The 121,896-nt window shown below is 53.0% G+C and overlaps 1 protein-coding gene and 1 long non-coding RNA gene across 15 annotated transcripts; one reads left to right on the top strand and one right to left on the bottom strand.

Moving 5' to 3' along the window:
- Nucleotides 1-2,339: 2,339 nt before the first annotated feature.
- On the bottom strand, nt 2,340-119,538 carry IQSEC3 (IQ motif and Sec7 domain ArfGEF 3). 14 transcript variants are annotated; one of them, XR_012419824.1, is made up of 15 exons: nt 118,866-119,538; nt 85,460-85,543; nt 58,462-58,741; nt 43,872-44,971; nt 41,969-42,130; nt 25,768-25,890; nt 25,224-25,390; nt 20,809-20,948; nt 17,447-17,572; nt 15,128-15,227; nt 14,761-14,922; nt 11,504-11,596; nt 9,450-9,499; nt 8,302-9,365; nt 2,340-5,987 (listed from the first exon to the last, which is right to left on the bottom strand). XR_012419824.1 is itself a non-coding variant. In XM_005569704.5 (15 exons), exons 1-14 carry the CDS (start codon nt 119,414-119,416, stop codon nt 9,291-9,293), a joined length of 3,213 nt encoding a protein of 1,070 aa, XP_005569761.3. In that variant the 5' UTR covers nt 119,417-119,538; the 3' UTR covers nt 2,340-5,987; nt 9,286-9,290. The 14 variants fall into 14 exon arrangements, 11 of the variants coding, with proteins under 11 accessions (XP_005569761.3, XP_045220459.2, XP_005569757.3 ...); XR_012419825.1 differs by having other exon boundaries at nt 2,340-5,970; XM_005569704.5 differs by having other exon boundaries at nt 9,286-9,365.
- LOC135966132 (uncharacterized) lies at nt 106,649-117,190 on the top strand. Its single transcript, XR_010579240.2, has 3 exons — nt 106,649-106,738; nt 115,875-115,993; nt 117,069-117,190. It is a non-coding gene; the product is annotated as an uncharacterized lncRNA (long non-coding RNA).
- Nucleotides 119,539-121,896: the final 2,358 nt, after the last annotated feature.

Below are 121,896 nucleotides of genomic sequence, written 5' to 3'. Positions count from 1 at the left end.
ACAGAGGAGGAGGTGGACAGCAGGCTGCCTTGACCTGGAGTGTGCTGCTCCCCATCCATACACAGGGTCCCACAAGCACGTGCTTGCTCTGGGCAGCAGCTGCCTCGGCTCAGGGGAGCTTGACTTCACTGTTGCTGGTGTGTGCTTTCTGTGGTCTACTTTGGTGGCCTGGTCTTCCTGCGGTGACGGCTGCTCACATGGCCTTAGCTCTGTCCCACCCCTGGCCTCATCCTTGCCCGGCTGGAGCGCCTGACGGCCCACTGTCAAGCACTTCTTCTCCTGGTCTGTGACTATGGTGACCGTCTGCCCTGGATTTGCTAGAAGACCAATTTTGCTTTCCTCAGTAAAGATGTTTTGAAATTCATGTTTACACTTTCATAAGATTTTTTCATGTAAGTAAATGCATATATCAGGAAACCATTTTTTGACAAATTGTGGTCATTTGACCTGAAGTGATGGTCTCTGAACTGTTCACCTGCCCTCAGACCGGACCTTGACCTTGTTGAATTCTCCTCCTTGGAGAGGCCTTCCTTGAATATCCACCCTAAAACAGGCTCTCCCCATCACTCCAGTTGGGTCACCATCCTCTATGTGAAGGCAGCTGCTCCATTTCTTGTTGATGGCACCGCCCAGTGTGAACCTTCCCTGTCCCCTTCACTGCATAGCCCCCAGCACCTAGAACAGTGCTCAGCAGGTGGTCACAAACTTATCGTTCAGTTCATCCTGATTTCCAGCACGAGCTCTGGGCCACTGCTCTCAGCCAGAAACCAGTACGTCCCGGGACCCCTTACTAGGAGCATTCTAAGTCAATGACTGATGAGTCTGACATTCTCCCATCTGCAAAGGGTCATTATGGAGGGAGATGCACGGACCGTAGCTCTCCATCCCTACGGCAGATGGGCACAGAGGGGCCTGGACCACCAGACGGGCTCTGTCAGAACGGGATGGTCTTCCTCTCACCGGAGGGACAAGTATTCATCCTAGATGAGCTGAGGGAACCGAGATTTGGAGAATGGTGCCATAGGCCTGCATCCGGCACAGAGAGCAGCAGGGCCGTCTTGGCCCTTGGCTCTCTCCCAGGCCCGGGCTGAGCTGGTTCCCCGCAGAGTGCTCTCAAGGGGTCAGTCCTCAGCTTCTCAGGTCAGAGATTTCCCAGGATGGGACAGGTCATAGCTGGCTTCCAGCTTACTCTGGAATTTCCCATTTCCTGGGAAGAGGGTGAGGTCAAGCTTCCTTTCCCTTTAGCTGGGAATGACAGGAGCCAGCCTGGGGAAGGTCCTGAAGCTGTTGGGATTTCTAGGTGTTCAGAATTCTGGTCACCAGGAGAGCTGGGTGCCCTCGGGTGTCCTGGGGCAGCCAATTGCTCTCCTCTGATGACTCAGTGTTGCTGGAAGGCGCTCTCCTCTCTCCCCGACCAGGAGAACCACCCATCTCAAGCCCCATGGAGCTGAGCTGAGCATTGCACCTGGCTGTGAGCACCTGGCTGGGCCCCTGCACCTCTCCCAATCCTCATTCCAGCCTTCCCTGCTTCCTCACAGCCACTTGGTTACTGTCACATCCATATCCTTCCCAGAACCTTGGCATCCCTTCTGGCTCCCAGTAGGGGACCTGGCACACTGTGGGGCTCAGCATATGTTTGCTGAATTGCTCTCTGCGGCTTTGTGCACTGTCCCCAACCGTCTTCCTCCAGTCCTTTCATGGGCCCCATTGCTCCTGCATTTCAGGAAGACTGGACCCCGGGGCTGGACAAACCAGACCCTGACACTGAAGTCAGGCTTTGGGAGCCGACGTCTGGCATGGCCAGTGGGATGGCCTCCCCCGCACCCTGATAAACCCTCACTCTTCACTGCAGAAAGCCAAGCAGGCCAGAGGTGGTCCTCCTCTGCCCCCCGGAGGTGTACTGCCTGCCGTGGGGCCTCCTCCCTCCAAAGCTGCCTTTGGTCTCCACTGTAGCCTGCTTTCTGGACCGGCTGGAAGCTGTGTGTGTGTGGTCGGGGAGGTGGAGTGAGGGGTGTATGCATGTGTTAGCGGGGTCAGGCCCACACACACGGTGGTCAGTTTCCTAGCCCTATCCCCAGCTCTGCCAGTGCCCACCCATAGGAAGACTTACCTTATCTTCCCACACCCAAGTCTCCTTTATGGAAGACGGGGGTTCCTAACCATGGGACATGAGTGCATTGCCCTGGGGTAAAGGAATAGTACTGCTGTGGCCAGGGGAGAGCAGCCTGAGAGGCTGAGGGCATCCGTGTCCTTCTCAAATCCTCACCGAAGAGATGCTCTGATTTAAGGCGGGCCCTCCCTGCTGGGAGAGCAAAAGAAGCTGCACCGACACAGTTTGCTCAAGTGACATCTTTCAATATAATCTCTAAAACTCTATGAATTGAACAGATAAAATACCTCTGGGCTATTTTGTTACAAAATATTTGCCATTTGGATTAGTTGCTGGGTGGAGCCACCCTGCCTTTCCCTAGAGAGGTTTCTCTCTTATGGGCGACGGGTGTGTGGGGAGAGGGTGCAGCAGGAGGGACGTACAGCAGACACAGGGACGGACAGATAGATGGTCATCAGGGAAGCCTAGTGGGTACAGAGACTCCTGGCGGGCCGTGGGGACCGGTGGCGCAGGGGCCCGAAGACGCAGGGCTGATCAGTGTGTGCTGGATCGAGACACCCATGGAGACAGGCAGGCAGGATTCCAGGACAAGCTGTCAGCAGGGCTTGCTAGAGACCTGGGGGTGGGATTTCCCCAAAAGTGGGTGGAAAACTAGTTTCATCTCCCATTCCAGGCTCTGGAGTTGGGGCCAAATGGATCAAATCAGGAGAGGGACCCAGATTTCCCAAAGGTCTGGAGTGGATAGAGTGGGGCCATCTTTGGGTGATTGAGTCTGGGGCTCAGTCAGCACTCTACTGTCCCCGCAACCTTGGGAGAGCAGGAAGGCCTAAGAGCACCCCCACTGGTCCTCTGGGGGGCTGGAGGCCCTGCTCTGTCTGCTGCCCTCGGGAGGGAGCAGGAGGCTTTTCCCAGGTCCCCAAGGTCTAGGCTCTGGGGACAGCGACGGGGACGGAGAGGAGGCCCAACCTTGGCCTGGGGACTGAGCAGGGAAGGGTTACAGATGTTGGGCACTTGCTTCCCCTGACAGTGAGGAGGGCAGCTGTGTCCTGCTCCAGGCCCTCAGGGGTTGAATGCCCCTCCCAGCTCTGGACTGGCTCCATGGGAAGCTGACCCCAGGCCGGGCTGCTTCCTGGAGACTCCCTGTGCTGCCAGTGGGGCCCAGGGCAGCCACTGCACCAACCCAAGGGGTGGGCCTCTGCCCTGGGCAGGGGCCCTGAGAGTCCAGTTTCTCAGATGGAGGCCCACATGCGCGCCAGCCCTGACTTTTGCTGGTTCCAATTTGGAAGATCTGGGCTTCCGCTGAGGTGGGAGGGAGGGCCTGGGGTTACTGTGCCCCTCAACAGGGGAGAGGGTACTTTGTAAGCTTGAAGAGCTATGTGAGCAGGGGACAGGGTCCTGCCTGTCGTGCTAGGACTGTCTGGGACAGTGTCCCTGGCCCCCACCCCCTAAGTATATTTAGCTCATAGTTCCTATTCCCCCATACCTAGCACTCCTGCCTCTTAGTCATCGTTTTCATTCTATTTTCAGCTTCCCTCATTTTAAGATTCCTCCACTCCCATCCCCAGGACTCCTCCCAAGTCCCTGACACCTCCTGTCCAGGCCTTCACTTTAAGGGCGATCCCTGCCTTGGCTAAGGGCATCAGAGGTGTCTGAATTTGTGCACCCCATCTGTTGTCTGCTCCACTCTGAAATGCAATGGCTGGAGCATCTGTTACCGAAAACAGAGGAGGGCCACGGCAGCAAGGACACGGAGGGGCAGACGGGCTGGCAGCCACAGGGGAGAGGGCAAATTGGCTGCAAGTTACGGAAACTGGGCCGACAAAGACAGGGCCAGAAATAGACTCACTGGGTGATATCACAGTGACGTCTGAGTGACCACACACACACATACACACACACACGAAATGAAACTAGGTCATCTGGAACCTCTGAGAGCCGGGAATGATCCTTGCTTCCTACCTGGCCTAGCTACTGCAGGTGGGGCAGGGCAGGGGAAGGGTGGGGAGATTCAAGTCCATGTCACACTTGACTCATGTTCACTTCCTCTCCCAGGCCTTAACCACAGGCTCCAAGTGTGGGGGGACCTGCACACAGGACAGCAATGAGCTGCTGGCACAGAACTGGAGCCTGGCCAGGCTTGGGACAGACACGTCCTGATAGGGCCTGACTGGGCAGGCCATGGTACGGCTCCTATAGTCTCTGGGGTGGCTGCCTTTCATCTTCCCCAGGCTTGAGCTCGTGGGGCCACCTAAGGCTGGCTATCCCATCTTGGTGGGCCCTGGGAGGTCAGTGAGCCACGCTTGGGCCTCCTTTGCAATTCTGAGGGTCCAGGGACTCTTGGGCACCCCTGCTGGAAGGGGAGGTCTAGAACCTTCTAGGAGGGGGAAATATTTAAAGGCTGAGGGGTGCAGGGGAAATGCATATGTCTCTGGAGCCCATTTTTCTTGCTTACCTCTGCACCCAAGTCCCTCCTGGAGGCCACAGACTCACACAAGAGGGAGCCCTGCCTCGCGCCGAGCCCCATCTCTGCTGGGCAGATCACTGCCCCGTCTCCACCCGCTTGCACAACGGAAGGAACGGACTGGTTCTCATGCATGTTTATGTGCACATGCCTGTGCGCACACGGCACTGGCTGGGTATTAGCTGGGGCTGGGGAACTAAGAAACTCTTTAAAAAGGTGCATTTTGCAGATCCATGACCTCACAATCCTATGACCCTGCTGAACTGACCCGCAGAGCGCTAAAGTGCTCCTCTTCCTGCCTCCCTTTCTCCAAGCTTTTCTGGAGTCTGGGCAGCTCCTGAGGAAGCAGAGGCCCCGGGAGGAGGGGAAGGACATGGTCAGGGCAGCCAACGTCCCTGGGGACCAAGGAGTAGCCTCCTGAGAGCGCCAGGCTTGGGGGTGGGGGCAGCAGAAAAAGCCCCCACCCTCACTTCTCCCACCTGTCCCTCCAGGGAGCGGGACCAACCCTCCTCCCCTCAGCACAGCCACAGAGGCACTAGTTCTGGGCTGCGAGCCAGCCACCTTCAGTCTAGTGCTCCACTGCCGGCCGGCCCAGCCTCATGCTGCTGCCCCATGGCCCGAGGCCCCCAGGCACTAACAGACTCAAAGCCTGCAAGCTAGTTAGAGCCTCAGCTCCAGTTTCTTCAGTCCATGGTCCAGGGGGAACGTGGTGGCCAGGGGAAGAGGAGGCCTCGCCGGGTCTGGCTGCGTAGGGCCCCGGGAGAGTGAGGTGTGTCTTCAGAACTGGAGTCGGGGTGCAGCTGAGAAAGGGAAGGATGTTGGATGAGGCAAACCCAGGTGCCAGGATTGGGATTCTCTTCCCAAAATGATGGTGATCAGTGACCAGGAACGCATCGTGCCAGGGTGTGGGGAGCAGTGGAGGGGCAGCCCAGGCCCCCCAGTGGCCAGCCCTCCCGGGGCAGGAGGGGAGTGGGGCAGAGTCTACACCAGGCTCCTTGAGCCACTGGAGTAGCGGCGCCGGTGCAGCAGGGAGCCTGGTGGACAGAACTGGTGAGGGTGGTTGTAGGGGGGCGGGGGCGGGGGCAGCGGCGGCTGGTGGATGACCTTGACCGGAGAGCCGGGGCCGCCCAGGGGTGTGGAGCCGCAGGAGTCAGAGGAGGACGAGGTGTAGCAGGAGAGAGCCTGGCTCAGCAGGGGCTCCATGCGGGCCAGGCAGGGCTTGTCCAGGACAATGACCTTGACAATTTGCTGGCACTGCACCAGGGTGCCCGGGGGTGTGGGTGGCGGCGGCGGCAGCGGCGGGGGCTGCTGTCTCAGGGGGCTAGGCGGCAGGTCTGGCGGCGGCACCGGCGCTCCCCTCTCGGCCCCCAGCCCGGAGTTGTGCTGGGACGTTTGAAGCCTGTTGTGAATTGACACCTAGTTTAGAAACAGCCAGAGAAGCATGAAATGTTACAAGACTAATTCCCAGCTGCGAGGACAGGCTGCCCTGAGCTTCCCCTGGCCTCCCTCCCACTCTCAGCCCTCACTCTGACCCTCTCTCCATCTCTCTACCCGCAAGAAGACTGGGTTCTGACTCTGGCTTTTGCCCAGGAGGGAGAGAGGAGTCGAGAGGCTGGCATGTCCTGCCACTGACTGTGAGCGGCGTCGCACTGTGGCCTCAGTCTCTCCATCTGTAAGACGGGCTCTGCATTCCTCTGCCGCCTGACTTCACGGAGCTGTTGGGTGTCCCTAGGCCATGGGAAAACTCCTCCTCACCTCCTTTTCCACCACACTCTGAGCTTGAAAGCAGGGGCCATAGTCTTTGCCCCTCCCCACCTCCTAGGAGTGTGTTGAGGCAAAGGAGGGCAGACCCAGGGACAGGGCCAAGCATTTTTGAGCCTTTCATGTCTCTCTGTTCCCTCCAGCCCTGTTACAGAGGAAGAATCACTGGTACCGTTGACGTCATAGAGGCTTAAACCCCAGAATGCCACAGGGTGATCTGGACCTACCTGTCCTCCCAGACTCCCCAAGGCCGTGACCCTGCATTCGAGAGCAGCCCAAACAGCCGAGGCAGAGTCAGCTCCCCAGCTGTCATTCTGGCCCAAGCCGGGTCCTGGTTAACTTGCCTGGCTGCAGGAGGGGATCCCCAGAGAGGGCTCCAACCTTGATCCCCAAGGCGGGGCATGAGCCTCCGCCCTCAGACATGGAGGTCACTGTGAACTAGCCTGGCCTCCCCTTGCTAGCAGCGGGAGGTGGAGGAGATGGGTGGAAGGGAGGCTAGAGGATTCTGGAAGGAGAAGGATTTAACTCCTCACACCGTTCCACCCCCAAGCTCCCCTGCCCATCGCTATGACACCCCACAATCCCCTCCAAACACCTGGGTCCTCTGGGGGAGGCTGGGACCCTCCTCCTCTCTGAGGATCTTCCTATTGGGCTGAGGATCTTCCTATTGGGCTGCCATCTGTCCTCGGGCAGCACCACCTGGGGCCGCTGCTCAGCGCACCGAGGGGGAGACGGAAGCTGCAGGGGAGGTACCTCATCCCAGGCCTAGACCCAGCTGGCCCCGCCCAAAACGACCCCGGAACCCTAAACCAGCATTTCCTCACCCTGTGTTTTGGCTGCAGGTGCAGTTCAGGGACACCCGTTCCCGGACCTGTGTACTCCCAGCGGGCAACTTCCCTCCTGAGGCTCCCCAGGCCTTTGTCTGCCCCTCAATATTCACGAGCCCAACTGCCACACTCGGCATGTCGCCGGCTTTATTCTTCCTTCTCAGCCTCCAACCTCAGCACATTTTCCAGGCCTGAGGTCCTCCCCCTAAACAAACCAAGGTTCCCTGAGCCCCTCACTGTCCTTCCAAGACACGGCAGGTACAGAACATGGCTGGGGCCCACCTGCCTCTGGGGATCCCTCCAGGGTCCTCACTCAGGCAGAAGCCACTGGGGGGCACGCGCTCCTCCCCCTCCTGCTTGTGTTCTGAATTCCTCCCCAGGAGACACGGGGCCTGAGACAGCCAGGACAGGCTGTGCTCATCTGCCTCCCTCCACCTGGACGTGGCAGCAGCCCTCCCCAGCCGAATGTCTGGCTGTCCCAGTCCAGATCCCCTGAGCAGTCCTTCTTCTCCCTGAGGCTCCCCACGCAGCGCCCGCTCTGGGCCACAGCCTGCGCCTCCCGTTTACCTCCCCTGCTCTGGTCCCTCCACTGCACCCCCGGCCCCATCCCAGTCTGGATCCTTTCTCTTTAGTGGTCAGTGAGTGTAAAGCAGGAAGTGACAGCAAAATGTCCTCTCCTCTGACCCCCTTCTCACCTCCCTGCTCATGAAAGAATGAATGAGGGGAAGGGGGAGACAGAGGATGGAACATGGGCAGCAGGTCAGAACAGCTCAGAGAAGATGGAGAAGCACCTGCCAGAGGGGCTTGGCCAGCAACAGCAGAGAGAGGGCAGAGGAGAGAGAGCTTGGGGTCCAGCTGAGGCCATGGGAGGCGAGGCTGCCCTCTGCGCAGGAGAGCAGAGGCTGGCGGGGCCCTGGAGCTAGCTGAGGGTGGCAGCCTTGCAGATAGCCATATGCCATTAGGCAGGGCAGAAGGGAGGAGAGCGTGGGGTTGGTTGTCCTCCCTGGGTAGCTCAGGCTAGGGCAGGGCAGGGCTGGCAGAACAGAACAGAGGGCTGGGCACGGGTGTGCTTATCTGCAAGGCTCAAGAACGGGCAGCTGCGGAGGATGGGGAGTGGAGGGGGCGGGGAATAGAATACCCACCCTGGGGGCTTGTCAGCTGCTGGGGCAGGAAGCTCCTCCTTGTAAAGGTGCCTCCTCCAGACACGGGTGTGTGGGGGGTGGAGGGCCGTGGGAGAGAGAGAAGACACTGAGCTCCCCTGGGGTGTCCTGCTTCTTCCCAGGGCTTAGTCAGACTGGTGGGTAGGGCACCTTAATAAGACACCTAATGGGGCTCCCTCCGGCTCAAAGTAGGGGCTGGGAAGGGAGGTGACTATATGAGCAGCTGGTGGCTCCGGGAGGCCTGGCAGGAAAGGAGTGGAGCTGGGACTCACTGGGGTGCAGGAGGACCCAGTGGGAGAGGGCTGGGGCTCACGAGGCTTGTAGGGGCATCTGCACGCTCCTCCCATAGGTGGCACTGTGGGGGTTTGGCAGGGACCAGCTGCTGCTGGGTCTTCTGCAGTCCCTCGCTATGTGACGTGGAGATGGGCAGCCTCCCCTCCACCACAGACAGTCTTCAGGTTTATCGCTCTTACCCCAGGAAAGCCCCCAAGACAGCCCCACCCTACTCTGTCTCATTTTCTTTTGCACACATCCCCACGCCATGGCCAGCTTTCCAGATGGACCAGCTGTTCCAGGGAGGAGCCCCCCTCCCTCCGGCCCCCAAGTCTCAGTTCTCCAACCTGGCCCCAGGTGTCCAAGAGGGCAGGGTCTGCCCCAGAGGTGATCGTTTGGGGCCTGGCCTGAGGGGTGACTCTCCGGGGGAGCCCAGGCTCCCCGCTATGGAGGGTGGGAGGACTTGGGGAAGGGGATGTGAGGTTCTCTGATATAGCAAGTACTGGGGGAGCAGTGAGCAGTGAGCATTTCCTGGGGAGGTGGATTTGGGGGCACACAGGAAGGATGGCCCTAGGGTGTCATGAGCTCCGTCTCCACTGTGTTAGTCTGGGAGCTCAGCCTCGGAGGGCAGCAGGCTGGGGAAAGGGGAGAAAGAGCTCGAGGCTTAATTAGGTGCTGGAACAGTGGCATTACCCATGCTAGCAGTAACTTTTAATTGTATCTCTTGAAATTGGTAAAATGGTGAGTCGGGCTGGGGAGGCATTGATTAATACCTGAGAAGAGAAACAACAGAGACGGTGAGAAGAAGGACAAGGGGGCAGGGAGTCACTCACCTGGGCAACCAGGGCTCCACTTACCTCCACCGTGCTCTCCGCCGGCTTCTCCCTGAGCGCGGCCTCCCTTTTGGCTTTGAATGCAAAGAGCACAGGGCTCATTCTCTACTGGCTGAGAATGAGCTACCTGCCCCTCCCCTGCGCCCCTCAAGCATCTCTGCAGCTAAGACTTGGGGTCACGCTGCTCCTCACTGGGGCGGAGATTGGGAGTCCCACTCTGCCACTTAGAAGCTGTGTGACCTGGGCGAGATGCTACATCTCTCTGGGCTGCCACAGACTAGAAGATCTCTGGCGCTCTTTCTCATGTTGGCATTGTGGAATCTGATTTACCCACAGTCAAAGCCTCCCCAGTACGAACTGTGAAAGCTGGCTTGGAGGAGGCCTGGGTTGTGGGCGCCACGTTCATCAGCCTCCGTGGATCACAGGCTCCTTGAGTGTGAACCACACTTCTTTGCTCCCAGCCCTGCAGACTGGCTGAGGGGGGAGGACCAAATGGGCTGAGGCCTGCACAGCACTCACCGCAGTGCCTGGCACAGTAAAAGCCGATAATGGCTCTGTAATTACTCTGAGGGCCTTCTGGCTGGCCTGGCACAGCAGCAGGGACCCTGCGGACCTCCATGGATAGCTCATTGGCTCTTTCTGGCTGAGTCACTCCCGGCTTCCACCCCTACCCCCACAGGAGCCCCTCTCATTTCCCAACCCCTGGGGGTGCCAGTTTCCCCCTGCTCTGCTCAGTCCTCTGCTTCCTGCAGCAGTAGAGGGAGCTGCACCATTGTCTGGGGATGAGACAGACCCAGCTGTGGAAGCGACTAAGGGACACGTCCCTGGGGACAGGCATCTGGCAGGGAATAATACGCAGCTGAGGGCTAGCTCTGGGGTTTCACAGCTGAGAAAACAAGCAGCGACCCGTGCCCTATGACCTTATAGAAATGAAGAGGCCAACTGAAATCAGGCCGCGTGGAGAATTATGGACGCACGATGGCAGGTCAAACCCATATAGGGAAGATTCCATCCCAGTGAGAACCTCTACAGAGCAAAAACAGCCCCATGTCCTGCTCGGAAAGCGAATCTCATGTCCTCGCTGCCGTAACCAGTCCCCGTGCTGCTGCCTGTTCCAAGTCAGGAGTCAGGGCCAACTGTGGCGGGTCATGGACCGCGTGGAGGCCACTGGAGTCTCTCGCTATGATCCTGGCTTTCCAGTGCTCTGCACAGGGCAGCAGCCATTCGAGAAGTGTTTGTTGAGTGTAAGAGTAAGTGACTGAGTTAACTAATTGGTGGACAGTCGTGGATGGCTTGCTGGGATGTCACTGGAATGAGACTGAATTCTCATGCATCTCTCCTCGTTCTCTTTATTTGGGGCTGGTGGAGGGGAGGTGGTGGAAACTTTTCCTGATCCCCTGCAGGTGGGGGTAAGGTTGGGGTAGGAGGTGGAAGGTAGGGGCCCTTGGGGGCAGAGGACGCAGGTCTAGGGAACCTGGCTGAAGGAGGTGCCACCTCTGGAGCCAACTTGACTTGGCTGGAGTGAGCAATTCAACTGGAGAAACCATTAGAGAAGTGGAGTTTGAGGGTCTCTCTGGATTTGGGGTGGGCTGACCTGAGCCAGGGATTAGGGAGTGCTTCTGCCTCATTAGTGAAGGGACTGTACAGAGAAGAGCAAGATCCAGATCCTTCTGGTCACCCTGCCCTCTTATACTGCCTGGTTGGAGAGTGCTCCTCATGGGGTTTCTCTTGACCTCGTCTCGTCAAGACAGCCTGGCTGCAGGAGGGAAGGCCTCCCTGCTGGGCCCGGGAGGCCAGGACTCTTGCCTGACTCCTCCAGGGCAGACAGTGACATCTCACATAGACTCCAGAACTCCGGTGCAGTTTGCAAAATGGACAGACACATTTCTCTCTTGCCTTCCTCCTTACTCCCACCACTAAAGCCCATGAGATTAAAGAAGGCAAGCCTGGCACTCCTCAGCAGAAAGAAACATGCCATGGGAACGGGCAACTCTCCCTGCAGATTGCCCAGGACCCACACCCAGGGTCCCTGAGTGGCCTCCATGGGGGCTGGCGCCCTGGGCAGAGCCGAGGCTCACCTGTCGGCGATCCTTGCTTTGACTGTGGGTCCCCCTGGGCTCCGCTGGGCTTGAAGGAGAGTGTCTTTGTTCCCTGCTGCTTCTCCAGCTCCCCTAAGGAATGGAGAGGCCCGTGAGCAAGAGAAATCATAACCTCAAACACACAGAAGTAAGGGAGGAAATGAGGGGCAGGCAGGAAGGGGAGGAAGAAGCCGAGAGGTCCCAGCACATGCTGTGAAACATGGACCTCGGGTCTGGCCCCACCACTGAATAGCAAGTAAAATACCCCCTCGGAACCACGGTCTCCTCATCTGTACATGGGGATGATCATATCTGCTTGAACATCAGAGAGGCACAGAAGAGGCTGATGTGAGGGAGGTGAACTGCCTGGGTTTGAATCCTGGTTCTGACACTCCCTGGCTGTGTGGCTTTAGGCAAGTTACCCAACCTCTCCATGCCTCACTTGAGAGGACAGCTGTGCCCGCTTCAAGGTGTCATTAAGAGGACTGCGTGGAGAAATACACATAAAGCACTGAGGACAAGGCCTGGCTAGTGACCCGTACTCCATAAGTATTAAGGTGCGTGTGAAAGTAATGGCAAAAACCGCAATTACTTTTGCTCCAACCTGTATCAGTTTTGTTACATTGTGTGAGAAGCACCTGGCACAGCAGAGTTTGCTGACAGGGGTGACACCTCACCTCTCCGCCCAGCACCTGGGAGGATGGAGCCTGCCTGGCCGGCTGAGCCTCCACAAGGTGTTCAAAGCTCTCCCAAGGAGGAAAGTCCATACCAGGGGTGTGGAGGTTGCAAGCCTGCGGGGCCAGGACATCTGTCTAGGTACTCAACTTTAATTCCTCTCACCGGATTGGAAACCTGTTCCTTCTTGTTCTTCTCTCAGTGGAGCTACAGAACTGCCGGCTGCCATCCTTGGAGATTTGACAGGATTATTAAATCACTCCTCCTGCTTCTCTTTTCCAGGAGACATAACTCAAGTTCCTTTTATTACAGCTACTCTCCTGGGCTCCATTTTCAGTCTCTCTGGTTGTCTAGAAACCAGGGACACTGAACTGTAGGCCCCCAAACCAGAACAATTTGTCCTGATTGCCTAAATCACACCATCGATCAATGCTAAATATTTTTACTGCACTGAGAGTTGTTTCTCTCCCCCAGAGGGGCTCTCTTGGCTTTGGAGAAATTAGCATCATAATTACAAGTGAGGAGTCCTGGGCCACTGGATGCAAATCTTGTTTTGTCACTGACTGCGAACTTGGACAACTTCCCTAAGTGCTTTTAGCCTATTTCCTTATTGTAAAATGAGGAAAATAATGCCCACTATGGAAAGCTGTCGTGAGAATTAGTCCAGTGCCTGACATATAATAAGTCCTCAATAAATGGTAGCTGATACTGTTTTCCGTTTTCTTTTCTTTTTTGTAGAGACGAGGACTTGCTGTGTTGCCCAGGCTGTTCTTGAGCTCCTGGGCTCAAGCAATCCTCCCTCCCGAGCTTCCCAGAGTGCTAGGATTACAGGTGTGAGCCACTGAGTCCAGCCCATTTTATTTTATTTTATTTTTCCTGGCTTCCTTTCCTCCCTGTCTCCCTGGCCTGCCCTTCCTCTTCCCTCAGCTGTTCCTTCCCTTTCTCTCCAGTGAAGACTAAGAGCCAGCATGAGCCTTTCTTCCTGCTCTTTTACCCTTGAGGCAGCAGGAGAGGATATTCACCTCCTGACATGACAGATTCTGACACTGTCTGCTCCTCTGGGACTTTGGGAAGTGGGGTAAATGCTGTTCCTGCGCTGACGGAGGAAGGTGCCTCTCTCACCTATGCTGGTGCCACTTGGTGTGCTATGGCCCCCCAGGGCAGTGCGGAGCCATCTGGGACAGTCAGACAATGAGAGAGGTGAAGCCATTTCAAGGTGCTTTCTTGAAAATGCTCCAGAACAACAGCAGGGGTGGCCTCTCTGGGGATCCAGTGCAGCCCTTGAAAAGAATCTGTTTGTTTCAGCACTGAACTCAAATAAGCCAACAGATTGAAAGAAGGGAGTTTATATGCACCCCTCCCCACCAAGCAGTTACCTGAGTTCTAGAGCCCAGTCTGATGGATCTCATTTTACCCCAATTTAGATTGTTTCCTTAGAAAAAATAAACAGAACCTCTTCTCTCACTCCTGAGTGAAAGTATAGAATCAAACGTAAATGAAAATGACAGCTCCTCCACTTCTAACATGCACAACCTGGACACACGGCTGAACTCCTCTGAGCCTCAGCTGTAGAGTGGGGTCAATGCACCTACCTTGCAGTGTCACTATCATAATCCACAAAATAGAAATAAACTGCTTAGCGTGTAGTAGGAACCTCAAAAATGATGATTCAAAAGCACCAGCCTGTCACATTGATCCCCTGCTCAAAATCTCCCCCTGCCTTTCCTAGCGCCTAATGGGCAGATATTAATTTAGAAACACTTTTTAACTAAGTGGCCATACAGGCAGTCCTGAAGCCTATTTTCATTTTCTGTTTTCGTTTCTGAATCTGTTATTTAGTCCTCCCTTAAAGGCTATCTGGAGCCTCTGTGATGCTTAATCAGTACAAGCTTGTAGGTGGGTACAGGCTGCAGGCCCTTGCTGCTCTTCCCTTAACCCCAAAGCGGACAGTAAACCACCTGGACATACAAGGAGACCCATATTCTCTAAAATGCCTGAATGGAATAATCTAGAATCTAAGCCTTCCTTAGAGGAACAGAGACTACTGTAAGATGAGGGATAGTAAGAAAGCAGCCTAGGCTCTTCAAAAGGACAATGTTTTAAAGAAAATAAAGTGGAGGGATGATTCAAGATTAAAAGAGAGTGAAGAAATGAGGCCAACCAGATGCAATGTACAGACTTGGGCCACAGCGGGGGAGGTAACAGCAGACGGTTTGGTGGGAAGAAAAGCACCAGAGCCCCATGGGCCTGCCTGGCCAGCTCGCTTGGTCATCCTGGTAAAACATAGCAGAGCTCTCTGTTCCAAGAGGCCCACATGCAACCCCACGTGCCGGCTGATCTGTGTACACATGTGTGTGCACTCTAGCAAGCCTCACTTTAATTGTGAAGAAACATGGAAACTGGTGCTCCCACCCGGGCTGTGGGAGTGTGGTGTGGTGGGGCCTGGAGATGGGGAGGGTCCGAAGTGGGGCCAGGGCAGGGCTGCGCTGCTCCCTGGAGTCAGGCATGTCTGTCTCAAGCTACCCCTGTCCCTTGCTGAATGGGAACCCCCACCAGCTGCCTCGGGAAGCCTGTGTCCTTACACTCTATCCGGATCTGCTCCAGCTCTGTCACCTCAGCAATGGACTCCTTCAGGTCCTCCACGAACTTTTGCATCTCGTCCGAGCCCAGGGCACAGAAATGCAGCACCTGCTTCCTCTCGGAGCCCGAGAGCGGTGTCACCAGTGTGATGCCATGAGAGTAATCTAGAAAGCAGACCCCAGGGCCCCAGTGGGCTGTGAGCAGCAGCAGCTGAGGGCTGGAGCCAGCCAGACATGAGGAGGGCACGGGGTCTTGGGGGCACTCATGCCTCTATCCACTCTGCTGTCCAGCACTTCTCCCTCAACTCGCCCCAGCCATTTCATTCATCCATTCTTTCTCAAAGACTTACATTGGCTGTCAAAGACTTACACTCGTTCTCAAAGAGGTGGAACTGCATGCCCAGCAGGCCAACTGACTTGCAGAAGGTGTATGTGGAGGAGCTCTTCTTCTTCGGGCAAAGTTTGAGAATCTGTTCAGGAGAGGGAGATAGACATGTGCTGATGAGCAGACAGTCATGGAAACATGGATGCACAAACACCCAGGGGGATGCATGATCACAGAAGTAAACACATGCAGTGATGAATGTGCACATACAGATACAGATACATACATATATGTACACACACTACACCAAAATGTGCGTCTTCACTGCACAAAACCCTACAGTCATTATTCTCTCTGCACTTAGAAGCCAAGCCACGGAGCCTGAGCTGGTCTGTAAAACCCACCTGATGTGATCCTTGCCTTACTCTGGACTTCTGCCCAAGCCACGGTGTCCTCCCTTCTGTAGCTTGAGAAGGGCAAGCTCGGTTCCACTGTGGGCCCCTCGCATACGCTGTTCCCATTTCACAGCTCTCCCGGCAGCTTTTGGCACAGCTGCATTACTCTCATTACTTAAGTCTCAAATGCTACCTCCTTAGAGATGCCTTCCTGGACCACCCCCTCTAGAAAACAAACCACAGCAAACCCAAATCCGGCCCTTAACCCCAGTCACTCTCCGTACTATCACCTGGTTGCAGCCTTCATAGTGCCTTCCCCCAATCTGATATTATCTTGTTTGTCTGTTTCTTAATTATTTTCTATCTCCCTCCCCTACTGAAATGAAAGCTTATTTTAGTAAAGTCATCTGGTCGCTTAATAAACAAATTTCTATTCGGAGACTTCTGTGAGCTGAGCCCTGGAGATACAGGAGAACTCAGAACAGAGCTCTTGCCCTCAAAGTGCTTATGGAATGTGGAGTGTCACAGTGTCCATCAGGTGATCAAATAATAAAGCATAACAGCAAAAAAAAAAAACAAAACTTGGCCGGGCGCGGTGGCTCAAGCCTGTAATCCCAGCACTTTGGGAGGCCAAGGCGGGTGGATCACGAGGTCAGGAGATCGAGACTATCCTGGCTAACACGGTGAAACCCCGTCTCTACTAAAAATACAAAAAATTAGCCGGGCGTGGTAGCGGGCGCCTGTAGTCCCAGCTACTTGGGAGGCTGAGGCGGGAGAATGGCGTGAACCAAGGGGGCGGAGCTTGCAGTGAGCCGAGATCGCGCCACTGCACTCCAGCCTGGGAGACACAGCGAGACTCCGTCTCAAAACAAAACAAAACAAAAAACAAAACAAAACAAAACAAAACAAAACCAAGGTGCTAAGTGTTTTGAAGAAAATGAAATAGGGTAAGGAATCAAAAGTGATTTGAGACTTGAATGAAAAGAAGGAGGCCAGGAAGGCAAGAGGAGAGTGCAAGGTCTGGAGGAGCTTCGCAAGAAGGAGCAGCAAGTACAAAGGCCTGGCCCACAGAAGGGAGGCGGCTCACAGGGCTGAGGAGAGGGCAGGGAGGCAGATTAGGGGAAGGGACACGTGGCCTAATGTGCACTCCAGAGAGATCACGCTGCTGCTCTCAGGGGGTGAACCCTAGAGGTGGGGAGAGCCGTGTGGAGGCTGATGTGGTTCACTGAATGTACCAGGCGCACGCTAAGACCGCAGTAGTGGAGGTGGTGAGAGGTCGTTCAGGCTTGTGATCATTTTAGAGGCAGGACCCGTGCATGGGAGAGGCAAGCCCTGTTCCAGTCCTGCTCACCAGTTTTCCAGACCTACAATAATGCCTGGCACAGGGTCAACACTGATTAAATATTTGTTGAATGGATACTTGTTTTCAAAGAGCAAGGAACGAGTGTCTGTGGATACAGATGTACGCATGTGTGCATGCATGTGCACGCACGCGCGCACACACACAGATAAACCAGCCTCGCCTAGGCCCAGGGACAGAGCATGCTCCACCTAGGTAGGCCCTGTTCCTCCCAGGCCCTGGGGTGTGAGGCACAGCCCTGTGTGCTCCCTGCCCTGTGCGCTCCCTGCCCTGTGCGCTCCCTGCCCTGTGCGCTCCCTGCCCTGGGCTTCCTGTAACGTGGAGAGGCCAATGGTCTGGGATCTAGTTTGTTAACAGTTTGTGCAACCACGAGCAGATCATTTGATGTCTCGGTGTCACGACTTATTAAGTAGGAATTAGCATGTTTGCCTGAGCCCCCTCACGCCCACGGTGTGAGAGCACCATGAAGACAGATCCGTCCCACGGAACAGGCATTCCGTCTGAAACCTCTGGGCGTCCTTTCCTGCCCACTTCAGGGACCCTGCCCAGGCTGCTCAGGGCAGCGGGTAGCCCCAGCCCAGCCCAGTCCCGGAGCGGGGGGCCACTCACCACCAACAGGTCATTGAAGAGGAACACCTCCCTCTGATGAGCCGCCTGCTTCTGCAGCTTGTTCACATCCGTCACCTCAAAGAGCCGGCTGCAGCACACCAGGCGGCGGTGGGGCACCGACAGCACCTGCACGCGGGCGTGGCGCTCAGCGAGAGAAACCAGAGGCCTCCAGGCCTCCCCAACCACAGCGCCCATTTTCCAGAAGAGGAGACGGGGGCCCAGGGAAAGGGGAGGGGCGCTCCGGTTCTGTGGAGGGAGAGGGGAGGGGTTCCGGCTCTGTGGAGGGAGAGGGGAAGGGTTCCGCTTCTGTGGAGGGAGAAGTGCGGGGCTCTCCGGTTCTGTGGAGGGAGAGGGAAGGGGCTCTGGTTCTGTGGCGGGAGAGGGGAGGGGCTCCGGTTCTGTGGAGGGAGAGGGGAGGGGCTCCAGTTCTGTAGAGACGGGAGGGGAGGGGTTCCGGCTCTGTGGAGGGAGAGGGGAGGGGCTCCGCTTCTGTGGCGGGAGAAGTGCGGGGCTCTCCGGTTCTGTGGAGGGAGAGGGGAGGGGCTCCGGTTCTGTGGAGGGAGAGGGGAGGGGCTCCAGTTCTGTAGAGACGGGAGGGGAGGGGTTCCGGCTCTGTGGAGGGAGAGGGGAGGGGCTCCGCTTCTGTGGCGGGAGAAGTGCGGGGCTCTCCGGTTCTGTGGAGGGAGAGGGGAGGGGCTCCGGTTCTGTGGAGGGAGAGGGGAGGGGCTCCAGTTCTGTAGAGACGGGAGGGGAGGGGTTCCGGCTCTGTGGAGGGAGAGGGGAGGGGCTCCGCTTCTGTGGCGGGAGAAGTGTGGGGCTCTCCGGTTCTGTGGAGGGAGAGGGGAGGGGCTCCGGTTCTGTGGAGGGAGAGGGGAGGGGTTCCGGCTCTGTGGAGGGAGAGGGGAGGGGTTCCGCTTCTGTGGAAGGAGAGCGGAGGGGCTCCGCTTCTGTGGCGGGAGAAGTGCGGGGCTCTCCGGTTCTGTGGCGGGAGAGGGGAGGGGCTCTCTGGTTCTGTGGAGGGAGAGGAGAGGCGCTCCGCTTCTGTGGCGGGAGAGGGGAAGCTCTCCGGTTCTGTGGCGGGAGAGAGGAGGGGCTCTCCGGTTCTGTGGCGGGAGAGGGGAGGCTCTCTGGTTCTGTGGCGGGAGAGGGGAGGGGTTCCAGTTCTGTAGAGACGGGAGGGGAGGGGTTCCGGCTCTGTGGAGGGAGAGGGGAGGGGTTCCGGCTCTGTGGAGGGAGAGGGGAGGGGTTCCGGCTCTGTGGCGGGAGAGGGGAGGGGCTCCGGTTCTGTGGAGGGAGAAGGGCGGGGCTCTCTGGTTCTGTGGAGGGAGAGGGGAGGGGCTCCGGTTCTGTGGAGGGAGAGGGGAGGGGTTCCGGCTCTGTGGCGGGAGAGGGGAGGGGCTCCGGTTCTGTGGAGGGAGAAGGGCGGGGCTGTCTGGTTCTGTGGAGGGAGAGGGGAGGGGCTCCGGCTCTGTGGCGGGAGAGGGGAGGGGCTCCGGTTCTGTGGAGGGAGAGGGGAGGGGCTCCAGTTCTGTGGAGGGAGAAGGGCGGGGCTCTCCGGTTCTGTGGAGGGAGAGGGGAGGGGCTCCGGTTCTGTGGAGGGAGAAGGGCGGGGCTCTCTGGTTCTGTGGAGGGAGAGGGGAGGGGCTCCGGCTCTGTGGTGGGAGAGGGGAGGGGCTCTCCGGTTCTGTGGAGGGAGAAGGGCGGGGCTCTCCGGTTCTGTGGCGGGAGAGGGGAGGGGCTCCGGCTCTGTGGCGGGAGAGGGGAGGGGCTCCGGCTCTGTGGCGGGAGAGGGGAGGGGCTCTCCGGCTCTGTGGCGGGAGAGGGGAGGGGCTCCGGCTCTGTGGCGGGAGAGGGGAGGGGCTCTCCGGTTCTGTGGCGGGAGAAGGGCGGGGCTCTCCGGTTCTGTGGCGGGAGAGGGGAGGGGCTCCGGCTCTGTGGCGGGAGAGGGGAGGGGCTCTCCGGTTCTGTGGCGGGAGAGGGGCGGGGCTCTCCGGTTCTGTGGAGGGAGAGGGGAGGGGCTCCGGCTCTGTGGAGGGAGAGGGGAGGGGCTCCGGCTCTGTGGAGGGAGAGGGGAGGGGCTCCGGCTCTGTGGAGGGAGAAGGGCGGGGCTCTCCGGTTCTGTGGCGGGAGAGGGGAGGGGCTCCGGCTCTGTGGCGGGAGAGGGGCGGGGCTCTCCGGTTCTGTGGAGGGAGAGGGGAGGGGCTCCGGCTCTGTGGAGGGAGAGGGGAGGGGCTCCGGCTCTGTGGAGGGAGAAGGGCGGGGCTCTCCGGTTCTGTGGCGGGAGAGGGGAGGGGCTCCGGCTCTGTGGTGGGGCCTGGACTTGACTCTCATCCTTCTCTCTCCTCTTCTGAGGATCTTTCCCTCACATACTCACCCCATGTCCCCAGGGCTCATCCCTGTCATGCCTCTTGGGGAGCACAGCCAAGGAGAAGGGGTCCACTAAGCCACAGTAAATGAGGTGATAGAGGGACAGGAAAAGGACATTGAGAAGAGCTTTCAGGCTGTTCCAATCAAGCCACTGTCAACCTGCTTCCCTCTATAACCTTGAGGGCATCCCCTGTCCCAGGCAGCAGCCTGCAGATATGACACCTCCACCCTTTCTCTACTGCACAGATGCAAGTGTGCAAGCGCGAAGGGATCACAGAGACACCTGGTGTCTACTCCAGCGTATAAGACAAACCAGTTGCTTGCAACCAGACAGATGCTAAGACCTCAGCAATAAAGGCTCTCAAAGCAGAAAACGCTGTCCCTGCACAGACTGGGTGGAGGGAGCCTAGTGCAGAGCCTCAGAAGAGGTCTCCAAACTCTCCCAAACTGTCCCCTGAGCCAACAATATGAGGAGGAGGAACTGGAACCCCCATGACATCCTTTATAGTATAAAGTGTAGCCTACAGAGAAGGCCCACTTTAAAAATCATTGCAGGCTTGGAACATGCTGTCTGGGACACAGGTCACTACCAGTAAGGCACCTCTATGGTGATGCCACAGCGTAGAGCCTATTGAGTCCATTTCCTGCCTTCTACTCATCAGGACCATCCAGGAATGCCTAGTAGTCATGCTGTCCTAGGAAAGGGATACTAAATCTCATCTGACCACCCAGATGCTTCCACCCTAGACCACCAGGCCATGCTTCTTGACATCTCATCTCAGATTGTCCTGCTGCAGTATCTGGTGGCAAGAGGCAATGAGGAAATTAGGCAAGAAAAAAGAGATGCAGTGTCTGGCATACAGTAGCTACTCCATAACTATTATGTGAATGAGTACGAAGAAAGAGTTTCAGAAAGGTAAGGAGGAGAATGGGAAGAGATGCCAGGAAGGAAGGAAGGAAAGAAGACAGAAGATAGGTGGCTTGTGGACACTCACTGTCTTCATGCCCACGATGGACTTCTCCACCTTGGTGACGTACGTGACGTGGTCCTCATTGGACTTGAGCTCCTTCTGCTGTATCCTCTCATAGATGCCTACCACCAGCTCCCTGGGGATGTCAGCGCCATCGTCCACACCTAACAATGTGGAGTGGGCAGGGGTGGTGGTGGGGTTGGGAGGGAGGGTGTCAGAGCGCTGGAGCCAGACAGAAGAGACCCCCATCCAGCCTGGAGCTCCCCGCGGGTGGTCTTGATTTTTGCCATGCCTTCAATGCCTGGTGCCTCATACCCATTCAATTAAGAACAAGTTCCTTAGCCAGGCACCAAAACTAATGATATGATATGGCCCCAACACCCATTTCCTGCCTCACCTCCTGATGTTCCTCAAGCGGAGTCTTTGCGCCCCCCTCCCAGGCCTCTTTCCCAATGGCCAAATACCACCTCCATGTTCCTGCCAACCCTCTGTGCCTCCGCAGTTCTATCATCTTCCTTGTGCTTGTCTCACCCCCCAGCTCCGCCCTACCACTCTAGCATCACAAGGAGGTTCTGTTTCATTCTCTTTTTGGATCTTCCTCCTCCTGGGTTCTCCCCTCCCCTCCAGTGGGAAGCATGGAGTTGAGAGCTTAGTCTTTGAAGGGATTCCTCCCTCACTGGGAGCAGTGGGGGAGCAGGCAGACCCAATGGCAATGCAGGCGAGGACACCCCATTCCACCTCCTGCTTCATAGTAATGATAAAACTCTGGCAACAAAAAAACACCGGCAGGAAATATGCCAAAAAGCAAACACATTTCTTTTGGAGAAACAGGCAATTAAAATATCTTCTTTCTACTATTTCCAAATCTTTCTTTAATGACTATATGCTTCTTTTATGATGGAAAAAATAAAAATAAAGCAACTTTGGCAAGCATCTCTCAAAGGAGTGTTCCCAGCTACTGAAAGGACACCATGCCTTCTCTGAACAGCTCCCTGCCTGTTCTGGCTTCTTCCACATCTGATCTTGGTTCTTAAAGTCAGGCAAATGAGCCATGCAGCAGTCAAGGAGGCTGAAGGAAATCAGGCTGTGGGTAAGAAAAAGCAAGGAGAAAGGCTGAGTATATGGATGCCTCCAGTTCAAGGTGGCAGGCTGCATGCCTCTGTTGCTTCTGAATACTCGGGAGAAAGGAATCTTGTAGAAAAGCATAAACCCACAAAGACAGAACAGGAACAAAGGCACAGGCATCCCAGGACCTGGAAAGTGGATAACTAAGTAGATGGATTTAGCAAACCTGAGAAAGCTGAAACCTATACCAGCAGAGAGGCTAGAAGCCGCTCGAACACCACACAGCCACCAAACGGCTTAGAGCTGGTGTAACAGCAACCCCTAAAAGCGAAGGTGAAGGTGGGCTGGAAATAGGAAAACAGGTTGAAAATGGGTTAGAAAGCTGCTGCGCTTCCCTGTTCCCTCCTCACTCCAGCAGAAGACTGGGAGTCCATTCTCTAGAACTCTGGGCTGAGGGACCCTACACACAGCCAAGGGTGGGACTCTGCTGAAAAGTGGGGGATGAAGTTGATATCTATATATTAACCCTCAACCCCACTTCCCACTTAAAGATCTCAGAACTCTGGCAGCCAGAATTATACATTCTGGGCAACAGATTGGACATTTATCTTCTGGGTATCAGGCAGAACAAGAAAAAAAATGTCTTCAGATACTGCAGTGGGGATCTCCCAATGAAATGGCTTAACTAAATCACCCTACAAGAAAGTCCACCAGCCAGCAGCCCCCACCTGTGTTCACAGAGTTATTCACCAGCTTTCTGGTGTCTCACTTTAAATAAGAATGAACAACCAGATTTCATCAACTGCATTTGGAAGTCTATACCAGGAAAGAGAAAGGAATATGGGGAAAAACAGAAAAAGAACTCCAGAAGAAATAGAGGCAAGCAGGGAGAAACTCAAACAAACAAACCAATATTAATATCTTCACAGAGATGGGAGAAGATATTGGATCTACAAAGTGAGAATAAAATGCTATAAAAGAGGAACATTGAGAGGACAAAAGAGAGCTATTGAGAATGAAAAATATGACAGCAGGAATGAACAACTTGGTAGGAGACATGAAAGATGACACTGAGGGACATTTTCCAGAAAGTCAAGGAAGTAAACAAAGATGGCAGGTATAAAACTATAAAAGTTAGAGGATCAGACTAGGAGATCTACCAACAGAATAACAGGAGTTCAAGAAAGAGAGTCCAGAGAAATTGGAGGGCAGAAATGATCAAATACAACATTTAAGAAAACTTTCCATGACTGGAGGACATGAGTTTCTAGATGGAAAGGACCAATGCAGCCCTGGGCATGAGGGATGAAAGAAGAACTGTAGCAAGGCACATCATCGTGAAAATCCAGAACACGAAGGGCAGACAGAAGAACCTGCAAGCTTTCAGAGAGAGAGAAAGAGTAACAGACAAAAGGCCAGCAGCTGGGAGGGCAGAACAGCACTGGCAGCTAAAAGACAATGAAGCAATGCCTTTGAAATCCCGATTGGCGTGTTTTGAGGCTGGAATTCTATCCCCAGCCAAACTCCCAACCAAGGTCAAAGACAGAAAAACATACATTCAGAAATGCAAGTTCTCAAAAATGGCCTTTTCTCTGGAAGTAAAGTAAAAATGAGGAAGCTCTGACATGCAGGAACCAGGAATCTACCATGAGAGCAAGGGAAGGAGGGCCCAGGATGCCGGCTGTGCCCTGGCCCGGCCACTGTCCAGACTGTAGCAGGACCAGAGGCTCCCGAAGATGATGCTCCTGCACCACCTCCCAGGTCTGGATGTATGGAGAGGAGCTTGACACGTAGGGTGGGAAGCTGGGGCTGAATCAGGGGAGGTCCTCAGAGAGTTAAGCAAATGGAAAGAGAAGCATTAACTCCAAGGAAAGTAGAGATAGGAGGGAGTTGCAATCATTCTGCACTTGCAGACTCAGCTTTGGAGTGTGTGTGCAGAACCTTAACAACATGACCGCTGATGTGAGTGGGATGGGTCGGGGAAGGTGGATGAAAGAGGGCTAAATCCTTACATTCTATAATGGAGAATTAATAGATAATGCTTAAAATAAAAATAATTAACAAGGGCCAGGCGTGGTGGCTCATGTCTGTAATCCCAGCACTTTGGGAGGCTGAGGCAGGTGGATCACCTGAGGTAGGGAGTTCAAAAAAAGCCTGGTCAACATGGTGAAACCTCGTCTATTCTAAAAATATAAAAATTAGCTGGGTGTGGTGGTGCACACCTGTAATCCAAGCTACTTGGGAGGCTGAGGGACAAGAATTGCTTGAACCTGGGAGGTGGAGGTTGCAGTGAGCTGAGATTGCAGTGAGCTGAGATTGCACCACTGCACTCCAGCCTGGGTGACAGAAGTAATAATTAACAAGGAGCAGTGTATAAAAGAGACGAGATACCAAAGTATAAATACTCTATAGCCCTATTTAGATGAAGTTCAAGGACTGGCAAGACTCGTCAATGGTGATAAAAGGCAGAATAGTTGTTACTCTTGGGCAAAGGTATTGACTGGGATGGGACAGGAGAGAACATTCTGGGCAGGTGAAAATGATCCAGATCAGGATCCGGGTGTGATGGCATAAATGCACACGAACATACACATTCATCAAATTTCAGGCACACACACTCACAGTCTGGGCTTTATGCCAGTTAAAAAAAGGGATAGAAAAAAACAGAGAAGCATAAGCATGCGGTTTATCGATACAGAAGAAACACAAATAGCTAAAAATGTCAAAAGTGGTTGCCTCTGGAGAAGGTGAGTGGTGAGAGGGGCAGGGACTAATTTTTTTCTGTGATAAGCCTTTATTATAAGGATTATAATAAGGATTATTTGACTTTATTAAATTATGTGGATGTATAACTTTGATTCTTTTAAAGGCTAAAAAAAAAAAAAAATCAATTGAGCACACATCACAGTCTGCCAGTCCTGGTTTGCTCCCTGCCAGACAGCGCACTGCATCGATGAGAGACTTGAATCAGGGGATTCTTTATGGCTGGTGCCATAAAGTTATCTGCAAGGCTGACTTGAATGGACCCAGGACCTGAAGGCCCTGTTCCTGGCTCCTTCCTCATAAGTTGTGGAGGGGAAGGGCTGGCACCACTTGAGCCAGCAACTCTGGTGTCACGGGCCTAGAGGCCAACCACGTTCCATGGAGGGCAAGAGGCACTGCCCAAGGGTGCTTGCTGCTCTGCAGTGGCGGTGGCTCTTGGAAATGCCCCAGCCGCCTGGCACACAACTAATGTTCCCAGCTTGCTGTGGGTGACCAGGCCCAGAGAGCAGGTGATGATCTGTGATAGGGGCTCAGACTCACAGAATGCACGCTGCACAGACCGGGCCTGAGCCATGGTCTTGCCCCTCCTGCCCCAGTGCCCACCTCCTCACCTCGAAGGTTTCGGATGAAGTCCTCCAGCATCATCTTCCGGTCAGGCTTGATGTTGGGGCTATACATGTCGGTGTTGAGGAGGATGATGGCGAAGGCGAGGATGAAGATGGTGTCGGGGTTGTGGAACTGCTGCACCACTTCGGGATTGCACATGCAGTAGCGCTGGCTGTGGGCGGGTCAGATGCAGAGCGGACACTGAGCCCCCGCTCACCCTCCCCCAGGCCCAACAAAGGAGGGTGTATCCAGGGGATATCCCAACTCTCCAAAGGCTTTAGGTCCAGGGAGACCACCATCTGTCCCATACCCTGGTCTTCTTCCCCACACCCCCAAATGCCCCACCTTTCTAGCCTGGGGAGCTCAAGGGGTCAGTCCCTTTTCTTTCCTTCACTTCTTTCTCCCCAGCCTATCCTGCCCACACCAGAAGGGGTGTTTCTGGCCCAATGTCCAACCCTCCTGATAACATCTCCTATCTCCCAGGCTCACAGCGGCCTGGCTTCCCCAACCTGGGGTCTGTTGGGGAGTGGAGCTGGGAAGTGGCCTTACCTGAAGGCCTCAATGAGCCGCTCCACCTTCTGGGCCTCTCCTTGCACACGGATGTGTGCCTGGAACTTGCGCAGGGCCTCGTCCAGCTCCATGCTGGAGAAGTCCATCTCGTCCACCACGCAGCTGAGGGCAGGCAGGGAGGGTGTGAGGTCAGGCAGCCCCCTAAGCACCCTCCAACACCCATTCCCGCTGGCCTCCGTTCCCAGCCAGGACCGGTGCAGGGCCCCTCAGGCTACTCACCCCCAGGGTTCTCCCTTTAATGCCCCAAGAGGACCATCTCCTCCCATCTCCCACAGTAGCCCTTTCAGAGCCCAAACCCTGAGGCCAGGAGAGGCTTTGGTGGCCTAGGACACAGGGGTGGAGGGAGGCTGAACTCGGATCTTCCGACTCCAAATCCCAATTCCTTCCTTCTTAACCTCAGATTATCCCAAGCAAAGCTTTCAATATAAATAATACAGTAAACACATTTATTCTGTTCTTTCAGAGAACTGCTAGGAGCCTGTGTTTCTCCCAGGTTTAAATTTCACTTTCTCATTTGGGTCTTGAGGTGGCTGAGTCCTCCCTTGGGTCCCTTCTGCTGTAGGCTGAGCAGTAAGGAGCAGAGCCCCTCAAGCCCCTGGGGCTTTCTGCAGCCCAGCTCCTTCCAACTGCCCCAGCCCTCAGGGGAGACTGTGGTGGGAGGCATGGCCTCTTAAGAGTAAATGACAAATGCGCTTAACGTGAGGGGACAGCGTGACACGCAGGCCAGATTCTGGTCCTGGCCCTCCTACGAACTTGGTGTGACTCTGGCTCGCCCACTCACTCCTGGGGCCTCCGTGTGCCCTTCTGAAAAAGGAGGAAGCTGGAGTCCCTGCTCCCCAAGGGCCTTGCTACCTCTGAAATGCTGCCTCCGACCCTGGGGGGTTTGCGTCTGAACATCCCGAGCTTCAGAGTGTGTGTGTGGGCGGTCACATGCCAGTTCTCCCAGCTAAGCAGGCGCCTTCCTCTGGTCTAGCCCGATCCAGGGGACTCTGCACTGCAGGATCTGAGGCCGAACCCTCCCAGCCCCCTCACCCTGCCTCACCCTCCTTTGGGGTGCTCTGTCCCCAGGGCCATGTGCAGCGAGGCAGGAGTCCAGGCCTGGCAAAGCAGGGGACCCAATGTCCCCTGGGCATTGCTTTCCCTTTGGGAGAAGCAGACCAAGCGTGTTAGATTGGGCTCTTGGAGCTGACGTTTGCCCACTCTACACCCACTCACCCCAGTCTCCTCCCACCGGCTATGGCACAGCCCCTGCACACTGCCCCGACACTGCCCACTGCTGGCAAGCAATCCCTCTCTGCTCCCATGGTCCTCTGGCCTGCCTGCCCAGCACATCAGGGCACAGAAAACGCCTGCTGAGTGGCCATGGGATGGTGACATGAGCTCTGAGCAGGACCCACTTCCTCCATGACCTCAGCTTCCATTCTGTGCCCACTGCCCAGAAGACGTGGAGACCCCAACTCTGCTGTCAGTTTTTAGGAGAAAACGAGGGGAGACGCAAGAGTGGTGGTGGTCAGGACCTGTGGGTCCGTGGACTCTGCCTCTCCCACAGTTTTCTGGGGAGAACAAGGAGGAAAGCGCATCACCAAAGGCCCTTAGAAAGGGCGGGGGTGCCAAGAGGGAGCTGGGAGTCTCTCCTCTTTCCTTTCCCCTCCCTCCCACAGGCAGGGCCCATGGCCATCTTCAGGCTGTGAGTTGTCCTTGGCTTGGTCAAAGCCCGCTCCTCTCAGGCTTGCTGGCCGGGATGGTGGGCAGGTGAGGGTGGGGCTAGGTGTGGAGGCCAGCATCTTGCCCAAGGATGAGAATCAGCAGCACCAGGATCAGGGCATTTGAGGTTGAGGTGCCGGTTGGGGAACAGGGGCCTCCAGGGCCAGCCAGGTGAGAGGCTACTCTGATTTCCCAGTGACCCTCCTCACCTCCACCCTGTACCCTCTGCAGCCGTATGTGAGCACCAAAGGCCCTATGCGGCCACATCCGTGTGTTCCCATAGCCCAGCCCATCAGGAGTCAGCAACTGGGCACAACGGAGCCACACAGTGACACTGTCCAGGGCTGGTGACCAAGAGGCTGTGGTCCGATGGGTACAGAGACAGAGCATGGAGGAGGTGAACCAGTGTGGTCACGCATCAAGGGAGTCAGAGTGTTTGGGCCAGAGAGATGGAGTGGGGCAGCGAAGGTCAAGGAAAGTCTAATTAGACAGACAGAGAGAGAAAGGAGAGAGAGGGACAGGCAAGGAGGAAAAGGCAGGAGAGAGATCCCAGAAAGGGAGCAAGACCGGAGAGTGAGACGAAGAACAAGTGAAAAACAGACAGAGGGAGGAGGGGGGAAAGACAGAGAGACACGAGGAGAGAAAGGGACAGGAGGGGAAGAGGAAAAGACAGAGAAAGACTGGTAGAGATGAAGATGTGAAGTGCGCCACGGACTGGTGGGGGCGGCATGGAGCGACCACATCCCACCCTCTCAGCCCAGGGCGCTGACTCTTTTGAGGCCAAGGAAGAGGCCCTTGGTCTCTCTGAGTGGCTCTCCAGGACTTATCCCCATCTGTCATGTGCCCCGCCCCTTCCCTGTTTCTGAACCCTGAGGTCCTGGCACCCGGCCTCCCGCATCCACGTTCCTCCAAGAGCCTCTCTCTGAGTGCCTTCTGCCCCAGAGCTGTGGACCAGGTCTCACCCTGCAACGGCGGGGGTGCCGGGAGGCCCAGGGCACCGTGGGGGCAGGCTTCCGTAGGAGGCGGTGGGAGCAGCTGGTGAGGGTGGGATCTGCCCAGCCAAGCACGATGGCCTAGTTTCCAGCCCTTCACTCAGGTGACAAGCAGCTGCTCACTCGCTCAGGGCTGCTGCTAAAAGCCCCAGCAATGAGCCCAGAGCCTGAGCGCCAAAGACTGGGATGGGAGAAGCAGCCAGGTTGAAAGGTCGGCCCACATAATGGGAGTTGAATACACCCCTTGTGGGCCTCAAAGCAGGGAGGGTTGCAGGGGTGGGCACGTGGGCTGTGGAGCCAGAGGGGCCTCCCATCCAACATCTTCCAGTGTGTGTTCTCAGGACCCCACAGCAGAGTCATAAGAGTTAAAATGCAGCTCGCTGGACCCCACCCCAGACCCAGCAAATTAGGATATTTGGGGGCAAGGCCTGGGAATCAGCATTCTCTGCAAGATCTCCAGGTTGTTCCTAAATTGTGACACCAAAGGCTGAGCTGAGTGCAAGGGTAGGCCTCGTTGCGGCTTTTAAAGTGTGAATCCAGCAACTGACAGGCCACCGGGCAGCAGCCCTCAGGGGCATGTGTCCCCACCTGGATATCGGCTGCTTTTGCAGTGCGGGTGGTGAGGGAGGGGTGGATGGAGGCATGAACAGATTTAGTGCTTCCCCGGCTGTGCGCTGGCCATCCTGCCTTCCTCCCTCCCTGCATTTACCACCACAGGGTGTCTGTGTTTCATGAACAGGTGCTATTCTGGGTTTCCCAGACCCTGGGGGAAAAAATGACATTTTCTGGCTGTGAAAGCCCCCGCTGGAAGGGAGGAAGCTCTGCTGAGGGGTGGGACACTCTACCCTCCTGCCTGAGGAGGCCACTTCCTCACTGGAGAGTTGGGGGTTGGACCAGGTGGCCGCTCAGGACAGGGACCCAGAGGCACCGGCCATCTCTGAAGCAGATGCTCCCAAAGGCAGGGGGTGGACGACCACAGCAGCACTTCCGGCGGGCTGGTGGCTTCGTCCCCGCCGTCCTCCGGGGGAATCACTGGTCACTGTTTGCCTTTCTGATAGGGCCTGTGTCATCCTGGGGAAGGTGGCTGGGGGTGGGACTGTGCTGTCTGCCATAAGCCCTGCTCATTCCAGAGTCCCCGGAAGCACCCATCAGCCTTGGCCCTCTCCGGCATGAGCCTCCTCTTCACTCCCTGAGCATAAGCTTCTGCCCGCACCGTGCCCTCTTTTTCTCCCTCCCCTTCTCTCACTCTCTGCCCTGTTGCTTCTCTTCTTTTGCAGCGTCTACCAGCACTCCTAATCCCCACCTTCCAGCCTTCTGTGCTGCCCTGGAATCCTCATGGAGAGCTGAGTGTGGGCAGTTTACCAAATCCACCCTGCAGCCTCCACCCAGGGCGGCCCGGAGTCCTCTCCCCTCATCGGTCGTCTTTAAGGTAAAGAGCACCTCACATTCCCGGGTGGTCTTTTCTGGTGTATCATCTCCCCATTTTACAGAAGACAAAACTAAGGCCGCGTAGGGCTTGCCCCATGCTCCCACAGCTGGGAAGAGCGGGCTGTCAGCTTCCTAGTCTTGTGAGGCCTCTCCCTGCCCCACTGGGCTCCCTTCTCTTCACTCCTGTGTGTGCACGGCGTGGCAGGGAGGTCCCTTACTCCAGTGCGGGGAGCTCCCTCCGAGCTTTCTGTACTGAATATGGCTCTAAGTGCTTCACTATGTGTACAATGACTCCGTCTTCTCAAGCTTGGGCAATACAAACCATTATTCCATTTTTAAAAATTACATATGAGATTGAAGTACACGAGAGAGCCAGCCCTGCAGGGGGACTGCACACATCTCATTCCTTGCTGACATCTCCTGGGGCAGGTGGCCCCTGTGCCCTCCTCTCCCCCACCCCTCCCTGGCTCTCTGCTGCTCAGTGGCTGGCACTAATGTATGTCTTCCTAGGGGCTGTGATCTTACCCAAATGGCTTGGTGGGGACCTGTGAGAGGCCAAGGGGAAACATGTGGACACAGTTAACCAGGCGTGCCTATTGGCTCTGTGGTCACCCTGCAGGTTCAGAGCTGGCCTGGGCACAGCAGGGGCCCATATCCCTGACCTTCTGCCTTCCCCTTTCTGGTGCCTTTTGCGCCCTGTGGCAGTGGCTGGCTGACTCTTTCAGCAACACACACTGAAATGGCTCCTGTGCGCAAGCTGTGCGCAAGGTTGTGCTAAGGAGCTGGTGTAAGTGGCAAGCAACACAGTGTCTGTCTTGGTGGGAGAGACAAGCATTAAACACAGAATCAAAAATAATTTTTTTTTTTTTTTTTGAGGCGGAGTCTCGCTCTGTCGTCCAGGCTGGAGTGCAGTGGTGGGATCTCAGCTCACTGCAAGCTCTGCCTCCCAGATTCACGCCATTCTCCTGCCTCAGCCTCCTGAGTAGCTGAGACTACAGGCGCCCACCACCGCGCCCGGCTAATTTTTTTGTATTTTTTAATAGAGACGGGGTTTCACCGTGGTCTCAATCTCCTGACCTTGTGATCCGCCCGCCTCGGCCTCCCAAAGTGCTGGGATTACAGGCGTGAGCCACCGCGCCCGGCAAAAATAATTCTTTACTTATAGTCATGACAAGTTCTACGTAGGGAAACGACAGCGTTCCAGGAGAGGACAAAGGAGATACATTTCATATTGTATGTCTGGAAAGGCCTCTTTGGGGACATGGCATTTAGGCTGAGACCTGAAAGATGAGTAGGAGGCGGCCAAAGGAAGCAGAGAGGGGAGAGCTTTCAGGTGGGCTAAGGGAGGAAGCACACGCAAGGCTCGTGGCAGGGAGGAGCTTTCAAGGACCTAGGCAGGGTCCACAAGGTTGCAATGCAGACAGTAATAGGGAGGATGGTGACTGTGGGGCTAGGCAGGCAGGCAAGGGCTCAGTCCGTCAGCTTTGTGGGTCATGAGAAGGATTTGGGGGTTTATCCTGAATGCACTGGGACACAATAGAGGGTGTGATCAGAGGAGTGACAGGGTCCTGTTTGTTCTAAGAAGATTTCTCTGGCTCTTGGGGAGAAAATGAATGGCAGCGGGGCAGGAAACAAGACAGAAGCAGGGGCCCAGGCAGGACGCTACTGCAGAGGCCCAAGCTGGAGAAAATGGGGTTGGGGCTGAGGCAGGAGCAGGGGAAACAAACTGGATGTACGATCTCGCTGCATCTTAGAGGAAGGACGAATGTGACTCGAGATGCAGGGAATGTGGGAAGTGAGGAAAGGGAGGCATCACTGGTGCGTCCTGGAGCTCTGGCCGGAGCACCCGGGGCCTGGAGGTTCCGTTCTCCAGTGTGAGAGTATCTCGGTGCAGACGCGTGCGGGAGGAGACGGGGTGTCCAGCCTGGGGCACATGAAGTTTGAGGTGTTCTTTCAGATGAGCCACCATGCCTCCCCTCCACTGAATCACGCTCAGGAGCTTGTCTTTTTCGTCTTACAAATTAAAACCCTGCCTTGAGCCCTCACTTTTCTCTAGTCACTGCCTCTTTTCTGTCCTCTTTGCTGCCTCCACCTCCTCATCTCCATTCACTCTTCAACCTGCTCCACTCAAGCATCCAATCCCAGGATCCCATGAACACTTCCCTTGTCACGGCCACTGCTGGCTGCTATGTGGCCAAGTCCAACGGCCTCTCTCTGTCCTCATCCCAGCCTCCTGGCAGCATCAACATGGTTAATTGCTCCCTTCTGGAAACACCGTCTTCCTGGCTTCCATCACCGTCCCTCCCCAGGCGGACTCTTCCCTCCAGAGGTGCCTCTTATCCATTGCAGCTGCCCCTCCTCACTGACCTGAAACTGGGCCCCACCCCCCCCCCAACAACCACTGTCCCGGTGGCTGCCCCCATTCTAGTGGCTGCCTCCATTCCAGTGGCTCTAGATAGCTAACAGTTTAACTTGCTTGAGTAAATATTTGACAATATCTAGTTTGATAGATTCTTCAGATGAAATGTCCCTGAATCCAGCATCTCCCTGCCCCTGAAACTGAAAATCTATACATGTTTATTTGGTAGATGGAGCACCAACACAGGGGGCCTGATGCACATGCATATTCTGAATTCTCATCGCCACTGGCTGTGCGCTGGCCGCCTGGCTCCCTCCCACACTGGCCATGGCCTTGCTGCTTCTCCACGGCCCTGGGCTCTGCCAACTTCTCCCCTCCCCATGCCCACAGCCGCAGTTTAGGGTTCATCCTTTGTCACCATGGCTGTTAACAGCAGTAGCCTCCTCACCAGTCTCCCTGCCTCCCAACTATCTTCAGAGCCATCCTAGGCTGCTCATTGGTACCGTGGCTCACGCCCCTGCTCACATTTCTTCCAGGGCTTCCCACATCCCTAGTGTGAAACCCAAGCTCCTTAGCAAAGCAAAGAAGGCCCTGTCTGCTTCCAGCTTCTCTCGCCCCTTCCCCAGCGTGGTCCCTCCTGCAGCCTGGCTCTCATGCCCACATTTTTGGCGCATGCTGTTTTTTCTTCCTGCCGCCCAGCCCCACCCCTGCAGGCCTCTGTTTAGCTCTCATCCTCCCTAGGAGTCTTTCCTGATCTCTGTTGTCCCCGTTTATCTGTTCACCATTGCGTTTATCTCCCTGTGTCATAACATTTGCCTGCCTGTCTTCCCCACGAGGCTACAGGCTCCTTCAAGACAGGGCAGTTCTTTCAATCTCTGCCTCCCTGGGGTATGGGCACCCAATCACTGTTTTGTGGGATGAATGAATGAGTGAGTGAGAGATGACCAGGAATGACCTCGAGCATGCTGGCAGCTGGAGAAGGAGCCGCAGTGGCCTGTGCCTTTGGAAGTTCTACCCAACAGCCCAGGATTACTCAGCCTGCTTTGCTGCCAAGATTATCCGGAGCTGACACCGAGACCTGTGATGGACTTGCGAATGGCCCCGAGGATTCCAGACCCCAGACAATGAGGCAGTGTGGCGGGCACAGACCCCCTCTTCTTCCCCCTGCACACGCAAGTGAGTGATGAGAACTAGAGCAACTGGCACTGATTAGACTGCTTCCAGCCAAGCATGACTGGACCTGTCTCAGGAGGTGCCGCTGACTGGCGTGTGGATCACGAGTGGTACCGGTTTTGCTCAGGCTTCCCCCTCCTTCCTGTGAGCTTCTGCAGGGTCTGCAGCAAATACCTCACAAGGGTTGGGGAAAAAGGATGGATGTTCCCTGCATCTGTAGAAACAGGTACAATCTTGCATAAAATTGCTTGTTAACATCGATCTGTGCGTGGAATCAGTTTGTGTTGTCGGAAAATAAAGCGTCCTACACGCCTGTGATCAAAATGAATTTCATCATCTCCACCTTCTTTTTTTTAGTGATAGCAAGACAGTGTCTGGCAGACAAAGGAACTGGTGGGGAGCTGAAAATAGGTAATGGTAGCAGCAGGGGTTTTTAATTGGCTGGAAGAGACGGCAAAGATCTGGCCTGAGAGGAAGTGTGTGAGCTTGTGCTCCTGGCTGAGACCAAGCCCAGGTTTCAGGATTAGGAAGGAAAAGTAAACCACCTATTGCCACGGAATGTAGAAACCCTGGCTTTATTTGGCAGTTCTTGGCTTCCACAATCCAGTGAAAAAGGCCCCTCATCCAGAGAGTTATTTTGTTCGTCAGAACTCATAACATGCTCAACAAAGGCCAAGGCGTTTTGGAAAAGTGCAACGTGGCTAAGAAAATAGAAGAGGAGGAGACGGATGCAGGACCTGCCAGTGTTCCTGGTGATGTCATGGGGACGAAGAAACTCTCTTTTGAGGGGGCTGGGCAGGACTGGCTGCCACTCACACCTTGAGACTCAGGTACCAGAAGAACTAAGTTCAAACTACCCTTACAGTTTAGAATCCCCGAGCTGATTTTTCTCTTGCTGGACTCGGCAGCGTCGTTTGCTGGTGGATCTCAAACTGAGGCATGCATTGGAATTGCCTGGTGGGTTTATTAGTGCACGGAGTGCTGGGCCCCAAGCCCCAGAGTCTGATTCAGTGGGCCTGGAGTGGGAACTGAGAGTGTGCATTGCTAACAAGCTTCCAAGTGAAGCTGATGCTGCTGGCCCGGGGACCACCCTTTTAGAAGCACTGCTCTATGCCAATAGCAGTGGGTGGAATAAGAAAAGGCCACGGAGCTGTTACTTCAAGTCACGTAGCCTCCTGGTGGCTCATCTCCTCACCTCGAGAATGGAGACGACACTGAGAAGATCTACCAGGCAGGGTTGTTACGAGTGTTAAAAGGGGCAGTGGGTGTGAAGTTCCTGGTATACAACAGGGCTTAACTGCACGTGCATTTTCATTAGGTGTGGGCTGACCCGGCTGTCAGTGGACAGGACCCCTCCCTGCCCCACCAACTAATTCTGCCTGGAATTATATCATTAGACAGCCATCCATCGGCCCTTTAAGACATGCATACACCAGAGAGAGGAAGCTAAATCTGGCTCAGACCTCTTGAGACTTGCAAATCAGCTTCTCAGCTCTGCTTTCTTCCCAAATTGAGAGGATCAGGGCATAGCAAATAAGGGGCAGAGCGAATAATGCCAAGGCAAGAGGTGGGATAGTACCTGATTTTGTTCAGTTTCTCTGCTGCTGGCCAGGAGACTAGTCATGTCTTTTCCCCAGGGCCTCCGTTTCTGCCAGGGTAAAATGAGAGGGCTGGACCACTGACTGTCTAAGGGGTCTTCAGTGTCATGATTCACGACAGGGGACTGACAAGGACTGTAAAAGCAACCGAACCACATGGGTCTCGGAATGACGCACAGAGGCTGGACGGTGCAGGGTTAAGGCCTCAGGCGATGGAGCCATTGTGCCCGGCTTCAGACCACAGCCACTGATTAGCTCTGTGACTGTGGGCAAGCTCCCTAACCTCTCCGTTCCTCAGTGCCTCTGGTACGGATTAGCCGCACTTCCCTCCCAGCGTCGCTGTGAAGATGGAACGAGGTTTTGCATGTAAGGCTCTCAGAACAGCACCTGTGGCACACAGCACATGTGAGCCACATTATATTTCATGGCCTGCTTGGTCACAAACGGCCCTGCTGGAGATACGACAGCCCTGCCCTGGAGACACTGACACCCCGGAAGCCCTCCTAGAAGGCCCACGTCGGAGCGGCCTGTTGCAGTCACAGCTGACACACAGAGGAGACTAAGTCCTCCAGAGCAAAGGCCTGAGCAGTCAGGGAAGGACTGGGTGGCAGGTAGGTCCATTTCTATATAAAAGTCCAATTTAAATGCCAAAGTGACCAGGCCAAAGGGAGTCTCAATCCTGGACTGAAGGTCCCAAGATCTCCAGCTACAGAAGTAAGTAGGTCTTAAACTCTCACAACTGTTGACTGTTCAGGAGAATCCCTTGTCTATCTGTGGTGGGGAGTGGGGCAGGAAAGAGTGGAGAGGTGAAGGGTCAAGGCCATAACCCCAAAGACACCACTTTTGAAGATGTTCTCTTTCCATCCTTCTGGTGCTGGCAGTGTACCATTTTCAAAGCAGTGGAAATGACCCTGAATCTTCTATTCCTGCCTGCACTGGGTCTCCGTCTCTCTCTCTCTCTCTCTCTCTCTCTCTCTCTCTCTCTCTCTCTCTCCTTCCTCCCTCCCTCCCTTTCTTCCTTCCTTCCTCCCTCCCTCCCTCCTCTCTCCTCTTCTTCTCTCTCTCTCCTTCCTCCCTCTCTCCCTCCCTGCCTTCCTTCCTCCCTCCCTCCCCTCTCTTCTTCTCTCTCTTTCTCTCTCTCTCTCCCCTTCCTCCCTCCCTCCCTCCCTCTCTTTCTTCCTTCCTTCCTCCCTCCCTCCCTCCTCTCTCCTCTTCTTCTCTCTCTTTCTCTCTCTCTCTCTCCTTCCTCCCTCCCTTCCTTCCTTCCTTCCTCCCTCCCTCCCCTCTCTTCTTCTCTCTCTTTCTCTCTCTCTCTCTCTCCCCTTCCTTCCTCCCTCCCTCCCTTCCTCCCTCCCTCCCTCCCTCCTCTCTCTTCTTCTCTTTCTCTCTCTCTCTCCTTCCTCCCTCCCTCCCTCCCTCCTCTCTCCTCTTCTTCTCTCTCTCTCTCTCCTTCCTCCCTCCCTCCCTTCCTTCCTCCCTACCTCCTCTCTCTTCTTCTCTCTCTTTCTCTCTCTCTCTCCTTCCTCCCTCCCTCCCTCTCTTCCTTCCTTCCTTTCTTCCTTCCTTCCTTCCTTCCTCCCTCCCTCCCTCCCTCCCTCCTCTCTCCTCTTCTTCTTCTCTCTCTCTCCTTCCTCCCTCCCTCCCTTCCTTCCTTCCTCCCTCCCTCCCTCCTTCCCTCCTTCCCTCCTCTCTCCTCTTCTTCTTCTCTCTCTCTCTCCTTTTTTGAGACAGGCTCCCACTCCGTTGTCCAGGCTTCCAGCCTAGAGTGCAGTGGCACAGTCACAACTCACTGCAGCTTCCATCTCCTGGGCTCAAGCAATTCCCCTGCCTTGGCCTCCCGAGTAGCTGGGACCACAGGTGCCCGCCACCACACCTGGCTATTTAAAAAAAATTTTTTTTGTAGAGATGAGGTCTCTTTTGCCCAGGCTGGAGTGCAGTGGTGCCCTAACAGCTCACAGTAGCCCTAACCTCCTAGGTTCAAGTGATTCTGATGCCTTGACCTCCCAAAGTGCTGGGACTACAGGCGTGAGCCACAATGCTTGCCTGGGCCTCTTTTTCTCTCCTCCAGACACGTAAGGTCCGCCTGGGCCTGCTCTCCCCTTCCTCATAGGAATTCCTCAGGAATAAGGTAACTGAGATTACACACAGCAGTGTGGGCAGGATGTTCTCAAATGATTTCTTTCTAGCAATGAAAGGCCAGAGCCTTCCAGACTGTTGAATGTGACAGACAATCTGTTTTCATTTCTAAATGTCCTCTAAGAAGAACAAATCTGTTATACTCTGGCCAACATATTTCCATGGAAATAAAATAATGAAATCTGACCCAAACGTCAAACCCTGATATGTCTTGGAATTTAACAAAGGATGGAGCAGATGCAGTGGAGGGAAGAACATGCAGGAAGCTTTCTTCCGGCAGCTCACCCCAGAAGCTGCCTTCCCGCATTTCATGGAGATGGTAGACACCAGTGCTCTCCATGTGCACGGGGTTCACACCGGAAAAATCATCCAGGCCAGAAAGAGGCCGCTCACAGCCGGCATGCAACATTCCCCATCCACTGGCCTTCAAACCTGCTGAAGCGGACATTTCAGAAAGGAAATAGAGCAGAGCCAAATTCCCCAGCCATGTGAAAACGCAGAGGGAGAGGCTCCAGCCCTAGAGGACCCTAACCCTGGCTGCTGTCTGGCTCCTGCTGCTGGCCTGCCACCGCATGACTCTCAGCTTCTGAACCGGGCTTCCTCAGGCTGCAGGCTGCTCCCCAGACTGGGCTGACCCCCTTCCCAGCAAAGCCCAGGAAGTTCCAGCAAGTTCTCGTTGTCTGCCTAGTAGACCTGAGTTTGAGTCACGTTTGAGGGTTCCTTGTGCGCGGGGAATGGGACGGCGGGGCGGGGGCGTTCTAATGTCTGTGCTTTCAAGTAGGAAAGATAATAATGAAATAGCTAACATTTAGCCTGTAGTCCCAGCTACTCAGGAGGCTGAGGTTTGAGGAGCACTTGGGCCCAGGAGTTCAAGCTGCAGTGAGCTTTGATCATGCCACTGCCCAGTAGCCCTGGTGACAAAGAGAGATCCTGTCTCTAATTAAAAAAAAAAAAGAAAAGAAAGAGCTAACATTTACAGATAACTTACTAGGCGTCAGGCATTTCATGTACATTGAAAACATTTAATTCACTTGAGACAGGTACTCTTACCAGCATTTTACTAATGAGGAAACTGAGGCTGATTTCTCCTTTAACAACAAACAGGCTGGGTGTAGTGGCTCATGCCCGTAATCCCAGCATTTTGGGAGACTGAGGTGGGAGCACTGTGTGAGGCTGGGAGTTTGAGACCAGCCTGGGCAACATAGTGAGACCCCCATCGCTACAAAAATATTAAAAAATTAGCCAGGTGTGGTGGCACATGCCAGTGGTACCAGCTATTCAGGAGGCCGCGGTGCGAGGTTCTCTTGAGCCTAGGAGTTTAAGGCTGCAGTGAACCATGATTGCACCACCGCACTCCAGCCTGGGCAACAGGGCAAGACTCTGTCTCAAAAAAACCAAAAGCAAAATCTTCGCAGGTAAACACTGGAGTGAGTGTGGCTCTTTGAGCTCGGAATGCCTTCTATTATTATCATCTGGTAAGGCCTGGTAAGAATACATTCTTTCTTGGAATGTGTCTTCTGTGGAAATGAGACACAAAAGGATGGACATGTCAGCTTCCAAGAGCGCTGAGGGCCGAATTCTGAAAGCAAATGTCACAGCATTCATGATGCTCAGACAGACCAGCAGCCGAGGTGGCAGCGGCTCCCTCCCTCCTCTTCCTTTCCCCGCAGGCCTGAGAGGGGATGCGCACCCTCCCCCGAGAGGCTTTCTCAGCGGCTGCAGCCTGGGAGAGTGCTGTGGTTTGGGCTGTTTTAGTCTCCAAGGGGATGGGTGATTTATGTCCTTTTATTCAGCAAACAGCTTTGTACAGAACGAATGCCACTTGCTAAATGTCACCAGGCGGGGACAGGGGAGCCGCACAGAATCCCAATGAAGCCTTCCAGGCCTGGGCAAAATGGCACCTGGTGACTTGGTTAGTGTGTGCGTTTTCTCTGGCGGGAGTGAGGAAGAGACAGTGATTCTGAAATCCAGACTGGCCGGCCAGAGTGGCAGGGAAATGCAGAGACTCCAGCGCCCACCTCCGCTGCCAGTGCCTGCCACTTCCTGCTTCTCCATCTTCTCCCTGCCCTTTGCAGGACAGAAGCGAGGCGGTCGGTGACCTATGGACTTTGGGGAAGGGCTCCTTTCTGTGGCACTGAGTCAGCATGCCAGGGCCTCTGGGCCCAGGCCTGCATGGCTACATAGTCAAGCATGAGGGATTGCGGCTTTCATCAGGGCACATCGGGGCTCAGCTCTGCACTCAACCCGGCCCAAGCCAGGGTTCTGGCTGGAGGCCCCTTGGTCTTCTCACTCTCTTTTCATGCTCCTCCTCCTCACCTCTCCCCATCCACACCTAGGTCTGTAAGTTCCCTGAGACTGTGAGCCATGCTTCTTCACACACACACACACACACACACACACACGGGTGCCCAGTGTGGCCCCATTCTCAACACACAATAAATAAGTGCTTGATGTTTGTTGAATGATAAACGGCCAACTCATTCCCCCATGAGCCCTGGCACCCCAGCACTGCCCTGGGGCCTGCGGGCTGCATTGGCAGGACGACAAAGCATGCCCCGGTGTTTAAGGCAGTGCTACCAAGGCACTGAGAGATGAGAAAGGTGGTAGAGTCTCAGGACTTGGAGAAACCTTTGCAATCACATTGTCCAACCCTCTCATTTTACAGATGAGGACACCGAGGCCCAGAGAGGTGACCTGTCAAAGCCACACAGCACAGAGGAGCAGAGCCTGGGTCCAGCTATTCCTCTGATCTCACCACCCTGCCTCTTCTCACTGGAAGAGTGTACCAAGGCGGGAGTCTGGCCCCTACCCACCCCGAGGCTGATCCCTGCCTAAGGGGGTTAGCCCAGCCCCCAGCCGGGCTCCTCTCCTCAGCACAGGCTGCAGCCACTGCTCCCGGCCTCCAGTCCACAGCCCATACACCCAGCCTTCCAGGGAGGAGGGCGTTTAGTTTTCACTGTGCCACTCAGCACCACCTGGGCTGCAGGAAAACACTGCGTTCCCCGCACTCCAGATCAATGTGGGCCTCGCAGGTTAGAATTTAGGGCGCAGACCACATGGAGACTGGGAAAGACAGAAGGAAATGGACAACAGTCAGGGCCTGTGGGTGAAGCAGAGTCACTCCTGCCCCCAGAGCAGAGACACACAGGAGGGGTTCCTGGGGCGACGGGGCCAGCACCTCACCCTGGCTTGGGGAGGAAGGGACTGGGACAACAGCGCATGAAAGCCAGAGAGCTGAGCCGACTAGGGGACACACAAAAGGAAGGGTGTAGGTGTATCCTGGATCCCAGTATCACCTCCATGGGCCCCCACACCAGTGCTGGGGAGGGGAAGGGAAGCCTGAGGGAGAAGAGAAAGGAGGTGAGAGGGAGACACTGCCTAGCATTGGCTCTCTCTCCTCTTTGAGGCCCGCAGAGGGTCTCCACCAGCAGCTCCAGGAGGGATGATAAATTGTCAAAAGCCACCAAGAGTCGGGGCAGGAGCTCAGTTCTGCCCAACTGAGGGCCGTGCAGGGATTTCAAGGTCCCTGAGCGGATCCCAGCCCTCACTCATTGAACTCAGTCAGATCACCACCACATCAGTGGATTTAGAAACGTGACAGGGATTTCAGAGGGCAATGGGTCCAGCCCTTACAACCCAGCACCTCTCTGCAGGCAAGGAAACGCAGGCCCAGAGGACAGGGGCTTCTCCACATGGGCACACGGCACCAAGGCAGCTCCATCAATAGAAGCTAAATCTCCGAACTCCCACTCCAGGGGTGCTGACCACTGGGTGGGTGACTCCCTCAGCGTCCAAACCCTCTCTGGCAGGCCCTTGCTGCTCCAGGGGCCAGTATGAAAAGGAGAGCTCCTCCCAGGGCCTCCAGGGAGACACTTCTGCTGACCGTCCCCAAGGAGAAAGAGGAGAGATAAATGGGGGAGGGTCCCTGAAGAATGGTGACCTTCAAGAAGGAGGCCAACCTAGGGGACTAGTGGAAGCCAGAAAGAGCAGGGGGGCATGGCAGGGGCTGGAGCCGATGTCCTAGGGAAGGAGTAGCTGCAAGGCCCTGCCCCTCAGCCTCAGAGGAGCACCAGCCCTGCCCTGCCATTCTGGACAAGGTGTGAGTGTGAAGAGACTCTTGCCTGTCCACACTATCAAGGCTGAGCGGGGGCAAAGGCAGCCCCCTTGGGGTCCCCACCCTGCGACTGGACTTTAAAACCATTTTCTTTGGTTTTAAACAAACAGTTTTTCTTTGGTCATGATTTTGTTGGTTGACTTATCTTTATGGAATTGTAGTATTTTCTTGCTCTAAAACCCTCAGTCTAACCCCTTCTTCTTTCTGCCTCACATTTTTGCCTCCAGCGATATGAAAATGAACCTTGGAGAATGGGTGGGTCCTGGGGGAGGGGGGCCGAGGGGCTCTTCACCAGGCAGAGATGAACCCCGAGGGGCTCTTCACCAGGCAGAGATGAACCCCAGTGCTGACACGGGCCCCTTCCTTTTCCTGGTTTCTCCTGCCCTGGAGGGTGGCACACAGAAAGGGCTCTTTGTCTCTTTGGACCATTTCTGTATCCCTGGTGCCTCAAATGGAGCCGGGCCTGGAGCGAACTCCATCAATGACTCTGACGGCAGACAGGGCTCCGGCCCACTGGGGTGATGGGCTAAAGAGGGGATTCTGGTTCCTGTGGACAATCTGGAAGCTGGAAGCTGTTAGAACTGGAGCGAGGATTTCACCAGGGAGCTCACGGAGAGAGCCCGGGCAGGTGGGGTGTGGGAAGGAGTTGGGGGAGCCCGGAGCGCGGGATACTCACTCCAGCACGTCGCGGTTGAACTGCTTCTTGCTGTTGCCCAGGAACTCTCCAATCATCTGGCGGCTGAGGCCCTTTCGCTGGAGGAGGAAATGGGCCACACCAATGGGGGTATCAGGGATGAAGCCGCGGGAGATCAGGAACTGGATGCCCTTGTCCGGGTTTCTGGAGGTGGGGAGAGCGGGGAGAAGCAGTAGAGAGTGAGCTGAAGCCATCATGACTCTTTCCTCCCTGTCTTCCACCCATGGAAGTGCCCAGAGGTTCCTTGGAAATCCAGTTTCCCATTGGAAGCACCTCTCACCACAGCTTCCACCCACTGAATGTCCTCACACAGAGGATGGTGTGTGACCAGGAGGAGGACAGGGGAGGTCTGCAAACAAAGTGAATTCCAGAGCAGGTGGAGGAGAAGGACCCTGTCCCTGCCTCCTGGGTCTTACCCCAGGCCTGCCCTTCCCCCTACCCATATCCTGTTGTCAATATGCAGGTCCCCACCGCAGATGCCCCAACCTGGAGAGAGGGTGGGAGAAACAGAGGTGGGACCTCCGCCACACCTTCTTTCCTTTGCAAGCTTTGAAGCCATGCTCCTCCCTGAGCTGTTTCTCACAGGTCCAGGAGGAGGTAAGTGCGGAAACACAAGGTAAGCACTCAGAACCTTCCATAGCATTTCAACATTTCCGGGACAAGCAGGCATGTGGCTGTTTTTCTAGCAACTCATTTTTATTGTATTTTACAAAAGTATTAGCCCACAATGTATTTTCAGAAGGGTGTGGGGGAACAAAACTGGTCCTTCGCTATGGATAGTTTAAGAGTTACTGCCTTGGGGGAGACGAGTATCTGTGTGAGTTTTCATGTGCGTGAAGAAGTGACACTGTGGAAGTGGGGGTGGTTTAGCATCAGATCCGCCTTCCCCTAGGTCTGCCGAGTACTAGCTCTTTCATCGTGGGCAACTCGCCGTACTGGTGTGAGCCGGCTTCCTTTTCTGTAAAACAGCATGGTAGCACCTCTGTGTAGATACTGCTGGGAGGATTATAGATACTTTATGTAAGGTGAGCTATGAACAATGGCTACTTCCTCTAGAATAGAGACCGCTTGAGGCCAGCGGATGTGTCCTATTCCCCTCTGTGGTCACAGTGCCTGGCACCCGATAAATAACAGCCAAATGAATGGATGAACATGCATTAGGGCCAGAGAGAGACGCTCTTGGCTTGGGGTTATGAAGGGGCGAGTGGAGGATGGAGGCGAGTGCCTCATGGACTTGACTTTCCATGGGAGGGGCAGGTGTGCTTCCTTTCCTCTGCTTGGGACTGGCTGTATACATTCCGTGCGGGACCAGTCCGGGTCTCACTGGGGTCTCTGAGCTGTGGCAGTCGGTCATTTCTCCCCTGTTCTCTTTCTACTCTGCCTCTGCCTGCTTCACACTCTCTCTTCCTGGTAGCCCTCCCCTCTGCTGCTCTCTGCCGCATTCCTTACACGGCGCCTCCCCCACCCAGCCCCGCATTTCATCAACGCTGGGAGCTAATGCGTTTTCCCTGGCTTCATATTCCACCCGAATGATTGCTGCTTAATCCTCAAGCCGCCTGGACTGTTATTTACTTAATACTGTCTTTTCTTTTACATTCTCTTACTTTTCAAACCCTAGCTTCATCTTAAACTGTAACAGTTGTGAAAGCATGTGTTCGATGTGTTATTTTTTTCCTTTAATCTCTCTTAAAATAAACTCAGAATGATTAAAAACAAAATGCGTACTTCCTAAACATGACCCCAGGGATCAGGCAAGGCACAGATGCGCCTGGAGGGCCCTGGGATGACGTGGGCAGTCACCTGGTGCCCTGCCTGGTGGAGGGGAAGTGTCCCTCCTCCTTCCCTCCCTCCCAGCACTCCGGGCTGCGGGCCAGGGCTGACTTACATGTTGAACAGGTTGAGGCCGATGCGGTAGAGTCGCTTGCGCAGGGTGTCGGTGGAGAGCGTGGGCGACTTGCAGCTGGCGGGGTTCTCGCAGTGGTAGCGCGGCAGGCTCAGGATCATGGCCTGCAGGGCGTCCTTGGAGGCGGAGGCCGACACCTCCGAGCCTGACTTGGCGGACTTGGTGGACGTGCTGCTGCTGCTCAGCTGCTCCAAGTCGCCTGCCTCAGCCTCGGCCCCTTTCCCCACGTCTGCTGCCTCCTCCTCCTCCTCCTCCTCCTCCTCCTCCTCCTCTGCTTTGGCTGCTGTGGCTTCATCCACCGCCCCCCCAGCCCCAGCCTCTGTGCATGAGTCCTCCGCGGACGCGTCCCCCCGGCCCACTGCGGGGGCTTCCGCGGCCTCCTGCCCGGGGGTCCCGCCCTGCTCGGCCTTGCCCGCCGCGGGCTCCGCTGTGGCCTGGGCCGTCTGAGCGCCCAGGCAGTTGGCTACGGACAGAGCCGTGGCGGAGGACACGGATATGTTCTGGCTGGCGATCTGCACCGTGACGTCCCGGAAAGCCATCATGAGGGTGCCGCTGTGGCCCGGGGGCAGGCCGGGGGTCTCCGCGGCCTCATCCCCCGGCCCGGGGCCTGCGCTCTCCGGCTCCCGCATCTCGCCCTCCAGGCCTGGGGGCCCCGCGGCCGCCTGCAGGGCCTGGTGGAGCTGGTAAGCGCCGGTCTCCTGCAGGGAGCACATGGTCTTGAGGCTCCAAGTGCTGAGCGCGTCGTCGATGGACTTGGCCAGGGACTGCACCTGCTCGGTGAAGGAGTCCTCCAGCTCGGTGAGGGTGCCCGCGAAGGTGGGCGGCAGGGAGGGCGCGCGCACCAGCGGCAGCCCCATGAGGCCGTAGCCCTCCATGAGCGCTTTCTCGGCCGCCAGGCTCTCGGCCGTGGGTGCCCGCACCTTGCGCAGGGAGATCCGCCGTGGCAGGCGGCTCTCCAGAAGCGAGTTGCGGATTTTCTCAAAGTTCTTGCTGAGCTGGTATTGGCGGAAGGCGGTTTGGATGGTGCAAGCGGCGCGCCGGGACACCAGGTGACCCCCGTACTTGTGTTCTAGCATTTCAATCTGCAAGGACGAGACAGAGAGGAGGAAGGACTCAGAGGGGAAAGGTGGTCAACCCCTCTGAGGAGTGGTGGAGTCACACGGACAAACTTGGGTGGGGCCCAGGAATGGACAGTGGGGGGCTCCTGGGCAGCTCAAGTCTGAACCGCCTAGCATGTCACGGCCACATGGCAAGACTCCTAGAGGTGTAGGATGGAGGGGTCCGTTCTGGGGACTGGTAATGTCCTAAGGGCCAGGAGGGAGGTGCTGTGTATCGTGGACAGATTTTGATGCTGTGGCGGGTATTACAAAATGCTCATGGACGGGCACAGTAGCTCAGGCCTGCAGTCCCAGCATTTTGGGAGGCTAAGGAGAGAAGATTGTTTGAGCTTAGGAGTTTGAGACCAGGCTGGGCAACACAGCTAGACCTTGTCTCTCTCTAAAACAAACAAACAAACAAACATAAAATAAAATTAACTGGGTGTCCTGGTGCATGCCTGTGGTCTTCAGCTACTGGGAAGGCTGAGGTAGGAGGATTGCTTGAGCCCAAGGAGTTGGAGGTTACAGTGAGCTATGACTGTACCACAGCACTCCAGCCTGGGCAAAAAAGTGAGACTTTGTGTCTGTTTTTTTTTTAGTTCATGTTGGAGACGCACACAGAAGTATTTATGGGTAAAATGCGTGACACCTTGAATATGTGTTAAAATATTCTGTCAAAAAATGTGGAAGAGTTAGGTGACACAATATTAACATTAATAAATATTAATAAAATGGTTACAGCTGGATGATAGCTGGGGGGAGTTCATAACACTGTTGTTTCTACTTTTGTGCACACTTTAAAAATAATACACAACGAAAAACAGAAATGCTAAAAACACTCACAGTTCCTCGTGTTTCCCCACTCTTCCCCAGCAGCCACGTCTCTGTGTTGTTTTTTTTTCCCTGGGAACATCAGAAGGGTTGGGATCTGGGTTGGACCATCCGTGTGTTCCCAGGACATAGTCAGCTGCTCAGTAAATGTGGCTTTGCTAAAAAGTTGAGTCGGTGTCTCAAGAAGGGGGGTCCCTCCAGGCCACCATTACCAAGAGTTCCCCAATTTGAGTCACCTCTGTTCTTATGGTGGGAGCTGTCCAACCAGGCAGGGCCGGGTGGGGCGGGCTCGGGGGCATGGCACCTCCCCTGGGCAGATCTGATCCCAGGAAAACTTTTTTTTTTTTTTTTGAGACGGAGTCTTGCTCTGTCGCCCAAGCTGGAGTGCAGTGGCGCCATCCTGGCTCACTGCAAGCTCCGCCTCCTGGGTTCACGCCATTCTCCTGCCCCAGCCTCCTGAGTATCTGGGACTACAGGCACCCGCCACTGCGCCCGGCTCATTTTTTGTATTTTTAGTAGAGACGGGGTTTCACCATGGTCTCGATCTCCTGACCTTGTGATCCGCCCGCCTCGGCCTCCCAAAGTGCTGGGATTACAGGCGTGAGCCACCGCGCCCGGCTGATCCCAGGAAAACTTCTGTCAGGGCGCCAGTGTGCCTCCTCTCGGCTCTGTCCTCCTGTCCATGGGCTTTCTCCTCTCAGGTTGCTACGCTCTCACTTTTCCTCCCTATTGAAACTTCTCAGGAAAGGACAGGGAAGGTATGACTGAGCCACGCCCCCAGAGGCTTCTGCCTGTCAGTAAGGGACAAGGCCTGTGAGAAGGTGATGGGCTTAAATGGTGGCATCCTAGACTCTGATCAGCCGTCAGAGAAGTTTGGGAAGTGAGCGTGTTCCCGGTCCCTGAAATTATGTCCTATTCACAACCAGACATGCCAGGTACACATGGCATCCTTCCCAAACGAAGAATCGGGATGGGTGCGCTGAGATGAACGACTGAAGGCAAGAACAACGACGTCACTCCCATGTTCTCCAGGGATCGTGGGTCGGGAGGGGTACAGATAGAAAGCCCGCACTTCATCCCTCAGCACAATACTTCACCTGCTTCCTGCTCCCCTGGAGCCCCCAAAGGCTGCAGCCAGAATGAATGCCTGCCTCCCACAGCCCAGCCGTGTCCTCTGCTCCCTTCCTGCAGGGCGTGATGGGTGCCCCACTACCAGGCTAGCAGCGGTACCCTCTTAGCTCAAGAGACCTTGAGGCTACAACCCCAATCCACAAAGGCAATCCCAGGTAAAATGGGGCATCCTCAGCATCCTCAGGGCTTGTCTTCAGTGCTTCCAGCCTGGCCATTCAGTGCCTTCCCCATTCCCAAACCTGGGGACATCATTCCGTCTCCCCCAGCATCCAACTCTACCCTCGGAGACAGTTGGAACTCATGCAGATTCAGGTGTAAATTGCGACTAAGGCTTCCTATATGGCTTCTCTCAAAGCTACTTGCATTCCATAAGGGACAAGGCCCTGAGCAGGAGGAAGCTCCCAGTGCTATCACAATCCCCCTATTGGAGGGGTCTTCAAGGTGCTCTAAACCACACCAAGGGTATTCCTCATCTACTGCTGTGCAGCACATTACCACACATCCAGCCACTTGAAGCAGCGCCTGTTTATTTCTCATGTCGCTCTGTGAATCTAGTCTGGGCACGGCTCATCCGGGTTATCTGCTCAGGATCTCACCAGGCTGAAACCAAGATAGCACTCAGGGGTGCAATATCATCTAAGGTGTGGGGTCCTCCTTTGAGCTCACTCTTGTTGGCACAGTTCAGCTCCTGTAATCACAGGACTTAGGCCCTCAGTCACCAGAGGTTGCCTGCTGTCCCCTGGCACGTGGCCTTTTTCATCACCGGATAGCTCAGTCCTTCAAGGCCAACAGGACAGTGTCTGTCTGGGGCCTCAGCGTCATTTATAGGGCGGACCTGACTAGCTCAGACCCACCCTGGATGACATTTCTTTTTATTAACTCAAAAGCAACCAAATGGCAACCTAATCATCAGAGTGATGTCCCATCACATTCGCTCATCCTGCCCATACTCAACGGAAGGGGATTATAGAGGGTGTGTACACTGGTGTGAAGGGGACTTGAGGGCCATCTTAGAATTCTGCCCACGGTATGAACTGGACAGCTGCCCACTTGATCTTTACCAGGTATGACCTCAGGCGCCCATAACAGACACAGACACTTGCCTCTGAGGCATTCTGTTCCTGCCCCTGCAGAAATACTGTAGCCTGGCTCACTCTCCCTGCTGAATTTGGACACATTTCCTGAGGCCTGGAATAGGGACTTGGCTTTGGCTCAGGCAGGAAAGTCCTCCCCCAGGGGAAATGTAGAGAGGAAGGGGACTGAGCACTAAACTGGCTCCTTTTCTCTCAATCTCTGTCAACCTTACTCAAGCACCACGAGAAACCGACAGATTTCCCATTTCTTTTTTTTTTTGAGATGGAGTCCCGCTCTGTCACCCAGGCTAGAGTGCAGTGGCACAATCTCAGCTCACCATAACCTCCGCCTCCTGGGTTCAAGCGATTCTCCTGCCTCAGCCTCCAGAGTAGCTGAGATTACAGGTGTGCGCCACTGTGCCTGGCTAACTTTTGTATTTTTTTTTTAGTAGACACGGGGTTCTGCCATGCTGGCCAGGCTGGTCTTGAACTCCTGGCGCCTGGGTGATCCGCCCGCCTCGGCCTCCCAAAGTGCTGGGATTACAGGTGTGAGCCGCTGCACCCGGCCAGATTTCACATTTCTTTCTCATCTGGCCTATTTGTACTTCTAGGGAAACCCCAGGCCCAAGAACATTCTTCTGCAGCACGAGATGCTATTGGCAACACAGGGAAGGTATGAAATCCATTGCTCGAGATGCTCCCAAAACGGTGATGGGGTCCGGGCCCTTGGCATGGTGTCATCCTGCTTGAAGGCAGAAGACTAGCTGATATAACCCTAGGAGACTCCGTCTACTACTGGGCGATGTCTATACTTCACCCAAGCAGGAAAGAAAACCAGATTTTACATTCTTGAATCTGTCCCATCACATCCTCCACTAGACATCAAGCCCCACGAGGGCAGATTTTGCCCTCCATGGTCACTGCTGTCTCCTCCAACGCTTGGACAGTGCCCAGCACATAGTAGGTCTTCAATAAGTATGTATTGGACAAATTAATTCCAAAGTTATATTTGTGACTCTCAAAAACCTTCCTAATCTGACCCACAGCAGATGCTCTCCCCCTCCTGCCTCCTTTGTGTGTTCAGCTCACCCCACAGGTGCTCTTTTTACTCCTATTTCCTTCCTTCTATCTGCAGCTTTGCACCTGGCCACAGATCTTTCCAGATCTCCCCAGGCTACAACGTAACTCTGCTGACTCCACTGCCTCTGGGGCACTAGCCTATTCCCTTTATTCCTATTTTCCACTGAACCTCTAGCCTCTGCCTCACTCCAGGAGCAAATGCCAGATACTGACCCAACCCTGCCCTGAGCCCTGTGCTCTGGCTCCTGCTGCCTCCCGTCTCAGTCAAGGGCGAAAGATGTTAAACTCATCCAAGGCCCATCAGCAGGGAAGAGGCAGATCTGGGGCTTGTCACTCAGCCCAAGGGCCTCCTCAGCCTCCCTCCCCGCTCCTTACTGCAGCTCTCCCCAGTGCTTATTACTCAGTCTATCCTGGTTGTCCTGTCTCCCTACAACCCCTTAATCCTGTATTCTGGCCACAGAACCCCTACGTGCGCTGGTTACGAGTCACATGGGTGCCGCTGCCAGTCTCCACACACGTTTTAATTTTCCTCGTACACTCTGGACATTCTCCATAGCTTCTGTGTTGGACATCATCAGAGGAGCCCGTGACAGGTGATAATTAACAATGAATTAAGAGGAGAGCTGTGTCAGGCAGAGCATTCCGGGTCACTCTAAACAGGCTCCCCAGGTTGACACCTTCTCAGCCCTGTCTGCCTTCCCTCTGAGGACCCAGTGCATTCTCTTAACTTCACTCTACTTTGATGGGCCGGTGAGCCAAGTGGCAAATAAGGGGAATGGCCAGCCCCAGATCCCTGCTGATTGGCCTTGGATGAATTTAACATCTTTGACTTTCAGTTTTCACATCTATTAAGTAGGGCTTATCTTGCTGACCCTGTATCTTCTCGTGAGGATGAAATTATTTCATGTAGCACCCAGCACAGAGCAGCAGCTTACTAAGTGGTAACTGCTTCATGGTGACAGTGATAATGATGGGAACGACTCTCAAGTCTCCATTCCTAGCCTTGATCCTAGACTCACATTTCCAACAGCTTGTGGATCCTCTGTCCATCTAGACTGTTTTCCCTACCTCACCCAAACCAGCTCTTGTTGACTTCCTTATTGGCCTGACCAGCACCCAGCCTGGGAAACTCGCCTTGTCCTGGGGTTTTTGTTTGTCCTGTCCACTGTGTCTGTCAGCCGACTGTAGCTCCTGGGCCCCCACCCCTAGACCTTTTGCAATCACCCATCTTCCTTCCAGAATGTCACCACATAGGGCTCTCTGTCTTCCCACTTGGACGACGTCCGCAGCATCCTTACCATCTCTGTGTCCTTCTTACTCCCACCATCACCTCACACCGCAGAACCAGACCCAAGCTCTCAGACAGCAGCAACCTGGCTTCTCTTTGTTTGACAACCATTGCCCCAAACGGATACAAACGCTTCTTCCTGGTTTTCCAGCCCTAACAATCTGGCAGGGCCACAAAGTCCACATTGCTCAGCAGCTCCTGCCTGCTCTCCCCGGCTGCCCCCACGAGTCTTGGGCACTCATTTGCGTTCTCTCCCAGCCTGCAATGCTCTCCCCAACCTCAACTCCCAGCCTCCCCTTTCGTCCAGGTAGAAATGTCCTCTTCTTCGAGACCTATCTCAAATGTGCCTCCTCCGTGCAGCCCTCTCAATGCCCCGAACAGACGGGGTCTCCCTGCCTCGGGCCTCAACTTCTCTTTGGCACTCAGTCTTTGGCACTAATCTTTGTGGCATTTCTCCAACCCATCCTTCCCTCCCTTTCCCTCCCCCAGGCTCCAACAGAGCATAAGTTATTCACGGCATCAAATATGTCTTAGTCATCCTGTCCAGCACCCAGCACCTTAACCGGCATGGAGCAACTGCTCCCTGAGTAACACTGGAATTCAGTTCTGGGCTCACCATCATGTGTCCTAACCCATTTAACAACCAACCCCCACTGATCCCAGACTTGGGCCTGCTACACCCACAACCTGCACTGTCCCTACACCTTCCTCCCCACCCTCAATGCTCAGTGCCACCCCCTGCTCAGAGCTCTCACCGCGGACTGTCCATCCCAACCTGCACTGTCCCTACACCTTCCTCCCCACCCTCAATGCTCAGTGCCACCCCCTGCTCAGAGCTCTCACCGAGGACTGTCTATCCCAACCTGCACTGTCCCTACACCTTCCTCCCCACCCTCAATGCTCAGTGCCACCCCTGCTCAGAGCTCTCACCGCGGACTGTCCATCACAGGCAAGACAGCTGTCTCTGCATCCCTTGTGCCCAGTGCTGTGCCAGGCCTGTGGTTGAGGCTGTTTGCAGACAAGAACTAAACTGAATTCTCTCCTGTGACCCCAGGGAAATCAAAATCCGGACTCTTGTTCAGGCCTGGGCTTGGAACCCAGGACTCCCTCCTTCCTCCCACCCCCGGCATCCTGGCAGGACCTGGGGACTCATTAATGGCCTAGGTCAGCTCCATTCACGACAGCCAGGCCCTCCCATCTACCCCAGTCCCATTCTGAACCAGGGCCAGGTCAGAGAGCAGAGAGAGGTGTGGCAGGGAGGCAGCCCCAGGGAAGGAGGGGTCTCTGAGCCCGCTGGCCAGGGAGCAGCTCTGCCCACTTCCCTCTAAACCCCAGAAATCAGGAGGAATGATGGCCTCGCCTCCTCCCGAGAGAGCAATTTCTCAGCTTCTGCCAGAAGCAGCAGCGGCAGGGGCCGCGGGGGCCTCCGTCTCTCTAATGAGCCTCTCAGTGTTAATTAGAACATGCTCCCTTTTTTCAGGTTGCTGCGGCAGCTGAGCCTGAAGAGGCCGCTGAAAGATGGCGGCCAAGCCAGAGCGTGGGGAGGAAGAGCCACTAGCTGGGGGGCACAGTGCTGAGGAGCACGGGCCAGGTGTGGGGGGCTCCAAATGTGAGCGAGGGTTTGCTCCCATCCAAGACTCCCCAGTTGAGACCATGAAAGCACAGCCTGTTGTGAGCCTCCAGAACTTGGCCAGGCGAGCCCGGGTGTGAGGCTGAGGAGCAGAGAGCTTGGGGCGGCTGGCACTTTGGGGGTGTTCAGAGAGGCCCACAGGAGCCTCGGGTCTGTGCTGGGCAGGGCTGTGGCCTCCTGCAAGGCAGGGGACTCACGCCCGCTCTGTGTGCCCTCCTCCCCGCCTGCTGTCTGGAATACAGCAAGTGCTTGACACGCAGGGCATCGAGGCCTGCCTGGGAGTGGGCAGCCAGGTGGGCATGGGGGATGCGCTATGGCTCAGCTAGCAGTGACGTCACGAGACTCTCCAGTGGAGCTGCCCCAGGAGCTGGCTCTGAACCCAGGCTGGGCTGCCTGCCCTCCTCATGCTCCACAGACCCTGTGTGCCACTTCCACGGGGCCTGTTCCTCACTGTGATGCCAAGAGATGGTGGACGGTACTGGGTCAAAACCATGGGCTGTGGAGTCCGTGTCGTGGCTGCATTACTTCCTAGGGCTGTGTCCTTGGGCAAGTTACTTAACATCACTCAGCCTTAATCTTCCCATTCCAGAAATGGGACAGTAATGGTGCCAACTTCACGGGGACACTGTGCAGACCTGGGGAGGTAACACATGGCAACTGTTAGCCTGGGCCTGACACAGAGCTACAGCTCACCTGACACAGAGCTGCAGCTCAGGCAGTACCACTGGTGCTGGGCCTGTATCCGCCCGCCACCAGCCTGTGTCTGCCCGCCACCGGGTCTGCGTCCGCCCTCCACTGGCCTGTGTCCGCCCACCACTGGCCTGTGTCCGCCCGCCACCGGCCTCTGTGTCCGCCCGCCACCGGCCTCTGTGTCCGCCCATCACCGGGCCTGCGTCCGCCCGTCCGCCACCGGGGCTGTATCCACCCACCACCGGCCTGTGTCCGCCCACCACTGGGCTGTGGGCGCCCTGATGACTAGGCCTGTATCTTTTGCATCGTAGTGTCTTCGGGCCTAGCACAGGGCCTGGGACGGAGCGGCTGTGCAGTGCAGTTCCCCAAACTGAATGAACTGGGGAGAGGAACAACCCCTGGAGTGCCCCGTCCTCACCACTGTCCTCTGTAGGCCAGTGCCCCGGTGCCCTCTGTGCCCATGGTAGAAATCTCACCTTCAGCGTGGGAAGGGGCCAGGAGGCACTCTGGTACAACCCTTGGTTCACACATGAGGAAACCAAGGTGCAAAGAGGGAAAGTGACTCAGAAACAGCCACCACATCTTCTGCAGAGGTGCCCCACAGTGAGGCTGGACCCTGAGGCTTGGGGTTTGGGGATCTGTGGGGAGGGGCTGCTCTCCAGCAGAACATGGTTTCCGTCCAGGACCTGGCTCGAGGAGCAGGGTCCAGATGCTACTGACCACAGCTCCACAGCCTCCGGCGTGGACAGCCCAGGGGGCTCCGCCATTCAGACGGCCAAGCAGGGCTCCAGTCACTCCGCAACAGGATACAAACTCCCTCGAGGGCTTGGAGGAACTTCAAAATCACACCTAGGCCCTCTATGTCCTGGCCGCAGCCACCTTCCTAAAGGGCTCCCCAAAGGAACCTGCATGCTCACCCTTGGCCCGCCCTGGGTTGTATCGCCCAGGACTGCTGGCGTGGGGTGAGAGGGTCGAAGGCAGAGGGAGCAGAGGAGAAGAGCTGGCAGGAGGACCGTCTTGCTGTGTGACTTGTGACAGGTGCTGGGGAAGGGGCCAGGAAGCTGGAGCGCAGGCCTCGTTCGGTCATTCACTTGCTTGTGCCTTCATTCCTATGTTCCTTCCCTGGTGAGCATTTCCTAGGTGCCCAAGACTGTGCAAGGTGCAGGGCAGCAAAGGTGGGCAAGGACAGGGCAGTTCCCAGGGCACAGCTCCAGGAGCACCGGCTCTTCCTGTGGGCTATGCAGCACCCTGGAGGTGTCCCGGGCACCACCTGCTCAACTCCACACAGCCCTGAGAACATGGTCCACGCTGTTAAGCAGAACAGCTCCCACTCCCAGACAGCACAGAGGCGGCAACAGGCAATGGGTAAAAGCACCTGCCTCGGCTGCAACCTGAAGTACGAGCGGAAGTCTCCCAGGTGAAGCCTCCCAGGTGCAGCAGACGGGGTCAGGGACAGGCGAGGAGTGTCGCCAGGAGAGGAAACAAAAACCACACGAACGCCCAGAGGTGAGGGTGGCTTGAGAATCAGGACAGCAAATAAGAACGGCTGGAACCCCCATGGGGCTGGGACTGTGGCAGGGAGCGTGGAGAGACCTCTGTCCTGCACACCAGGAGGCGCCATCAGAGGCTCTCCCAGGGATCACCGCGGTCAGAGGTGCACTTTAGGAAGATGACTCAGCTGCATTGTGGAGGTGAGGCTGGAAGGAGCACAGCTCAAAGAAGGGGAAGCGCAGGAGGTCTCGCCAGGGGTGCAGGCAAGAGGAAGGGTGGCCTGGCCTCCTGAGGCAGGGGCAGTGGGGAAGGCAAGAGACGGTGGGATTCCGGAACTGTTAAGAGGCAGAGTCAGTGGGGCTTGGGGCTAGAGCAGAGGTGAAGGAGGGAGAAGAGCCAAGGAAAACACTCCTGGGGATCTGGACTGGCTGACACAGGAGGCTTGGCGGGTCGGCGGGCTGGGGAGCTAAGAGTGTCCAGCACTCCTCCCAGGCCATGGAACACAGGATTCGGGGTGGCTGGCGGAATCACTGGGTTGGGATACCAAGTCCTAGGTCTCAAAGAGACCTAAGGCAGTCGGTTCCGGGCCCCAGGCTGTATACCCATCCCCCTTTATGTCACTTAGTGACCATTTTCCCTTTCTCATCCTTCCAGCAGCTTCTTCGCCAGGCACTGCATTAAGCACTGAGAATATACTGAGGACCAAGTCATGCACCTGCCTTCAGGAGGGGGTCAAGCAAACAGGAAATGCTGACACAGGGCTGAAGGGCTATGACAGGGGACACCTGGGTACTGTGGGATCACTGAGAGGGGCAGCCAGTGCAGGCTTGGGAGGCAGGGAAAGCTGCCTGAGAGGAGGAAGAGGTACCTAAAGCAAGTCCTAAAGCAAGAGAAGGCTAAGTGCAGGGGTGTGGAAGCTTCAGAGATTGAGGCCCAGGAAAGAGCCTGTGAAGTCCCAGAGATAGGAGGCAGCGGAGGCCAGAGAAGTCAAGCAACTTGCTCAAGGCCATACAGCTCATGGCAGAAGAGAGAGGAGTAGAGTTCAGTCTCCTATAAATGGTGCCATGTTTCCAAGAACCTTGCTCTAGCCTCCTCAAGCCTTACTTGTCCCCTTCCCCCAACCCCCAGCCTACACTTGGTCTAAAGGGATACACAGGTCAGGGGAACCAAGCTATTCTCCCAGGCTGGACTCATTCAGCAGAGGGCCCCGCTGCACCCACTGCCACTCCTCACCTCACCTGACTCAATCTGGCCAACATACAGAAGCCATCTATTAGAATTATGCCCCCATAGAAAAAGCCCACAGTACCAACCAGAATCCCGCACCAACCCCGATACAGCACCCAGTCAGTCAAAACCAAACTAACTCACCTGCCCAAACCAATACACACGTTTTTTCTGGTGTTATTGACTGGACACTCCTTAAGTGGAACTGTAATCTCTTTTGGGGGCAGGCACGAGCATTATTTTTTGTTTCTTGGTACCCCATTCCCTTGTTGCTTTGCACAGCATCATTATTTTTAAAAAATACTCACCCAGCCCAGGCGCAGTGGCTCACGCCTGTAATCCCAGCACTTTGGGAGGCCGAGGCGGGTGGATCACCTGAGGTCAGGAGTTCGAGACCAGCCTGGCCAGCATGGAGAGACTCCGTCTCTACTAAAAATACAAAACTAGCTGGGTGTGGTGGTGGATGCCTGTAATCCCAGCTACTCGGGAGGCTGAGGCAGGAGAACTGCTTAAACGCGGGAGGGGGAGATTGCAGTGAGCCGAGATTGTGCCACTGCACTCCAGCCTGGGCAACAAGAGCAAAACTCCATCTCAAAACAAAACAAACAAACAAAAGCCTCACCCAGTGAGCTCTTACTGTGCCCAGCACACTCTGCTGGATGCTGGGGAGGTGTCAAAACGGATAAGAGATGGTCTTTGACCTCAAGAAGCAGAGGACCCTCATCTGGCCAAGTGGCCCCCAGATCACACTATACGTCACAGATGGATGGTTACCCAGCCCCGCCTGGGCACTCCCAGAGACAGAGAACTCCCTACCTCACAGGCAGGGCATTCCACATTTTTAACAGTTTATTTGTTAATTAAGTTAAAATCTCCGCCTCCTATAGCCTTCATACACTGGTGCCACTGTTTTTGGCTGGAATGATAGAAAATGCATCAAATCATTTTTCACATGCAGCCCTTCTATATCTAAAACTTGTTTTCCTGTCTGCGATCTCTCCACATAATCCCAGCCCATCCTCCTGCTCATCATGAACCTCAGGGTTCTTGTTTCCTCCCTTAAATGCAGCCTCCAGCACCAAGCGCGGATCTCAAGGGTCCTGACCATCAGCGACGCGGGGCTGCCGCGGGTGCAGCACTCCCTTCTGCCGGGCAGTGTGGGCCTCCTGTGAAGTGTGAAACGGGCCCTCCCTGCTCCGGCAGCTGCTTCCCCTGCTCCTGATTGAGCTTCCAGGCACCTGAAACCCTAAGGTCTGTCTCTCAGGCTGGAGCCTGAATGTCTTATACGTTCTTATATGTGCTATGGGCTTTCCGAAGCTAGGAGCAGAATTTTAGATTTTTCCACATTTCATCTGACTTTTTTTTTTTTCATTAAAACCATCTTTCTGTCCTGATGAGATGTTTTTCATTTTGTTTTGTTTTTTTGAGACAGGGTCTCGCTCTGTCACCAGGCTGGAGTGCTGTGGTGCAATCTCAGCTCACTGCAACCTCCTCCTCCCGGATTCAAGCAATTCTTCTGCCTCAGCCTCCCGAGTAACTGGGATTACAGGTGCCCTCCACCATGCCTGGCTAATGTTTGTATTTTTAGTAGAGACGGGGTTTCACCATGTCGGTCAGGCTGGTCTCAAACTCCTGACCTCGTGATCCCCCCGCCTCGGCCTCCCAAAGTGCTGGGATTACAGGTGTGAGCCACCACGCCCGGCCCCTGATGAGGTTTTTACAAAGTCTGTGATGCTATCGCCAAGGTATCAGCTGTTCTCTTTCAGCCTTATGTCATCAGCAGCCAGGTGAATGTAACTTGTGTGCCTCAATTTGCTGCCCTGTCTAATGGTCGACCTGGACAGCACTTCCACTTAACTCTCTGGGATTTTTTTTGATGGACATTTTTTGGATAATTTGGTTTGAGAACAATCCCGCCTACTACATTGTTAGTAATCCACGCATTCCTAGCATGTGCACATAGATATCTTGGGGGATTTGGTCAAACCCTTACTGATGTGCTGCCTACAGCTGGCCTGAGCCAGGACATGAGCTTGGCATCGATGCTAAGAGAGGAAGCAGGTTAGTTTGGCTTGACTCAGTCTTAGTGGAGACTAAGCTTCCTTTCTGAAGATACCTTGCCTATTGGGTTGAAGCACTGTTCTTTAGAACCTTCACATTTTGGGGCAGAAGGGGCCTTGGAAATGATTCAAAGTTAATTCCAATTTTGCAGATGATGAAATCAATGCCCAGAGGGCTTAACTGGCACTCCCAAAGCCACTGGGTTCATCAGGAGGAAGAGCAAGGATTGGATCCCACGTCTACATCTCCAAGTTCAAAGCCCTTTCTTTAACAGTATCATGCCATCATACCTTTCTCGCAGTGCGCGCGCGCGCACACACACACACACACACACACACCCCTTCCATCAAGACTCTTGTCTGCCAAGGCAAATTGAGGCATTATCTTTTTGGGGGGTTCAATGGGGGCCCCACAATTGGCCACTTTCTCTTCCTGAATGGAAGATGGAGGCCCAGGCCCCTCCATGGAATTTGTTCTCCAATAGGGGAGCTTTGGACTCCCCCAGTCTGGATGGATCTTGGGAATCCTGTCTGCTTCCAGGAGACCTTTGTCTTTGTGCCTCGTGTGTGCCTGTGGGGGCCTGGCATCGACTCCCTGGGTGGGCATGGAAACTGGACTATGGCCTCTCAGTAGCAGGTGGAGGTGGGGACTTCCCAGAGAACAATGGGCTCCTCGCCTAGTGGTCTGTGGGGCAGGGGAGGCTTACTGAGCACTGTTCAAGGAGCAGAGCCCCTGGACATGCTGCCCAAGGGCCTGGCATTGCGAGGGTATGAGTCCTGCCATGGTAGAAGGCAGAGGCCTGTGGCTGGTCCAGGGAAGGGCAAACTAGGTCTTTCAATGCAGGAGAACTGTGGCAAAAGAGGTGTGCCTGTAGCAGAGGAGGCCCAGCAGGGACATCCCTGGTACCCTCGACAGCCCCCAAAGACAGGGCCCCTTCACCACCCTCCCCGCCCCCCTGGGAGGCCCTGGGTACCTGTTTATTCTTTAGGTCAAGGGAGAGTTCGTAATCGGAGGCGGCAGGGGTGTGGGAGCACAGCGCGGTCGCCAGGGCAGGCTGCTGCCGGCCGGGAGAGGCCATGTGCTGGGGGCCAGCCCTTGGGGAGGCAGCCCCTGCCCCCGGCCGCTCCTCCTCCTCCTGCAGCTCCTGGGCTTGAGCCTTCGGGGCATGGGCACTGGGTCTGCCGGCTGCCACCGCCGCCGCTGCCACCACGGAGTCCTCCATGCCCCCACTGGCCTGGGCGCAGGAGCCATCACTGTGAACAAAAGGCAACGGTGCTCGGTTGGGGGAGAGGGGGACAGGGTGCATGTGGATGTGGGGGTCGGGGAGAGAAGCTAGGCACTTGGCCTGGCCTTTGCTGTGGCAAGGACTGGAGGGGATGTCTTTCAGTCTCCTCTAGGGAGGGGCTATCACGGCAGGGACGAGCCCTGGGCAAGGAGAAGAACCCGAACCTGGGGAGGCATCTCAGACAGAGGGAGGGGGCAGCTATGGCCAGGGCTCAGGAACCTCTGCTTAGAAGCAGTACAGCAGAGCAGTGCGTCTGGGCTTTGCCTCTTATTAGCTGTGTGACCCTGAGCAGGTCACTCAGCCTCTTTGCACCTGTTCCTCCATCCATAAAATGGGCACAGTAACAGTACCTACCTCACAGGGATACTGGAAGGCTGACGTTACTTACAACTCTTGAAGCTGTGCCTGGCGCATGGTGACTGCTACACGTGTTACCTATTGTAATTATCGGATCGGTGGCCTGGCTCCTTGGGCACAGGCTCAGGTGGCTGTGGAAGCTGATCCACACTAAGCTCATCTTCAGACTGACCAAGCGAGTCTGGAGGAGGGAAGGTGCCCGGCCTGGCTTGGGCATAAGCCTTTCCAGGGGGGTGGGCTCCAGGTGTGGGGACTGGGGCTTCCTGCTCTGCTCCTCCCTGACCCCTCCTCTGTTCCTCTGGAGCCGCAGCAGGCTGAGCCGCGGCTGCAGCCCTCCCGCCTACTCTGAGAAGACACCTTGCTGCCTGGAGCAGACACGGTCCAGCCTGCTCTGTGGAGCTGGTTCTCTCAGGCTGCTTCCTTCCCCACTAGCCTCCAAGTTCTGCCCCTCCCCTGAGGCCCAGTGCTCAGCCACCGCCTCTAGGAGGCCTTCCTGGATGACTGCAGCTTTCATTGCTCTGTCCCCTGGAACACTAGGAGCTGTCCTCAGAGAGTCACTGTCTATTTTCCAGAGGAGGAGAGTCATCGTGGTCAACAACATGGGCTCAAATCCAAGCTCTACCACCGTGTGGCTTTGGGCAACTGGCTTTTCCTCTGAGTCCTGGTACCCTTGTCTGTATAATGGAGGTCCGTTCCTACCTTAGGGGGTTACGGTGAGGAAGGAAGGAGGCAGCAGAGGTCAGGTGCTTAGCACAGAGTATGTGCTCAGTAAATAAACTCTTTTTCTTGTTGTTGTTTTTGAGATGGAGTTTTGCTCTTGTTGGCCAAGCTGGAGTGCAATGGTGAGATCTTGGCTCACCGCAACCTCCTCCTCCTCCTGGATTCAAGAGATTCTCCTGCCTCTGCCTCCCGAGTAGCTGGGATTACAGGCATGCACCACCACGCCCAGCTAATTTTTTTGTATTTTTAGCAGAGACGAGGTTTCACCATGTGGGCCAGGCTGGTCTCGAACTCCTGACCTCAGGTGATCCACCCACCTCGGCCTCCCAAAGTGCTAGGATTACAGGCGTGAGCCACGGTGCCTGGCCCAGTAAATAAACTCTTATTTCCCCACCTATCCCTTCCTAGAAGCCAGGGCCTATGTGTTATTTGATTATGTCCCCCAGCCCCTTCATGCCGGGCAAATGCTGAGTGCTTGGTCAACACTCGTTGTTGATGGTGGATTGAGCAGAAGCCAGGGGCGGCGGGGATGGCCTCTCCAGTGGACAGTGACAGGAAGTCAGGACTGGAAGGGACCTCAAGGTCATCTAATGCAGCCTCCCACCCTCCCCACTTTTACAAATGAGGAACGGGGCCCAGGGTGGTGGGCGGCCCTGGTGCAGGAGAGCTGCAGCCTACGGGGCCCAGGGTGGTGGGCAGCCCTGGTGCAGGAGAGCTGCAGCCTACGGGGCCCAGGGTGGTGGGCGGCCCTGGTGCAGGAGAGCTGCAGCCTACGGGGCCCAGGGTGGTGGGCGGCCCTGGTGCAGGAGAGCTGCAGCCTACGGGGCCCAGGGTGGTGGGCGGCCCTGGTGCAGGAGAGCTGCAGCCTACGGGGCCCAGGGTGGTGGGCGGCCCTGGTGCGGGAGAGCTGCAGCCTACGGGGCCCAGGGTGGTGGGCGGCCCTGGTGCAGGAGAGCTGCAGCCTACGGACTTGTCTTCCAAGGCTTTGCCGCCATGAAAGACGGGCCCAGTCACACCAGCGGAGGGACCTCTTCCCGCGGCTTCCACCGGACCTCAGGGTGCAGAGAGGGGCTCCTCTCGGTGCTTCCTCCCGGCCAAGGGTGGGGTGGAGAATCTCCCTTCTCTCAATCTCCATCTGTCCTCCCAGCACTCCCCGCACCTCTGACAGGTAAAGGAGTGCTCGCTGGCTGGCCCTGGCCATGGGAAATCTTCACTGCTGCTGCCTGTTTCTATGTTCACCATTTCTTCTGTGGCCACCAATCAAGCTGCATGGCTCAGTGTAGCTCCAGATAGCTTTTTAAAAAGTATTACTTATTTATTTTTGAGCCAGGGTCTCACTCCGTCACCCAGGCTGGACTGCAGTGGCTCAACCATGGCTCACTGCAGCCTCAACCTCCTGGGCTCAGGCGATCCTCCCACCTCAGCCTACTGAGAACCTGGGACTACAGGCACCACCATACCGGGCTAATTTTTAAAATTTTTTTGTAGAGACAGGGTCCCATTATGTTACCCAGTCTAGTCTTGAACTCCTGGGCTCAAATGATTGTCCCGTCTCAGCCTCCCAAAGTGCTGGGATTGCAGGCATGAGCCAGCGTGCCCAACCTCTAGACATCTTTGATATGTTTTTCACTAGTGTCACTGGGAAGTTCTTTTTTTTTTTTTTTGAGACAGAGTCTCGCTCTGTCGCCCAGGCTGGAGTGCAGTGGCCGGATCTCAGCTCACTGCAAGCTCCGCCTCCCGGGTTTACGCCATTCTCCTGCCTCAGCCTCCTGAGTAGCTGGGACTACAGGCGCCTGCCACCTCGCCCGGCTAGTTTTTTTTTTTTGTATTTTTTTAGTAGAGACGGGGTTTCACCATGTTAGCCAGGATGGTCTCGATCTCGTGACTTCGTGATCCACCCGTCTCGGTCTCCCCAAGTGCTGGGATTACAGGCTTGAGCCACCGCACCCGGCCGGGAAGTTCTTTTTAAGCTCTAACTTCAATCCCTCTTGCTGTATTACCTGCCATCTCTTCCCCAGAGCACGTGGAAAGAGCCGCTTCCCACCACAGCACAGCCTTGTCCAGGGCCGGCAGGCAGCCTACAGGTGTACTCATCTTTCCTCCAGATTGTCCTTGGCACTGATGCCCAGGATCTCTCTACCCTAAAGGGTTTTCAAGACTCTTTAGGGAACTGGTGGCTACTCAAGGGTCTAGACGCCTTTAATACCAGCCCTTGGCTTTCTTTGATTGCTGGAATGTGCTTGGCAAGAGGTGCTGGGGTGCCGACGTCCCCTGATGGCAGCACTTGGCCAATGACAATGGGGCTGCTGTGTAAATATTCCAGCTTCCCTGTCCCTTGCACGGGACAGCTCTAAGGCACACCCTATACCATCTCCCTGAGTCCCCAGTGGGATCGAGCCCCAGTGGCCCAAAGCAGTAACTTGATCATTAATGAACCCGGCCATGGCTTCATTCGCTGCTGCGTTTCATTTCTCCACTCCTCTACAGCCCCTTCCTGGGGTCACCTTGTCCCAAATACACTACTTGTGTTAAAACAAATTTTAAAAAATAGCCTTGTTGTGGGCCTTCGTTCACGGGCCACCCCTCTCACACACACACTCTCTCTCTCTCACATACACTCATGTACACACACACACTCCCACACACAATGCCTCCAACTAGCTCTGTGGCTTTGGGCAATTTATGTCCTCCTGCTGGGCCAGTTTCCTCGTCTGGCCCATGGAGGCAGCTTGCTCTTCTCTAGGGGCCTTCCCTGCTTGGACGCTCTAGGAGCTTGAATCCCAGTGCAGACGCCAGCCCACCAAGGCCCTCTGGCCCCAAGGTTCCAGGCTCTCTGGCTGGTGGACCCAGCTCCACCTTGTCCATCTCTGTGCTCGGGGACCTGAGGGACTGGGGCCCTCTCAGGTACATGATGAAAAAGTGTTGGAAAGGGAACCCCTATCCTTGCCTTCCTTCCATAGACTTACCTATAAGACCATGTGGTGGAAGGGGGTCACAAAACCCCTGGACTGTTCGCAATGCAGCAGTGTTGAAGATTACACAGTGGAGGGCAAAGAACATACATGGCTTTGGTGTCAGGGAGACCTGGGTTAGAATCCTGGCTCTGCTATTACTGTGTGTCTTGGGCAAGTTACTCAACCTCTTTGTGGCTCTGTCTCCTCATCTGTGAAACGGACACATCCTAATAACAACTTTTCAACGTTGCTGTCAGGAAAAAAATAAAGCATACGCAGCACCTAGGACAGCGCCTGGAACACAGTAGTCCTTAATACAGGGTGACGGCGATGGTGGCTGTTTTCTGAGCCAGAATCACATGGCATGGAGTCCCAAAGGAACCCCCAGAAAAATAACATGAAGAATTCTGTAGGGGGTGGTGTTCTCAACGTTTAGCCCCCTTGTCAACCTTCACGGAACTGAAAATGTAGGGTTTTTCCACTATTCCCCATGGCCTTCCCCAGCCTCCCAGATGGACAGGCCTTCTGGAGGCTTCCTCCCACCCTGTTCCAGCCACTGGAGCAGCAAACAGTGAAAGGGCCATGACCTTGGGTGTCACCAACACATGGGACCCACGGTGTGGGGATTCCTGGGTGGGCATCTGTCAGTCTGGATCTGAGCTTTGGCGCTTTTCCAGGGCACAGCAGAGCCCTGAGTCCTTACACCCTCTCTTTGGTGGCTGAGTATCAAGAGCAGGTCCTCAGCCTCTGCTTTTCTCTTTGCATTTCATCTATAGAAAGGCTGGGATAGAAGTTGGAATCTTCACCTTGGGCTATTTAACTTGAAGGCCATCTACTTCAATCCAGCCTCTTACGGAACTGGAAGCCCATTGCTCTGGCTCCCAGAACACCTCTCCTCTCCTTCCAAGACACAGGCTGAGTCTCTCCGGCTTCCACAGTCTGCAGCTGCCCTCGCTAGTGGGCAGATTTCGGGCAGCCTGGCCCTTCGACAGGAATTACGTGGATGGGATTCTCTCTGGGACCTGAACATTTTCTTCTAAGGCCTTTCCCAGAGCACTGGAGGGGGATCCTGGGGCTCTCCACTCTCTTAGGCTCCTCATCCTGCTGCAGAAACATTCCTTGAGTGGCAGTGCACTAGCCGGGAGAAAATGTGAGGTCACTGCTGGTCTATGAGTGACGCTGGTCACAGGATCACTCCCTGGGTTGGGGCACCCCTTTGAGAAGCCAAAAGTAGAATGTGGGTGGCACCAAGAGGGATCCTGAGAAAGCTTTGATGTGTTCACATGACGTTAGGCTGATACACACAGTGCATCAAGAGTCATTCCACGCATGAGAGCAGGATTTGAGTATGGGAAGTGAACCTCTCTGAAAATTAGGGAAACAGGGCCATCGCTCATTCTCAGAGGAATATCACATGTGCCCAAGAGCAGAATGACCTGTGCATTGGAACAGAACAACGTCACACTCGAGGGCTGCTCAGGTGGGAAGCTGGCTTATGCTTAGGGGATGCCAGACACCTGCTGCACATGCCTGGTCCTGGCACACAGATGATGCCCTGGGGTTCCAGTGGCCACCCCAGTCTGTCTATCCTGAGCTGATTTCTGAAACGACAGATGCTTTAATGCCAACCCTCTGCCCAAACCCACCAGTGACTCCACAATCCTGGCGGGATAAAGTCCATTCACAATCTTACTCCAATCTCCCTTTCTACCCTCATCCCCGCCGAGTGACCTGTCCACTCTGTCCACACTGACACTCTCGCCAGATCTGCTAAACCCCCTCATGCCACCATCCTGCTTTGGTTTCCTTCTGCTGGGAATGCCTTCCATCCACTCCCTTCTCTGCCTCGTCCCCTCTTTCAGGGATTGCTACTTCCCCAGGAGGAGTCAGTCCCACCCTCCTCTATGCGCTAACAATTCTTGGCACTTGCCTCTATTTCAGCAATGACCACTTTGTGCTTTAGTTATTCACTGATGTGTCTCTCTCCTCCACCAGACCGTGCCATGTACACCTTTTTATCACAGGTACTTATCAGAGGCGGTTGGCTCATAAGATGTGTGTAATAAATGTTAAATGGGTGGATGGATGGATGGATGGATTGATGGGTATTATTTATTCTCCACTACTTTTCCAAGGGCAGAAATGCTGCACTGGGCTTGGTGATGCACCACCCAGACCCTCCTCCGAGGGAGGACTTCTCGCTCAGCTGCTGGGAGCACTGTTGGAGAATGCCTTTAGCTGTTAGCCCCATCAGCCCCGTCAAAGACTGGCTCAGCTACTGAGAGCTACCTGGCCCAAAGTCACATCCTTCCAAGGGCTGTCCACATCCAGGCACCAATTGCAGTGGGGCTATAAAGGCTCCCTATTCTTACCCAACTTGGGCTGAGGTTGATGGGCCACATAGGATTGGCCGAGGCTGCTGTGGGGCTTTGGCGGTAGACTTTGACCCATGCTGTGTCCCTCCCCTCCCTTCCATGGGTATTGATCCCCGGTGCATCCCCCAGTAAAAAGTCAACATTCCGAACTCGAGTCTGCTTCTCAAGAACTGAATCCCCCTTGGAGCCTCAGCCTTTCTCTCTCCTTCTTTCTCTTGGTGGCCAGGATTACCCTGGTCTCTCTGCCCCCAGACCTATGGAACTTTTTTGGGTTCCAGATACCTTTGCTAAGGGCTCAGGGCTCTCTTCCTAGAAAAATGCACATGATTTCACACATGCCAAATTTTACCTTCATGTCAGAGCCTTTACAGACTCTATAGGCCCCAGGCTAAGTACATTATTATGGAGAGAAAATCATGGAGTATTTTCCATATGCTGAGAAGTGTGCCACGGGACATAGGCAGCTCTCTGGTCATACAGATAAAATATTTCAGGGCTTTTCAGAGCCTGGTCATCTTCATCCTGGGCACTGATGGAATTCCTTATGCAAACGGACGAGAGCCTGAGCAGAGTAAAGCCCCAGGCTCTGCAACTACTAGCTAGGAGATCTTGAGTACCACACCCAACTTTTCTGGACCACGGTTTTCTCATCAGCAAAACGGGGATGCCAATACCTCCTTTCCAGGATGGTGATGAAGATGAAATGAACCCGTATCCACCACCATGGGAAATACAACTTTCCACCCAGGAATGGTGAGAAGGGAGAACACCTGCAGTGCCCCCAGCGTTTGTGCTCACACAGCTCCTGCCAGGGAGCTGACTCTCCGTAGTGAGTGTCCTCTCTGGGCTCCCGGGCAGGCCCTGGCAGCCACACTGCCCACTGCCAGGAGCTAAGGGGACAGGAGCAACTAAAGGGCTATGTGAGAGCCAGGAGAGGACAGGGGAGGAGCAAGGTGCTGACCGAGGCCCAGCACTCTCCTACCAGAGGGGCTGGACTGAGGAGCTACCCGCAGGCTCGGCCCTGAGGGAATCTGCTGTCCACGGTGGGGTGGGTTTGCCAGAGCACGAGCTTGAGGGCTGTTCTCCTATCTCGGCAGCGGCTAGCACAGTAATTACCAGAGACTTTGCGAGGAGCATTCTGAAGGCTGACGGACTCCTCGGGCATGAAGACTCCAGAGGGCCTGGCCAACTGCATTAGATTATCCCAGACTCTGCCAGCCGTTCTTAAAGCTCTTCTGGGACAAAGATATGAAACATTTTCTAGACAAAAGCTAACAACATGCCTCACGTCCTCTCAAGATTTTTAGCCTTTTCTAAAACACTTCTTTTTCCTCCTTTCTTTGAATCAATACAGTGATTTCAGATGGGCAGAATAAAGACACCGAGCACAGAAAGCCAAGTGTCTTCTGGGGTCCCAGATGGTGTGAGGGAGGGGTGGAGGTGAACAGAAGGCCAGTGTTAGTGACAAGACAAGAAATCAATTCACTTCATGCTGATTCAAAGCACGAGCTGGAAGGTCCTGCCCAAGGTGGTGGAGAGGGCACTGGGCCAGGAGTCAGGCGGGAACTCACCCCAGCCTGCAGCGTGCACGGTGTAACCGTGGGCAAATCATTTCCCCTCTCTGGGCTCTGTATCCTCATTGTAAGAGGGCAGCTTGGATAAGATGCTTTGGCATCAGGTAGGAAGGAGAGGCCCAGCTCCCTCCCTCCCCATTTGCTTGGGTCCTGGCCACACCTGCTCCATCCATCCCTGCTCCTGCTAACCTGAAGCCATCAGACAAACGACAGCTCCCAGTGACACGGCATAAGCCTCCCCTGCCGTGGCCCCTTGACTGCCATCATCCGGGCCAGAAGCCCCTGCAGGACAGCAGATGTGGCTGTCCCGGCTCTCTTCTGCTTCCAGAGGCTGCCCTGATCTCATTGGCTGTGACAGACACTTCTCCTGCCCGGCTCCCAGGACCCTCGGAGAAGAAGTTCTTTCTCTCCTTGTTGCCTCCAGGCTTTGGTCTCACAACTGCTCCAAAAGGTGTGGGCGGGGGCTGGCTTGTCTCTAGAGTGTTCCTGTCAAAGGAATCGCAGCCACTTCTCTGGGCTCAGCCCTCCCCTCACCTAGGCCAGAATACCCAGGCCACTCCCTCAAGGTGGGCCACAGGGTGGCTCCTGCAGACAGTCCCCACGGGCGGGCGAATGTGGAGCCCTCCCCTGCTCAGCCCCTCCCACAGGAAGGCCTCTTCTGGAAGCTTCCTCAGGCCTCCTCAGGACACCGCCTCCCTCAGAGCCTCCCAGGCTGGCCATACTGGCAAGTGCCATCTTACTGCCCCCGGAATCCTACTATCTTTGAGCATTTTACATTCTCATAAATAGGCATGGTTCTGGGGTCAGTGTCAAACTCTAAGGACATCCTCCCTGCCCGCTTCCCAGCACATGACAGTTTCACACACGCATGTCTCTGGCCCAGGCAGACACGCTCGCTGTACACCTTGGTTTTCTCACCTTTCATGTCTGCTCCTGTGATTGCCCCAGGAGAAGACAGCTCCCATCTCTCAACACTCTCACCCAGCCTCAGGATGAGGCTGCAGAACCACGGCCTCTTCATCTTGCCCTGGCCACAATGCAAAGTCTCTCCCAGTGGCTTCAGTACAGCCTAGTGAACTCCGGAGTTTACTTATTTTTTCTTTTATGATGAAGTATTTTATATATGCAAGTATAGGTAACACAGAGGTGAAGCATTCAGAAAAATATCCATATGTACCCAGCTCAAGAAAGCACATTCGAAGCCTTTGATGCCCTGTGTATTCCTCTCTCCTCCTCAGAAGGATCCCTGTCCTGAATTTGTGCTGGCCCTTCCCTGCCTCTTCCCTATGGGCAAACTTCCCCCTTGTCTTTACATAACCAACGCTGCTGCCTCACATGAGTGCCAGAATTGCACAGCACGCCTCGTGGGAGCCTCAGGAGCAGTCAGGGTCTTGCAGATCCCAAAGGGTCAGGGAACTGCCTCCAAGGGGACTGGCCCCGCAGCTCCATGCTGGCAAGACTGGGAAGATGGCAGGAGTCTGACTGCAGCTGGGCTGGGCCTCAGTCCTGGACCCCAATATTACAGCAAGGAAGATGCTGAGAAAACAAAATGGAGTTATTCCTTAAGCCCTCCACACCCTGGGCCTTTGTGGCATGAGTAAGCAACAGGCTCCAAATGGACCACAGGTGACCATTAGGAACCACAAAAGAATGGCCCACGGAAATGCTCGGTGATGCTGCGAGAGGGTACTCCACAGGAGAAGCAGCTGGGGGCCAGGTCCCCGGGGCGAGTGCCTTTGGGGTCCCTGAGAGGAGGGAGCACGTGAGGCTGCAGCCAGGGTCAGCCAACCTGTAATTAGGGGTAGAGTCGCAGCCTCTAACTGTAGTGCAGACTTGGAGCCCGACCACCAGGGTCTGAATCCTCGCCGTACTAGTTACCTGCAGTGTGGCCTTGGGAAAGGCACTTAAACTCCTGTGCCTCAATGTCCTGTGACAGGAGGTGTCCCAAGAACGAACGGCTAATACACGTTCAATGGCTGGCAAGCCCTGTGTAAGTAGCAACTATCTTTTTCTCTTGTGGGACTTCCCATGTTTTATTTTGTCAAATAAGAAAATAAAAAGCAAAAGTATCATTCACTTTTCCTATAATATTATAAAAAAATGAAAAGTAGGAAGAATATAATTTCAGAACAAAGGACAACCCTTTAGCTTGCACTATCAATTTCTTATTGCTCTTGTTGTCTTGTGCTAGAGTTCTCTAAATCGAGACGTGCTGGCCTCTCCTGTATGGCGTAATTGGTGACACTGAGTTACAGATGATGCCAAGAGGAGCTTACCAGAGGGTAACAAGGGCTGGAAGGCAGCAGAGCGGGGTAAGTATGAGATTCAGAACCAGACAGACTGACTGTGGTTGAAATCCCACCACTCACTAGCTGTGTGGCACCGGGCTGGTTCCTTAACCTCTCTGAGCCCATCTGCTCACATGTAAAGTAGGGATACCTGCTACATGATTTTGCTGTGAGAGTGAGTGAAATAACGTACACAAAGCCAAAGGCATCTACTTGATGCTTGGTAACTGCGGCTTTTGTCTCCTAATCTGGGCCCCTCGTGCCTCCCCAGCTTCCGGTTCATGAGCTAATTGCTCCCTGGAGAGCAGGGACCTTGTCTCGTTCTTTTTGGCTCCCTCGCAGAGCCCGACTGTGGTGACCTCCACACATCATGTGTGCACAAAGCCCACGCCAGAGGCAGGCATGAGGCCACGACTGGGTGTTTCCCATTCTCTTGGCTCTAAAGCCCCTTCATTCCATCTTCCTTCTGTTCCAACCTAGGTCAGCCCCGCTTCACCCCAGCAGAGCACGTGTTTCTTTGGTCCTGAGCTATTTCCAGGGAAGAACAGCTCCTCACAGGCCCAAGTGCACCATACGCCAGAGGAAATCTGATGACCTACGGATGCCTGTGGAGGGCAGGTGCATTCTTGCTGAAAACAGGAGTCTTGTGACCCAAGAAATGGAAATGGCACAATTATCAGTAGGGCAGGACATTGCTCTGGACATTTACCTAGTTACCAGGGAGCAAGATTCCCCCACTTGTTTCCCTGCAGTTAACTTCCTTATCTTCAGTGGTCCTATTGGAAGTCCTACCTGGTATCTAGCTTCAGTCTTTCATGCTGCACATATCAGATTGGCCACACTGTTTCCTGCGTGCCTTGTGGCTTCCATGTGTTATCTCTGCAAGTGTTAAGAGGAAGGGACGTGCTAGGCTCCTGCTGTATATGTGACAATGGAATATCTGCTCACGGTCTCTGCAGGACACACTTTGGGAAGAAGCCTTACAGATCCCGGCTTGGGGAATACCCCACGGGGCAGGCCAGGGGACCGTGCCAGGCCATAAGCCTTTCCCTGTTGGGTAAACAATCTTTCTCTCAGGAGAACAGGCAGTCCAACTGTTGGCTGGCAAGAAGAGTTTCCTGACAAAATAAATGCTTCTGCTCTTAATCCGATCCCAGTCTTCACCGTGGCAGCCTGTTGCTGAGCTAAATCATTTCCTCTCCTGCCCTGATGTCTAGAAAATCTCTTCTCTGCGCCTGTTGGTCCTATTTGACTGACATTCATCTGGGTCTTTAGCTTCTTTGATCTCCTCCCCAAATTGGTCCCTCAGTTCTCAGTCTCTCTCTTCCTCTCTTTTTGAATATTGGGCTCTATCCCGCCACCACCCCATGTCAGGAGCTGGGCCGGAACAGAAACATCTGAAAGGCTGCCTCTTCTCCATGCCCAACACCTGCTATCCCATGGGACGGACGAGACCTTGCCAGAGCCCCTGGTATGGCAAACATGTTGTTCAGGTCCCTGAGCTGTATCTGAACAACATGCTGGGACCTGAAGAACATGCTTGCCATATCAGGGGCTCATCACATGAAGCACGTGGCCTGTACTTTCTAAACATTCCCTAGTCATATCTGAACTTCTAGACCTTAAGTCTTGTTTGAGTTCTCCCTCTCTGCCCTCGGAAATCCAGCTCTAACATAACTAGCACGTATGCAGTCCTTACTAGATGCTGGACACCTTTCCAGGCATTATCACATTGAATCCTCCCAAACACCCTAAGAATTAAGTGCTATGCCCATTTTACAGATGAGTAAACTCAAGGTTGGAAAGCTTATGGAATTTCACCAAGGTCATAGAGTTTGTGAGTGGCCAAGCCAGGACCCGAACCTAGATTTGAATTATCTGGTTTATGCTTTTAACTGCTACACATTAAAGTGCTTCCCTGAAGTTCTGGATTTATCTTCTAGTCCAGAGAACTCCTTTACCACTTCCTCACCCTTCTCTCTCTCTTTCCAAACCAGAAAGGAATCCACAAAACCATTTGGTGCTCATTCTTCCACACCTGGGGAGGGAAGGAGCCTTAACTATTTTTAAGTTCTTCAGTGATCAGTAAACATGAGTATCCTGTTCATCAGGATAGTTTCTCCTTATAAATTAGTAAATTCATACTAATACGATATGTCAGTCGCTTGTGAGTTTGTTTCTGATGAGTCAGTTCCCCTGATTCCTGAGGAATCTGAGGACTCACAGCAGCCTAACTGATTCTCCAAGACTTCAAAGCTTCAGTATAAACATGGAACATGGTGACCACACCAAGATCCCAGCAGGCTGTGCGGCAGTGGCACCTGGGGAGGAGCAAGGTGACACATTCAAACAGGAACAAGGAAGAAGCAGGTTTAAAGCCTCTGCTCCATTGTTGCCCTCTCTTTGTATGGGCTCCGGTCTTAACCTCTGCCTGCTTCTACCTTTGTGGCCTTGAACAAGTTGCTCATATTCTCTGAGGATTTCCTCAGCTATAAAATGGACACAGTGATTCTTGCCCTTCTGACTGTTTACAAGGTCAGAAGCTGAGGATCCTTGTGGTGAGAATCAAGTAAGCAAAAGGACAGAAGGCGTTCTGTAACTCGGAAAATGCAGTATCGATGCCAGTTGTTAAAACCCTCATCATTCCTATCATTTCCGTCCCTGGGGTGCAAGAAACTGCATCCAAGCCCAGGATAAATGCTCAGAGCTGCCAGCATGGAGGAAGGAAGTGGGGGCCAGGCTGTTTCCCGTGGCAATCCAGGGGGCGCGTCCCAGTGTCCAGGCTGCACTGCCCAAGATGAACAGAGAAGAGGGACAATGAGAGGGGATCCTCTGCAGGATTATGAGTGGGGTGAAATTCTTCTCCTTTTTGAAACTGGCTTGTTTCAAAATAATAATAATATTAATAATAAAATATGATACTATTTTTACAATAAGTAAAATGTAGAAAGAAAAAAAAACCATGCACAGGCCTGCAGAGGGCTTCCCTTCCCATGCTCTTTTGCTCCAACACTGCATTTCACCAGAGAGTCAACATTCGCAGCCCACCACCTGCCTTGTGTTTTGCTTTGTAATTGCCCCGGGTCTCTCCATGAGCAGGTCCCATCCCTGGCCATGCAGAATGCCTTCTTACAGAATCCCTGGCAGAGGGCCTTGGGGATTAGACGGTGCACCTGCTCATGCTATGGTTCAGGAAGCTGGGGCCCAGAGAACGGGGGGATGCCTTGTCTAAGTCAGTGTGGTGGAAGCACCAGATTCTTCTGGAAGCTCAAGTGCTGCCCTGGTCTGCCCTTCCCCTCGGCTGCCTTCCAAATCCCAAGCCTCTAGGTCATGCAACACTTTGTCTTACTCCCCTGGCTCTTTGAAGGAAATAATGTATACAGTGGTCCATTTCCCGGATGAAGTGCCTTGAATCTGCTTCGGTCAGCAAACCACAGAAGAAACAGGATGTACTAGGCCCCTGCTTGGGTATCCGATGCCTGCTTGTCAGCCTCCCCTACTTCCCCACCATCTCCCCTTCCCCCTGGCTTCCCCACTCCTTAGTTGCCCTCACCAGAACCAAAGAAGTTTAGTCTAAGATGAAAGTTTACTAGCCTACAAAATAGTTCATTCTGTTTGTTCTTATCAGTCTGCCCAGCTACTTAGGTCATAAATCAAATACTTTACAAGCCCCTGAGCCAACGAGGATTGCAATGCATTGTGGGCTACAACAAAATGCAGCAAAACAACCCTAAAAAAAACCACCTACAGCCCCTACCCAACAATTGATAGGCATCATCCGGGAAGACGGTGACCCCACGGTACTCAGCCTATGAGGGGCCAGGGAAAGACTTGTGCACTAGGGGGTCAATGGCTTCTTGAAACTGTGCTGGGTGTGCCTGCTCATCAGACACCCGATTTTGCAAGACTGTCATTAAAAGTCTCACTTTCGCTGCTCTCCGGGTCTCTGAGTCCATTCTTTGGGTTTGGACAGGTGAGTTTGTTTCTGACAACCTGGTGGCCCATATGGGGATTTCCACGCCTGCACAGAGCGAGACTGCAGCTGAGAGGGGAGCTGTGTCCCACTTGACTGGTGTGGCCCACTCTGTCCGGGTGTCTCGGCTCCCTGAAGAAGCCATACACAAACCCGAAACTGTTATTCAGGAGACAACTAAAGCGACACAGGCAGAAAAGCAGACACCGCGGCAACCAGGCAACCTCATGCATGAGCCGAGGTAGGAAAATTGGACTGTAAGTACTGCTTGGTGGCTGTGCGTTTTCCAAGGTCTTGGGGTGTGCGAGAAACCTCCAGTAAGGTGGGTTGAGTACACAGGGGTGTGTAAGAAACCTCCAGTAAGGGAGGCTGAGTACACAGGGAAAAGCTCAGACACAGAGACTAACCAAAAATGGGAAACAAGAATTCTAGGCCTAGGAAACAGAGGAAAGAGTTCCCTTTAGTTCTTTAAGAGTTCCCTTTAGCCGAGGGGAAGGGCAGAGCAGGGCAGCACTTGGGCTTCCAGAAGAATCTGGTGCTTCCACCACACTGACTTAGACAAGGCATCCCCCCGTTCTCTGGGCCCCAGCTTCCTGAACCATAGCATGAGCAGGTGCAGTGTCTCATCCCCAAGGCCCTCTGCCAGGGATTCTGTAAGTAGGCATTCTGCATGGCCAGGGATGGGACCTGCTCACGGGGAGACCCGGGGCAATTACAAAGCAAAACACAAGGCAGGTGGTGGGCTGCGAATGTTGACCCTCTGGTGAAATGCAGTGTTGGAGCAAAAGAGAACCCTCTGACATTCCCCCAAATAGTCTGTTGGGGAGAATGTTGCAGGTTTGAAGGGATAGTCCGCAAACCAGCGACAAGGAAAAGCAAAAGACAATAAAGTATTGTTGTTTAATCTGGCCCCAAAAGCCCATTCGTCAACCTTTGGTCTTTTGGCCTAAGTTTGGCTCAGATGAGGATTGGGTGTGCCAAGCTTTAATTCTCTGTGAATAATAAAACTCCACCCTCACAAGACGATACAGGTTATGCTCTTTGTTGGACTGGTGAATTAACCCCCATGTTCCCCTTAAAAAAGAAGAAAGAGAGCATAGTTAGAAGCCCTCGCCCAATGAAAAGCCCTGGGATCCCCTAACACGCCTTTGCCCCCACACATCTCAGGAAGTACAGAACAGGGGTATCGGGGGCAACGGGAAGGTCAGAGGAAGAGGAATCTGCGGGTTGTGAAGAAGCTAAACCCAATGCTTCCTTAAATCCTTATCCAAACTTGAGGAAAGAATTAGAACAATGTAAGAAGGACATTGAGAATTTCCCTATTCCTTCAAACAGCAGATGTCTAACAGGTACCCTCTTAGAGAAGTCCCTATGGGACAGAGAGGAGTTGGGTTTGTGAGTGTGCCTCTAACAAGTACTGAGGTTCGGAATTTTAAAAAGAAAATGAGGACACTCTGGGAAGACCCCCTCGGTTGAGCAGAGCAACTAGATCAGTTTTTAGGACCCAATTTTTATACTTGGGCTAAGATAATGTCAATCACAAATATTCTGTTTCCTGGGGAAGAGAGGGGAACGATGATAACGGCAGCCATGACCATTTGGGAGAGACCCATTCTCCGGGTGAAGGAATCCTGCCAGCCGAGCAGAAATTCCCAAATGCAAATCCCAGATGGGGTAACAAAAACCTCAGAGATCAGGCCTAAATGCAGGACCCAAGGGGGGGATTAAAAAGTCCACTCTTAGAACACAAAGTGTCTTGAAAGCATTCGAGATCCAACAATAAAAAGAGGAGACTCTCTCTGCATTTCTGCAGAGTCTCAGGAATCAAATAAGAAAATACTTAGGATTAGGTCCGGAGGACCCAGTAGGGCAAGGCCTTTCAGAAGTTAATTTTGTGACAAAAGCTGGCCTGATATTACTAAGAAACTGCAAAAGATTGATGGGTGGAATGAAAAATCGATTAAGGAATTACTGAGGGAAGCTCAGAAGGTTTTTGTAAGAAGAAAGAAAAGAGAAACTGGGAAGGGAGAAAGAGAAAACGTGAAAAAGAAAATTGGAAAGAGAAAGGGGAGCAAATGGCAAATGTAGAGGGCCAGAGAGAGAGAGAAAGAGTTAAGCTGCCGACCCTGAAGGCAAGGGAGAGCCGGCCGCACAACTGTGTGTGGAAGCTGGCTGCTGAAAGCTGTTGATAAAAGTTGTTGCTGAATCTTTGTCGTTTCGGCAGAGCTGTCCATCTTTGCAGACTGTCAGGGGGCCAGGGCCGGCACGGTTTAGCTTGTGCCCAGAGAGAGAAAGAGGAAGAAACTAAGTGTGAGGGAAAAAGGAAACGGGATGATAGAGAGAGAGAAAAAAAGAAAATGAGCGAGAGCGAGAGACCGGAAAAGAGAGATCAGAGAGACACCGAAGTTGAGACTGGGGAGAAAAATCAAGCAAAAGGAAGAAAGAGCACCAGAGGAAGTGAGAGTATGTGGAGAGGTTGGCAGAGCTGGGGGAAGGTTCTAGAGGCTCGAGCAACAAGGAGGTGCAGGGGAAAGGGTGCAGTGCAGCCACTGAGGAAGGACAGGGCCCGGGAACTGGGGATGCAAGTGAGAAAGGGATGGGGAGGGGAGTTTAGGATCAGGCTGCTTGAGGAGTAGTGGGTTGCCTATGGCAAAGACTAGATGGCTGTTTGTCGGAGGCAGTAGAAGGGATTCAGGTTATGGAACAGTAAATGGATGAGACGACCATCACAGTTTGTTGCTGTTTTACTGAGAGGCTGTAAGTCCACCAGGGGCAGCCGTCAGTAAGGCTGCAGAAGGGCTAGGGAGCTACATAAGGAAGATCTGAACTAGGGTTGTAAACTCAAAGGACAACAGGGGCCGGGCGCGGTGGCTCAAGCCTGTAATCCCAGCACTTTGGGAGGCCGAGGCGGGCGGATCACGAGGTCAGGAGATCGAGACCATCCTGGCTAACACGGTGAAACCCCGTCTCTACTAAAAATACAAAAAAACTAGCCGGGCGCGGTGGCGGGCGCCTGTAGTCCCAGCTACACAGGAGGCTGAGGCAGGAGAATGGCGTAAACCCGGGAGGCGGAGCTTGCAGTGAGCTGAGATGCGGCCACTGCACTCCAGCCTGGGTGACAGAGCAAGACTCCGTCTCAAAAAAAAAAAAAAAAAAAAAGGACAACAGGGCCAGCAAATGGTGAGAAGGAGGGCTGCAGGGCTGGACGGGGACTGTGGCTAACTGAAGAGGGCACACCTCTGCAGAGGGGCCGCAGCTGCTCGGCTGTTCTTACAGTGCTGGCCCTGTGTTACCAGGCTGTCTGCTTTGTCAGAGGCCAGAATTCTGACTTTTTATGTGACATAGGATTTTTAAATGCTGGTGATGAGTTAAAAAAAACTTAATAACCCAATACAGGTGAAAGAAAATGCCGGTTTGCAATCCCTGAAGTAGAGAGAGCTCGTGCTGGGGAGAGGTCCCCCAGGAGGCTTTGAGCAGCGGTGTATAAAAGTTCTGTTTCCAGCCGGGCGCGGTGGCTCAAGCCTGTAATCCCAGCACTTTGGGAGGCCGAGACGGGCGGATCACAAGGTCAGGAGATCGAGACCAGCCTGGCTAATACGGTGAAACCCCGTCTCTACTAAAAAATACAAAAAAACTAGCCAGATGAGGTGGTGGGCGCCTGTAGTCCCAGCTACTCGGGAGGCTGAGGCAGGAGAATGGCATAGACCCGGGAGGCAGAGCTTGCAGTGAGCTGAGATGCGGCCACTGCACTCCAGCCTGGGCGACAGAGCGAGACTCTGTCTCAAAAAAAAAAAATAAAAAAAAAAATAAAAATTTCTGTTTCCCAGAGCTGGTCTGGGCCAGGGGGCGATCCTTGCAGCTGAGGAGGAGGAAAAGCCACTGGGTCCCCTCCCAGAGCGGGACAAACCCTTTGCAGTTGCTGCGTCACCAGCGGGGGTGGCGCGGAATACAAACAGTGCAGCTCCCGGCCTGCCAGGGAGATGGATGGTGCCTTCAAAGCAAAGAAGGAGCCAGGGATGCCTGTGCTGATGAGAGCTGCCCATCAGGGAAGGCGCCATAGGCTGGCAGCTCTTCAAACCAGCAGCTCTCAGTCCAGAGCCAGACCCAGCAGAGCCCAGTCGAAGGCACCCTGAAAGGCCAGCTGGTCAGTCCCTTGCCTCCTCAAGTTCCTCCTGAGGTCAGTGGGCCCTGGAGAGGTGCCTAAACGAACTCCAGCCAGTTTCTTAGGGAAATGAGAGGAGAATAAGAAGGTATCAGACCATAACTGTTTAGATATTATAGAATATCAAACTAAAGTTAGACCAGAACTTAAATTCCACCGAATTTCTTTACTACTTGATGGAATGAGGCTGTTTGTGGTTGGGCCATCCCGAGTGATAGGTGGTAAAAGACACAATGTCTAGGCTGTCATTGATGGAAACAAACAAACCTTATGAGAAAAAGGTAGATTACCCAATAACTGGTCGGCCCAAACCTGTGAATTATATGCTCTTAACCAAGCCCTGAAGCTCATGTATATGCTAATTCCAGATATGCCTATGGAGTAGTATACACCTTTGGAAAGATCTGGACAAAGTAGGGCCTAATGAATAGCAGGTGGAGATAATTGGTATATGGGAAACTGTTCAAACAAGTCTTAAAAAGCCTCCTGCTTCCAGCAGAGGCAGCCATAGTTCCTGTAAACGGCCATCAGAAAGGAAACACTACAGACGCTGCAGGGAACAGGCTTGTGGACAAAGCTGCTAAGCAAGCCTCCCTGGAGGAGGAAGTTAAACTCTTTGGCCTAATCCCAGACATCCCTAAGGTGGTATTAAAACCCCAATTTTCTGAAGAGGAGGAGGAAGAGCTGCGCAAGACAGGGCCAAACTGAGAATGGGAGGTGGGTGACAGGACCGAAATGATAAGCGAATTCGTAAGGACAGAACTGATATCCACACCCCGTAAGGGAGGTCACTGGGGTCTCCAGGCCGTGTGTGATGCGATACTCAAGAATTATGGGTGTACTGGGATTTATACGCTTGTTAAACAAGTGTGTGGCTGTTATGTGACCTACCAGAGAATAAACAAAAAGGTTTGGTTAGAAAACAGACTACCAGAGGGAGACCTCCTGGGTTAAGGCCATTTCAAAGCATTCAAGTAGATTTTACAGAAATGTCCAACACGGGGAGAGTAAAGTATCTGGTGGTAACGGTGGACCACCTCTCCAGGGTGGAGGCCTTCCCCTCCCAGCTGCCACTGCCGGAGATGTGGTCAAAATAATCTTAGAACAAATTATACCCAGATTTGGCCTGGTAGAAAATATTGATTCAGACAACGGGAGCCACTTTAACTGGAGGGCGCTAAGGGGAATCATGGAAAGTCTCCCTGCTGGAGACAGCAACACGCTCCAGTCCTTCTTCACAGGCAGCTGTCCTTCCTGTTTTGCTTTTTCAATCATAACAAAAGAAATCTCTAAAACCTCCTTCCTTAAGCCATTCCATGGTTGCTCGAAGGCAGTAAAAAGTCTTAAGAATGCCATATCTGATCAAATCACTCTTGCTATAGATTATTTCCTCATTTTTGGTTTGATGAAGCAAATTAAAAACTCTTTTTGTCATACATCAAGTACATCAGGTACAAAATCATTTTTATGGTCATATAATTGGGCAAAAGATAAGTGAATAGTAAAGACCCTTCAGAAGAGAAAATAAAACAAAAGCACAGGAAATAGTGGGATTAGAAAAATCTCTATTCCTACAGAGGTTACTCTCCCTGGAAGTGAGAAAAGGAGATCCAAAAAGATTCCAACAAGAAGCTTCCAGTAAATGAAATAAGAACACATTTCCCAGGAAACTGGATAAAACTGCATTACTGAATACCCTGGGCTAGAGAAAGCTTAGATGTTCCTCGTGGCATCTTTCACTCGTTCTGGAAGTATCATCTTTAGTTAGGTGTATTTCCTTAACTAATAAAGCCTCGCATTGTTGTTGTTGCTGTTTCTGTCCCTAAAAATGTTCTCTGGGCCACTCCTCTCTTCAGTTTGGTTGCTCTGGTGCATTTACCTGATGGCACCTGGAGTCCACACTCAGCCTCAAGGGTCAGGGCAAAGGGGCAGGGAAGAGAGGCCAGGCCTTTTGAGGCCCTGAACAATAACCTATACGCTCTCAGTCACCCACTGGCTGTGGCTGGGGACGTGGGAAGCAGCTGTTCACCTCCCTGCCTTACCTTCACTTCCCACAGTTGACAACACCTGCCTCCTGCCCTGGTGGTTACAGGTGCAGCTGACAAGCACCTGGTTCAAAACCTAGCTGTGCTCTTCACCAGCTACATGGCCCCTGGTCAAGGCATTTGTTGTCTCTGATCCTCAGTTTCCTTGGCTGTAAAATGGGAATAATATTTCACCAGCTTCTATTAGGGGTTAAACAAGAGAATTCTTGCATAGCACACAGCAAGCACTCAGGACATGGTGGCTAGTATTTGCTTCCTCTCCCTCATGGGTGGGAGACACAAAACAGACACGGAGTTAGCAGGACCTCTCCTGCAATCATCTCTAAACATGCTGCTGACAAAAAGTGGTCTGCCTTAATGAGCAGCTCTTTGAGGGCAGCCCAGCACAGCATCTTCAACAGGTTTCCCAAGCACCCTCTGGTGACAGCCTAGGTCACGTGAAGAGGCCGGTCTCAGAGGATGGCTCAAGGCCTCAAGGCCTGGCAGGGAAAATTACAAAAGGAAATTGGCCTGGGCAAATAGTTGACTCCGAACAGGAGTTTCACATCCCAGCTGAGGAGAGTCCTCTGAACACAAAGTCAAAAGTCAATGACAAGACAAAACCTTCCTAATACTCTCTGGGATATTTTAATACCGCCCCCCCCCCCCCGCCCCCCGCCAAAGTCTCAAAGTACTTTCACCTCTATTTTGTTTTTTATGCCTCCTGAATCTGGCGAGGAAGACACAAATGGGACAAAAATGCACAGGGTAGTAAAGTGACAGGTCACACAGTTCCTTAGGGCAGATTCCTGTAGCTCCAGGTCGGAATTCGGCCATCTTCCTGGGCATGGAGCCCAGGCCGGCTGGATTCTGCTCTAACTACACAGCTCCTCAGCCACCCATGAGCACACCTGCTCTCAAAGCCCAAACCACAGGAGCAAGCCCCCTCTCCCCTGGATGCTCCTCTGCGCAGGTGCGCTCCATCCCGCCCCAGAGCCCAGTCTTCAGACCCCAGGATTCCCGCCCCCCAGCTTGCCCCGCCAGCAGGCAAGATGCTCCCGCCACTGCAGGGGCCTTGTGGGGATTTTCACCCCATCCCAACCTCTCCAAAGTCCTCTCCCAACCAACCAGTGAACCCTGAAGGAGGCAAAGAAAACTTCCCTTAACCTCCCCTGCCGCCATGGCCTTCCCGGGGCGGGAGGCAGAGACCCGGGGCTTGGGGCCAGGCAGGCAGGGTGGGCCTGCCCCACAGGGCCTCTGGGGGAAGCCGAGGGCTTTTCTGCCCTTTTCTAGGGAAAGAGGACGCAGCTGTACCGCCCGACCGACCCACGCTGCCACCCGAAGCCACCAGTGGGTGTTGCCGGTTTCTCAGCAGCCTGGATGCCACTCCTGGAGCAGGCACGTGAGGCCGCGGCGCCCCAGCCCAGCTGTTTGAAGACTAAGCTGTATCGATTGAGAATTTAATTGCTCCGTAATCGCTGGGTAAACACTGGCTGGTCCATTGATCATGCTTCAGGCCCCATCACGGCCGATGGAAAGAGGCAGGAGAGGCGGAGATGCTCCAGCTATGCTAATGCAGGGCTCTCCCGCAGCGTTCTCGGAAGGGGTAACCCACGTGGAGGCCTCGGCAGAGCCCCTGCCTTGCTGCTGCCTAGCGGCGACGAGGCGAGCCACGTGGGCCACCAGGGTGGGTGGCCCGGGAGGGACTGGTTAGGGTAGGAGCCCCTGTAAAGGGGCGCAGTACGCCTCGCCCAAGTGGGAAATGCAGATTACAAAATCTTTTTTCTTTTTTCTTTTTTTTTTTGATTGGCGTGGGGAGGATGTAAAACCCAACGCAGAGAAAAATAAAACATTGGGAGGCTGCACACTAAAATACTAACATCAGTTAATTCTACATGATGAAGTCCCATTTATATTTTCTTCTTTATATTTTGTATTTTCCACATTTCCAACAACTAGCGTGTATGACTTATAATCAGAGAAAATACATGTTATTTAAGATCCAGTGAAATGGCTGGGAGGATTTCTCTTGAGCGCTTAAAAAAAAATTCTAGCAGCAACTCTGTGAAAAGAGGTTGTGTGTTGGAGTTGGACCTGGGTTCACTGTCCAGTTCCAGAAATAATTAGCAGTGGTCTCTCGGTCAAGATACCTAATTTCTCTCCATCCTGGATTCCTTATCTGTAAATGGGAATAACACCTATCTCACAGAATTACGTGAGATAAAAATATCAAGAGTGCCCAGCACCATGTCCCTGGCACGTTCAATAAATGGTATGTTCAATAGGTCTTCCATCTTGGAGTAAGGATGGGGTGGTTGAAAAGGAAGAAGCAAGGACCAGCAGTGAGTCAGTTCAGTTAGCAGAGGCTCAGAGTGCCCCTTAGACCCCTACCCAGATCCCTTCTTGCTCTGGAGGCCTAGGGGTTGTTCTGTTTCCTGCCTACCACCTCCCCGTCCTGAGCCCCGCCTCCCCTCCTGAGCCCCGCCTCCCCACTTGAGCCCCGCCTCTGCTGCCTGAGCCCCGCCTCCCCGCCTGAGCCTGCCTCCCCATCCTGCGTCCTGCCTCCCCTCCTGAGCCCCGCCTCCCCTCCTGAGCCCCGCCTCCCCTCCTGAGCCCCGCCTCCCCTCCTGAGCCCCGCCTCCCCTCCTGAGCCCCGCCTCTGCTGCCTGAGCCCCGCCTCCCCGCCTGAGCCTGCCTCCCCATCCTGAGCCCCGCCTCCCCTCCTGAGCCCCGCCTCCCCTCCTGAGCCCCGCCTCCCCTCCTGAGCCCCGCCTCCCCTCCTGAGCCCCGCCTCCCCTCCTGAGCCCCGCCTCCCCTCCTGAGCCCCGCCTCCCCTCCTGAGCCCCGCTTCCCCGTCCTTAACTCCACCTCCCCTCCTGAGCCCCGCCTCCCCTTCCTGAGCCCACCTCTCCTTCTTGAGCCCTTCTCCCCTTCTTGAGCCCTCCTCTCGCTCCTGAAACCAGCCTGCTTCTCCTGAGCCCCACCCTCTCCCACAGCCGCCTCCTCCCATTACTCTAATAGAAGCCCATCTTCCTCATCTTGGCCCCATTATCACCCTTGAGACAAATGGGCTCTATGCTGGGAGGCAGCTGGCCAGCTACTGGGTCATTGTTCTGAATGTCGCTGAGAGCCTGAAAGGGAAGGGAGCCCGCAGGATCGAAAGTAGGGCTGCAATTACTGGCCTATTCAGCGCCCCAGAATAAAGCCCTGTCATTAGCTGGCAGCAGGGAGGCGGTCGGTAGGGGCAAAGACCACGGGGCGAACTTTTCTGGCGAGAAAGAGCCTGGCACGCAGTTGCTGCTCCCTGGCTGGCTGCTGGGAGGAGGCACCACCCCCAGCTCCCACCTGAGGGCCTAATTACCCTGGCAGACATAGATTGCCTTCCTAGCGGGGTGTGGGGAACCAGGGCAGAGCAGAACCCATAATAACTCTATCTGGTCATCCAGCTTCGCGGGGCTTTGCCAGCCCCATAGCTGCTCCACTGTACCCCAGATCGCTGACGCCCACCCTTCAGCCTCCCTTTGCAGACACCCACACTTCTGGATGTGCTCAATTTCAGGGGTTCCTGCTCCTGGGAGAACCACTCCCTGTCAGGCTCCCAGCCCCAAGACAGTTTCCCTGACCCCAGCCCCCAGCTGCTCCTCTGCAGGTGGCTGGGGAAGGAAGGCTGTGCTGGCCTCGGTAGGGCTGAGGCTTCTCTGCCTCTTCGGGAGCCGTGAGGCTCTCTTCTGGCCCTGGGTCTTTCTGGGAGGGAGCCGACTTTCCTCTGGGCTGAGCAGCATCTCTACATCTCTGATCAGCCAGAGGAGCAGCCACTGCAGTGCCCCAGGGAGGGCACCTGCTCAGCCCTGGAGCTGGAGTGGGGGCCGACCTTAGCCAGACTGCAGAGGAGGATGGCAAGGGAGATCCTGTGGCTGGCTGAGTCCGCACACCAAAGGCCCTGACACCTGATTCACTGACTTTGGATTCCTTATTGGGGTCTCCTAGAGACGCCAACGGCTGATCCTAGAAATCCTCAGGAGGCCATGATTCCTACTGGCTGAGCTAGTGGGAAACCAGACTGACAGGGAAGAAGCCAGACTGACAGGGGAGGAGCCAGACTGATGGAGGAGGAGCCTGGCTTGTCTCAGAGCTCCAGCCCATACCAGATCTCCTGAGAGGGCTGTGTGACCTACCCGCCTGTGCCAGCCCCACAGGCTGGCCTCTGACTGTGACACATTCCACTAGAGGAGCTTGCTGGGAAGTTGTGGCTGTGCTCTGGAGGTGGGACAGCTGGACTAGGGGAAGGGATGAGGTTTGGTGAAGGAATCGTTGATAGGGTTGGGAGCAGGGATGCTGCGAGTCTGATCAGGGAAAACTTTATCTTAGGATAGAATTCCCCCAAGAAGCCAAGAGCAAACACACACACTGTTGGGCTGTCCAGAAAACATCCAGAGGGACTCCTCTCACAGAGGCCAAGAAAGCCACATCAGACAGAGACAGACAGACAAAAACAGGCTCTAGGAAACTACAAATCAGACAGACAGGACAACGTGGAGTAACTGGGAACGAGAGACAGACAGCAGCTGAAGCCCTGGACCATCTTGGGGGGCAAGCCTCCTGTCCCCACCCAGGGGGAGGGCCCGCATAGGCAGGGTGTATAGGCCCCTCCATGAACCAACATTCAAGAGAATCTCCCACCTCCCACACTCCCTCCCCAGAGCACCCCCTGTCCCCAACCTCAAAGCCCACACCTCCCAGGGGAAGGTGAACAACAAACCTCTTGGAAACTAAGATCATGGGTTTCCTATCATCCACCTCAAACACTGGAAAATAACCCTAGTCCCTTGGAGCCCCAGCCCCTTGAGAGGGCAGCACCCCTCCCCTGCCCCACATCTACCTACGTTCTGGCGTTCTGGCATGCTGCTGGGGCTGCCTCTCTGCCACTCCTTCCCACCTGGAGCTAGGGCTGCAGGTGGGCACCACACAGGCAGCAGGGGCGTGCTGGTGCGTAAGCGAGCATGCAGGCTGACAGTGGATGGGAGGGGAGACCACAGGAAACCTAAGGGACCGTCTCTGTTGCCCGCCCCTGCCAGGTCTGGGCTTCTCAAGGGTGTGTTCTCCATCCTCACTGAGGCCTGGTGCTTGGTTAGTATCAATAAAGTGCTTACTGAACTGAGTTGAACTGATGGAGCTGGAGGCAGGCCAGACAGTTTTTCTCTCTTCTCCCCCACACCAAGGAAGGCGTTTCTAGGCCGGAGACTCGGGCCATGTGTCTGAACAGTGAGGGCTCATGGGAAGGGGCCAGGGCAGTCAGGGTCCTCCTCTACAGCGTCCTGGTGTCTTCCACATCTCCACGCTCTCCTCTTTCCTTCCCCCTCCACCGTTCCATTCTCCCATTTCTCTTCTTCCTTCTAATTTCCAGGTGAGCAGTTTTCCTTTTGAGGGTATCCTAATGTCCCACTGCATGGGGAACTTCTCAAGGGTCCAAGTTGGCCTTATGTGCCTTTATGTCCCCAGGCCTGGCCCAAAACTTGTCACAGAGGACACCGGGGGCGGGCGGGGAGCACAACATGGGCACAGAAGAGGAGAAACCAGAAACACGAGGGCAGAGAGACAGAAGCAGATGCGGAGGGAGAAGGCTGATCCCAGGACGGAGAGGGAGCACCAGGAAGGAGGACAGGGAGGCAGATGGCAGGAGGAGAACCCAGGAAAAAACAGAGGAGAAAGCTTAGGACTATGGCTCTAAAACCTGACTCCTCAACACTCCCACTCCATCCCAAGGCTGTCAACTAATGTAGCCAGGGCTGAGAGATCCTGAAAATTAAAGACAGGCACCTGGGCTGACTGGAAGAAGAGAAACCAGAAAGAAAAGTATAAATCCTTGATGTAAGATGAAGGCTGGGCACTATGCATGGGCTGAGCGCACACCACTGTGTGCCAGGCACCCTACCGTGTAAGATACGTGAATATCCCCAATCAAACCAATTTTCCTGGCTGCTTACGAAGATTAGATTTTACATGGGCTGTTCAGGAGAAAGGAGCATACGTTTGGGGTGTGATCGCTAGGGCATAATGACCTTAAACGTTGGGAATGGCTCATTTGGGGTCCAGAGGGAGCAGAGAGAAACTGAAGTCTGAGGAAGGAGGTGAAAGCAAACAAATTACCCCACATGAGACTCAAGAGGAGGCGGCCCAGTAGCTAGTGCAGTGGTATGTGCTTTGTTGCAACAGGAAGCAAGGTGGGGGTGCAGAATGGAGGAAGGGCCACAGTTCCCACCTGTGGGAGGCCAGGTCGGAGCAGGCCGGCTTCTGCTCGGCGTCGGCGGCTGGGCAGCAGAACTGGTGCAGCACGGTCTCATTCCTGCGGGCAGAGCAGAGGGAGATCAGAGCGCCTGACACAGGCTGGGTCCCCACCCTGCCTGATACTAAAGCATTTCTGCCCTGAAACCCTGCTGCCCCCATCCCTGCCCTTTCGAGCCCCTGCGTAAAACTCAGGCAGCCAATCACTGCCCCGGGCAAGAGTGCAGCATTGATTCTCTGTCCATCAGAGTCCTCTTCAATCCCCCACTAGGCTCAATTCAAACGCCACCTCCTGTGTGAAGCCTCCTTGGCCTCCCTGGCAACTCACCCTTCCCATTTCCGCAGCCCTCCCTGCAGCAGGCGCTCTCACGTGCACATACCAAACGTCCTGCTCTGTTATCACAGTTTGCTCTTTATGACCCTGTTCTCCACCACGGTCCTCCAAGGTAGAACTAAGTCTGTTTCTCCAGGATGCACAGAATTGCATGCAGCGAATACTTTTAAGCTGATCATATACAAAGTTACAAAACATTCATACAGGGACTTTAGTGTCACCAGCTAAACATCCAAGGAGTGGTGCTTGATGAGGCACTTGGTGTAGATGAAAAAGTCAACCCAGGAGGCAGGGATCTGGGTTCTAGTCCCAACCCTACAGTTAGCCAGCTGTGTCATACGTGGCTCACCTTTTCTGGGCTTCAGCTGACTTACTAATGAAATAAGGGAGCTGAACTAGCGAAGTGGTTCTCAGCCCTAGCTGTATATTAGAATCACGAGGAGATTTTTAAAACAGTTTATGCCTGGACCCTTCCCTTCCCCCCAGGGACTCTGATTTCCGTGGTCTGGCATGAGTCCAGGGCACCAGGACTTTTTTTTTTTTTTTTTTTTTTTGAGACGGAGTCATGCTCTGTCGCCCAGGCTGGAGTGCAGTGGCCGGATCTCAGCTCACTGCAAGCTCCGCCTCCCGGGTTTACGCCATTCTCCTGCCTCAGCCTCCCGAGTAGCTGGGACTACAGGCGCCCGCCACCTCGCCTGGCTAGTTTTTTGTATTTTTTAGTAGAGACGGGGTTTCACCGTGTTAGCCAGGATGGTCTTGATCTCCTGACCTCGTGATCCGCCCGTCTCGGCCTCCCAAAGTGCTGGGATTACAGGCTTGAGCCACCGCACCCGGCCGCACCAGGACTTTTTAACAAACTCCCAGGTGATTCTAAAGGCAGCCAGGATTGAGAGGCACTAGACTAGAGGATTTCCGAGGTCCCTTCCACCTCTGAAATGCTGTGATTCCAATATCCACTTTGAGCCAACCTAGAATTCAGTATTGAAATTACTTTTGGATAAAGATACACCGAGCCATTGCCTTCTCTTCCTTAATAAGCAGTTGCTGTCCTGGGCATTATTGAGTCAGAGAATGTCAAACCTGGAAGGGCCCCCAGAGATCATCTGAAAGGGATTTTCAAAATTCCTTCAGCTTCAGAACACTTTGTCCAACCCAAATCTTTACTGGAAGCCTATTGTGTAAAACAACAAAAGTAGAATATCGCCATGGCTGGGGGAGGGGCATCTGCACCACTTCCCAGACCTCCTAGCCCCAAATGTGGCAGCCACCTTCCAGCCACCTGTTGGGGGCCCACTGGGTCTGAGAGTGTAGACAGGAAATGCTGAATTTGGCTATCTGCATGGAAGAAAGAACACTGGAGCCTATCTTAATTTTTGTTTGTTTGTTTGTTTGTTTAGAGACAGGGCTTTGCTTTGTTGCCCAGGCTGGAGTGCAGTGGTGTGATCATAGCTCAGTGTAACCTTGGCCTTCTGGGCTCAAGCAATCCTCCTGTCTCAGCTACAGCCGTGTGCCACCAGGCTCAGCTAATTTTAAAAAATTTCGCAGAGACAGAGGTCTCACTATGTTGCCCAGCCTGGTCTCGAACTCCTGGCCTCAGGCAATCCTCCCGTCTTGGCCTCCTAAAGCACTGGGATTACCGGCATGAGCCATCACACCTGTCTGAGCCAACCTTTAATTTGACAAAAAATAAATTCCAGAAAGGTTATATGTTTAAATGAGAGAAATTAAACAGAAAAAAAATCAGAAGAAAGCTTAGGAATATAGCTGATGTGTTGAGGAGATTTTAAAAACAAAATGGGAAACTGAAAAGCCATTAAAAAAAGATAAACATGTCTGACTACGTAAAATGAAGAAAAAACTCTGTATGAAAACGAATACCCTAATAAGTCAAAACACAAATGATAGACTAGGAAAATATATGTGCAAAATGTTGACAGAAGGCAAGTTAACACTCTGCACTGAGTTTCAGCACGTCCATAGTGCAAAGACAAACCCAGCAGAAAAAACAGCCAGAGAATAGGAACAGCAGTTGACAGAACGGGAAACCCAAACAGCCCACAAATACGGTTTACATCTCTGCTATTCTGCCTCACAAACTCAAATCAAGACCAAATTCATACCAATGGAAAGACGCTTACTGGTAAATAGGAAAATGCAAATTAAAGTCATGCCGTGATGCCATTTCTCATCCAGCAGACTGGCTGGCACACATTAAAAAGACTGCTAACTGTGAGTGCTGGAGAGGATGTGGAGAGAGGGGTGCCCGACCCACTGTCTATGTAGATGTGGATTACGAAATGTTTATGGAAATGTAAACCAAGAACAAAATTCTAAGCCCTCCAGTTGACTTGAGGAAAGAGAGAGACTCTCTCCTATTGTTTTATATTGTTTTATACTCAGTACCTGTTTTAAGAAAAAAGCAATGAAGAAAAACCAAAGACAGGCAGCCCGGCACCAGGCCTGGGTCTGCCTGGCCTAAACCCAGTAGTTAAAAATCAACTCATGACTTAGAAACCCACGTTCCTGACATTGTATAGAAGAACACCATGAAACTCCCAGCCCTGTTCTGTTTCTCTCTGACCACCGGTGCATGCAGCCCCTGTCACATACCCGCTGCTTGCTCAAATCAATCACGACCCTTTCATGTGAAATCTTTAGTGTTGTGAGCCCTCAAAAAGGCCAGAAATTGTGCACTCAGGGAGCTCGGATTTTAAGGCAGTAGCTTGCCGATGCTCCCAGATGAATGAAGCCCTTCCTTCTACAACTCGGGGTCTGAGAGGTTTTGTCTGCGGCCCGTCCTGCTGCAGACTGAATGGACCCCCTTCTCAGCCAAGGGCATTCCAAGGAAACCTAGTTCAGGCCATGATGGGAAGCAGGCGTAGGACACGCCTCCTTATCCCCTCCTCCCTTAGGAATTCAGGCACAGCTGGCCAGCATTAACATTTAACAAAAAACATTAAAACAGTCTTAACAGAGCTCTTAAGAGTGACAAAACAGACTCTTTGTAGCAATGAGACAAAATCTGTAGCAAATTCCAACCTGACTCTAGTACAGCATCATATGACCGATAGCAGACCCTAAAAGAAACTGAACTATTTTACAGCAAAATACATTTCTTTTATATATTAGCTTTGCAAATACGTCTCAGAAATGGCCTGGGAAGCTCTCTTGTGGGGAAAATCTACATTCTGTAGAGAATCCTCTTCCTATTCCAGGTCTTTTCCCTGATCCAGGAGAAAATCAATTAAGAGTCTAGCACCTTTTTAAATCTGATAAGAAAAACTTACAATCTCTTCTCTCCGAAGCCCGTACCTGGAGGCTTCACCTGCATAATAAGAATGTTGGTCTTCACACCGTCTCATTTTAACCCAGACACTCCCTTCTACTGATTCCACGTCTTTCGATAGTAACGACTCTTTCAACCAATTGTCAATCAGAAAATCTCTGAATCTGCCTATGGCCTGGAAGCTCCCACCATATTTCAAGTTGTCCCACCTTTCCAGATTGAACCAATGTACACCGTGGTTCACTCTCACTTACTTACATAAGTCACTGATGTCTCATGTCCCCCTAAAACGTATAAAACAAAGCTGCAGCCCAACCGCCTTGGGCACATGTTCTTACGCCCTCTTGAGACTGTGCCTCAGGCCATGGTCACTCATATTTGGCTCAGAATAAATCTCTTCAAATGTTTTACAGAGTTTGACTCTTTTCTTCAACAGAAGCATTGTTTTTAGTGTGGTGGTGGGGAGGTGGGGGGGAAATGCAAACAGCTAAAGTCCTCATCAATCAGGAAATGGTTGAATAAACTGTAATACCTTCAACCGTACCATGGAATCACGCCACCTATTAAAAAAGAACTGGTTAGCACTCTATCCCGCAGTCTGGAGGGATTTCCACAGCATATTATTATTATTTTATTTATTTATTTATTTTTTTGAGACGGAGTCTCGCTCTGTCGCCCAGGCTGGAGTGCAGTGGCCGGATCTCAGCTCACTGCAAGCTCCGCCTCCCGGGTTTACGCCATTCTCCTGCCTCAGCCTCCTGAGTAGCTGGGACTACAGACGCCCGCCACCTCGCCCGGCTAGTTTTTCGTATTTTTTTAGTAGAGATGGGGTTTCACCGTGTTAGCCAGGATGGTCTCGATCTCCTGACCTCGTGATCCTCCCGTCTCAGCCTCCCAAAGTGCTGGGATTACAGGCTTGAGCCACCGCACCCAGCCCCACAGCATATTATTAAATGAGAAAAGCAGAGAAATCTATAAAGAGTGATCCCAATTTTATAAAATAAAAAATGACTTCTCTCACCAAATGCAAATTCTTTGAATGTATACTCTACTTATATATGAATGCAAACTAAACTATTAACACTGTACCTCAGCAGATGAGAGCAGGGGAAAAAGACAGAGGTAGGAAAAGGAAAAGTGATGCTTAGGGTAAAATGTTGACGGACAGTGTTAAGTGTAAATTCCCATGTGTGATATTACCGTAAATCCATTAAAAACTCAATATGAAATTCCCATGTGTGATATTACCGTAAATCCGTTAAAACTGAATGTGAACCTGAGTAAGAGCTGGAAAATGTCAGAAACCAACACAAATATTGATGTCATTTCACAGAATAGATCATGGGCAATTTTCATCTTGGACTTCTGTTCATTTAATGTATTTTTTGTTACAGATTATATACAATCAGTAGGTCATAGACTAATAATAGATGCAACAAATATAAGTTTTTTAAAGGGCAATAAAGTAAATAATTGAATCTGAGCCCTCATTTTACAAATGAGAAAACTGAGGCTGAGTGGAGAAGGGACTTATCTGCAGTGGTTCCCTGGCCAAAATTCCGGGTCAGTCTTCCAGCCTGAGGTTCACTCCTGGGGCAAGTCAAAGACTAGAGAACTGTCTGAAACCTAAACATCTTTCGATAGCACCCAGGCTTCCTGGCCTGAAGAAAAGGGGAAAACGAATGAGGAGATGGAGCAGGAGCAAGAAGGGCCCAGAGCCCAGACAATGCGGGGCAGGTGGACCCAGGTGCGCAGTACAATGGAGAGCCTACACCCCCAGTTCCAGGCCTCCAGCTGCTCCTGGGTCCAGGGCAGGTTTGGAATTCCTGACGAAAGCCATCAAGAGCATAGGCAAAGAGGCATGGCTTGTTCACTACCCACAGCACTGACATTTCAGGAAGGAAAGCTTACCCACATGGTCATAGGCTGGCACAGTGGTGCCTGGGGGGACTGCTCTGATCCTGCCTCTGTTTCCCAGAGGCTTCCTCCCAAGGTTGGGAGCCACTCCTCTGTCCAGACACTGAGGGCAGGCACCTGCTGGTTCTCCCAAGTCCCCAGACTCAGCTGCAGTGACACATGTGATAGGTAACTGAATATTTTTCAGCAAGAAGGACCATGTCCTTCAGCACCTTGGGCTTGGGCTGGTAGTGTTGTTGGGGCTTCTGCTGCCACTGGGGGACAGTTCAGCCAAGAGGGGAGCTTGTCTTCCAGTTCTGCCTCTGAGCTCCTCTGTCCACCTCCTGCTCCTCGGGTCTCCTCAGCCTAGGCCAGAATGCTTCTTGTCTTCTTTCCGGGTTTAGCTCACGCTGAATTGTAAGTCCTGCCCTGCCTGCCTTTGACCAGCCTGGCCACCCACCCTGCCTAAGGTCATGGTCTAAGTTTCCTGACCTGGGCATGTCTTAGCTTAAGCTTCCTAAGGTCACATAGCTAGTTAGTAGCAAGCCTAAGCCCCAGGCAGGCGCCTGTCAAGGATCATACCCACCACTCTTCTTCAAAGGGTTTTTGGCCAGTGGGCATTCATGTGCTTATTTACCAAGGCTGGACAGGGAGTGCCTAGTGCCTAGATCAGGGCCTGGTATAATGATGGCACTCAATGCTTTAGTATGCAAAGAAGCATCACTGCAGTCCCTGCCTCGGGGAGTCCACCAGATAACAGAATGCCCTAGACTGTTTGTGCTGCTCTAAGAGAATACCTGAGGCTGAATGACTCACAAAGAAAAGAGGTTTATCTGGCTCATGGTTCTGCAGGCTGAACAAGAGGCATGGCTCCAGCATCTGCTTCTGGTGAGGCCTCAGGCTGCTTCCATTCATGGCGGAGGGGTAAGGGGAGCCAGTGTGTGCGGAGATGACATAGCAAGAGAGGAAGCAAGAGAGAGAGGGGAGGGAGGTGCCAGCTCTCAGGGGAACTAACAGAGCGAGAATTCACTCACCCCCAACTCCCCAGAGCGGGTGCTAACCTACTCATGAGGAAGCCACTTCCATGACCCAGATACCTCAAGTTAGGCCCCACCTCCAACTCTGGGACTGAATTTCCACATGAGGTTTGGAGGGGACAAACATTCAAACCACAGCGGAGAACATTCACATCAAGAAAGGCCCAAGCTCCTGTTTGGCTGTAGCTGGAAAGGAGCTGCCCTGAGACTGTGGGTAGAGGGATCACGGCCTAGGTCATCCTCCGATGCTGCCCCCAAGCTTCTTCCTGAATCCTTAGTCTTCAGGCCACAGCCTTCCCGTCTTTCTCTGCCTTGCTCTCCTCCCACCCTCCCCGGAACACGCCACCATAGCAGACGGACACGGGACGCCAGGAGCTGGCAAGGTGAGCAGTGGACAGGAGGGAACGGACAGGATCTCTTGGTGGCACCAACCTGAGGTTGTTGCCAGGATGTCCCATCAGAATCTGTCCACCTGGGAGGCAGGGGACTGTGGGCACAACCTGCTTCTGCCCACAGAGTAAGGCTTTCTCACCTCAGGAGGGCTGGCTTGAGGTTCTGCCACCACCCTCACACCCCAGCAAAGCTTTTGGGGGTCCATGCCAGGTGTACCAGTTCTCCACAGGTGGGTCACAGTCCCTGTGTGCATTCATTTAGGTCCCTTATCTCTCAAAGTCTCAGTTTTCTTGCCAGTAAAGCTAGGATAATAGTAGCTCCTGCACCTTGCAGGGCTTTTAGGAGAGCAAATACAACAGTGAATGGCAAGGCACATAATAAAGGCAAAGGCCACACAAAAGCACTTTTTATTCATTCACCTTCCTGACCCAGCCCTTTTATTTCATCTGTGCAAATGACAGAAAGAAAGGAATATTTCTTCCTCAGATAATGCTTCTTGCATCCTTGAAATCAACCAGTGCTGCATTTTGTGAGCACCAAGAGGCAGAAAATGTATCCTCAATACAGCGAGAACCAGCTGTTCTCAGATCCTGCTTCCTGGGGCTCCACACTCAACACGCTCAGCTCTCTGTACCTGATTCGTCACCAGGGCAGACGGTGGCATGCAGCGTCTCTGCATCCCTATTTCACTGTGGTGGAAACTGAGGCCTAGTGCAGGGTGAGACAGGGTCCCAGCAGGTTGAGCAAATCCCTGAGATGCGGGGCCTTTAGGGAGAGGGGCCAGGACCCATCGCTGCTGGTGAAGTAAAGAAACGAGAGAGGTCCCCATAGGCCCGAGTGCAATCACCACACTTGGGTGGGGGCAGCAGGGGGAACCATTCAAGTGCCTTAGGCCTTGGAACGATAGAGCCCCCAATCTACCTCACAGCATGAGCCTGGGAGGGGCATTCTCAGAGCCCCTGTGGCGCACAGTCTGGGGGTATCAATCACATTGTAGTTGTGGGAACCACAGCCCAAGGCTGTGACCCTGGGAGTTCTGCGGCTGAAGGGGGCCAAAGAAAATTGACAATGGAAGGACCCCTATGAAAAAGGAACATGGCCATTCTCAGTCTTTGGCTTTTTCTCTTCCAAAGGCCAAGAACTGAGACTGGGCCACGTTCCTTGAGGGAAGCTTTCTTGAGGGAAGCTTACAGAATCCGAGCCGAAGGCTTCTTCCAGGGCCAATGGCTTGAAGCAGATTTCAGTCCCCTGTGGCTCTAGCAATCCCAAATCCCCCACGTTGACGAGTACTGATGGGGAAGCTACACTGCTGGATGGATGTGGTAAAACCTAAACATGAGGTAGTCTAGGGGACCAGAATGAGGTTTTTATGTGTTGGGTATCCCTGGTCGTGCTGTGAGGCTGGGCTGGGCAGGAGCTTGCAGCACTCTGGGAACGAGACTGGAGCAGGGCAGCAGGCTGTGTTCCTTGGCCATCAAGGAGCAGCTGGCTCAGGGAATTCCAAGGCATCTCCCAAGCAAGATGGGAGTCAAAGGTCTGCACAGGAGGCAGCGTAGACCTGAAGGAAGAGGGGAAGCTAGGGGTCAGTCAGGAAAGAACCCTGTTTCTTTCTTTTCTTTTCTTTTTGAAACAGGATCTCACTCCATTGCCCAGTCTGGAGTGCAGTGGCGCGATCTCAGCTCACTGCAACCTCCAACCTCCAACCTCCCAGGCTCAAGCAATCCTCCCAAGTAGCTGGGACCACAGGCATGTGCCACCACACCCAGATAATTTCTTTTTGACTTTTTTGTAGAGACAGGGTTTCATCATGTTGCCCAGGCTGGTCTCGAACTCCTGGGCTCCCGTGATCCATCCGCCTTGACCTCCCAAAGCGCTGTGATTACAGGCATGAGCCACCGCGCTGGGTCTCCTTGTTTCTTAAAGAACCAGGAAGAGGAGCGAGTAGCACTGCCAGAGGAGCAACAGCCAGGGCCAGCTGGCCAGATGGGAAGGAGCATCAAGTGCGGCAAGGGGCTGAGAAAGTCGCAGCCAGAGCCAGGCTCACAGGATTACAGGAGGCTGTGCGCTCTCACTTCCCACATCTATATTTAGTTTGAGACTCAGGATTCCACTGCACGGCCATAAAAATAGTTGAGTGGTTTAGAAGAACTGATGAGGAGTGCAGTACCACAGTGGGAGAAGCAGGCGAGGGCTTGAGCAGGGGGGCTCCCAGCAGGAGAATAAAGGAGGCCAAGCCGGAAGCCCCGGGGGGCAACTCTGAAGGAGGATCACCCTCCCTTCACCACGCTGAGGACAGCAGACTGAATCCCCAGCCTTCAGAAGGAAACAGCCAGGGAACCTCTCTGAAGGAGCTGCCTTGAGCTCCAGGAAAAGGGAGAAATCATCGAACTGTTTCTGGTCACCTGCCCCATCCTGGTACCACCGTCACTACTGCTGGTGGGGCCTGAGGACTGGATTTCTTTTTTTCCACTTTCTCTTAATTTTCTCACCTCCTCCAAAGAGCCTTTTCTATTTAAACTTAATAAATACGAAGAAAAGAAACCCTTATTTTTCAGAAATCTCTAATTCCTGGGGTGGGGAGGAGGAGGGGATAGCCAAGACAACTTTGAAAAACAAGAACAAGTTGTAGGACTTCACTGGGTGGTTTCAAGACTGAAAATAAAGCTACCAAAATTAAGACAGTGCAGTGGTGGCATAAGAATAGACATACAGATTGACTGAACAAAAAGAGAAGCTAGAAATAGATCCATACATATATCACCAATTGACCCTTGGTAAAATTACAAGGTCATTGAAAAAGGAATGATAAACTTTTTAACAGAGAGTGCTGAAACAACTGGATATCCAGATGCAAAAAAACCAGACTTCAATCCATGCCTTATACCATACATAAAAATTTAAAAAATAGATCATAGACTTAAAATAACAGATAAAATCATAACACATCTCAAAGAAACTATAGAAGATAATATGTGGCTTTAGGATATGCAAAGATTTCTTACATAGGACCCAGAAAGCACAAACTGTGAAATAAAAAAGTTGCTAGGTTAGACTTCATCAAAATGAAAAAAGTACATCAATTTTTCTCTTTGTAAGATACTGTTGATAAAAATGAAGAACCGCTACAAGTCAATAATAAAAAGACAAACAACCTGATAGGAAAATGTACAAGAGATTTGAACAGACACTCCTCCAAAGGAAATATACTAAGGACAAACAAGCACATGAAAAGATGTTCAACGTCACTAGTCACTAGGGAACTGCCAATTAAAACCACAAGGAGATACTATTACACACCCACTAGAATGAATAAAATTTGTGTCTGACAAAACCAAGTGTTGACAAGGGTGTGGAGCATCTGGAACTCTCATACGCCTCTGAAAGGAAGGCAAAATAGTGCCACACTTTGGAAACCAGTCTTGCAGTTTCTTCTAAAGTTAAACATACATTTATCAGATGCTCTTCCAATTGCATTCCTAGATATTTACCCAAGATAAACAAGAAGTTAGACTGATACAAAACTATTCATGTATGTAAAAAACCACCCAGAAGCAATGTAAATGTCCACTGACTGGCAAATGGATAAATAAATTGTGATATGTCCATACAATGTAATACTATTCAGCAATAAAAAGGAACAAGCTTAGTGATACATGAACCAACATGGATGAATTTCATAAACACTGTATTAAATGAAGGAAGGTGGACACAAAAGACTCCATATTGTATGATTCCACTTATATAATATTCTAGAAAAGGCACAACTATATTGACAGAAAGAGGTAAGTTTCAGCAATGCAGGAAGGAAGGGGTTAACTGTAAAAGGGAACAAAGGGTCACTTGGGTGACGAAAATGTTCTGTATCTTGATCGAGATAGTTGTTACACAAGTGTAATGTTTCAAAACTCATCAAGTTATACAGGTAAAATGGCTGAATTTTATTGTATCTAATTTTAGCTTAATCCAACTAACTGATTTTTAAAAAGAAAAAGATCAAAATCTTTTCCTCTCCCTTCTCATTTCTTGCTACTTTATCAGGAGGCTTTAGAATAATTTCCTTTCTAATTTCCCTCCACCCATTGCCCCCAGATCACCTAATGATTAACTTCCTTCCAAGCAGCAGAAAAAGACACTATATTTTTCTTTCCTTTCAACTGCTAGATTGTATTTTCAGAGACTAAATGGTTCATCACTGAGCCAACGAAGTCCAGGGGGCCAGAAACTGCAACAGTGAGAAAATCAGGGGTGGGGATGGTTGAATGGGGGAAATTTGGGACCTAGGCCTAAGGGCTGAGAGTCCTTAGAAAGTGTGATAGAAACAGCTCTGAGCTGGAGATGCAGACCCAGCCCCCACTCTATGCTCGCCTTTGGGAGGGTCAGGTCATGGTAAACAAGGCTCCTACACCTGCCTTATTTATTTTACTGAACTGTGGGGGATTCATATTCAAGTAAGACTTGAATATGAAACTACCTTGAGAGAAACATAATAAACCCTGCACAAATGCAAAATCTTATAATGAATATTACTGATATTATTAGTCTCTGCTACTGAGAAACTCAGCAACCACAATTCTCTTGCAAATAGAGCCCTACCAGGATGCCATCTTTACTTCCTTCTTTCTGGTCCCTGTTTTCTTCTCCAGGCCTGGGGGCTGTGGAGGCAGAGGTAGATTTCCTTTGCTCATGGGTGCAATCTACCACTGCACAGCCTTCCACAGAGAGCTTTTGGAAGATCTTAATAAGGCAAGCAATTACAGCTGTTCCAGAGGCCAGGGCAAAAGGCTATAGAAAACATCGGCCTGTTGGTACCCAGATCCAGGCTGGCCAACCAGGTTCAGCGTTCTGCCCCAAGCCCGCCAGAGGATGTCATCTCCACAGGGAGATTCTCTGCTGTCCCTTTGATTCTCTGCTCACTTTCCTTTGGGGGAGCTTTGAAGGTCTTCTAGTCCATGCCTCTGCCATCAAGGAAAAGAAGGATAACAGAGTCCTAGGGAAACAGTGACCTGCCCCTTTATTATTCAGTGAGGTTTTTCCTGAAAACACACTGTCCGTTTTTCAGATGTTCATACAAAGAGTATGAATTTGGTCTTGCAGTGACTCCAAAGAGCCCAGTGCCCCACCAGCTGCTGCGGGGACCAGATTAAGGTTAACAGGAAAATGGAGAAGGCAGAGCGTAGAACCTTCCATTCAACTAACGCAGCTCTGATTTGGTTAGTTTTCTGTCTTAGGGATATCTGTTAGGTTTAATTTTGAAAAAAATAAGTTTCCTTTTTTAAGAAACAGTTGAGAAAAAACATCTTCTAACCTGAAGCCCTCCTGCTGCAACTACTGAAGCCAGCTCTGCCGGTCCAGTGTGCTGGCCTTAGGGAGGCACTGCCTGCCCCTCCCTGCAAGGGCCCCCCGGAGTCCTCCTTTCAGTGAAGCCTGCAGGAATCCCTCCTGAGGAATCCTACCTAACTGCACTTACACAACAGGACTTCTTTAAAGGACTGTATAAGGATGAAACGAGTTAAAACACTTCTAAAGCTCTTACAACAGAACATGGCTTAATACACGGTAGATGTCATGAATGTGTCCTACTTCTGATGCCTTTGATCTCAAGGAAGAGGTGTTTACCTTCTCTCCAAGCCCTGTCGATCTTTATCCCCTTTCCTCCCCCACTGGTCTTCAATGTCACTATTTTCATAGGCCCTTTTTCTTCAGCATATAAACGTGCTCAAATCTCTCATCCTAAAACCATGATTATTCCCTACGACTCTGCTCCCCTGGTTACAACGCTCTTTCTTTCTGCAGTCTTCCAAAAAGAGTTGTCTGCTGTGTGAGCTTCCTTTCACCTTGATCTCCTGCCAACTTGCTGTCATCTGGGTTCTTCCCCCAGAAGCCCAGCAGAATTTAATCTAGGGAGGTCCCTAGTGATCTCTTAGTTGCCCAATCTAAGAACTTCTCAGTGTCTAACTGATTTCACTTTTCTGTAGTATACGTTGGCCCAAATCTCCTATTTGAAACACTCCCCTCCCTTGACTTTCAGAGAAGTGTTCTGCCCTGGTTTTCCTAGTACGTTTTCTGCATGGTGATGAGAGGAAATCAGCCTCCATGCTGGGAGGAAGCCCAAATGACTCCATGGAGAGGGGTGCATGGAAAGGAACCAACAGCCAGCCCCAGCTTGACAGCTGCTTGATGACCAAACTGATAACGAACCTCCAGCCTCCAAGCCCCTCTAGTGGATACGATGCAGAACAGAAAAAAGCTGTCCCCAGTAAGCTCTGCCAAAACTACAGATTTCTTAGCAAAACAGAGACGTGTCTTGTTCTTTTGAGTTTTGAGGTAGCTCTCACAGCATGTTGTTGGTTATCTGCCTCTGGTCCTAGGAGTACGCCCGCATGTAGCGGAGAGGGAGCCACGGAGTACTTTGGGGAAGGAATTTCATGGAGGCCCTTTCTCGAACCACGAGAGAGAGCACAGTTGCACGAAGAGGCAGTAGGCCTTCCCAGATCTAAGGATCTAGGAAGACCTGCATGGCATCCTTGCCTTTCCAAGAGACGACTGTGGAATCACAGGCAGATTGTCTGATCTTCTTCAGCCTTGGTCTCCTGAACTGTAAAAGGGAGGTCATACAAGAAATGACCTCATCATGTTGTTGTGAATGTCAAACAAGACACCTGTGTTGTGCTTAGCACAATACCTAGCACAGAGCAGGTACACACACAAAAAATGCTTGTACTAGGCCGTGCACTGATATGGGGTAGGCAGGAGCTGTCTGGAGTTCAAAGTCCATCTTTGCTATTTTCCTGTTATATCTTTGCCTGCCTGAGCCTCGGTTTCCTTACCTATAAAATAGAATACTGAGAGCATCTATCTCAAAGGCTTATTATGATGGATAAATGAGCTAATAGATCTAAAATGCTTAGATCTGAGCCTGGTCCAATTCGTATGCCCTCACTGTCCCAGACCCGATGACTGCACACTCTAAAGCCTCACAGTGTTATGGGGACAGCAAAGCCTGTATCCATACCACCATGTTACAATTAGGGAACAGGCTAAAGGTGACGGCCATCTCAGCCTGTGATTCCAGGCTTCTCCGAAATCCAGACATCCAGAACCTGCTCAGCCTTCAGAGTCTGGTGCCAAAGACATTTCTCCCATGAAGCCTTCGCTTGTTTGTTTTGTGCTCACCCCCAACCCTGCTGGCCTCTGCCCCGCGTAGGCGGGAAGTGCCCCCCGAGCTCCTTCAGCAGCTTCCCTGAGACACATTTATTGGATGTGGAATGCAACATCTATTTTTTCCACACTGTACCACTGATGTTTATATACATGTCATATCTCCCTATACTGGAATGAGTTTTCCAGAGCCCTGCCTGTGACCAATTCATCCTACATCCAGTACAGAACATAGCCTGGCACACGGCTTAGAGCAGAAATGGTTTGTTGACTGAATGTGTGAATAAATCCCGATTCCTAAGGGGGCTGGAGAGAAATAGGGGATTAAGCACGCACATATATGAAACATGCACATGCCTGGAAACAAACGCACAATACATGCTAGAGATACAGACCTACTCATCAGTACCAATGCACGCTCAAGGCAGTATAACATCTCTATAGTTAATCCTCATTTCACAGATAAGGACGCTCAGAGAGTCTAAGATATTTGCTCAATATCACAGCCTCGGCATCTCCCTGACAGTCTTGGGGGAGCTTAACTCACAACAGGAAACCCAGTCTGTAACTTGAGCATGCCAGGGGGCCCTGGCTTCCTTTTTGGCCACGCTCACCCCGCCACTCAGCCCAGCCCCAGAACAGTGAGAGCTTCCCGTCAGTCCTCGAGCTCCATGCCACTCTCTCTTCCTGCCCAGCAGGGTGGCACTGTCAGAAATGCCAGAGCCATTTAGTTGCCCAGCTCGAGGCCTAGTTCTTTGAACTCCAGCAGACTTTGCAGGGAGCCAAGAGGGCTCCTAGTGCCAGGCGTGGCAGCACAGCACGAATTGCAGAGCTGGGCCCATGGCCGCATCCTGCCAGCTTCCCTCATAAGAGATCTCTGTATTACCTGGCAGACGGGTGCCTGGCAGCTGGGCAAAGCCAGCTTGAGAGGACGGATGAAGGCCACTGGGCCTCTGCCAGGCTCTGAGGCTGCTCCGTACCAAGTCCTGCCTCACAGCGCCAGGGCAGCATGCCTCCACAGCGTTCCTAACCCCCCCTTAGTCAGCTGTGGGCACGCAGTGTTTCTCCAGGAATGGTGAAGGCAAGTCCTGACCAATAGCAACACTGCGTTTATGCACGTTTCTGATTTAAAAAACAGTTCTGAACATCCTGAGAGTAATCCCATGGAAAAATGTTATACTAATGATAATTAACGTCATTATTATTATTAATGCCATCTGAGGCTAAGGGAGGTTTGACAACCTCCCGAGGAGCCACAGCTCTGACGTTTTTTGCTGCACACTGCTTCTGGCATCCATTCTCACAGCACCCCTTGACCCCAGGCATCTGCAGAGGAGGTGGCCTCTGGGCTGTGAGTGGAAAAGCCTTGATCTTGCCCTTCATAGCACAGTCAGACTCTTGAAGTTTGACAGAAACATCAAAACCTACCCAGCCAATCCCCAATCCCAGAGCTTCAACTGACCTTCTAGCATAGACTGCTCAGGTACCCCCATCACATACCCACAAAAACAGCTGTTTGCTTCTGGTGAATCTGCTAAACCCAAATACTCAACATACTCACACACATCTGCTTGGATGCACAAAGATATGTACACACAACATACACCTGTACCGCTTGGTGGACACACGCATACACGCATGCTTCACTTCATGCACTCACTCAGAGCTCTTACAACAATGCACATAGGTCCTAAATAAACTCCCCAAACCTGCGCACCCACCATCCTGGATTTGTAAATGCATACACACATACACACATACACACATACGCATTCTCACACACAACCCTGCCTGTGCACACGTGCGCATGCATACACGCACACATGCAGAGCTGAGAACAAGGATGTTTTGTCCACTATGTGAACCCTCCTGACAATATGGACCAGGCAGGGATGTGATGTCCCATGGGGACCTGTAAACCATTCATCTTGTAGCTACACGTGGGTGATACTCTGCCAGTCATCAAGCCCAGTCCTGCCAGGCTGGCCACTGAGATGAGTGGGCCACGGGCCAAATTCAGAGCTGCAGCAACATGAACAACTGTCATATGGGCATGATGCCACCAGCCTTTCTGTTCCTGAACAATGGTCTCTGTCCCAGATTAGGCTTTGCCTGGGGGAAGCACTTCCCACACCACAGCGGACTCCTCTTAGAGTGAGGACAGCTATGCCAGGGTGTAAGAGGCTCACACATGAATCCCGAAGATGCCACTTTAGCTGTGTGACCTCGGGTGGATCACCTTAACCTCTTTGAGCCTCAGTTACTGCCTCTGTGAAGCAGGGATTGTAATCTCTTCCCATCAGCATCATGTGGATAGATGAGATAACAAATACACAGAAATGGGGAGCACACAGCAGAAATCAGGTACATGGATATTGAAAGGAAGGTTGGATAAATGAATGCATACCAAATGAGTGTGCACTGCACTCCAGGGCTCCCAGCTGAACTGCTCTCCCTTCTCTGCCCTCGAATCCCCAGGCTCTGTTTTCTGTTGTGGGTCACATCATTCCACTGCTCAAAGACCCACCCCTCCTTGCCTTCCCATCAGCCTCCCTCCCCACAAACTCCCTCAGAAGGCCGACTGTGACGCCACGTCCTCTCCCTGTCTCTCCCTCCCTCTTGCTCCCCTCTGGCCCCCGTCCCTTCTTCTGTTCTTTGAACCCATGCTTTTCTTTCAGCCCCAGGGCCTTCACATAGAATGCTTTCCCCTGAGGTCTTCACATGCTCGGTTTTCTTTCATCTCTCTGCTCAGATGCCACCCCCTAAGTGAGGACTTCTCTTCAGAGCTATCCTCCCCCAAGCCACCCCCGTATTTTTCTTCTAGTCCTTGGGAATTTCTGTTATACGCATGTGAATTTTCTTGTTAAATATCTGCCTTCTCCTCTTGAATGGGAGCTCCACGATGGCAGGGGCATTGTTTGACTTGTTCACTGTGAATCCCTGCGCCTACAGCAGAGCCTGACATGCCGTAGGTGCTCAACAAATACTGGTAAAATGAATGTAAACATATGACTCTTGCCCTTGAGGAACCTAAACAAAATTTCCCCTCCCTAAATGACAATGCCACACTCCGCTCCCCTCCTCTCCTTTCTCCTGTACAGCCCAGCTCATCACATTTTAATTTTTTCCCTAGCCTCAGCCAACCTAATTACTCACAGCACCGGTGTGAACGCTGGTGTACGCGATTGTAAGTGAGTGTGCCCAGGCTGACATATCCTAATGGTTTTCCAGCAGGGAGCTGCGTCAGAACCTCCTGAGAGCCTCATTGCAAGCATTTGTGGCTGTCTTCTTTCCCCTAACCCCTGCTGAACAACAGTCTCCAGCGCTGAGGCTGGGCCATGTGGATTTGGAAAAAACTTCTCCTGGAGATTTGGATGCACATTACTGCAGTTGTCTGCGGGGTGGCCATGGAGAGCAGAGGCTAGCAGCACTGCCTGCCAGGGTCACACTGGCTGAGTGTGAATCTGCACAAGCAGCCTCGTGTTGCTTGGAATGCAGAACGGAGCCCAGCTCAGAAAGGTGCTATTAGGACACGTTGAGAGAAAGTTTGTAAAGTGCTTAATATAGTGCCTCGCTCATAGTCAGCGTTAGCTTTCGTTAAATGATGGCTTTCCTCCGGGAGTGATGCAGTCATTCTCAGTTTCCCTACAGGAGTTAGGACAAGGCCTTTGCCATGGTGGACGGTCAGCATGTGTAGTTAGCTGACATGCTGCTGAAACAAACATACTATCACTTCTCCCATCTTAAAGAACAATCCTTTGTCTTGAACTCATTTCGTCCCTCCAGCTGTCACCCCATTTCTTTGCTTCTCTTTATAGCAAAACTCATCAGCGTTTTCTACACTCACTTTCTATAATTCCTCCCATTCTGGCATCTTTTACACATTTTATTAGGGAAATTTCAAACATATATCTTGACAGTCTTCTATTTCCCAACTTTTTTGCTACAGTATTATAAAGCAAGCCCCAGAAATATCATTTCACCCACAATGTATCCCTCTAATAGGTAAGAACTTAAAAAAATGAGTATCTTCATCATTCCTAACTAAATTAACAATTCTCTAACATCACCTAATACTTCATCTATGTTCAAATTCCCCTGACTGTCTTAAAAATGTCTAGTTCCAATTGCTTTGTCTAAATCAAGCCTGATCAAGGGTCCACATGTTCTATTTGGTTGATTTGTCTCTAAAATCTCTTCTCCCTTCTCTCTCAAACCCACTAATCAAGCCTCCAAATCCACTGCACTCCCAAGACCACGCTTTTCAAGGTCACCAATTATCTGAATGTTGCTAAAGCTAATGGACAATTCTCAGTCTGCATCCTCTACGTTTCAGCAGTTGTTGAAATGCTCTTTGCCAGAACACTACGTGCCTCTCCTGGCTGTTCTCCTCCCTCTGGGTGCTCCTTCTCAGCTCCCATGCCCACCTGTTAGCATTGTGTGCACTGCAGATCTGCCCTGGGCCTCTTTCGTCTTCTGTTCTCACTCCTTGGTAGCGTGGCCCAGTCTCAAGGCTTTAAAAGCATCCCAAAGTTATACCTCCAGCCCATTCCAAATGCCTACTGCACATCTCCTCTCAAATAGCTAAGAGCTGTCTCAAACGCCATCCGTGAAATGCTCAAACCCTCCTCATCCCCCATGGACTTCTCCATCCCATCCTTCTAATAACTTTGGCCCCAAACCTTGAACTCATCCTCAGCTCCTCTTTGTCTCACACCCCACACTGATCCCTCAGGAAGCACTGTTGTTTTGGCTACAGATTATACTTTCCTTGCTACTACCCTGGTCCAAGCTACTAGCATCTCTCACCTGGGCTGAGTAACAACCTTCTGCCTGAACTCCCTGCTTCTGTCTGTCTGCCCTCTTTAGTCTATCCTCAAACAAGCATCCAAAGTTCCTTTCAAGCACCCTCTGCTCAAAGGCATCCACTGGTGCCTAGTTTTTCTGAAGGTAAAAGCCAAACACTTCCTAATGGACTCCAATGCCCTCAACAAGAAACAGTGGCATTTTTGGCAGGAAAAGTCTTCACTGTGTGGTGTCCCCTGCACTGAAGGATGTTTGACGTGGCCCTTACCCACTGCATGCCACAGAGCAACCACCTCCCTCACCCAAGCCCCACCAGTTATTGTGGCAACTAAAATGTCCCCACACATTTCCAAATGCTCCCTGGTGGACCTGGAAATCCCAGCTGAGAATCTCTTACAAGATCTGCTATACGCCTGCACCCTCCTACCCTCCCATACCCCACCAGTCTCTCCGACTTTGCCTCAGACGCCTCTCCCTGTGCTCTCTGGGCCCTTGTCTTACTTGAACAACCTGGCAGGGTCCCACCTTGGCCTCTAGCTGTTCGTTCTGCCGGGAACGCCCGTCCCCAGACAGCCACAGAACTCCCTCCCTCCCCTCCTTCAGGACTTTGCTCAGGTGCTCTCTCCCCAGGGCACCCAGTTTGAAAGTGCAGATTGCTTTACTCCGGCTCTCTTCTCTGCTTTTTCTCCGGAGCACTTATCCCATCAGATGCACTGTAAGTTTTCACTAGTGACCTTGTTTGTCTGTAAGCTTCATGAAGGAATTTGGGAGTTTTTTTGTTCACTGCTATACCCCAGGGCCTAGAATAGCAACTGGCACACAGCAGACAATATTTGTTAAGTGAAAGGAAGAATACAGATGCCAGGAAAATATATACTTACAGAGAGAAGAAAACAAGCTTTTCTAAGCCACAAGAATAAAGAATTAATTTTGTTCTTAGCAAGGACTGGTGTGTGCTCAGCCTGGGGTGGAAAGTAAGGAGTGAGGCTGTAAGAACATCTATTTATGTATCAGATCGGTTCGGGAAGACTTCCTGAAATTGGTGGGGTTGTAGGACTCACCTTCAGCTGGTTTTGAGCCAGATGATAAACCCTGACGGTTCCCCCAAGCTTGATGACTGCTGACAACAAAGGGAGCCCCGGGAAACAAAAGTGAGCCAAGCTGGAGTTTTCAGACTGAGAAGCACACTCACGGAATCGTATTTCGGCTGCACCTGCCATGTCTGTAAGAGGCTGCAGCAGCACGTCAGCTGGAGGGGCAAGTTCAAATGGAGCTGCACAATAATACCTGCTTCCTCCCCTCTCTGGCCCTGAGAAAGCCCACCTTAAATAATTACTTGCCTTCCAAAACTCTCAGCAGACAGCAAAAAGGACCTAGCTTCACAGCCATACAGTGGAATATTTTGCAGCTATTAAAAAAGAATGCGGCAGCTCTTTTTATATTTATTAAGGAAAGATCACTAAGATACATTATTAGGGAGCAAAACTCACGGTGCAGAACAGCGCATAGTATACTAGTATCTCTGTAAAAAGAAATACACATTTTGCTTGAATGTACATATAATATAGCTGGAAAGACATGAGAAATAATAGTGGTTGCTGGAAGGTGTGGGGGCGCGGAGGAATTTGGTTAGGAAACAAGGATGGGGGAGACGCTTTTCACTGTAAACTCTTTTCTTTTAAATCTTGTACTAGGTCAATGTATTATCTATTTGAAAAGAGTGAATCAAACTACTCTGGAGGCTGAATTGGGAAGATTGCCTGAGGCCAGGAGTTCGAGACCAGCCTGGGCAACACAGGGAGACCTCTGTCTCTACAAAAACAAAAAAATTAGTCAGGTGTCATGATGTATGCCTGTAGTCCTAGCTACTTGGGAGGCGGAGGTGGGAGGATCACAAGAGCTCAGGAGTTTGAGGCTGCAGAGAGCAATGACTGTGCCACTGTACTCCAGCCTGGGTGACAGAGTCACCATCTCTTAAAAAAAGGAAATGGTGAATTACATTAAAAGCAAATTATATTAGCAATTTTGTGTGTAAGTTAAAAGCCACCTGCACAAGTACAGGTGGCTAGAAGCCAGAGTCCTTCAAGTGAAAGAGCCTGAGGCTTTAGCTGACCTCATGTGTGCTAGGTCCCATCTATGGCTGGGGCGGAGAAAGCCAGTGGGTCCCTAGCCACCATCCAAAGCTAGGCAGGGAGTGAGGGAGGCCCTCCCTGTGCCCACAGCTGGTCTGGCCACAGCCCCTGCGCTGCAGGGCTCACTCCCAGCTCCTGTGTTCTGGGAGAGCAGTGATCCAGGTGAGGCAGAGCCACCCGCAGAGCCATGAGGAGCAGGAAGTGCCAGGATCAGGTATGTGCTCCTGAAAGTAGACGGGGGAGGGGCGTCAGTGGACCGGAAGGCAAGGGAAGGGCAGGATGGCTACCTGCCTTCAAATATTCAGGGAAGTCAAACAGGGAAGGAGTACTGTTCAGAACCCGTTAGAAGACGCCGGGGTCAGGGTGGGGGGTGGTGAGGCCTCTCACCTTCATAAAGCACTTTCTGCCACTAGAAAGGTCCCCAGAATAACAGCAACTACCACGCGTTGAGCCCTCACTGCGTGCCAGGCACTTGGCTTGCCTGACGCTTTACTGGCATTACCCCTGAATTTCCCCAGCAATCCCAGGAGGGTGGTACTATTCGTATTCCTTATTTCACGAACGGGAAACGCGAGGCTGTCACCGCTTGAGATCACACAGCTAGTAAACGACCGAATCGAGATTCAAACCCAGGGCCCTACTCGGAGCTATTATGCTGCACCGTAGGCTGAGAAGACGACCTACACCCCTGGGAATTCTAAGACTGTGATTCCACAAAACACAAATATAAACATGGGAAGGCTAAGATAAGGCTGGGAGTTTTAAATTTATTTTCTTGCCGAGGTGTCTTGGGTACAAGGAAGACCAGGAAAGGTGGATTCTGAGTAGAATTTGAACCTCGGTGTCACCGTCCTCATCCCCGACCCCTCCTAGCCGCCCCCGCCCCATGTCCCCTTCTTCTCCAAGGGAATCTACTCACACCATCACACTAGCCCGGACGGCGGCCCACGGGGGCCGAGGAGGGGCACATCCCGCGTCCAGCAGCCCGAAGGCCGGGGGGGCCCCGATGCTCCCCGGGTTGGCGGCGGCACGATCAGCAGCAGCGGCGGAGGGCGGTGCCGCAGCGCTGAAACCCCGAAGCCCCGAAGCCCCTTCCGCGCCCCCTCGGGCTGGGAACGCGGGAGGAGGCGGCGCCCCGCGCGGGGAGGCCCCAGACGCCGTGGGCGGGCGGCTGTGCGCGCCAGGCTGCGTGGGCGCGGGGGCGGGCGTGGGGGCGCGGGGGCGGGCGGGCGTGGGGGGCGGGGGGGCAGGCGTGAGAGTGGGGGGCGCGGGGGCGGGCGTGGGGGTCGTGGGGGCGGGCGTGAGAGTGGGGGGCGCGGGGGCGGGCGTGGGGGTCGGGGGGCGGGCGTGAGAGTGGGGGGCGCGGGGGCGGGCGTGGGGGGCGCGGGGGCGGGCGTGGGGGTCGGGGGGGCAGGCGTGAGAGTGGGGGGCGCGGGGGTGGGGGGCGGGGGGGCAGGTGTGAGGGCGCGGGGGCGGGCGTGGGCGTGGGGGGCGCGGGGGCGGGCGTGGGGGGCGCGGGGCGCGGGGGCGGGCGTGGGGGGCGCGGGGGCGGGCGTGGGGGGCGGGGGGCAAGCGTGGGGGTGGGGGCGCGGGGGCGGGCGTGGGGGCGCGGGCCACTACGGCGCTAGGAGGCGGGGGCACCCGGGCGGCGCTTCTCTCCGCGGGTGACTCAGCAGCCGCCTTCCTCAGCCGGGCGGGCGGCGTGGCGGGGGCGGGGGGCGCGGCTTCCCCGCGCCAGGGTGCGGGTCCTCGCCGCCGCCCCCGCGAGGAAGCGCGAGGCTGGACGCTGGGAGGGGGCGCGTGGGCCGGGAGATTCCTTCTCGTCTGCCTGCTGCTAGCCAGCGCGCCCACGCAGCCGAGAGCCCGGCTCCATGTTCCCTCCCCACGGAGGCGCCCTGGGCGCGCGCACAGAGGAAAGGCTTTCCCCAGGCTGGGCCGGCCAAGGTCGGGGGCGGAGGGACTGAGGGACACCCCAGGGAGGCCGGCTGCACCCGAGCCCTCCCGTCCTGCTGCTCCCGGGTTTTACGCATTCATGGTCGGAGGAGGCCGACTGGAGATTTCTAGGGTCTTAGATGTGGAAGTCCTTGCAGAATTTACCTCATTCTGCCCCAGGGCCCCCGGGTGTCTGCCATCTTTTGTTCTTGAAAGGGAGACAGCCCCCTACCCTGAGCCAGCTGGAGCGGCCTTTCTGTGGCTCTGGTCATTTAGAAGCCTTTTTTCATATCTAAGCTCGGTCCTTCCTGCTGCGGTAACCCCCAGACAGCTCTGCTTTGCCAGACTTGGCGACCTGGTAGAAGGGGGAAGAGGGAGGACCAAGAATGTCCCCATTGAGCAGGAGGGGAAATCGAGGTCCAGAGAAGGGGAGGGGTTTGCCTCAAGCTTATAGTTGGGGGTGTGTGAAAAAGGTGCTGACCTCAGTACTCAGGAGTTGTGGCTTCTAGGTCAGAGTCCAGCTGCTTGAAAAGATAGTATTCCTCCCTGGTGCTGCCCAGCGCAGTGCCTCTACCTGTCACTGGAAATCCCTTTGGCCTTCTCTGATGGGTTCTTATCATGCGTTAAGTAGCATCAGGAATGTCAGAGATGCCAGATGATGCCCATTTGGAAGCATCCAGGGTAAAGACCAGACTATGCACAGGAAGCACAGAGGCCAGACCCAAACAGGAAATTCCCACTCGCTTTGCAGAGTTTTTGTTGCTGCTGTTTTTAAATAATCATTGGTTGATTTGATGCATTGAATGAAAATTGTGGTGACAGGAATCATTAATCAAGGAAGAAATTGTAGAACTCCCTTGTCTCTCTGCCTGGGATGGGGAGTGCATTCCTGATTGGAGGCAAGTGGTTGGCTGGTTTGACCTGGTGCATCCAAAGTCCTGAGAGATCATTGGCGCCAGACCCTGGCCTCAGCTAGGCGGAGATATCCTGCAGGGAAAATCACACGACAGCTTTCTGTGTGTCTCGCCGCCCTGTACCTGAGCTTCCAAACACTATACCTCCATAGAATTCCAGTGACACGGCCCCTGTACCTGGCCCCTTCCACACAGCCACCTTCCCAGGAGCTCAGTCCTCGGGGGCCTGGTCTCCTGCATGCTCCAGACAGAGTGGGTATGGAGATATGGTGGATTTGCCCCATTTTACAGAGGGGAAGACCCAGGAGGACCTGGCTAGCCAATGGAGATGAAACACTCCATGCAGAGAAAGGAAAATGAACCGGGAGTGCTGATGGTGTGACCAGGCCAGGGTTCACTGGGAGATACTGAGATAAAGCTAGGCTGATCTGTGCTGTGAAGCCTATGCATCTGTAGTATAGTGTGGGTTGTCCTCCAACTCCCCCAGCCCAAGTCAGTAACACACAGTTGTCCATGCAGAGTCGTGCCCACTCAGGTCCACAAACACCTCCACGCCACCTGCTCACCCTCTTGTCACAGTATTGACACTTCCCTGAACAGAGCTGACCCTGCCTGGTTGAGAAATACGATTAAGGGGCCTGGAACCTGGGAGCTGCTGGTCCCTGATCCCAGAATCCAGCTCTTCCCGCTCTTTTCCCCCAGAGATATGGCCACAATGCAAGCCTCCTTTCCCTCCTGCCTTCGTAGGCCCATTGCCCATTTCTCACTCCACCTGCTGACAAGGCCGTGCTTGTGTCTGTGCACACGCATGTGTGATGAAACTCTCTCTGCAGAGTTATGTTCTTAATGCAGCTTCCTGGGCTGACAGACTGGTCAGAGGCTGGGGGCAGAGGGAGGAGAGGGCTCTCCTTGCTCATAGCTAGGATTGGGGTCGGTTCTGTTCCATTGCCAGGGGCAGTATTGCCCTCACCTCTCATCCCTCTCACACCCCAACCAGCCTGAAGAGCTGAGCCTCCGAGTCCAGCTTTCCACATGGGCTCAGCTGCAGGACAGTGAGCTGTGCTGTTGGACCCAAGCACAGCTGCCGAGGGGTCCTCCCTTCTGCCCAACTCTTCCTCAGCCGTGATACCACAACCCACCTCCACTCAACAATCTATGAGCCTGCCTGGGCCCTACAGATGGAGAGTTTATTTATTCAACCAGTATTTATCATGCACCTTCTAGGTGTTGAGTTTGACTCTCATCTCCTATCCCCTTCATGCTCGTGCGACACCAACCTCTGCTGCCTGCCAGCTCTTCCTGCCCACATCTTCCTGCCCCATAGCAAACCCCAACAGAGTCATGTGACATTTCACCATCCAAAAAATTATTTTAAGATCCTAGAAAGGAGCAAACAAGCTTATCACACATCATCATGCTCTTTAACTTCTTGCTTTATGACTTCCACGCATGAAGTTCATTGGGAAAGTATCCCTTCTACAACCCAAAGACTTACTATTCCGTGACAAGTCAGTGGAAGTGCCCTGTGTCCCTCCCCTTTCCTTATCAGGGCCAAACAAGGCAATTCCAATTCTCTGCAAAATTTAGTTGAGCTAAAAATACATTTAGACTGTGAACTGCCTGCCTCATGAGCCCTTCAGCTCCTTAGCAGTCTCCTTCCCTGGCCCGTAGTTAACCAGTGCTACCACAGTACCCTCCTCTCTTACCAATCCCTGCTCTGGGAAATTGCTCAAATAAACTCTTTCCACTCAAGTCTGAAAGACTGATAAGGCTACATGTGTTGATTTTTCCCCCTTCCTAGGAAAATTTGCATTTAAACAAGGAGGATAACCTTGAAGTACCTAAAGTCATCTCCGGCTGTGGAATTATTAGCATAGTTGAGATATTCTGGAAAGCCGAGGGACCTCCCTGGGGTTACGGGACTAGCTGTAAGTTTGGCCTTGCACACCCGTGAAGCAGCCCTGACTGGCTGTTTTGGTCCATCATCACATAATGTTGAGAGCAGTGGATGAAGAGTTAAGAGAATCTGAGCTCTAAACCTAGTTCTGCCACTAACTAGTTTGGAAGCAACAGTCACTTCCTTCTCAGGCCTTAGTTTTCTCATTTGCCAAATGAGAAGTTTGAACAGGTTACCTTGAAGAATCCTTCTAGCTCTGGTATTTGGTTAACTCCCCAAAGGGGCTAGGAGACCCTGTCCCAGCTCCTAGAAGCCTCTAGCCCCTGAAGCTGTGGCTTCGAGGGAATGGTCTGCTGCCAGCACAGAGCATGGGGCCCTTCTCTGGGCAGGGACTTGGACAGGCTGCCCACATGACTTCTGTCCATAGCAGCCCACCTGCCAGGGAGAAAAGGTGCTGCTCAGCACACACACGTCTTGAAGAGTTACATAACCCTCCCAGATCCCTTACTCCAACCAAAGAGCAACAACAAAATAGTCTGACCTCCACCCCCACCCCAGCACACACACACATCAGCAGCCTCATAGTCACAAACACCCCGGGAGAGAATTTTAGAAGGCCGCCATCTTTTCTTTTTCATTTGTTTTCATTTTCCTGGAAGATATCTCATGTAAGAAAAGTCTTTACGAGAAGAAAACCCACAACCACCCATCAGGCTTCTTAGTCCCTCCCTGCTGTTCTTTTCAGCTTTCTGACCTCATAGTCCTGAAAAGGTACAGGTCTACCTTCCATCCCTAAGAAGGAGGAACTTGGAGAAATTGATTCAGCCTCCATTCCGAAGAAGTGGGAAGCACTTCCTGGGTTCGGACGCCATTTCCCTCACTCTCCACTTTTGTCGTTGGCAAGTCAGTGTACCTTCTCCTAGATGAGACTGTAATTTTCCTAATTAGGAAATAGGGGTGATTGCTCTCACCATGGGGCATCGGGTGATAACTCAGATCTCTTTGATATACTTAAGAGAAGTGCAAATACTCTTAAAATGCAACAGAAGAGGTTTTAGTTGGGCTTAAAGAAGGCTTTGCCAGCTAGGAAGTTGTGAGGCAGCATTACAAATCACAGAGGGATGATGGGTTTGTGCTGCTGGTTGCTTTTCAAGGTAAGCTCAACATTCCTGTGTCTGGAATGGCTTGAGTGCACATGGGCCAGAGGTAGAGGGTAAATGAGAAAAGAGCACATGTAGAAAGGTGGCCTGGCAGTGTGGAAGAAACCGTGACCCTGCATTCTGGTCTGTCACTGTCATCTGACAATGGGTGAACCTCTTGTCTTTCTGGGGCCCTGGTTTCTTTTTCTTCTTCTTTTTCTTTTTTTGGGAGGATGGAGTCTTGCTCTGTCACCCAGACTGGAGTGCAATGGCACAATCTCAGCTCACTGCCAACCTCAGCCTCCTGGATTCAAGTGATTCTCCTGCCTCAGCCTCCCCAGTAGCTGGGACTGCTATGGGCCACCATCCCTGGCTAATTTTGTATTTTTAGTAGAGACAGGGTTTCACCATGTTGGCCAGGCTGGTCTCAAACTCCTGACCTCAACTGCTCTGCCCATCTTGGTTTCTTTATCTGTAGAAACACTGCAATGTATTGAGCACTTACTATGTGCCCCAAACAGTACTAAATAAATGATATGTAATTTTAAAAACTTTACAACAAGTCTTTAAGGTGGATATTTTCCTCATTTTGTAAGTGGAAAAACAGAGGCTAAAAGAAAGTAAACAGTGAAGGCGAGGTCTCACAGCTGTGGAGGTACCAAGATTTCTCCCCAGTTGTGCTTGACGGAAGCCCATGTTCTCAACCACCTAGATCTTGAACCCATGGGATCCAGTGGTTACCTGAAATTCCTTTCAGCCTGAAAGATTTAGCTTTGCCCTTGCTTTACTCCTGATTCCCTTTCTTCTTTCTTTCTTTCTTTTCTTTTTTTTTTTTTTAGACAGAGTTTCGCTCTGTTGCCCAGGCTGGAGTGCAGCAGCATGATCTCGGCTCACTGCAAGCTCTGTCTCCTGGGATCACGCCATTCTCCTGCCTCAGTCTCCTGAGTAGCTGGGACTACAGGTGCCCATCACCATGCACAGCTAACTTTTTTTTTCTTTTTTTAGTTGAGATGGGGTTTCACCGTGTTAGCCAGGATGGTCTCCATCTCCCAACTTCATGATCCACCTGCCTTGGCCTACCCAAGTGCTGGGATTACAGACGTGAGCCACCACACCCGGCCCTGATTCCCTTTCTTTTTGTTAATGCCCTCATTGACTGAAATAAAGATGACCACCCCTTTCTTCCATGGAAATAAGCAACCCTTTGGAGCCTTTGTGGGAACCTGCGCTTTGTGCTTTTCCAGAAGCAGAGGGGGAAGTTGCTGCAGTGGCCCAGGCCTTGGAAACCCTGCCAGATGGCACACATTTGAGAATCTGCTAGGTGCAGTGAGTGTGTCCCCAGGGCCTCTTACTAAGAACTCCTTACTAAGCTGCTGTTGCCCTGTGCCCAGGGCCACTGAGACATGCTTAGGCTCCAGTGAAAAAAAAATGTTCCGGCTTTCCAACAAGGCAGCTTGTCTAAAAATCTTTACATGGGATGAAAATTCAGGAGTTGCGTCTCTTTCCAGATTGCTAGCCCCGATGTTTGTCCCAGCCCTTCCCTCTTTTTCAGTGTTACCCTCCCATCCATTCCCTCTCCATCCAGCCCTGACCCCAGCTGCCTTTTCTCATAAGTGACCTTTGAAACTCAGGCCGCACAGAGATTTGCTGAATCAGCAGGACCGACTGTTGTTTCTCTTGCCTGGTTTTGGGCCAGCGGGAAAATGTGCCAGGATGCCTTTGTGAGGCCCTATGGCATTTGCTGTGTGGGTCTGGGGAGAGATTGGGAGTGAGGGAAGAGGGAGCTGGTGTGGAACACGGCATGGAGGCTGGTAAGGAGGAGTGAGACAATCAGGGTTTCCCAGAGACCAGGGGATGACTTGATTCTCTTAAATGCATTATTTTTGGATGAAAAGAAGGGAAGAGCAGTGACCTAGGCCCTCAGAAAGGCAAAGGGCAGCAAATCTTTGCAAGTGGCCACTCTATGCCAGCTTCTAGATATAAACAAAAAGATGGACACTCCCTCCTCCCGGTGAGCCTTCATCCTGGCCCCATTTCTTAGACCAGAAACTCTCTCCCTGCTGGGGATAGGGGAATAACAAGAGGACAGGCAGATTGATGAGCATGGGCCATACGATGCCTCCTTAGCAACTAGGCCTTCTGGGCACAAGGTAGACAAGGTCCCTGTGTGTTTAGACCGTCCTCACCTAGTGACAGGGTTTAGCCCTTTGGGGAGGGGCTTAGGATGAGTGGGGAGCTGTATCATTAGAGGCTGGAATGAAATGGACGTGCAAAATAGGTACTTCATGGATTGAATTTTCTGCTTTCTGTTTCCTTTCCAGCTATCCTTGCCTCTTACTATTCTGACATAAACCTTTGACTTCAATGAAGAAAACCTGCCCTTTGGCTCTTAACATGATTTGTACACTCACCTTTTTTACCTTGTGCTGTTCTGATAGAGGATTGCTCTAGGCAGCTGCAATATGCTTACACTTGTTTCAACTTTTCTAGACATGTTCTCATTTATTTTGAGCCAGGACCATTTGCTTCTTTCCAATCTTTCCACAACACCGACTGCAGGGTTTTGAATAGACTGGACACTTGATACATATAGTTGACTGATAGACCTTCACACTTTCTTAATAGCTTCCAGGATGGGTCAGTCATGAGCGATCATCTTCAAGCAACTCTGACTCAGTAGGAGCAGAGACCCCAGTTCCCATCAGCATCTTAGACAAATCAGGCTAAAAACACATCCAGAACTCTTCAAGCCATCCCAGCCTCCAGTCAGTATGAGAACAGGGAGCTCAAAAGGTACTCAAGATTGATTTCATGCTTAAAGGATGAGGGTAGAGAGAAAAGAGATTTCCCTGTGTAGCTTAAGTGGAAGAAGGATAGAAGGAAGAGAAGATGGGAGAGAGAAAGTGTTTGAGGGAGAGGTAGAAGGGGAGAAGAGAAGGAAGGAAAAAGGGAGGAAAGTAGTGAGGAAGAGGAGGGATGTGAAAGGAAGAAGCAATGTAACAGAGAGAAGAGAGGAGTTGTGGAGCCCTTCAGACTTCCTAGTCATATTGAGGTGGGGATTTGGAGTAGGAGCTGAATTTGAATTGGGATGCAAGAATTTATCCTCCAGCAATCATCTGCCTGTGGCCTTGGAGACATGGACAAGCCCTGTGATCCATGGACACTAAACGCATGACTGGTAGGTGGGCAAATGTGCTCAGAAGCCACTGAAGCCAGCAGCTTCAGATAAGTTCATGTGCTTCCATGGCAAGAGGATTTGTCAGGTCAAGTTGAGGTTCTGGCACCAACCAGGAAAGGGATAATAATAAATTCTGTAGATGTCGTCAGCCTTGATTGAAAAAATAAAGAGGAGCAAGCTATATTTGCTGCTTTCATTAAGAGGCAAAAGCAGTGGGGGTCAGAGCTTAGCAAGAATCAAGAAGCATGCAGAGAAAGAATTTTAACCCTTCAAATGTTTTCCTTCCATAGTATCTCTGCATTCACTCACCCACACATTGCTGCCTTCTTGGACTGACCTCCAAGACCACTACCTTTGTGTCTCCCTCGGCTGAAGGAGGGAGAGAGGCCAGATTATGTACTAAATGCAGGTAAGATGGCAATTAAATGATTCATTATTTTCCAATCCCAGTTCTGTATGGCTTCTGCCTCTCCTGGAATTGGGTAGGAAGAGGAGTTCTGGGGATAAAAGTCAAACTGTGTGAGGATATAATGCACCTATCAGAGTGCCTGGCCCTGGAAACCCTCACCCACTCTTCAGCCACCTCACTGGGGCTGCATTCTCACTGAAATGAGGCCAGAGGAGGAATGAGGGAAGATTCACAGGAAACCCATGTTCGGAAGACCCACTGTGCCATCTCTTCCTCCTGCTTCAGCACTCCCAGTAGAGAACCAGTTCTGCAGGGAGCTCCCCAGGAGCAATACCAGGGAGGGGGCTGCTGGCTCTGCTCTCCTCCTCCTGACCTCTCCCTATCCATGGAGATCTCTCTCTGTCTGCTGGCTCCATCTTGTCCCTCATCATGGACAACTATGGGCAGAGGAGAACAAACATACAAAACAGGCCGTGGGCAGAGACCAGGGTAGAACAAAACGTGTCATTAGCAATCGTGATTCCTTCCTGAGGCTCTGTGGGAAAATTTGGGTTGAAGTTGGGCCACTGTGGGGAAAGAAATTAGTGGCCCAGAAGATATTCAACCAGCCAAGATTACCATGTTTTCACATTCAAGGAAAGAGAGCTACAGGGAGGAGGGGAGGCAGGCACATCTGTGGTCTCTGTTTCTGGGTGTGCAGGCTTGGGGAGCAGGAGAAAAAGCTGGAGGATCTGGAGAAAGTAAGGTGTTACTGTTAAGTGCCTGGGGCAAATTTCTAAGTGAAGGATTCCAATAACTTCCACTCTGCCCCACCATGCTAATTATTTCTTATTTTTGTTCTGCTCCTTTGGGAAGCAAAAGCAGGACAGGTGAGAAGGAAAGATGAGGATGTCACAATTCCTCTCCAGAATTGACATGTGGGGCTGGACAGGAGCCCAGATGATTCCTAAACCCCAGGATTCCTAGCAGGGCCAACTGAATGAAAGGGTTTGGGTTCCATAGGCCACTCTGAAGGCCATGGCAATGTCTTTGTCCAAGAAAAATAATCTTTCCTCAACTCTTCTTGGCCACACAGTACCCTGAAGAGATGCAAAGAAAGTGGAGATGCGGTGGGAGAGAAAGGAGACACCAAAAGTCATGAGGAGAGAAATCATAATGACCAAGTAGCTGTGGCTGCCCTCAGGGAAGGGGACTGGAAAAATTCATCCCCTCATGTGGGGGAAAAGACCGCTTAGTATCTTGGAACAATGTTGCCTTTTGCTGAGCCTTGGGCATTGAGGGAAAACTGACTTTCTGCTTTTTATGCCAGATAAGGAAAAAATAAAAATAAAAATGTGAAACTGAGGGAAGTACAAAGGGGTTTTGAGGGAGTTGGGGTAGAAAACTATGTCTTCTTGGGACTTGAATCAAATGTTTTAAGTCTACCAAGCCAGATCGTGTTAGACCTTCACCTCCTAGATACCGTGGTTTTGATCAACATACTCTGTGAGCTACCTTGGCCTAACCCAACTTCTCTAACTCTACCACAAATGGGAAGAGAAAATGAGTTTTGAAGGATTACAGCAAATATTCACAAGCATCTCCCAGACTTAATGCAACTGGATGAAGATGAGATTCTCAGCTCTACTTTCCCCCTCCGCATTCCCTTTAGCATCACCATCGTCAAGGTCGGGTGCTGACCAGGTATATTTTCCCTTGAACTGTTCTTTATTTAGTTCTCCATCACTTGTCTAATCAGAGAAAAGAAGCTGACACGGCCACAGCCTTTCCAGTACAGAGGAGAAAACATCTCAGACACTTTCATATCTTCTTCCCATATTCCTATTTCACGGACCTCGTGAGTGAAGAAAGAGCTTGAAGTCCTAGGAGCTGAGAGGTTAACATTTCTCTCAGGACCCAAGACAGTATTTCAGTGATCACCAGATAACCAGGGAAAATAAGGTTTGCAGTTGCTGGCCTTAGCAGGGAGATTTAAACGGGCATGACATCTGAATACCAACTCCATCTGCCAACTGTCCCTCATGTCATTGTTCCCTTTCAACAATGTCCAAACACCCCATATGAAAAACCCTCCTTGAGTTGGAGGAAAAAGCTGTAACCAGACTGAGCCCTCAAACCATGCCTGAGTCCTCCACTGGTTTGATGGGATATTCCCTTACACGTCTTCGGCTCTGCGGGAATTCAGAAGAAGGGTGCCCACTCAGGTCAGAGAAGAGAAACCTTCCCCAAATGAGCCACTCCTATCTGTGACTCCCACTTCACCAGCTAAAGAGCCACATTTTCTCTTCCTCTGCCTGCAGCTCCCTGGTTTCCCACATCACTCCTGCTTTTCAGGTTTGTCCCTGGCCTCCTGAGTTCACCTCTACCCCGGTCCTACTCTTCCTGGGCCCCAGCCTTTTCAAAGCTCTTCACATGCCTCTTTCCAAGCCTTCAGCTTTTCTCGCATCTCAGTCTCCATTCAAATACTTTTACTACCCAAACTTCCTTCCAAATTTTTTCTCACTTAAAAAGATTCCTTCAATGGTTCTCTTTTCTACAGTTTAATCTTCACTCGAACTTCATCCCAGCCTAACCCCCTTTAAATGCTCTCAGTTCCCATTATCACCAATCGCCTAACACCCACTTCCTTCCTCCTTTGCCCCTACTAATTGTCTGGTTACTCCTTTTTGCTCCAACATTCCCCAAAACCTTCTCAAGCACGGATATCGTTCCTTCATTTACCCAAAATCTCCTTTACACACTCCTGGCCCCTTCAGGCCACACCACTCCGGTCCTTTAGACTCCTACGCACCCAACGTCCCCGTCTCTCCCTCACACCCACTTGCTTCCCTTGCTCCCACCACAACAGTGCCCATCTCCTCTCCCCGCTCACTCAGGTCTCCTGCTCAGGACGCCCTTGCCGAGGGCGGAGGGGGATTTGTGCTGAAGGAGGGCTCCGGCAGCAGCGCAGCAACTCGGGGGACGCTCCTTCTCCTTGTCAGTCACGGCCCCCTGTGTCCCCAGATGCTTGTGGGGCGACTGGGGTGTGTGAGCCCTGCTGCCAGGGCCCCGCTGGGGCTGCTCCAGGAGCTGTCCGTGGTGCTGAAGCGGCGGCAGCTCGGGCGCGGGCTGCGGCGCGGCTGCTGAGCGCTGTCCCTGGTCCTGGAGAGGTTCCTGGGCCCTGGCGGCGGCGGGAGAAGCGGCCGGAGCGGCCGGCAGCGGGGCCGATGACGGGGGGACCAGCCCGGGCGGAGGCTGGGCTTGCAGCAGCTGCTGGTGCTCCCACAGGCTGCGGTTCTCAGCGCTCAGCTCGTCCAGCCGCCGCTCCAGCTCGTCGATACGCTCTCGCTGGGTGTGGATGAGGCTCTGCTGGTTCTGCACGATGGCCGTGAGCTCCTTGAGGTAGAGCACGGCGCGCACCGGGTTCTCCAGCAGGCTCTCCATGCCGCCCGCCGCCGCCTGCGCCCTGCCTGCGCCTGGGCTGGCGGCGGGGAGCGCGAGGGCGCGGGAGCCCAACAGCCCAGTGGTCGGCTCGCCTCCCTCTCCCACCGGCCCAGCCTCCCTCCCCCCGCCGGCGCCGCGTCACCGCCACCCCGACCTTCACACACGCATCGCGGGGCGGGGCGGCGGCGCAAGGCCCCACCCCCACCCCACCCCCTACCTCCAGGCCTCTCCAGCTCCTCGCCTCCCCACCTCCCTGCCTCTTGGCGTCATAGGAGGCTCTGCTGCCTGCAGGGCAGAGAGGAGAGGGAGGAGGCCAGCGAGAGGGAGCCTGTGTCGGGGCGTGGGAGGAAAGCAAGATAACGCAGGCGACCCGAAAAGGACGGTGAATCTGACTGGCCAGCCTGGAAAGTAGGCGAAGGGGAAGCAGCGATACTGGGAAGGTGCGGTGGGACCTGTAGGAGAAGAGAAACAGAAAAGAAAGGAAGAGAAGGGGAGAGGCTGTCAGAGAGGAAGCAGAAAAAGGGAAAGTGGAGCAAAGAAGAGAAATGTGCTGGAGGAGAGGAAGGCGTGGGGCCCTGAAGGGCGTGAATTCTTTTTGCCCAGGACCAGGCCTTCCAGAGGCTGGGGTTCATCTAGATACCCGCTGAGGAGAGGCCACCCTCGCCTCTTTTGCTCTCAGCAATCTATTCTGCGGGGGAATTCCTTGGAACCCAAGGATCCTGGGGCTCTGAGGGACCCTAGAGAGCATCTGGTCCTGCTCCTTCCTTCATCCATGACTAAACTTGGGATGGGAAGGCTGTTCATGCTGGATTTTCTCTGGGAGTGAGACTTAAAGACAATTTTGGCAGTTCCTGATAGAAACACTAAATAAAACAGGTCCTCTGTGGCAAGGAGCTAACGCTTCCAGAAGCTTCTGAATAGATCATTCTATTTGACAAACAGATGCACACTATTACCAAACACTGGGCTAGATGGTGGTAAGAGAAGCATGACTAGAATGGAATCTTAGGCTTTTTGAAGCTTATAAATAAGTGGCTGAAATTGGTTATATATATATTTTTTATATACATATATAAATTATAAATAATTAACTTTGACGTATGGTGGTGGTGAGTAATCAGGTAGAGGTTTGCTCAGAGTGCTAGAGGAGCCAGCAGCTTGGAGATCCAGGAAGGCTTCTTGGAGGAAGTGACCCTTGATGTGGGAAGGGTTTTCCAGAAAGGGAAGGCAGCATGAGGAAAAGCTCAGAGACATTAATCAGCATTGATTGAATCATTCATTAGTGTCTACAATAATCACACGTAAAACACCCACTAGGTGCAAAGTAATGTACCAGAATCTATGCAAGCCACGTCTAGCATAGATAATAAGTTATCGTTTCTATAATCAGGTTGATTCCAATCTCATAGAGTAGATATGCCATGCACATGAATAAGTAAAACACAAGTCAAGATTTCTGTAAGACCTCTTCAAGCCAAGGGCCACAGAGTTCAGGGGAGGGAGAGGATTCATTTGCCTGTGTTGATCCGATGAGTTCTGACAGAGGTGTTATTCAAGTTGGGCCATGAAGAATGGGAAATATTTCAACAGGTAGACAGAACAGGGGTCGGAGATGACAAAGATGCATCAGGCAGCAGGGAAAAAACTAATGAATGCAAATAGAGCACTTGGTTTAAATTAATTCGGCAGGGAAATGACCCTTTCTTTTTCTTTTATTTTCTTTCCCTTTCTTTTCTTCTCTTTTTTTCTTTTTTTCTTTTTTTTGGACAGGGTCTTATCTGTCACCCAGGCTGGGGTGCAGTGGCAGGAACATAGCTTACTCCGTCCTTGACCTCCTGGGATCAAGCAATCCTCTAGCCTCAGCCTCCTGAGTAGGTGGGACTACAGATGCATACCAACACGCCCAGTGAAGGAAATGAGTTGTTCTTTCCTCTTTTATAGGAATGGGATGGGAAGGAGGAAGGGCTATGGTTGCTCTTCGCATGTTTGTTGTTGTGCTGTTCCGTTCTTCACACACATGTCCATCAGGCTCCCTGTCAACCTTCCATTCCCCCAGGGTAGGCATATTTATGGGTACCATGTGCCCAGTGAGCTGGGCCACCCCCCCACCACGTGGTGCCAGACTTGAATGACCTTGTGCTCTGCAAATATATTGGTTTATCTGCATTTGTGATGTGTTTTTATTTTGCTTTTCTCCCATTTATCTGCCTAGCAAACTTCCTTTTGTAAAGAATGAATAAAGGAAGCATATCCACAGCTGAGCTCATGGTTAGGGGAAACAGCACACAGGAGGATGCTTTGGTAGTGACCAGCATTCCAGCTAAAGAATGGAAGTTGGGGGATGAAACAAGGGCATACAAAAACTAAAACTCTTTTTTTCTGAATTTTCTTTGTTTGCCTAGTTGATTTGCTGTCCAAGAATTGGGTGCTTGGACAGCAAATTAGAGACCAATACGATAAGTGAAACAGCCCGCAGCATA

Source organism: Macaca fascicularis, chromosome 11 (assembly GCF_037993035.2).
Source record: "Macaca fascicularis isolate 582-1 chromosome 11, T2T-MFA8v1.1".
NCBI classification, from domain to species: Eukaryota; Metazoa; Chordata; class Mammalia; order Primates; family Cercopithecidae; genus Macaca; species Macaca fascicularis.
Note: the sequence above shows the minus strand (reverse complement) of the source record. Positions and strands in the feature narration are given on the sequence as shown.

Excerpts from the sequence above, each read along its gene's own strand:
- IQSEC3 (XM_005569700.5), bottom strand. The coding sequence starts at position 119,416 with ATGGAGAGCCTGCTGGAGAACCCGGTGCGCGCCGTGCTCTACCTCAAG. Across the intron at positions 44,972-58,461 it reads TTGACCTAAAGAATAAACAG|ATTGAAATGCTAGAACACAA; the intron begins GTACCCAGGGCC and ends TCGTCCTTGCAG. Across the intron at positions 17,573-20,808 it reads CCATCGTGGGCATGAAGACA|GTGCTGTCGGTGCCCCACCG; the intron begins GTGAGTGTCCAC and ends GCCCGCGTGCAG.